Source organism: Eumetopias jubatus, unplaced genomic scaffold (assembly GCF_037043125.1).
Source record: "Eumetopias jubatus isolate StellerSeaLion01/CBP00866 unplaced genomic scaffold, mEumJub1_p1.0 scaffold_4, whole genome shotgun sequence".
In the NCBI taxonomy this organism is placed as follows: domain Eukaryota; kingdom Metazoa; phylum Chordata; class Mammalia; order Carnivora; family Otariidae; genus Eumetopias; species Eumetopias jubatus.
Genome location: NW_028274810.1, coordinates 135,345,513 through 135,489,691, shown reverse-complemented (window position 1 = coordinate 135,489,691; position 144,179 = coordinate 135,345,513). Strand labels below are relative to the sequence as shown.

At 33.5% G+C, this 144,179-nt stretch overlaps 1 protein-coding gene and 2 pseudogenes across 1 annotated transcript; 2 read left to right on the top strand and 1 right to left on the bottom strand.

Annotated features, from left to right (window-relative positions):
* The first annotated feature begins 31,513 nt into the window (after positions 1–31,513).
* LOC114223559 (large ribosomal subunit protein eL27 pseudogene) lies at positions 31,514–75,758 on the top strand (annotated as a pseudogene).
* A 189-nt stretch (positions 75,759–75,947) lies between these two features.
* LOC114223558 (large ribosomal subunit protein eL42-like) lies at positions 75,948–88,108 on the bottom strand. Its single transcript, XM_088022883.1, has 3 exons — positions 88,102–88,108; positions 83,774–83,800; positions 75,948–76,353 (listed from the first exon to the last, which is right to left on the bottom strand). Exons 1-3 carry the CDS (start codon positions 88,106–88,108, stop codon positions 75,983–75,985), a joined length of 405 nt encoding a protein of 134 aa, XP_087879009.1. The 3' UTR covers positions 75,948–75,982.
* A 4-nt stretch (positions 88,109–88,112) lies between these two features.
* LOC114223557 (dnaJ homolog subfamily C member 8 pseudogene) lies at positions 88,113–143,882 on the top strand (annotated as a pseudogene).
* Positions 143,883–144,179: the final 297 nt, after the last annotated feature.

Sequence of the window (144,179 nt, the reverse complement as noted above, 5' to 3'; positions counted from 1 at the left end):
TACATACAAATCTGGTATTCTTAAATTACTTCAAGTTTTCACCTCAGTTGTCCTGAAACCATAGCTTTAGTTTGTTTTGTTCCTTCTTAAGACACAGATGGTTCACAAAAATAAAATAAGTAAATGTATTTTGAAACTTTTGTAGTCTTTTTAATTTTAACTTATATTTTGATATTTAAAAATTAAAATTTCAAATAAAAAATAGAATAATGGGTTAGAAAGAAAGGGTTAAAAAGGGATATCTGAAGCATAAATTTAGCATTGTTGTTGGCAATATAGTATGAAACTTAATTTTTTTTCCTTATGGATTATAAAGCACACCTGCCTATGTTTGCATTCCAACTCTTGTATTTAAGACCTGTGTATCTTAAATCTCTTTATGACTCAGTTTCCATATCAGATAATTATGTTATTTTATAGTAGCATTTTCTGCAGTTCCCTAAAGAATAAAGTAGATGAGAACAGTAGCAACATACATCTAGTGAATTATTTAGGAAATAGTGGCAATTTAGATAAAAGAACTGGATGTTTATTTAAAATTTGTGTTTCATTGTGGGGTTATAAACAAAACCAAGTTGAAAATTATGACCTTTTCAAATACCATCTTGAAATGAAACATTTTAATACGTTCAAAAGGCAATTGAAATAATTGAGAGATATTACTGATTTAGTCATTTGTTATTCTTTTATTACATTTATATTATGATGTCTAAGCTTTTAATTTGCTTTAATAAAAGTCAATTTCATTTGTCTGTATCCACAGTAAAAATATTTTTCCACAAAATGTGCAAGGACTCTAGCAACATGTTATTGACTAGAAATTTTTTTTTAAAAAGGAGCATGTGCAAAGCTGAAAGCAAACAAGGGAAGAGAAAATAAGATATCAAGACCACCATGGCACCTCCAAAAACCAAGATGTATTGTGTGATTCATTAAGGACAGTTAACTTTAAATATTCACCATTGATGTCCTGTCACTTGACTTGGAAAATGCTAAATTTATAGATTTTTGTCAAACGTGAAATCTTGTTCCATTGCAATAACATTTGTTATATTGTACCCCATTGTATCATTGCAACCCCACTTTTTGTTTTCTACATGATTTAAGAGACGAGTGCATTGAAAAGGATTATTAAGATATGTTTAGTAACACACGTCTACAGATGTAATTTTGTGATATCGGCAACTGAAAGGGATGGGGACAGAGCTGTAAAAGAGCAGTTTTTGAAAAAAAAGCAGTTTTTGTATGTTATTGAAATCAAGCTGCTATAAATTCAAATTAGAGTATTATAACATTAAGATGTTAAACATAATCCACATAGTAACCACAAGAAAAAAAGCAGCTAGAGAATATACACAAAAGGAAGTGAGAAAGGAATTTAAATATTTCACTAAAAATAACTAAACACAAAAGAAAATAGTAATGTAGAAGCTGAGAGACAAAAATAGTATAAGATTTATAGAAAACAAACAGCAAAATTATGCAATTTAGTTCCTCCTTATCAGTAATTGCTTTAAATGTAAATGGATTAAACTCTAATCAAAAGATCCTGATTGGCAAAATGGATTAAAATATGTGACTCAACTATATGCAATCTACAAGAGACTCATTTTATTTATTTTATCTTTGTTATTTATTTTTTTTTTGCGAGACTCGTTTTAGTTCCAGACATAGAAAGAGATTGAAAGTGAAAGTATCGATAAATATATTCCATGCAAATAGTAAGCAAAAGAGCAATGGTGGCTACTCTAATAGCAAAAAAAATAGATTTAAGGCCCCCCCACCAAAAAAAAAAGAGAAAGTTACAAGAGACAAAGAAGGGCATTTTATATTATTAAAAGATTCAATACAGCAAGGATACATAACATGTACCTTATAATAGACCATAAAAATATATGAAGGAAAAATTAACATAATTGAAGGGAAAAAGAGATCTAAAATAATAGCTGGAGACTTTAATACACTACCCTTAATAATGGATAGGAAAACCACATAGAAAATAAGTAAGGACATAGACTATTTATTTATTTCTTTAAAAGATTTATTTATTATAGAGAGGGGGAGGGGCAGAGGAGAGAGTCCCAAGCAGACTCTATATTAAGCATGGAGAGCAATGAGGGGCTCAATCACCTGACCTGAGATAATGACCTGAGCCGAAACCAAGAGTCAGAGGCCTATCCGACTGAGCCACCCAGGTGCCCCAGAAAATAGACTATTTAAACAACACAGTATATCAGCTACATCTAACCAACAATAGCACATACATCCTTATGAAGTACATATGGGACATTTTCCAGGATATATAATATATTAGGCCACAAATTAACTCTTAATAGGCTTAAAAGATACAAAGTGTCTTTTTGGGCCACAATGATATGAAGTTAAAAAATAATAACAAAAATAAAATGGGAAATTTCACATTTTGGAAATTAGTACATTCTTAAAACAACCAATGGATCAAAGAAGAAATCAAAAGTGAAATGGCAAAATATGTAGAAATTAATGAAGATGAAAATACAGTATACCAAAATTTGTGGGATGCAGTAAAAGCAGTACTAAGGGGGAAATTTTAGCTATAAATACTTAGATTAAAAAAAAACAAGATCTCAAATCAAAAACCTAACTTTACAACTGAAGGAACTAGAAAAAGAAGAAGAAACTAGACCCTAAGCTAGCTGAAAGGAGAAAATTATAAAGATTAGAGTAGAATTAAATGAAGCAAATAATACAACAATAGAGAAAAATCAGTAAAACCAAAAATTGGTTCTTTGAAGAGTTCAACAGAATTGACTAACTTTTAGCTATATGGACTAAGACAGAAAGGATGACTCAAATTACTAAAATCGGAAATGAAAATGGGGATGTTATTATTGAATCTACAGAGATAAAGAGGATCATGAGATAGTACCTTTAACCTTTGTACACCAAAATATTGGGCAAGCTAATGAAATGGACAAATCCCAGAAACACAAAACTTTCCAAGACTAAATGATAAAGAAGTAAAAAATATTAATAGAGAGGGAACACTTCCTAATTCATTCTATGAGGCTAGCATTACCCTGACACCAAAGCCAAAGACACTCCAAGAAAAACAAAACAAAACAAAACAAAAACAATTATAGACCAATAGCCTTTATAAGAACATCGATTCCAAAATCCTCAACAACATTCTAGCAAACAAAAATCATCAGCATATTAAAAAATTTATATACCATGAGCAAGCAACTTTGTTCCTGGAATGCAAGAATGCTTAAACATACAAAAATTGATCAATGGAATCTACCACTTTAACAGAAAAAAAAAAAACACAAGAAACAGGAAAACAGAGGGAAAAAAAAAAGCCCACATGATCATTGCAACTGATGCAGAAAAGCATTTGACAAAATTCAACACCCTTTTATGGCAAAAACACTAAAAACCTAAGAATAGAAGGTGACTCCCTCAATATAATTGAAACCATATATTAAAAACCCACAGTAAATGTCATACTCAGTGGTGAAATACCCAAACCTTTTCCTGTGAGATCAGGAACAAGAAAAAGATGCCCGCTTTCACCACTTTTATTTAACATAGTACTGGGACTTCTAGCCAGAGAAATTAGGCAGGAAAAAGAAATAAAAGGCATCTAAATTGAAAAAGAAGAAGTAAAATTATCTCTGTTCACAGATGATATGATCTTATATATAGAAAACCCTAAAGATCCTACTCCCAAATGTAGGGGAATTCAAATTCATAAGAAATGAATTCAGCAAAGTGGCAAGAAAAAAAGTCGACCCACAAAAATTAGTTGTAGTTCTGTTTAGTAACAATGAACCATCTGAAAACAAAATTACAAAATCAGTTCCATTTATAATTGCAGCAAAAATTACTGATAGTTAGGAATTAACTGAGATGAAAGTCTTGTACAATAAAAACTATAAAGCAATTGCTGAAAGAAATTTAAAAAGGCAAAAATAAATAGAAACTCATTGCCTATCAACAGGAAAATGAAAAAATCAATTTTGCAGTGTTCAAAAAATGGAAAATTATACAGTGATGAAATAGAATAAATTACAGCTACACATGCAAATACAGATAACTCACAATCATGTTGAGTGAAAGAATTGGGACAAATTGCTTCTGTTCCATTTCATTTAATATAAATATTTAATTTATGTAATTATGGAGAAAAAAACGAAAGAGTGACATGCAGTTAGAACGAAAGAGTGACATGCAGTTAGAACCATAATAACTTTTGGGAGAAGAGAGAAGCTTGCAATTTGAAATGTGCAAATATTAGGCTTCTAAGGTGTTGACAAAGTTTCTTTTTGTCTTGCTTGGTTGCTGGTTACATGGGTGTCTACTTTAAAAGACAACATCAAATTCTAAGTTGTTTTTGTCTTTATAGAATTTTTAAATATGTTTTATTTTTCACACTTAACTGAATTAAATAAGGAAATGTTATAAAAATTAGGAGAGATAAACTTTGAGATATAAAGAACAGATCAAAAATTAAAAGTATAATATGAGCTTCAGAAATAGATAATAACAAAAGGAGGGAAATATTAAAGGTCATTCATGCATACTGAAGAAAGTTACAAGACTTTCAGTCAAATTGTAAATCACAAAACTGTAAGTCAAGTCTTAACTCTTGCTCTGGCACAGGGGCCTCTTAAAAAGAAAACAGACGTCAGGCCAAGAAAGTGCAGTCACTACTGGATACTAAAGTGGCTGGAAAATGAGGAAGTACTGACCATAAATTACAAACATTTTTCTTGGTTATTTATAGGAATATAAGATTGAGAAATGCTTGGCCACTGGGGGACAGTTACGGACAAGGAGAGATCTGAGATTAAATGACAGTACCAGTCAAGTAACTTTTAAGTTCTCCTTACAGTTTCTCTCTTCTTTTACTCCATCTTTGCAGAGATCAAAACCTTGGGATAGGTATGATGGATAAATATTAAACAATACTGTCTCATTGTGAAAATCTGAGTTTTACATTTGAATATTTTATATTGTAAGAGAATGAGCTTCTTGGTGGTTAGGGACATTTTTGGATTGTTTTGTGAGCAATCTGGAATTTAAAGTTGTACTCAGAGTATTAATACCAGACATCTGGAACATCGTAGATTTTTTAGAATATAATTTTGCTGAAATAATTACATCGGTGATATGGTTATGAAGAAGATGACAATGTGACAATCCAAAGTATGATGATCTGGAATAAGAATTAATTTGAGATGAAGAAATCTGAGAATCAACAAATAATCTCCTTATCTGATGAAAAAGAGATCTTCCAAAAAATAAAAAATAAAAACCAAACCCCAATAATTTAATTATCATAAATCTCCTCCCTGGGAATAACATCAACCCAGGATAATTGACTCTTTCCACAGGAGAGGAGATTAAAAAATAAAAAATCACACCATACCAAGACAAACATTGTCACAAACTATACCTCCTGTATGTTCTCCTAAGAGCCCACTTATCTTTCCTAGAAATTATTTGTTCTCCCATATGTAGCCTCCCTCCCAGTCTATTTCCTCTATTAAAAATTAATAAATATGTATGCCTTTTCTCTTATTAATTGGTGTGTTGTTTGTTTAATTCACAGGCCCCACAGCTACTGTACCTAAGAGGATCACAGAGAAGTTTTTCTTCTTCTACAGTTAAGAACTCTTAAAACTGGTTAAAAAATAATGAATAAGCTGTTTATACCCGTAAGTGATAAGCCATTTGTATGAAAAATTTTTCAAAGTTTGCACATTTGTTTGTATTTGTACTTTCTTTTATGAAAAACTGCACAAATAATTACAGAGGGCATATTTTGCATTACTTTTGCTTTATGGAGTAATGGTTTCCAAATGTACTCTAATTATTTCATCTTAATGACTTCAAATTTGTGTACACTTTTCACAAACTAGGAATTGTAATTATACTAGTATTTGTGGAAATTTAATTTTATCAAACTTATGCTTAATCATTTCTTTAATTATGATTGGGTTAACCATATGCTAGACTCTATAAATGATGCACTAACTTCATGACAAGTAATATTTCTTGTTTAGAGGCATATGAGAATAAAACACATAAAAATAAAACTTTAAATTATCCTACTTGAGGTTTTCAAATCTGAATTAGCTTGTGTCTATTCTAAGTTCCAAAATGCTCCTTACCTATAGTACTTTTTTCTTCACTCTGTGCACAATCATTCTTTGAAAAAATTATATTCAAGATACAATCCAGCAATTGCACTGCTAGGTATTTACCCAAATGGTACAAAAATACTAATTCAAAGAATACATGCACACTGATGTTTATAGGAGCATTATTAACAATGGCCAAATTATGGGAAGAGCCCAAATGTTGAACTGATGAGTGGATAAAGAAGATGTGGCACATACACATACACAAATTAGCAAAGCTTCTGATATAATGTTGGCCATCATGATCATTGCCGAAAATATATACATTGGGAATAATAAATATGGTTCTTATCTATTTATTTATTCACATGTCCTCATATATTTACATAATTATTACTGCAGGTCAATAATTCCTTATTTGAAAAACATTTTAAATCTAGTTAAGTTTAGGTGACATCTCCAGCAGGGTCTGGAAGAATATTCAATGTCAATTACATTAGAATTTTTGCATTGAACCTATGACTATACTAAATGTGCCAAACAAATCTCAACAACAAATCACCTCATTTCATTTTAGGTCATGTTTTGTACAAAATGCATTTGCCAAAATTTTTTTTTAAAACTTTAACATTTGGGGACTTTAAAAATTTCAGAATTATGAGTAATTATGATTTTCAGAATGATGGTAGCTATATAATTTATTTCAAAATGCACACTTTTAATGTAAAAATGAGCACAATTAATGCTTATGCTAGGACCACAACTGGTTACTGAGACTGCCCCAGGAAAACCAGGATGGATAGTCATAGAGACTAAGGATCTTTACTACCAAAGAATTGTTTTGGGCATTTTGGAAATAATAATGGTAAATTATATTTTTTTGCTTGTTTAAATTATTTACATTCCTGCATATTTATTTATACTACAGCCTGATTCCCTTAAGAAGATAAATGAATGACAAGGTGCTCTACTTTTTAAAAGAATCTGAAAGCAATCTGAGTTTGAATTATTGTTTTTGCCTATTGCTACTTATGTGCCGTTGGCAAGTTACTATGAGCATTGGTTTCCTCATCTGTAAAATGGTTATAATAGTAAACCTGTAAATAATAAATCTCTAACAGGTTATAATACTATCAGACTCATAGGTTTGTTCTGAAGACCTAATGATAAATATATTGAGACCTTACTGAACTACCTCCCCTGGTAGTAGTAGTACCCTATTTTCTTATATCCTAAGGAAACAAGATAAAATAATTATTTTAAGGTAAAATATAATTTAAAGTGCATATGTATACAAATAACTCTAATGAATATTGTGATTTTCTTTAGTTAAACTTCTCTTTCCAGGCATATGGCTAGATCATATTTCAGTGCAAATTTTGTAGGTATCCTTGTAAGTTTTATGGGGCAATTTGATTTTTTGGCCAGTGGAAGGTGAGCAGAAGAGCATTTGACACTTTTGAGCAAAAGGCTTTAAAAGCTAGTACATGGTTTGCCAACTTGCTGTCCCTTGGCATGATGACTAATGATGCTCCAGATCGAGAGGTTCTGTCAGAATGAGTCCCATGAGAGAACATAGCGAGAGTAATAAATAAACATTTATTGTTTTAAGTCAATAAGATTTCGAGGTTGTTTTCTTCTGGCCCATAACCCGGCATGACATGATTGAATATATGTATGTGTTGAGGGTTTAATTTTGTCCCCGTCAAAAAGGTATGTTGAAATCCTAACCTCCAGAACCTATGAATGTGACCTTACTTGAAAATATGGTTATGCAGATATTATCAAGTGAAAATAAGGTCATATATTGGATTAGGCTGATCCTTAATTCAGTGATTGATGTTAAAAGAAGAGGAAAATTTGGATACAGAGACATACAAAGAGAACAGATGTGATGAAGGAGGCAGAGAATGGAGGGAAGCAACTGCAAGCTGAAGACCGCTACAGATTGCTGGCAGCCGAGAGAAGCTGGGAGAGGGGCAGAGAACACTGTCCTCCAGAAGGAGCTGACTTGGTCAACACTTGAGATTTCAGACTTCTAGTCCGCAGAACTGTGAGAAAATAAAGTTCTGATGTTTTTGAAGCCACCCAGTTTGTGTTAGGTTGTTAAAGCAGACTTCTCTTTCTCTTCTTCTTTCTTTTCTTTCTTTCTCTTTCTTTCTTTCTTTCTTTCTTTCTTTCTTTCTTTCTTTCTTTCTTTCTTTCTTTCTTTCTTTCTTTCTTTCTTTCTTTCTTTCTTTTCTCTCTCTTTCTCTCTTTCATCTATCTATCTATCTATCATCTATCTCTATTCATTAGTAGTTCTCAATTTTCAGTGTGCACAAGATCCCTTGTGCTAGCCCAGATATTCTGATTCATTGGTCTTGAGTGGGGATCAAGGATTTGCAGTTTAATTAAATTCCAAAGGTGGTTTTTTTTTTAAGATTTTATTTATTTATTTGAGAGAGAGAGAGCACATGAGAGGAGGGAGGGTCAGAGGGAGAAGCAGACTTCCTGCTGAGCAGGGAGCCCGATGCGGGACTCGATCCCGGGACTCCAGGATCATGACCTGAGCCGAAGGCAGTCGCTTAACCAACTGAGCCACCCAGGCGCCCCCAAAGGTGGTTTTGATATTGGTAGTTCCCAGGACCAAGTATAGGGAAAAACAGACAATTAATAACATGATTCAGTGTAGATGAACTTGATTTTATTGGCACTATATGGGTAAATAAAGAATCCTTTAGCAAAGGGATGTCATGAGTAAAGGTACTATAGGAATAATGTTTGAGATATTCCCAGAAAGAAAAGGGTCTAAATTTGGCTGATGCCCAAGGTTGTGTTGTCGGTTCTGCAAAGATAGGTTAGGAGTAGACTATGAAATTCATTAAGTATTTAGTTCTATATTCCAATCTTAATCCAGAAAGATCTGGAAAGACATTCATTTTATTTTATGTTTTGGGGGAACTAGAGGTGGCAACTCATTAATTGCCTGAGGAATGCAAGAAAAATCTTTACTGAGCTGGGGTGTCTCCTCCATATACACTGTCCTGAAAAACACTGTATAGCATTTCACATTTTAAGTAAGACTGATGATCTAATTGCAAAGCATTTTCCTGGAAATAGAACTGAGACACTAGATTTCAAAATTAGATCTCTTTCTATAAAACTAAGGGCCTTGATTACTAGGTGATTTTGCAGAGTTTAAGGATAGATGATTTGATAGAGTCGAAGAGAGGAGTAAAACCAACATAATAGCATGCAAGAAAGGAAAATAATACTCATTGTATTTTGAATGTCAGCCATTTGCCAGCTACTGAATTAGGAATTTAATTATAGAATCTTTATTTAATGCTCACAATAATATTCCAAGGTAAAATCATCTAATTCAGAGATAAATTCATTAATGTTTAGAAATTAAATACCTTGTCTAAGATAGTAGAGCAGAGATTTAAATCTATGTTTCAATTCCTCTAAGCTTGGGTTCTATGTAATACTTTCATAGGGATATTTTAAATTCATTCCACAACCATTAACTTTTGGCTTTTTATTAACCCCTTTTAAAATAGTTTAATTCAGTGGGGATATTTCAATATATTAAAATATCAGATTATTGATTAATATTATTTTAGTAAAGGTTAAAATTTCTATATTTATGCTCTAGGGTACAAAAACTTGCCACACAATCTATCAAAAAAGGCTTGCCAGGGGCAAGGATTTCTTTAAATCCCTGTGCTGTGATTTTGTTTTTTTAACTTGGCTTCATTGTCCCTTTGCTCTTTAAATTTAATACCCCAACAGTGCTTTGAGGTAGTTTTTACAACTGTGCACAATTCTTCCTCAGCAGTGGAGTGGTATATTCAGTGTATAGGTAGGACCCTGTAAAAACTGCCTCAGAAGATAGGTTTTGTAGGGTTCATTTTCACTAAGATGGGTCTAACTTGCTGCTTGAAATTGACAATTTTGTGCCTAATTGAGCATGCAGTTACACTTCAGCGTGCACTAGCATTTTCATGGAGTAGCTTAGGCAGCATAAAGCTCCAGGGCATTGAGCACGATAGGAGCAATGTAAGGAAATTTGGCAAAACCTTGTAAGTCTGCATTGAATTTCCACTTCAGTTACTACTCTCATTCTGCATTTTCTGCCTTTTTTTATATCTGCATGTAATCAATCCAAAAGCAACAAAGTCTAATATAATGAAATGATGCCTTCTATTTGTAGAATAAGTATTATATAATATTTACATCATTCCATATATTTTCTCATTGTACTTGTAAAATAGACTCAGAAGTTCACATATAAAATTTGGTGAATTTTTCAGGCTCCTGAATTTTAGATAACAGTAACAGAATTATTTCAAGTGAGACTTTCAATTTTACTCCAGGACTGACAATATAAATTTATATGTCATTTTACTTTTAGGCTCATTTGTTTAACATTAGTTGCAAAACCAGAAAACATTTGATTATTCTCTGAAAATACCGTAATGAAATGTTTTAATTCACTAGAAAAAAGTTATAATAGCCAGAATAGTCTTCCCTACCTATTTAGCTATTTTTTTAAAATGTAAGGAAATGGACTTCTCATTAAACTTGGAAAATTAATCACAAAAAATATACCCAATCTGTCATGAAATTTCATTAATATATGGAAATAAATAAAAATGATATAACTCCTCATCGACAGAAAGGGGGAGGGAATGAGAGTAGATAACAAAGGTCAATATATTTTCATAAATGGAAAGCAGATAGATAATTGATAATTGGCTGCTTATCAAGGTGAAATAAACTACAAATTCAGTGCCCACAGAGGACAATATCAAGAAGAAGTTTGATTCTCTCTTTAGAACCCCAGAAACGCTCAACAACAGTGACATTAAGAACCTTAAAAGGTAAGGATAAAGTGTGTTATGAAATTAATCATTGCATGAGAGTTTGTGAAAGAAGCAACTCAACACTAAATCTCCACCGCCTCTGCTGCAAATTCATTGAGCTCCACCTTCCATACCATCCATCCAACCCTTCAAGAGGTCAGAAAATTATTCCTTCGTGATAATTGGTACAACTTAGAGCTCAGGGAAAGCAGGGGCAAAATAGAAGTCTAATTTTATTATTTGGCTACTAGTATGTTAACCCCTGGCTTATAATTTAAGACAGAAAAATTGGAGATTCTTCATGGGTAAATAAATTGCAGGAAGATAATCTCCCATCCCACACAACGCCCACCCCCTGGCAAAAAACAAAACAAACAAACAAAAAACCTGGAAAGGAATAACTGACAGTACAGAATCTTCAAGTGGAAGGGCTAGTCAAGGGTTGGTGAACTCTTATTGTAAAAGGCTAGATAGTAAATATTTTGGGTCTTGCAACCTAAAAGGCAAATTAGAGGCAATTATATCTATCTATATCTATCATATGTTACATATGATATGATATGATATATTATATATGATATACTTATCTATATATATCTCAAAGGAGACATAAACTAACAAGTTGGTAGAACAGAAAAAGAAGTATGTGAGGATGATGCCTGTGCAGATGAAACAGAAAGTGCCAGAAGTGCCTGACTGTTACCTCAGCCTCATTATAATTCAAAATCTCCCTTTGAGTATTTATCCCAAACCCTAATAAAAGGAGCTTGCTTCCCTCTGTTTGGAGGGTATGGTCACGGCTTTGGAAATTATTCCCCGTAGTCTCCTTACTTGTACACATAAAGATGACTTCATGAGGCAACCCCACCTGGTGTGGTCTCTTGTCTATGACTCACCAAAAAAAGGACCAACTTTAGTCTGGTAACAGAATCCGTCCTCTATAATTTTGTCACATTGAGCATGTTATATAAATGGAATCATACAGTATATAATCTTTCAACATTGGCTCTGTTCACTCAGAGTAATTCTTTTGAGATCCATCCAAACTCATTGCATATGTTAATAGTATACTCCTTTTTATTGCTAAGTAGTATCAAACAGTTTGCTTAACTGGTTGCCCCTTGAAGGGCATTTGGTTCATTTCCAGGTTTTGGCTATTATAAATAAATCTGTTATGAACATAGGTGTACAAGTTTTCATGTGACATACATGTGGTATTGCAGAGAAAGTATCTTTCTGTTTTTGTATGGTTAAGGCTTTACAAACAGACTTTACTAGGACTTGGGTCAAAGAAGTCTTGGAAGTTACTGATAGATAAGAGATTTAACTCTCCCGTGGTAAATGTTTGCATACAAAGCAGGATGAACCATGGATATATTGGATAGGTTGTAAACTAGATGACTCTGGTTTTATTTTCACCCTAGGGACATTTATCTATAGTCCAAAGGGAAAGTACCCATGAACTTTCCCCTTTTCATCCCAGGGAGAATTTGTCTACATTAGAAGAAATGGTTTCCTTTTTTCTCTCAGAAGTTGGAGAGAGGGAGACTATTGCTTTGCTACATAAATTCTCAGATTCATATTTTTGGGTTCCTAACCTACAGTGCAGTCATCATGATCTTTAGGGTGATATTTATCTTGGTCTCTTTGTATCAACCCAGAAGATGGAAGAATTGGGTAAAGTGGAAACAAACTAGTTATTGTGTTACTTAGTAATTAAAATGTCTTTGACCTAAAATACTTATGTCTACTTTTAGGATATTACAAATTAATATAGATATTAAAAGTTACAATGTTTTTACTTATCTGGAATAAAGGTCCAAGATTATGATTGCTGGTTGTATCATATGTATATCAATACCATTTAAAACACCTCCCATTATTTTCCCAAGTAGATGTACTTTCTCACAGTCTCACCAGCAGTCTGTAAGAGTTACAGTTTTTCTAACTTCTCACAGCATTTGGTATTACAACTTTTTGAAAAAACTTTGGCTGTTCTAATAAGTATATAATGATATCTCATTATGGTTTCAATTTGCCTTTCCCTAATGTCTACATATTGAATCTCTTTTCATGTGTTTACTTGATATCGGTACAGGTTTCCCTCACTATCTGAAAGTTCATATTATGCCACTTCACTTTTCCAAAAGACTGACATCAGGATTTATTTCTGCTAACTGATAAAAATCCAAAAAGGATTTTGCTTTTATGAAATAGTGATTGCTTCTTCACTTTACACCATTTTGACTTACAGAAGATTTCACAGGAATGTTCTACTTTGGGATAGCCTGAGAAACCTGTATATCCTCTTTGGTGAAATGTCTACTCATGTCTTTTGCTCATATTCTAATTGTTATGTTTGCTTTTTTACTGTTAAGTTTTGAGAGTTCTTTATATATTCTAGATCCAAGTCTTCTGACAAATAAGTGGTTTGCAAATAATTTCTCCCAGTCTGTAGCTTGCCTTTTATCCTTTTAACAGTCTCTCAGAATAAATGAAGGTTTTAAATTTTGATAAAATTTAATATATCAATTTACTTTATGTATTATATTTTTGGTCCTACATCTAAGGACTCTTCCCTAAATTCTGGGCCATGATGAATTTATTCTATCTCCATAACCAAAGTTTTATGTTATTTTGTTTTCTACTTAAATGATTCATTTTGAGCTAATTTTTATAGACCCCAGAAGTAAATATTCATCTATATGTTAAACTAATATTTGACAAGGGAGTCAGGAATAGTCAGTGTGGAAAGGATAGTTTCTTCAATAGGTGATATAGCAGAAACTGGATATTTATATGCAAAAGCATAAAATCATGTTTCTATCTTGTACCATTCAAAAAACAACTCAAAATGGATTAAAGACTTAAATGTAAGAAATGAAATAAACTATAAAAATATTAGAATTAAAAATAGGGAAAAAGCTCCTTGATATTGCTACTGGCAAGAATTTTTTTGGATGTGATACTAAAAGTACAAGCAACAAAAGCAAAAACCAACAAGTGGGACTCTATCAAACTAAAAACTCTGTGAACAGCATAAGAAACAATTAACAAAAGGAAAAGGAAAACTCACAATGGGAGAAAATATTTGCAAATTATGTATTTGTTAAGGATTTATATCTAAAATAAGTGAGGAATTCATACAACTCAATAGCAAAAAAATTCTGATCAAAATGGATAAAGAGACTGAATAGACATTTTTATTCAAAAAGACATACAAATGGCTAACAGGTATATGAAAAAGCACTCAACATCACTAATATCAGGGAAATGTAAATCAAAACCACAACGAGATACCATCTCACACTGTTTAGAATGGCTATTACCAAAAAGACAAGAAATACCAAATGCTGGTAAGCATGTGGATAAAAAGCAAACCTTGTGCAATGTTGGTGGAAATGTAAATTGGTGTACCCACTGTAGAAACAGCATGGATATTCTTCCGGAAATTAAAACAGAACTACCATATGATTCAGCAATGCAACTTCTGTATATATATCTGAAGGGAAGAGAAATAGAATATCAAAGAGATATCTGTGATCCCATGTTCATTGCAGCATTATCCACAATAGCCAAGATATGTGAATAACTTGTGTCCACTGACAGAAGAATAAATTAAGAAGGTGTGATCTATATCTATATCCCTATCTATCTCTGTCTATCTATCTATCTATCTATCTATCTATCTATCTATCTATCTATCTATCTATGCAATGGAATATTATTCATCCATGAGAAAGGAGAATATCTTTCTATTTTTATCAGCATGTATTGACCTTGAGGGCATTATACAAAGTGAAATAAATCAGACAGAGAGAGATAAATACAGTATGATCTCACTTATATGTGGACTCTAATAAGCTGAGAATGAAACAGGTTGACAGGAGCTAGGACATGGGGAAAATGGGGAGATGATGGTCAAAGGGTATAAACTTCAAGTTATAAGGAGAGTAAGTTCTAGGGATCTAATGTGCAGCATGGTGACTATAGTTAATAGTACTGTGTTGACCGTTGCTATGAGAATAAATTTTAAATGTTCTCACCATAACAAAAACAATATGGTAATCATGTGAGGTGAAGGCTGTATTAATCTTATTGTGGTAAACACATGATATATACTTGTATTAGATCATCACATTACACACCTTATACTTACACAGTTTTACATGTCAAACATATCTAAATAAATCTGGAAAAAGTGTTAAAATACAAATATTTTATTATTATCAAAATAAAGATGTGGTCAGGAAAAGGATCTTCCTTCTGAGACATGAGCCATTCTATAAGTGCAACAATACTAGGTGATTGGTGAAGCTTGGATCCCTTGGAAAGCTTTAAGAATACAAAGGATGTATCTACTGGAAAAGGAAGGATTAGAAATGTGAAGTAATAATTTACAGATTAATTTCCTGCATAAAACAAGAAGTGATGAGATAAGAGTCACTGCTAAAATATTAATTTCGGAAAAGAAATGAGATTCTTCTGTATTTTAGGTGAAGAAAGAAGATATGAAACAGATATTATAAAAAGAAGATTAAGGAAATTGAGAAATTATATTCAATGCCTATGACATGCATGGCCCTCAAGGCATGTTACTGAATGATTTAAATAGTAAGTGCTATGCATTTTGAATTATTATTTAATAATTGCCAACATAACTACTTTTAGTAATTCTGTTTTTAGAAAAATACATTTGAAAATAGATGCCTATTCTTTTTGGTGTGCTGTAATCATTTAAGAATTAAAGTATTCATGGTCAATTAGGCTTTGATGATGAAAGGCCCCACTGTTTGCCTCTTAGCAGCTATATAATTTTTACTTTGTAACTAAGAAAGAGAAACAGATTCCGTGAAGTTTGCCTAAGAATGCAAAACTGAAATGTTGCCTAAAGAAGATGAGACTTAATTTTTATTATGCCAATATATAGAGTTGATTAATAAAATGTATGATTTTTATCTGGATTTTCAGCTCTGCAGTGTTATGTGTCTTTCTAGGATTCATTTTGTTGTTTTTGTGTTTTGTTTTTTTAACATAATATTATGAGAAAGGGAAAGATAGAAAAACACAAATAGAGAAACACATATGGCTAGAGAGAGAATGGAAGACGGAAAGAAAACCTATAGCTGTAGGAGAGCCTTTGAGAAACTTCCTTAAACATAATCTTGAACATAACTATTGTAGAAGGTGAGGATCAAATACTATACTATGTGCTTATTGATCTTGATGAACATGGAGTGTAAGAAATTGAGGAGATATGGAAAGAAAATGAGAAGAAAAAATAATAATTGTCCAAGTTCTTGATAAACAGAACTTTTGTTTAATCTCAAGTATTATATTTCTATTAAAGGAATTAAACCTTGAATGTACATCCACATTATATAAAATTTAAATCTATAAATAAATGTGTCTCGAATTTGATAAATTATTCTTAATGACAATTGTGTAGAACATATGATTTCACCACACCACTTTAAATTTTTAAATATTTTATGTGTGAAATAAAAAATTATCCTTTTGAATTTGCTTCGGTAATGAGACCCATTATTTTTCCTATCAGAGCCTATAAATTGCATTGTAATTTTTTCCTTGTTATTATAAACTTCTCTAATCTTACCTTCCTTCTCTGCTTATAAAGTGTAAAATTGGATCCCCTAATATTAAAAATAAATTTTATTGACCTTAAATAGTGAATATGAATCACTTTTCTGCAGCTCCTGGTATCCAAAATTTAAGCTCCAGTGAAGTGACTTACACTGTCATGGCGTTATTAATTAGTCCATTCGCTCACTCATTATTCATTATGGCCCAAAGCAGTTTTGATCCTCAACTGTTCTCCCATAGCTGAATAGTTTGGCTAATTGGGGCATGAACTAAACTCCTTAAAGTGTTTTACATTTGTTTCTGAAGTAGGACAATGGGTTGGTTTTAATGTATTTTTTCCCAAAATATTCTCAAGTCAAAGAACAGACTACACCTGCCTGACGTGCTTTTGCTCCTGTTTTCTAAGTGCTATTTAGAGCTTCTCTCTGACATTAGAAGAGATACTGTTTCCATTTGAGCCTGTCTTGATGTGTCTAATTCTTTTTTTTTTTTTCAAATAATGAGGGGGTGGAATGGATAAAATTTAAGGTGTTTTGAACCTCCAATGTTTTATAAGTCCAGCAATCTCAACATACCTATTGCTTTGATACTACTATATAAACCAAACTATGGACAAAAAAAAAAAAAAAAGAAGAGAAAATGAAATTTAGTGTCATTATAGAGGCCTCCAAGTCTTTCTATTTTACTCACAACAAAATCTTATAGTAAATTTATTAACGAACAGCAGAGTTGTTATATTTATATTTCTCTTAGGTTCCTTAAGCTTATTCATACTCTGAAAGAAGTGCTACTAAATAATTAATGTCCAAAATACAATCAAGAGGAGAGATAAAAAGTATCAAACCATCAGTTAATGGTTATATAACATTATGAACTGATTTTAATCTCTTCAATAGATTATTATTATTTTGTAGGAAAACATGATGGGGCTTGCAACTGGACTCAAATGAATGACAGTAATTTAGTGAATTGAATATTTTTTTTGTCTCATCTGAGAACTGAGAAAATAAAAGGAGGGTGTGAAAATGGACAATCTATGTTGTTAATTATCACAGATTCTGTGGGCTAAAAAGAAAATATTTTGTTGCAATACAGTTTGCAATTATATCCTTTTTATAGCTCCAAGAACTGATCAAATCCAAGATCAAAAACATGTTTCACAGTGGTGAAAATGTGGAAATATGGTGTGTGGGGGAGCTTATGGAGTACAAAGATATGTTAAAGTATAATGTAAGTCTTGTTAGAGTCTGACCCTTTTAGAGTCAACCATATTCCCAATTACAGGCTTTTCCTTACAAAGAACCATTAATTTGTGTTTTATATGAAGAGGCAAAGGAAGGACTATTATATGAAACAGCCTCTGAAATATCTGCATTACATTTGGTTTGAAACATTTCTTCCTATTGTTTTCTAAGCTCTTAGCATATTTTTACGTATAATTTATGAGGACTGCTTAATGATCTAGGCTTCACCAGAAATAATATTACTTGGTTTCCTCTCCACATCTGGCATCTACAGATTAGTAGACACATACTAATAAATTTACTGACATTACATTTAATCTAGTGTAGGGATTCTTAAACTTGGTTGCATTTTAGAATTACCTAAAGAGATTAAAAAAATAAAATACTGATTTCAGCTATCTTTTTTTTAGTATTTTATCTATTTATTTGACAGAGAGAGACACAGCAAGAGAGGGAACACAAGCAGGCAGAGGGAGAGGGAGAAGCAGATTTCCTGCTGAGCAGGGAGCCCGATGCAGGGCTCACTCCCAGGACCCTGACCTGAGCCAAAGGCAGACACTTAACGACTGAGCCACCCAAGCACCCCTGATTTCAGCTATCTAACCAGAAAAATTAAATCAAGGGGCACCTGCGTGGCTCAGTTGGTTGTGACTGCCTTTGGCTCCAGACATGATCTGAGGGTACTGAGATCAAGCCCCATGTCAGGCTCTCTTGCGCTCTCTGTCTGTCTCTCAAATAAATAAATAAAATCTTAAAAAAAAAAAAGAAAAGAAAAGAAAAATTAAATCAAGAGCTCCAGGAGTGGGGACTAGTGTTCCAAATATAGAACTTGGCTTCAGAACCATTAAAAAGTATAAAACATTTTAATGTAGATGAGATTATTTCACTAGTCTTTTCTAATGGATGAAGAGATGCAGTTAAATAAACTGTAATATGGCTTAATAATCCTAGAGTTACTATGATTTCAGACTTAAAATGTATATGTGTAAAATACATTTCCCCAATTCCAATGTAAGCCACCCTACCAAGGTAATATCTGTCATACATTTATTGAAATGTGTTTGAAAAAAATGTTATTTTTTTGATTAGTGAATTAGGGATATGACACATAAAAGGACCACCCGCAGAAGTAGATAAACCTATAAAATGTAATTTTTTTTTTATCAATCACTTCTTAAAAACCTATTGACTTGGTCTCTGTGGTTCTATTAGTTTGTTCTCTGTCTTTAGCCATTTTAAGAAGATTATATTAAAAAAACAAAAGTAAGTCACATTAAAAAAAAATAAAGCTTGGAGCCTGATAGTGATTTCTGATTGATGTAAAAAAAATAATTGAATACAGTGGTTAAAAATGTTATTGGGATTAGGTAAAGAAAAGACACAGTCCCTGACTTCTGGAAACTGATCTAATTCTCACATCTTGACCTCAGTGTCATCACACATTTATTTGATGCTTACAGCTAAGCCTTACTATTCTCCTGTTGAAGATAAACAGTCTCACAAAGCATTTACTTCAAACAAGGGCACTATGTAGCCCACAAAATACCAAACATCTTCTTTTCTCACTAAATGGGTAACTGCTATTTTTAACTCAGTTACAGTTTTATTCTTCCAGTTTGTCCTATTATACATAATTATTGAGATACACAATGATAAACTTTCTCCAGCTTTTTGACAACAAGCTAGAGTGAAACCCTGCTTCCTTAGGCTCTCCCCAAAATTACCCAACCAAAGCCCAAATCCTTAACAGATTCTTTGTAATACTTGTTTACTAAGACACCACCCCATGCTTCCCCATCTTGTACATTTTCCCTCATTGAAATGAATAGTAAATCGATCCTATTTAACTACAGGTATGTATCTGGTGGTCTTTGGATGAAGGATATTGACAAGTTCTCTATAAGTGAATGCCTACATGCTGGTTTCAGCAGATGACATCACTTTATAAACACATTTTTATTTTTTTAAAGATTTATTTATTTGAGAGAGAGAGAGAGCACAAGAGGGAAGGAGAGAATCCCAAGCAGACTCTGTGTTGAGTTTGGAGCACAAAGTGGGGCTCATCTCAAGACTCTGAGACCATGATCTGAGCTGAAATCAAGAGTCAGATGCATAACCAACTGAGCCACCCAAGAGCCCCTATAAACTTATTTTTAATCTTGTAAACTCAGAAGCTACAATTTTGCTCACTGAAATAAATAATTCACCTTTCATTGATTGCGTTCTCAACCAACTGGCTGATGCTAGGATGAGACATGGTATTTCCAAGAGTACCTGAAACTCAAGGTCCTTTGGCTGGCTGATTTTTTTTTTCTTTTTCAGCAAGCAAGATTCTATGGGAAACCAAACTACCAAATTTTATCTGTAATGTGTTTTGATAAAGCATGGAATTATACCTACTGGAGATGGGCATGGGCAAATAATAAATTAAACATTTAATAGCATCAAGAAAATATAGTCTGAACAGGGATATTAAATCCTTTGAATGGAGGACACTCTTCTTTGGACATTGCTTGAAAGAGAACTGCCACTCTTAGGCTGACTATTCTCTACCTAGCTCTGTTTTCTTTTCTGATTGGTATAATCATTATTTAGATAGTAATATATTAAATCAGGTTAATTCAAATATCAGTAGCTTAGAGCTATTCTACTTCTCTTAGATTTGCTTCTATCTTCTGAAAATCATTATGTATTGATACAGAGATTAAATCTCAGCAGGAAGATTATTTATTTGAAGACACCAAATTTTTGCCACCTCTCCCTTTTAGTTCCTACAGTTAAAAAGGATTTTGTGCCTATAATAATGTAGTACAGCTTGAGTCTTTGATGTTCCTTGATTATCCTGATATTTCAATATCAGGATATTGAATTTTTCTCTTCAGTGTTGTTGTGGTAAATGTAGAGCATGAAATCATCCATAACACCTGGTTTGCTTAAACATAACACAGAGATTGCTGGGGCGGGGGAAGTTTTCGGAGAAGGGCATAGGCCTTTGGAATGCTGAGGTCTGCATGAGCACTCTGCCATAGAAATGCCATGGGGAGTTGTCTTCTCCGAAGCTTTCTTAGCCCAAACAGCCGCCCTGTGATCTAAGAAATGTTTGCATTGTCCCTTAGGCTATGTTTAGAACTCTGGAGAACACGCAGATTAGCATATCCTTTCAGGTAAACAAATCCTCCCAGTTTCAGTAAGACCCCTTGTCACACATCATGTGCTTGAGAACCAGTGATAAGGATTTGTGATTACCCTGAAGGACCACAAAAAGCAGGAGCAAAGCAGAGCAAAGGGTCTTCGTCTCTGAGCATTGACTCCCCCTTGCCTTCTCCTCTCTTTCCCGGCAAAGTTTGGAGTCATCTTTCATCTGTCGGTACAGGGATTGCTGGCCATTCCAGGCATAGTGTACATGTCTCAAGCATGTCAAACTCTAAGGTATACAATTCGTTCTTTTCAGATTGTTCAATCAGCAAATTTATTACTATATGTACTATATTTTTTTAAATGTATCTTTCAGTGCATGCAACCTTAATGTCCACCACTCTTCTATCTTTCTCTGGTCACCTTTTATTTTCATGTCCATATGCAGGAAACCTCCATCCTATGAAACTGCAAGGGTTTCCAATTATTTTGGTTGTCTCTGAGAATGTTGATATACCCTTGTTATCACATTTAACTTTTACTCCAAATTGTTTGAAGCTTCTTCCTAACTATCTATAGCTATTTTGTTATAGCTTACTCTCTGGGATGCAGTATGAGAAGTAATGACTTAAAAGTTACAAGGAGAGATGCAAATACATAGACTGTTTAGATACCGCTTGTTAAAATTTATAGTCACAACACTAAATACTTTAAATGCAGTATTTCAGTTAATTCTTATAACTTTCTTATGCTGAACTATATACAAACATTGTTAAGAACAGCATTTTACAAATTAACAAACTGTATATTAAGATGAAATTACTTGCTTAGAATTACACACAATATATGATGGAATTTATTTGAATCTAGTACTTTAGACTTTGGAAATTATTTACTCTGTAGAATAAAGGTGCTAAGTAGCATTCTACTAGTTGTGGAGTTTAGATTTATTCTATGATTTTCTTTGAAATAATGATTAAGAGAAAGCAAAAGCTGTGTTCAAATTTTAATAAAATAGTATAATAGACAAATCCTGTTATTTTTATTCATAAATGTTAATTAATTCAATATTAACTGAGTACCAGCCATGGGTCAGATACCAGTCTTAGTACTGGGGTTATAAGTGATAAAAAAAAAAAAGAGAGGCAAGGAAATAAAATAATTACATTAAAGGGATTAATAATAAATAAAGACTAATTTAAGCAAAGTTGTTAATTTGGAATAAAGAGGAGGAAAGATATGGAAAAATTTAGACATAGACCTTGAAAAGAACTTGTTGAGTGACCAGTTGTGGAGGTTATAGTAAAGATGTATAAGGGATGACTTTCATTTAGAATAGCAACTGGAAGGATGGTGGTGTCCCTTATTGATATGGGAAATTCTAAAAGAAAGACCAGGTTGAGGGGAGTGGCAAATAAAGAATTTTGAGGTGTTAAGTTTTAGGGGTAAGATCAAGTAAATATTTAGAAGTAGGAGACTGGAGATCAAAAGAGAGGTTCATGCTTGAGATATTATTGCATCAACATAAGATGGAATTTAAAGTCATGCAGCTTAATGAGGTCATCCTGGGAGTGAGTCTTGATAGAGAAGGGAAAGAACTATGTAAGTGAACCGTTATGTGCTTTTCAAACATTTAGCAATTAATCATTGAATATAAAATTAAGAGCAGATCTCTCTCTCTGTCTCTGTCTGTCTCTTCATAGATAGGTAGATAGATAGATAGATAGATAGATAGATAGATAGATAGATAGATAGATAGATGATAGATACATTCTTTACATTATATGTATACATGTATACATTCTTTGCATGGTTTTCTAACCACATTGTTTTTGTATCTAGGATTTTCATATGGCAATTTAATTTCATAATTATCCTCAGAGAACTTCCTTTAAGATTGGATAGAAGTCTAAGATTTTATTTTTTAACACTTAGGTGCATCCTAGCACTTAATCACTCAAAAATGAATTGGGGAACTTGGGAGGAAGACATAAAGATGAGGGCAGGAGAATGCACACACATGCTCACATGATGTCAGAGTTTGCAAATAAACTCTAGATTTGTCACCTTTTTGGAAAAGATAAAGACAAGTTCCTTTGTTGTAAAACGTAGGTCTAGAACAAATAAGATCTATATATTTAGAAGTCTTAGTTCCTCCCACTTTTATTGTCCTTAATATTCACAAATCAACATAATGATACTGGTGTTTTGTCTGCCTTTGATTCATTTGTTATCTAGGAATAATTGCTATTGTTCTAAATCCACAAACTCATTTTTCTTCCATTTGAAACACAGAGATAGAATAGGCGTAACATATAGCTGAAAATGAATAAGGCTACCAGGTTAAAATCATAGATTTTTAAAAAAATACACCAATAAAAAATTACCCTGATTATACAAACGCAAAGGCAAACTTCTGTTGTCCTTGTCAACATATTTTGGAATATAAAGCATTCTTACATATTATAAAGGTTAAGCCTTGTGCATTGACCTTGTATATAAAAATGTGTTATTTAAAAATAGTTCATTTATCTTTTGAAATCAAATGAACGTATCAGTGAATGCACTTTTATAACCTGGGAGTCACTATAAATTACTTATTTAAAAAAGTTAAATATTTTTATATTTCTATGCCTTTTAAATACAGAAAAGTATATCTATTTCATAATTACATAATATTTTTCAGAACTGTCAGCATAAACTGAAAAGTTTGGTTTTCAAAGATATCATGGACCATTAACACTGGCTTACAGTCGCCAAATAGTCAAATACTAGTTATTTTTAGAAAAATGAATGTAAAAATATAAATTTTAAAGAAAGGTGATGTTTTTAAACCAATGAACTCTTTTAAATATTCTGGAAGCCATTTGCTGGTGTACTTCACACTTCATCATAATTGGAAACCAGTAGATTACTGCAGAGAATAAATTGAACATAGAAAGAGCCATTAACACAGTGAAAAGTTGTTTACTACAATTTTATTTAGCACAGGTGTCTTTCTAATTATGAGATATTATGAACATTCACGCATTCAATATCTTTCAGTGTTGTCTTTGAATGAGTTAGGACACTCATTAAAGATTATTAAGATAACAAGATGAAAGTGTTCTCAGTGAATTAAGACTTTTCAATTGTGCTTATTTATGGGTTCATTATTTGATTACTTGGAGCACTTTTATTTCCAAGCAGCATGTTATCAGAACAACACTGTTAAACAGATGAAGAAATGAACTTCAATCATCACATATAAAAGAAAAAAGGCATGAACTCCTTATCTCATTGATTCTAAGCCAATTTAATGACTCTTAAATGGAGATGTATGTTTTAATTGCTATTGCCCAGACGGTAGATCAAGACCTACCATAGTTTTCATTGTATATATGCTCACATTCAAACTTGAAAATAAAGATAATCCCAGAGAGAATAGTAGAACATTATTTTAAGAAATGCTGCATCATTAACACTGTTGATGACATTGAAGTGTATGAAAAACAAATTGGACATTTGTTATTTGAATGAAAAGGTGATTTGAGAGAGTAGGGCTCTGAATATGAAGAAGATCTAGGATCCTTTATTTTACCCCCCTCTTTTTGCCTATATCCCAGGGAGGCATATAAAGACTAAAAAAGGTAAGTCTAAACTGAATTTTTGGATACGACACCAAAAGCTTAGGCAACAAAAGGAAACATAAACCTGTGTGGCTACGTCAAACTAAAAGCTTCTGAACAGCAAAGGAAACAGTCAACAAAATGGAAAGGTAACTTACGGAATGGGAAAAAAATACTTGCAAATCATATATCTGATAATGGGTTAATATCTAAAATATATAAGGAACTTATACAACTCGTTAGCAAAAAACCAAACAATCTGATTGAGAAATGAACAGAGGATCTGAATAACATTTTTGTTTTTTGTTTTTTTAAGAAGACATACAGTTGGCTAACAGGTACATGAAAAGGCACTCAACATTACTAATATCAGGGAAATGCAAATCGAAACCACAGTGAGATATCACCTCACACCTCTTAGAATGGCTATTATAAAAAAATAAATAAAAACAAAACAAATAAAAAATAAATTTTGGGGAGAATGTGGAGAAAAAGGATCCCTGTGCATAGCTGTGCGAATGTAAAGTGGTTCGGCCACTGTGGAAAGAGTATGGAGTTTCCTCAAAAAATTAAAAATAGAACTACCGTGTGATTCAGCAATAATACTTTTGGGTATATATTGAAAAGAAATGAAATCACTATCTCAAAGAGATACCTTCACTCCCACATTCACTGCAGCATTATTCACAATAACCAAGATAAGGAAACAATATAAATGTCCATTGACAGATGAAGAACTAAAGATGGATACACACACACACACACACACACGCACACACACAAACACACACACACAAACACACACAGAGAGCTAATTTAATAATTTACATAGTTAATAATTGACAACTTGGGAAAAATCAAGTGTCATTGCCTAGAGGTACCATACCCATTTTGTTTCACTGGTTTGGCAATAAAAGTGTATTTTCATTTAGTTTATTTAAAATACAGAGTACTTACAAAATAATTTATAAGCATTTCTATAACTATCTTTGCAGGTGAACTATCTCAGAATTGTGCCAGATGTAGACAACACATCTCTAGAGATATATTTTAGTTAAGCTGCTTAAAGTTTTTAAAAATTGTAAAAATGTTTGTGATCCACTGTGCTACTCATAGGGTGTGTGTAAAGATTAAATGATATACAATCATAATGATATAAGTATGAGGATCCAATTAGTAATGATTTTCATTTACCAATCAAAATGTCCTCCTGATTTTAAATTTTATATTAGCAGCTTAAGATAGTGTAAAATTCTAAACTGGTAAAAAACATTTATTTCATCATGTACATTTAAACTATGAAAATTTCTAAAAGTCAAATATAAAATATATTTTCTTAAAGTGTTCTTTGTACTAAGGAAAGACACACATAATGTTTGGTGATATGCATATATTTGATGAAAAATTAAAATGAAGTCACAGGGCGCCTGGGTGGCTCAGTTGGTTAAGTGACTGCCTTCGGCTCAGGTCATGATCCTGGAGTCCCGGGATCGAGTCCCACCTCGGGCTCCCTGCTCAGCAGGGAGTCGGCTTCTCCCTCTGACCCTCTTCCCTCTCGTGCTCTCTATCTCTCAGTCTCTCTCTCTCTCTCTCAAATAAATAAATAAAATCTTTAAAAAAAATGAAGTCACAGTATCATGTACTTTTATTCTCATCTTACAGATGTTTTAAGAGTAATCAAGTGTCTTCTAGTCTTGAGAATTATTTTTTTTTAAAGATTTTATTTTTGACAGAGAGATAAAGCACAAGTAGGCAGAGTGGCAGGCAGAGGCAGAGGGAGAAGCAGACTCCCCGCTGAGTGGGGAGCCCTATGCGGGACTTGATCCCAGGACCCTGGGATCATGACCTGAGCCAAAGGCAGACGCTTAACTGACTGAGCCACCCAGGCACCCTTGAGAACTATTTTGGATGTGAAGCATTTTAATTGTCAGTCAATTCCCCATGGTTCATTTAAATTATCAATAACTGTAGGGTCAAAATCAATCTAGAGGGAATGAAGAAAATGAAATCTAAAAAAATTCTAATAATTCCAATTATATATAGTAACACACACACACATATATATGGCTTATGAAAAAATGAATTTCACCTGCTGTAATGAGCATAATGTCTTATATTTCCAATAAATTATATGTACAAATTAAAACCATATTTATGATTTAACTTACAAATTCTACAAGTTTACAATTTACAAACACAATTTAACACTAGAGATTCAAGAAGACAGTTTTCTTACAGTTTACATGAAAAAAATCATCATTTTAGTTTGCTTAATAACAGAATTATGGCACTTGAAAAATTACCTCTTTTAGTAAATTTTTTCACCTAGACTTATGAGCTGAATGCTCTATAGATTTAGAAATCTTTAAGGAATATTTAATAGTAATAATGCATTGATTAAGAATCATCATTTTAATGTCTACAAATAATGCAGGTACATAATAAACTAAAATGTTTATAAAGGTTAAAATCTTCTAAATAAATAATATCTTTTTTCTCCATTCTGTATAATGATTGCTATTTCTGTTTTTCTCTGATTTTTCTTTCTAAAGTAAAAATTTTAAAATATTAACAAATGGCAAACATCCATCTATCTTCCCGAGTGGCTGCCCCAGTTTGTATTCCCACCAACAGTTGCAAGAGGGTTCCTTTTTCTCTGCATCCTCACTAATACCTGTTGTTTCCCGTGTTGTTGATTTTAAGCCATTCTGACAAGTGTGTGGTGATATCTTGTAGATTTGATTTGTATTTCCTCAATGATCAGTGATGTTGAGCATCTTTTCATGTGTCTGTTGGCCATCTGTATGTCTTCTTTGGAAAAGTATTTATGTCTTCTATGCATTTTTTCAAGTTTTTATTTAAATTCTAGTTAATTAACATACAGTGTAATATTAGTTTCAGGTGTAGCATTTAGTGATTCAACATTTACATACAGCACCCAGCACTCATCACAAGTGCCATCCTTGATGAATGGATAAAGAAGAAGTGAGATATATACATATATATATATATATATATATATATATATATATATATATATATAATGGAATATTACTCAGCCATAAAAAAGAATGAAATCTTACCATTTGCAACAACATGGATGGAGCTAGAGAGCATTATGCTAAACACAGTAAGTTAGAGAAAGACAAATACCATATGATTTCGCTCATATGTAGAATTTAAGAAACAAAACAAATGAGCACAGGGACAAAAAAAGAGAGAGAGAGGTAAACCAATAAATAGGCTCTTAACTATAGAGAACAAACTGATGGTTACCAGAGGGGAGGTGGTTGGGGGTGAATGGGGGAAATAGGTGATGGGAATTAAGGAGTGCACTTGTTGTGATGAGACCAGGTATTGTATGGAAGTGTTGAATCACTATATTGTACACCTAAACTAATATTACACTGTATGTTAACTAACTGGAATTTAAATAAAAACTTAAAAAATATACTTACAAATAGCAACTTCAAAATAGACATACTTTCCTTTAGTCAGTGTATACAACTATCATTATTAGTTTAATCATATTTCAAGGTTTTAGATAAATATGTCACTTAGACTTTTAGTTTTGTGACATGTTTATTCAATTTAAAATTCTCTTTGAATAATTGCAAGTAGTAAAAAATAGTTAAAATATTATTTTAATTTACTTTTTCCCATTGGGCCAGGGGTTACTTGAAAATCTATCAAAGAATTTAGCTATAAATTTGAGTTTATAGGCTGTTAAGTACACAGTCTGTTGATCAACACATCTTATTCATTATGAGTCTGTTGCTAATAAAGACACATAAAGTATATGCAACAAAAAAGCAAGATTATGATCTTCAAAGATTATTGGATTATGATCTTCAAAGATTGAATTTGAAGAAATTATAGTAACCTTTAGACTAAGTGAAATATCCCTTTTTAACACCGAATTTCTCAGACACAGAAGAAAGAGTAAAAAAAATTATTTTGAAGTAAAAGCTCAAGCTATTTAAATGCATTAAAACAAAAGTACAATGAACATATATTTCATGAAGTGGATTTAATAGCTTTTTTCTCAATAAAAATTAAGTGATTCTGTCTTGAAAAAAAATGAACAATTTTCAAAAACTCTTTAAGGGCGGTGTCTAATTATGAATAAGCAGTATACTTTAGTAATTTCATATTGATTTGACCTAAATTACCACTTCTACACTAAAAAGACAGATGTATCTATTCTTTGTATTGCAGAAGTTAACAATATATTTACGGATTTAGTGTTTCCTTTGATTCTCTTCATGTTCTCTTTGTATGTAGCCAATAGGATCATTACTCCTCATCCTAATGGTAGAATAAACTAGGAAGAGAATGTTTCAGAGAATTGTGTTACATCAGCTATAGAAAAGTTTTAATATTTTGGGGTGGGAAGTAATGATTTCTAAAACTTAATACTATTTTTAACAGAAAATTTATCAATGTGTAATTTTTAATTATCTATGTTATTCTTTTCACAGTTTACATGGATATTCAGTATGTCCTAAGCTTGAATTTTATCCTGGAAAAATGATGTTGTAATGATTAAGAATTTAAAGTTTACCAGGAACAAATGGAGCCTGGAGTTCCTTTTCTGAGCTTAATAGACTGTATAAAAGTTTGACATTACTCGTATGACCAAAAAAAGAAAAAAGAGGAAAACTACAGGTCAGAAATATATCACATCAATCCATAAATTCAGGATGTTCAAGAGTAAGCTAGAAATGAGTCCTGTAATTCAATCCAAAATGTCATGATATTTTCAAATTGTGGAAGATGATCTCTGACAGGAAATATTTGACAAATTGTGACAAGATAAACATGCACGGTGGTCACAGTGCCTCCTGAAGCTTGTACTGTTACTCCCAGTCTACTCCTGCCACTGGCAATACTGCTTTGCCTTTTGGTAAGCAGATTCAATAGCTTCATACAAACTGAGTAACATTTATCTTTCAGAATTCCTTCCATCATGCCGTTCAGATTTCCCACCAGTTGTGAGCCTACATTGCGAACTTAGAACTTTGTCTCTTACTCAACACTGATAAAACAATTGCCTTGGAATGACTTCTAATGTATCATTTTCCAAAAACTATTTATTGTTCATAATGATTGAGAGGCACTTTGGGAGTTGCTTGGCAGAAGTGGCAAGAAAATACAGCTCAGATCTAAATAAGATTTTCGAAACAATCTTCTAGTAGCTGGCTATTGATATTTAGGTACCAATAACATGAGCATTGACTTTCAAGTCATTTTATAGGTAACTTTTTTTTTCTAATACTGTTTTCATTCATTTAAGAAATACTGAGTGCCTTCCATGCAACAGAAACTGAATTATATATATACAGTATAAAAAGATAGAGCTTATTTGTTAAATGTAATAATATAGAAATTACCACGATGGCATGAGAGAAAAAAGAAGGAATATATGTCCAATTTTGGAGAATGAGGTTAACAGGTTTGTTTGGAGGGAATTCTGCCCAGTCTTAAAAGGTTGGTATGACTTAGATGGGCAGAGTTGATATTATAAGACAGAGTTGCCAAAAATTTTCAGAAATGTGGAGCCCAGGATTGTAAGCAATTGATTATGCAAAATGTATTTATGGGGAATATTGCATAACATGTTACAAAACAGGGACTGAATCATGAAATCAATGAGGATTCATGAAAGGGTGTCATAAAAAGATAAGATGGTAAGATTTGCACTTTAGATAGAATATCCTGACTACTTAATGGAAAAATATATAAGGACAATGAGGTGACGAAGTTGGAATTAAAGCACTTTTTGAGTACCTTTGAAATTGAACATAGAATTTTAGGCAACAACAATATGCTTTGGTTGATCTTAGGAAAAGAGGGCCACTAATACAGTTTGTAAAAATACGTTAGAAGATCCAAGAAAATTAGAATATCATCTGGACCTCAATTTAAAAATTCAATTTCATTAGAATATTTCCAAACTCTCATTTTCAAATATTCTTTATTTCTAAAGGTAAATGAGGAAACTGAATGATTCACTTGGGGAAAATGTATTTCTCAAGAAAAATGAGGATAATGTGACTTAGAAACAAAGAGAAAGTACAATTTTAAGGGGGTACTGATAAACAGTGACAAATAATGAAGACCAGCATGGTATCTTGTCAAATGTCAAGATGATAAAGTTTCCTGATGATTATATAACAATAAAAAATATGAGATTTACAGCCGATTCAGTAGCAGTTAGTGTCTCCAAACCTACCTAGTTAATAGATTGTGGTCATGAAATATTTCCACTCCAAAGAATGAATGAATATTTCTCAAAAGATGGGAGTAGACGTACTCCTATTCTTCCTGCTGAGTACAACTAAAAATCCTGGCAATCATATATTAAACAAATAATAGGAGATGTCAAAATGTAGAAAGAAAAAATAGACAGGGTAGAGACCTTGGGACTCAAGGAACAACAAGCTTGACAGTTCTCTCTATTATTTTTTTTTCATCTATCTTGACTCTGACCTAAAAAACTGGCAACCCAGAAACACCAGTAGAAATAGATAAAACAGGCTCAAACAAAAGCCTATTATCTATAGCCAAAGGATCAAAACTGTGGCAGCTAAGCAAAATAAAAGATATTTAGACAGTAACTGTTTTACTACAGCCAAACAGTACAGAAAAATCTGTGTTTTCACTCTCACCGCACCAGCAAGGCTGAGTAGGAAACCTAGACTTCTACCCTGAAGGGGCTGGAATGAGGAGCCCCAACACTGACTTCTACTAGGGGGTAGTAGGGAGGTAAAAATATTTATCCCCACTGGCACTAAAAAGCCCACCACCTCAGTGTTAGTAGAGACAACATGGGAGACTGGACTTTCCCTCCCAGCCAGCAGTAATGAGGCACCTGTCTCCTCTGACTGGGGTGATGTGGAAAGAGACCCAGTAGAAATGCAGGGGTTTATCCCCTAGTAGTAATGAAACCAGCCCACTACAGTGTCAGTGGAGACAGTGAAGGGATCCAGAGCACCACTTCCACCACTGCTGTCATGGAAGATCCCCTCCTGGGTCAACAAAAGCTGAAGGGGGAATCTGGCAGTCATGAAGTGATATCCAACTACTCTCAGCCATTGGGTTGTCAGAGAAATACAGTTAAAACTGAAAATTTTAGTAAGATCCGTAGTCTCAGAATATAATATTAAAATATTCACACCTCAGTTAAAAATCACTCATCATACCAAAAACCAGTAAGTTTGCCAAACTAAGTGGGGAAAGGTAGTCAATAGATGCTAACACCAAGAAGACAATGTTAGAATTGTGACAAAGATTTTAGACTAGTAATGATAAAAATGCCTCAGTGAGCCACTGTGAAAATGTTTGAAACAAATTTCAAAAATAGAAAGACTCAGCAAAGAAATACAGATGTATTAAAAAATAACAAAATGGAAATTTTATACCTAAAATACAATAACCAAAATAAGAATCTCAGTGGGTTGAAGTTCCATTTCCCAGGATGTGAAAGGAATGAAGAGCTCTACAGACCCACTCCCAAGTGAAAAAATCAGAGCTGAAAAACAAAACAAACAAACAAAAACAATAGCAAACAACAACAACAACAAAAACCCCAATGATTTAGAGCTTCTGGAAAATGTCCAAAAGGCATACAGAAAATTAATAAACATTTATTTTTTCAAGAAAGCTAATAAAACTCAGTAAGAGCAATAAGATTTTGTAGCATTTGAGACAAAAACCCCTCTTTCCCCCCATTTCCAACCAGCTCAGCTGAATGAAACCTCCACTCTGGTGAGCTGGCCAAAAAAGAGAGATTCCCTTTCCCCTCATTCCCATTCAAGACTTGCCATATTTCTCTAGGGGAGAAAAGCCGTTTTTCTTTTTTTTTGTTATGTTAATCACCATACATTATGCATTTCTTATTCCCTCCATCTCCAAGTTGAAAGGCTAAGTTTATAATCCGTGAAGCTGGGAGATCAGGGACTCCCTTCCTGCACTGAACCTCTATCTATAGGACAGGGCTTCTATCCCAGACATGGCAAGCCCAAAATATGACGGCTCCAAACATTCTCTTCTCAGCATGCTCATAAGCCAGAGGTTCCAGCCAGGAGAAGAAAACTGACAACACCAGAGCACCCTCATCCCCCTCCCCCACCAATCTCTAACACCCAGAGTAGTTGTTTAGATTACTTTTCCAGGAGGAGACATAGTTCATAAGAAGAAAGAGTGTCTTAATAAAGTACAGATTAAGCCATAGGCCAACCAGTTCACCAAGAAGAACTAGGAAAAGAGATAGTTAAGAAGGAACTTCCAGGAGTCAGAACAAACTGCAAAGACTGGACTCATACACTAGCAGTGCTCAAATATAATTGGATTTGACAGATGAGCAATGTACATCCAGGCACTATGGAAACAATCTACTTGCAAGTAGGCTAGCTTAATGGGCTGGGCATAACATCAAATGATGCAGACAGTGTAACAGAGATGAAGGAAAGAGAGGGTCAAAGAAGACCCTGCTAAAACCACTCTCATCTTAGGGTGACTGACATATTCAAGGCTATACCCTCTGAGGAATAACGCTGAGGACTCCATACTTCACTAAATAGACAATTAAAATAACCCAACCAATTCATAAAACAAATGAAGAAGCAAGAACAACAAAAAGTGCACCTTGAAGTGTAGGGAGGGAATCAGTACCTGGAGTTGCTGCAATCTATTACCAAATAAGCCCATTTGTCTACTCACTTTACCACACTTCAACTATGGTAACATAGATACCCAGGTATTTTTCCTCAGAAAAAATCATAGATAATCTCATCTATCAATATTCTTTTTAAAACTATTTAAAAATTGCATTTTGTTTATTACAAATTTCTGTTCTATGTTTACTGGATGCAAGATAGGTATTAAATACTATAAAACGAGATCTGACTTCTGCCTTTGGACAGGACAACATAGGAAAACAACACAGAAAAGAAATAAAAAATACAATAGCAGCAGAGCAATGCACTGGGAGTGATATAAAGTAGACAATGCATTCTTAATGACTTGTTTCTCTTGTTTTGAAAATAGATGGGGACTAACTAAAGGCATATGTTCTAGAAAGGCAAGGAAAGGAGGGTAGTAATTATTTTTTGTAGTTAAAGTTATTTCTGGAAATAGCATATTTTAAAAAGTCCTTATAATAAAAAAACAAAGTAAGTTCATGCTAAAGAAGTGTATATGAAATGAAAGGAACAAGTGAAGTTGTATGATCACAGATCAAAAAGGTAAAACAAAGTTCTGCAATCCTGGATTTGTAAAATAGTGTTTTTGTGTCCTGACAATTTTAACTATATAAATATGTAAATGCCTGACTCTTTCTTCAAGCCAATAAAAATTCAATTTCTGAGTATGAGTACAATGATCAATTTGTCCTATTATATTAGCATGGATCAGACAACATGGGAATTTCTGCATCGATAAATATTTGTATAAGAGAAATGAAATCAGTATAATATAATTTTCACAATTTATAAATTTTTCCCAATGTGAAAACAAATATATCAACTTCAATTTTGCTTTGTTTCTTTACCCTAGGTTCTCTTTGGTAACAGAAAGCCATTATCCTACAACACAAACTAGACAACTGGCAATCTTTCTTAATTTTTCTCTGCCATGTCAGAAGTTCATAAATAAAATACTGTATTTCTTGAGGTAGGTAAATTCTTCACAAATAAACACAACCAGGAGCCAAAATATAACACAATTTCTAAAGGAAATAAGCTACTTCTATATACCAGGAACTGATTTAATATTTTCTTAACCCATTTTGGAAAAAAATCTTTTGAAGAAGACAATAATGAAAAAATCTTTGTTGTGGGTTATTGTCATAATATCTTTTGTGTTAGCAGAGATTGCACTCACCTAAAACTGTTGGGCTGCCAAAAATTTTTCAGCTTTGCAAATGGGCAGAATTAATCTTGATGAGTTATATTAAGAAGGTAATATTACATTTTTTGGTAATTACTTGCCTTATGCTTATTCCTTTTGAAAGATCAAATATTTTGTGTCTCCAAATTTCAATCAATAAGTATATGTAGGATGATTATCTTAACAAGATTAAATAGATATACCTTATATAGGGCTTATATTTTAAAATAAGGGGCACTTGGGGGCTTAGTTGGTTAAGCATCAATTCTTGATTTTGGCTCAGGTCATTATTTCAGGGTCCTGAGATCAGCCCTGTATCCTGCTCTGTACTCAGCATGGAATCTGTTTGAGATTCTCTCTCTCCCTCAGCCCCTCCCCCTACCACTTGCACACATTCTCAATACATACATACATACATACATACATAATAAAGTGTACTAATCCTTTCCTGAGAATAACCTTATTAAGAATACCCCAAATTTTTCTTTGATATTTAATCAGATTTAGAATTGTCAACAACTTAATATTTACTTGCAGCAAGAGTTAAATCTCTAATGCTTATGTTCTATTATAAACCATTCCTCAAATTAAGGCTGTTATCCAATCAACTTCACTTCACTAAGAGGTTTTAAAATTTGTGTTTGTCTTTACCAAATAATAGCCCATGATTAAAACATATATTATTATTCAGATTTGAAACTGAGTGAACAAACATAAACATTGATAAATGAGTAGATTAAGTATTAAGTGAAGTGAAACCAATATTAATGAAAATGTAAGTCTTGCATTAATCATAAATAATACAATTACTATCATTTTATCTATTGTTGCTGGGTATATAAAAATATTCTACCATTCTTGTTTAAGTTGTACTTAAAACTGCAATGGGGACAAATCATGTGGGTATTATTCCAAAGGAATGTGACAACAGAGATGAGTTCCAAAGATTATAGGATAACACTGAGATTTCAACTACAATAATTTTATGTTATATTACATTACGTATAAAAAGGCAGCAGAGAATAATGCTTAGCCTGGACCCTGGAGCCAGAATCCCTATATAAAGTCCTGTCTCTAACACATACTAGATATGTGACCATGGTCAAATATCCTATCTCTCTATGCCTCAGGTTCCTCCTCTGTAAAATAGAGTTAATATAGGTAACTGTTTCATTGAACTCTTAAGAAATAAAATAAAATAATATTAGTAATTACTTAGAACATTGTTCACAAAATAATTTTAAGTTTTGTGCAAATGTTTGTTAGAAATATTCATACTGTATTAGTCAAAAGAACCCCAAAGAACCCCATCCCTTCAGCTTTCTCCCAGAAAGATTGGAACTTTGCCTGTCCTCTTAATTAGAGAGTACCTGGCCACAGGACCATTCAGGCTTGGTGTTTAAAATTAGATGCATTTCCTGCAGCTTTTTCAGACTAAAATTTAGATCCATCAACTGAGATGTACCAGCTCAGTTTCATAGTTATAAATTGGGTGATAATTTCTATTGCTTCTGACATAAAAGTTTAATCAATTTGGATTTATAAAGCATTTCATTTTTATTGACTCTCACTTTTTAAACAACCCTGAAAGAAGGTGTGATATTGTAATCATTATTTTGCAATGTAGAAAATAGAAAACTAATAATCTCTAACCCATGACAACTGCAGAAGAGAACAAAATAAATACTTCTTTGTAGTAGATGTGGATATTTTTCATAAATGTATACCATTTAGCAACCAGTTGCACATGAGACGGAGGTGACTTAAGAGTGTGTTTTGGTGCCGTACGTGTTCTACAATCAAAATGAAGGCAAATGATTCCATAACTAAACTATTACATAACGTATATATAAGCATACACATATTTTATATATATGTATATACATATGCACATATAAACGTGTATATAATATGCACATATGTTGTATACACACATACTTCACATTAAAACTATAGTTGATTATTCAATAAACTGGAATTTCATCAAATATCTTAAACTTGTTAGTAAATGAAATATTTAATAATTTGTATGTTTGTCATTTGTGATGACCAAAGTTGATCACTTATTTTCTATAACATTACTTAGGTGGGTTTGTTATATTTGTCCTACCTTCTTACTAAAATATTTCTTAATAACATTTGAGTAACAATCACTTTAATGAATTTATTAATAATCACAATTTCATGGCAGATGACTGCAATTGTTTATTCCCTTTAATCTTGGCAATACCTTCATATGTAATAGCAAAAAACAAATTTTTATTAGCAAAGTGATTTGACATCTATAATATATTATATTACTGGCAATATTTAGTCTTTTTAATATGATAGCCTACTTTGTATTCCACATTTTAGTCAGTAGTCTTAAAGTTAACACTCAAATTTTTCTTTTTTAAGATTTTATTTATTTATTTGACAGAGAGAGATATAATGAGAGAGGGAACACAAGCAGGGGGAGTGGAAGAGGGGGGAAGCAGGCTTCCCACTGAGCAGGGAGCCCAATGCAGGGCTCGATCCCAGGACCCTGGGATCATGACCTGAGCTGAAGGCAGATGCTTAATGACTGAACCACCCAGGTGCCCCAACACTCAAGTTTTTATATATTTCCAGTACTTAGTTTGATTTAAGCAAATAACTTACTTGAAATTATCTGCATAAATAAATAGTTAAATACTTTAAAAATGATTAAAAATATTCTGGATTATTCACTCTATGACACTAATTACATACTATCTTCAATTGCTCCCAAATATTTCTATGTGTGAATCATTTTTCTCTAACTATATATGATTCCCTGAAAGAAAGTAAGAAAGGTCATAGCTAATATTTTATATCATCAAAAATTAGAATAGTCTAGTGTGCTCTAACAAATAAATCATCTCTTTTTTGTTCTATATTAAATGGCTTTTAACTTAATTTCCTGAATTCAGTCTCACAAAGTTCTGTCTCTTTTTTTTGCATATTTAATGTAGTATAATTTTGATAATATGTAAAACTATTCATGTCATCCATCCATCAAAAATGTCTCTGTGGGTCTTATTTGTTTATAAGATAAAAAAAATCACAGAATGATACAAGAATTTGATGACCCAAAACTTTGACACCTCTACTGTCTCCTAGAATTGTTTTTTCTGTGCAGAAGACTAATGTTCTCCTAACTCTTCAGTAAATTAGTAAATCACTCATTCACAGTAAGTATCCTCTACCATTATTTTTCTGATATCAAAGAAGAAGATGACAGTGTCTTTGTCAATATATAATCCAGTACCTCACTTTATATCACTCACCATATGGCACTGTATTAGTATATGTGTTAATATATGCACATGTCTATCACATATTTATATATAGAGAGAGGATATAAAGATATCTATCTATCATCTATCTCTATCCTATTATCTATCTATCATCTATCTATCTATCTGATGTATCTATGCATCTATCATCTATCTCTCATCTATTTATCAATCTATCATCTATACACATCATACACACACATATGACAGAAATCATGAAATGGTGAGTGCTTCATTCATATTTTTAGCGATGGTCTGTAATTGTCTTAATGAATATTCATTTGTGTTAATAGGGAATATGCTAACTTCAATTTGTGATTGAATTTGTGATTCCTTATGCTTTACATTAATCACTTTATAAATATTCATTGAGTGTATACATGTCAGGAACTGAACTGGGTGCAGAGATTTAAATGAGTCAAAGGCATACCTCATCCTTGCTTTTGAGAAACTTGCAGACCAGTGGAATACTAGTGTAAATTAAAAATAAAAATAGTACTGCTAGTGTAAATTAAAAATAAAAAAGTACTATCAATAAATATATATATGTCACATATACATATAGATAGATAAAAAGATAAATTTTAATATAATTTAATGTCTACTGTCTCTAAGGAATGTATATTTTCCCCCATTCTCCACTCTTGATGCACTTACTCATTTTTTGTACTTTTACTTTCTATCAATCTATCTTTCTGGCCTTATTTAGAATATTAGCTCCATTTTTAACACCGTTAATAGGGTTTCCTTCCTCACTAATTATCCTACTATTTTTCACTAGCACTAACTTTACATTCTTGGTAGATGCATGAAAGCCTAGTATCACTATTTTCCCATTCTAAAATGACTAGATAAACCTTAAAAACTGTATACCAGCAATTACAGATGTATGCTTTCCTGAAGCATTTTATCATTGATTACAGAAATATTTTATTTATCACTGTCATTCTGAAACATTCTTTATGGTGACTAATCAATACATTCTTTCCTTTCCCCTGCTACGGAGCTACATACTCTGGATCCTAGTCTTACCAATGGCCATGCATACAAGTTTAATAAAAATATTGAGGACAACCAGGAAGTGAACCTTCACTTGCTTTCATACTCATCTCAAGAGCTGTCTCTAGCATCAGATCCTTTTCTACCTCAGTGAAGAGTTGTAGCTCTTACTCTAACGCTTAACATTTTATTTATTTATTTATATATTTTTAAAGATTGTATTTATTTATTTGACAGAGAGAGACACAGCAAGAGAGGGAACACAAGCAGGGGGAGTGGGAGAGGGAAAAGCAGGCTTCCTGCGGAGCAGGGAGCCCGATGAGGGGCTCGATCCCAGGACCCTGGGATCATGACCTGAGCCGAAGGCAGATGCTTAACCAACTGAGCCACCCAGGTGCCCCAACGCTTAACATTTTAAAAAATGATTTGTGCCCTTGTCTTTTTTTGCCTCCATTAATCTGTAATTATTAAACTGAATTAAAATCATCTCAAATCCTTCTTTTAAATAATTTAGTGAATTAAAATATGCTGACTTTTATTCAGAACTATTTTAAATTGAATCAGACTCTTTTTTATTAACTTAAGATGAACATAGTTTTACTTATAGATTTCTACCAAAGTCAGTGTGGATTCAGTGACAGAATATATGGGCAATAGAAAATAGAAAGGAACTCTGTAGAAAAAAAAATCTTCCTTTGTAACTAATTTAGAGTTTGCCTAACTGATATGGTTAAGGAGTTTTGGTTCCTCCAACATGCTCCTCATAGTGCTTGAAGCCAGGGATCTGTAGCCAGATATTGGTACAGAGATGGTTTCTGCCTCTGTTTCCCCTGGAATATGTCCTGATCTCAAACATAAAGGACTGTACTTCCATAATTCTATTACACCATGTTTTTTCTAGATTCTTTGGCAAAAAACATAGTGGATTACCTGGTGATTTTGAGATTAAAGACAAAAACATAAGTGTTTAATTGACTTACACATGAAAGTTAAGTCAGGGTGTTTTTAAGAAACAACAAAACAGGGGCACCTGGGTGGCTCAGTCATTAAGCGTCTGCCTTCAGGTCAGGTCATGATCCCAGGGTCCTGGGAGAGAGCCCCACGTCGGGCTCCCTGCTCCACAGGAAGCTTGCTTCTCCCTCTCCCACTCCCCCTGCTTGTGTTCCCTCTCTCACTGTGTCTCTCTCTGTCAAATAAATAAACAAAATCTTAAAAAAAAAGAAACAACAAAACAATTCTTTCCTTATATTATTAAGGAGCCCAGAGAAAGTGCTATCTAGATGATAAGCCCAACGTTGTTCAGTTACACAAACAATTTAAAATCTAAAATTTATTTGCGAAATGGCAATTCACCTAGGACACTCAGTCTTGTACATATTAATGTTTATTCTAATATAAGTATGGCTATTTGGGTATTAATGTATCATGTACATATATATATGAATATATATATATATGCATCACAAGATATAAAATTGATCAATACAATTTTAAAACTACTTTATTTTATGATCACATAACATTAACATATTGAGTAAAGTTAGAAAATTAAAATGCATACCCATAAAACTTGGGTTCCAAACTATTTCATACCTCTTGAACTGTCACCATAAAAACGTTGTAGAGTCCTTATGTTTTGATGTCTAACATTTTTCATACTGTTTCCATGATGCTTAAATAAATATTAAAGTGCTTAGAAGATGGCAACTATCAGCAATTTGGCATAGCAATATCCTACTAAATATTTTCAATGGTTTTTCATTATCTACAAGAAAAATTCCAAATATTTAAAAATAATTTAATAATTATTCAAGATCTGACCTCAATTAACCTTTTCAAACTTCTTTCTGCAAATACAGATCAAACTGAATTATACCTATTCTTTAAATATTCACAATATCTTTTTAGATTCCTGTATAGTAGTCCTCCTTTATACATGGGGGATATATTCCAAAACCCCCAGTAGGTGCTTGAAACTACAGATAATTCATACCTCTATAGGGGGTATAGTATATACTATGTTTTCTATGTGAAGATACATATGATAAAGTTTAATTTATAAATTAGGCACACTACAAGATTAACAATAATAACTAATAACAAAATAGAGCAATTATATATACTGTAATAAAAGCTCTGTGAATGTCGTCTCTTTCTCAAAATATCTCACTGTACATAAACACCCTTCTTTTTGTGATTATGTGAGATGCCTACATAAAATGCCTACATGATATGGGGAGCTACTGTATTGATAAGCTTTTTGCCTCTTATCTTTGCAAATTCGAAAAAAAAATCCCAGGCTACATGTCATTTTCTATAAAAGAGTGAGTCCAAATATTGTCTCCTCATTTAGAAACCATCTCTCTATTTAGCTCATTCCATTGTGTCTTTTGTACAGTCTATACAAAAGTCCACATCTTTGACAACTTTGTACGGTTTTGGGCTTTGAAATCTGTATTTTAGTTAAATTTTTAAACATGCCCCTTTTCAGTATATATGTATTTGCTAAAATGGGCCAATAAATATGTGTATGTTTGAATAGATTCATCACTTGGCATATAAATTATCATAAGTTATGAACGTCCATCATTAATTTTTTGTAACAATGTGTGCCTGGGAAGGAGATAACTCAAGTGACTTCTGTCTGTATTGGACTGGCATCAACCTGGCAGTGGGTAATTATTTTCCACTGTTCCTTAAAATTTTAGTAAAAGGGAACAGAAAAGCCAAAGAACAGAAAAGCCAAATAAAATTAAAAAGTTGCCCAAATAATTGATGACCTCTGGGAGGGTTTATTTAAAAATAAAGAACAAAGGTAATGGGTTAGGAAACTATTGGAGCCAAAATCGAGCATTAATCCTTGAAGAAAGGCAACCTGCCTCACAGAGAAGCTCCCATATAGGGCAGGGCAATTCTCCGGAAAAGGACACAGCTGTGTGCTTTCAGGGGCCAATACTTATGACAGCTGAGGGATGGATTTACTGAGCTGATAAAGGAAAGTGAACAATTCTTGGTCCTTTTCTGAATTCCTTTAAGAATTGACTATTGGGATTTTGATTGCAATTGCAGTGACTACACAACAATTTGAGTAAGTATTGATATATTTATGTTACATGATTACTTTATTCATGTATGTTGTATTTAACTATTCTTCTATAAACTTTTATATTTCCCCCATAAAGGTCTTGGACATCTTTTGTTAAATGTACTGATTTTTTTCCCCTTGGAACTGCACTGATTTCACAGGATTGCATAATTGAAAGGACTTTCAAGACTCCATTGAGCATATTTTTGTATAGATTTAATAAAGGTAAAAGACATGGGACAGTAGCAGAAAGAAAACACAGGCACAGACTGGAGTCCCAGGAGATTTCCAGGTGAAGGTTCACACATTAAGTTCTAAGTCCCACAAAATGTGCTTTGCCTATAGACTAGCAATCACCAAGAAGAATCTGGTTTTATAAGAATTTAGTGAAGACTTACAGTGGGTCCTTTTACGCTTCACTGGTCATGCAGCCATGCCAGCCTGTGTAACCAATAAACACAGGTATAAGCTATCAAACTACAGGTCACTAAACTATGTAAGCAAGCTGGCCATGGGGACTAGGGAGTTTCAAAGTTTGAATAACATAAGAAATTACTATCTAGGTAATATTAGCTTAGCTTGGCCAGGAATCAGTAATAGACTTCCAAGTATTCCTGAATAAAATACCTGTCCCAGTTCATCTATAGATTAACCTTGTCTTAAAAAAGGCGATCTTCCTGAGTTTTGTTCCATTTCTAAATCACTCAATATTATTCTCTTTTCTAGATATTTTGCAATATTTATAATTAAAAAACATACTAATTACATAGTTTAATATGGTTTAGGTATGGCTTTAAGAAATATTTGAGTTTACCATATAATCCAGCACAAATTTATTCATAATCCTGCAAAGCCTGACAACTCTTTTGTCTTCTTCCACTACAAAAGTTGAACTTTATAAAGTGAATCAATAAATTAAATCAACGTAAGAAGTAACTGATTATTAACAAAATCTAGTTCCTCTATTTTCCATCAGAAGAATATGTTGTGAGGTTTTAAATGCAGTTTCCCAGGACATTTGATCAATCATTGATATCAGTATTATTGGAGGTTTTGTTAAAATCAATCAAATTAATCACAGCAATGATTCAAGCATTATACCCAATAGAGATATATTGTGAGTTAGACTATGGTCATTGCAAACTTGGTTATTTTTCTGTGTTGACCAATGTTGGTTTAACCACCAACCATACTGTTGAACAAAGTCTTCTGTTTGTATTCAGGAGGCCACAGTTGTCACATTTTACTTTATAAAAGGGTATCTGCAATATATAACTAAGATTAATATTATTCTTTTGCTCTCATCCTCTTGTGAGTTACTAATATATATTAGATTTTCATTTTTCCATTATTAATTTACTAACTCTCTTCCCATCTGCAATTACTTCTCCTTTCCATGTGTCAATAATTTTAATCCAGACCTTCCAAATAAGGGCAAGACTATCAGGTTCGGTCAGAAGATTTACCCATTGATCCAACAGCAGTATGAGACTGCCCAATGCTACCACTTCATCCATTGCCAGTCATGATTGAATGAATATAAGGCTATATTATAATCATTCACTGGTCAGCATAGAGTGACAGAAGCAGACACTTCTAACTCAGTTTATACAACTGAGAAAAAGAAACAGCCCATCCTATCACTCCCTCAAGAATTCAAGATATTATTTAGAGATGTAGTCATGGTGTCATGGTATCAATTGATTTTTTTCTCTCTAAATCATAAATGCAATCCAAGTCCTGTCACCACAGGATCAGGCACAATACAAGAAAAAATTAGGGAATACAATTATGAAAGTTTCAGTGTCATTCCCCATATTTTTTGCTCTACTTTCCTTCCAGTATCTCAACAATTCATCCAAAGCTGGTCACCTTTTACTACCACATGTATTAGGTTTTACCACATGAATGAATGAATGAATATTCGAACATACAAACCAAGATACCCCTTCAATTTTTTATCAGCACTCCCCTCCCTCAATTTAATATGTGGAGTTTGCCCATTCCAATATTCAATCAGTGCACTACAAGTATCACCACTTTGCGGTGGTAAGGTATATAAATCCATGGTAAATGATGCTTCTTAGCCCATTGGTGCAATATACCTGCATCATAAATGGGTTTCTTGATCATATGTTATAAAAGTAGAAGATTCAACATAAGATGCTTTCTGTTCTAGATTTCTGTTTGTGTTAATGATGTTTGTTTCGCTTGTTGGATATACATATACAAAACCAGAATGATTATCTATCTCAGTTAAGATCCACCCATAAACACATGGAAACATGGTTTATAGGCCCATGTAATCTACAAACAAGGTATGGGGTGGCCTAGACTATCCTGGTAGACACCCATGGCTGCCTTTTTTCTCTAATTTTCTTGTTGACTATAGAAAAAAAATATTAGTTACAATTTAAGCTTCTGACAGAAATAATGGGGTATGTTTTTTTTGTTTTGTTTTGGTTCTTGTTTTTGTTTTTCCTGCTTGTTGTTGCATCGTGTAAATGTCTCCATGGTGGCGGCTACTCATCCCATGTACCTAAGTGGCCACCACCAAAGAACAAATAGGGACATTTTCTAGTTGACCCCACTCATCTTCAGAATTTGGATGAATGTTTTTTGATGTGCGTGTGTATGTCCTAACTTTATTCACTCCTCCCCCCGAAGTTCACAAAGTTTTCCATGATATAGTGTCCCATAGTAGGATTTCCTTTATTTTCCAGTCATTTAAGATCCATCTTCCAGACAGTATTGCCAGTCCATTGTGTATGGTCCAAAACCTATAAAAATCCATAATCTATCATTCTTGTTATCTAGTTCCTATGGTGCCATGAAGACACATCCCTTATGTGTGCCCATTGAGAAGATTTGGCTTTTCCTCCTTCAGCTAAAGTGTAGTTATCACCAAGCCACACTGTAGTTGCTTTCTAGACTGAGTGCTGGCTACCTACCTTTAAGCAACCATCTGCAACCCTCCCTACTGATTCAGCATCCTCCAGTAACTGATTCTATCTTTAAGCAAGATATATTTTTATTTGTTATAAAAATATTATTTATAAATATCCAAGATCCTAAGAATTCCCCTTCCAGCCTACCTATCAGAATCTAGTATACTATGGACTTATATTTTTCTCTCATTTATTTCTGCCTGTTCTAATTCCTTCCCCTTAAAAATTCCTTCCCCTTAAAATCAGGGCTGTTCTTCTCTTTCAAGATGGATACTAATTTAGGAAAGAGAATGGAGGCAGGATGGGACATTAGCACTGAAGCCACTCTGTGGTCACTGGATGAGCTCCTACCTCAAATTTGGTTCAGATAACAATACTGAAGAGGCCATACATACACCTGGAAGAGATTAAAAGTTTTATTATTTACACAATGAGGCATTCTAGGAAGAGCAGGACATGCCTCCCAAATTGGTCTTAAAATAGTATGAAAGAGCAAGAAAATGAGACTGGCTTGGGTATTTTATTGTTTTTAGGTGTTAGTGCCAGGCTGAGAGTTCCCATGTACGGGCAGGGTCTTTGATGGCTTGAATTCTCTGTTGGCATCATAGGAGGGAGCACCCAGACTTTTTTTTTTTAAGATTTTATTTATTTATTTGACAGAGAGAGAGAGACACAGCAAGAGAGGGAACACAAGCAGGGGGAGGGGGGGAGGGAGAAGCAGGCTTCCCGCCGAGCAGGGAGCCCGATGCGGGGCTCGATTCCAGGACCCTGGGATCATGACCTGAGCTGAAGGCAGACGTTTAATGACTGAGCCACCCAGACACCCCAACACCCAGACTTTTTTATGGGCTTGCTCAGATGTAGAACGGAAAGCAAGAGGAAGGATTGAGACTTAAAAACCGACAGTAGTCAACCAGCAAAAAATGGACTCTCATTATAATGAGAAAATCAAGGAGTTAGAAAATATATCAGGCTATTCCTTAGCCTTCTGACATTATTATATTATTTTTCAGGGAAATAGAAGATTTCTGAGTTTTAAACTGTACCAGAAAAGGAAAGATAACCTGGTTGGGGAAGTACGTTGTAATGTTAGTACGGAAAGTAGAAGTATTGTGAGTTCAGAGGAGAAAGAAAAAAAAATTTACAGAAACTAATTTAAGCTGAGAATCATAAGTTCAGAAAAATTATACTTTTGAAAGAAAAGTTATCATTACTTTAAATTGCTTGAGGCATGGACCACTGAAATAATAATATTTAATACACAGTTTTCTTGGGTCTTAAAATTTGATATCATAGAATACCAGCAACCAGGGTGACACATTTAAGTACTGCCGTTAAGTTTATAGAAGGCGAATCTATTATGGAATTTCTAAAATGTTTCGTTATATTAAGTGTTAAATAATTGAGACACTGAGAAATGTGTGCCATATAGTTAATAAGCAGCTTGCTTATTTTTTTATAAGCTAAAATTTAATGGCACAATCTCTCCAAATTGTGAAAGGAAAAAGGGTACAGAAATAATCTTAAATCATGTTCCAAATATAATGAGATATATGGAAATCCCATGAAAAGATAATGTTTTAATAAAACAACTTAATCCCCACCTTGAGGCAAAAGAAATGAACCATGTGTAGATTTACATTTATTTATTTATTTATATTTATTTTCTCCAGCTTTATTAAGATATAACTGACATATAATATTAAGATGTGCAATGTAGTGATTTTATGTTTGTATAAATTGTAAATAATTACTGAATAAGATTAGTTAACACATCCATCACCTCGAATAGCTACAATTAGTTATAATTTTCTGTGTGCGTGTGTGCAGTAAGAACTTTTAAAATCTACTCTCAGCAATTTCAAATATACAATAGTGTTGTTAACTATAGTCACCATGCTGTGCATTACCTCCCCAGAACTCATTCATCTTACAACTGGAAATTTGTATCCCTTAACCACCTTCACCCATTTCTCCCACCCACTCTGTCTTCTGTCAACCACAAATCTGTTACCTGTTTGTTGTGGTGGTGGTGGTGGTGGTATTGTCTTAGATTTTATTATTAGAGAGAGAGCGTGTGTGAGAGCACGAGGGACAGGGATGGGCAAAGGGAGAGGGAGAAGTATACTCCTGCCCAGGAGGGAGCCATCCACGTCCCGGATCCCAGGATGCTGGGATCATTACCTGAGCCAAAGACAGACACTTAACCAACTGTGCCACCCAGGTGCCCCTATTCTCTGTTTATATGAGTTTGTTTTTTTAAGATTCCACATAGAAGTAATAAGGGACTTATACAACTCAATAACAAAAAAATGTATAATTCAATTAAAAAGTGGGCAAAGAACCTGACCAGATTCTTCCAAAGAAGATATTCAAATGGTTAACAGGTACATGAAAAAGTGCTCAGCATCACTAATCATCAGGGAAATGTAAATCAAAACCACAATGACATACCGACTCACACCTGTTAGAATGCCTATCATCCAAAAGACAAGCACTGACAAGGATATGGAAAAAGAGAAACCCTTGTTCACCACTGGTATAGATACAATGGAATACAGTACGCATATTCCTCAAAAAATTAAAAATAGAACTACCATATGACCCCGGATTTTCTCTTCTGGGTATATATCCAAATGAAATGAAAACAGGAAGTTGAGGAGACATCTGCACTGCCATGTTCATTGAAGCATTATTGATAACATTATTGATAACATTATTATTGATAACAGCCAAACTGTAGAAACAACCTAAGTTTCCATCAACAGATGAATGGATAAAGATGTAGTATATGTGCATATATACATACATACATGTATATATAATATATATGAATATAATATATTAAGAAGATACAGTATATGTATGGATATATACCTGAATATATATATTTATATATATATTAAGAAGATGTAGTATATGTATAATTATACATATATGCATGCATATATATTGTATATACACATATATATGAATATAATATATAATATATTCAGCCTAAAAAATGATTTGCCATTTGTGACAATATGGATGGACCTTGACATCATTATGCTAAATGAAATACATTCAAATTTAAATATTAGATTTAGATCTAATGGGTCTGAAAGCAGCTTTTATGTTAAACTATTGTTGCTCTTCTGTATATGGCCCATGATAGAGCTATTTATTTCTCTTGAGTGATTTTTCTCCATTCCCTATACTAGTCAGATTATAAATTCTTTTCTGCTTTCTGAGGCATGTGGCTAAAAGCTTTGAGACCATGTTTTATATTCCTATATTCATGCATATTGGTTTACTTTCATTATCCTCTTCTGCAAACCATGAAGATATTTTTTCTAAATGCATATCAACATTAAAACTTCGGCTTTAAGGCTTGATAAACTATGTTGTGGTCAATTACCCATGTACCATCATGGTATTAGTCTCTTCTTGCTCTGTCTTTATTTCTCATTTCTAAAATGCAGGATTTTTTCCTTTTCTAAATGTTGTTACATTTTCGGATTTTGTTATCTCTATTCCACATTTTAAAATCTTCCATGAGAACTCATTGGTATTTTTTTCCATAACTTAATTACTGTGACCAATCATTTGAAAAGAAGAAAAGGGAGGAAGGGATTGGGCAGAACTCCAATGTTACTGACTATGAGAATAAACACATGATTTTAGGAACATTTATATTACTCATCTTCTTCCAGATAAAGTCTATTCCTCATTCAAGACACTTTCCATAGCTTGTTCTATATACCTCCAGGCCGTTTACCACTTACCTTACTGATATTATTTGTTGCACTTCCACACTAGATTACAAGTTAGATGAAGACAGATTTTCTATTTGTTTTGTTCACCATTGTATCCCTAGAGCCTACCACAATATCTGGCACTCAAGGAGTACTTCAGAAGTTGAAGGAAATGGTTAATAGTTCACTCTCAGCCCTGCTTCAAGAGCTATATATATAGGAGCATATACTGAATCTGGGGAAAATGAGAGTCCCGCTAAAGTTTCTATGTGCTAAACCAAGTGTCTTGACTATTTGTCAAGATTGTTTAAATCTGTCATTGACAAATAACCCATAATTCTTTTTTAAAAATTTATTTGTCAGAGAGAGAGGGAACACAAGCAGGGGGAGCAGTAGGCAGAGCAGGCAGAGGGAGAAGCAGACTCCCTGCTGAGCAGGAAGCCCAGCGTGGGACTCCATCCCAGGACCCTGGGATCCTGACCCGAGCCGAAGGCAGACGCTTAACAACTGAGCCACCCAGGTGTCCCCCCATAATTCTTGAGTAACCTGTAATTAATGTATGACCTCTATTTGATACAATTAATGCTGTAGTGAAGAATAAGTGATAGTCACATAATCCTGACATTATCCCTTCATGGTTCTATATAACAAAATTATTTGTAGTAGGAAGTTTTCCTGATCTGATAACTGTTTTTTTTACCACTCAGCTCATTTCTGTGACCATGCAAATGTAATGTGGTAGGATTGAGATTATTATATTGAGATTAAGAATGCTCAGTTGGGAATAACAAGACCTCTACCATGTCAGTGCAATGCATGAATGCTGTCGGTCTACTGTCCTTTTCAAAGATAGGTAGCCAAGATACTAGATGGAACACATTTTATCTCATGAATTTGATTTTCTAAGAGAAACCAAGGTCACTGCTACACTGTCAAGAGCAAAAAGTATTGTATAAGTATTTTGGAAAGTATGAATAAAAAAGCATAGGAAAATATGGTTGTGGTTGCAAAAATAAGCATAGCAGCTAGTATTGACTGAATATATATAAGAACAGATATATCAAACTAATTAATAGCATTGCATAAAACATGCATCCGATCTGGTATTTTGTATAGAATTTTGTTACATTTGGTACAGCAAAACATTTAGGTTAGCAATGGTTACTATTAATTGACACCCTTATATATTTAAAACCTTGAGTTGCAAATTTTTCCGGTAGATTATATTAATTAATGCTCAGATAATCTCCTACAGATAGTTACTGCTATTACTGCTTTAAGTAGAAAAAGAATGTGGTTCAGAATATCCAAGTAAAACAGATTGGAAGTGAAAGAATTAAAATCAAATCCAAGCCTAGTATGGCTAGACAAACTCTAGATCTTAGAATCATTCTGTAATATCACAGTAGTGTATTAAATAGGTAACATATTAGTTTTATAAATGTATTTTGGTTTTAAGTCCCATTTATGAATGGATCCCAAATTGAAAATTTGTCAAAGCATATTAAGGATTACATGATGTCCTTGAAATTTGTTTTGATAAAACATAACAAAGTATTGTTTCCACAAAGATTCTTTAAAATGAGACGGTCAAGTATTTAATTTAATTTAGATTATAAAACATAACAAGCAAAGCAGTTACTTCAGTGGGTATACCATAAAACACACAAGTGCATGTGCATGCATATATAATTTACTAAAATAAGTTTTAGTGTGATATTAATGGAAAGAGTATAATCCTATACTAATGTTAATTTTTTTATCTTTTCAGAATGTATTTTTACCATCTTCTGTCCTTCAGTTTTATTAATAATTGAGAGCCGAATGAGTATGGGAAAATGTTATTCTATATCAATACTAATTTGTAATTAAAAATGCTGTGTGTGTTTTTGTTATCACAACTTTGAAAAGCAGTAATGAAATGATTGATTTTTTTGACTTTTATTAAACTACACAGGTTTTTAATGAAAATAAGTGGTGCTATAGTGTTAGGGGAAAATCTCTTATTTATTTAAATTCAAATTATTCCATTTTCGGATTTAAATCAACTTGTTAACATCCATATAATATAGTAAGATTAAGTGAGATAAATATAAGGCAGATTAAGTTCAAGTAAAATAACGTTAGCAAGTGAAGTGGAACATGTATGGTGACCAATAATGAAGAAAGATTTATAAGAAAATTTGGATACTCCTTTCATGGGGATAAGGGTTAATAAATAGGCAGTGTTTACTCTATGCCAGGCACAAGTTTTTTATAATTTATATTTACTAGTACATTAAATCCTCAAAATAATCTCTGGGAAGGGAATTATTCCCATTCTATAAGTGAAGAGACTGAGACAAAATAAAGTTCATAACAAAGTTCACAACCAAGTGGTGGAATCAGGCTCTGCCCAGGCAGTCTGGCTCCATAAGCTAGGCTTGTAATCACTTCAATTTACTTTTCCTATGCATTGTATTAGTTTTCCTCTTTATGAACAAGGGAAACATTTCACATAAACTCTACTCAATTCATCAATATGAAAAAGGTAAGCTGTTTTATGAAAGATTGCTTTTCATGATATAAATATATTCATGTTCCTTTTGTTGTTTTAAAGTGATAATATTTGAAGCCCAGCAGAAGTCCCTGAGATAATTATAAATGTTTATCAAGTAGGTTAAGGAGGCTCTGTACTCTACACTAGTTAGCAGGTGACTAGGGTATGCTATTTGTTCAAAAATAAATTTTCTGAAAGGTTACTCTACCAAATAATTGAGAAAATAATTTTTAGTATATGTATTACATATAGGTCATAAACTTCTGGGCAAATAAAACAAGAAAATTTGATCAATGGAAATGGCAAAAATGGCAGAAGACTACAAAGCAAGCATTTACCTATTACATTAGAAATTGGTCTATCAACTAATATTTTACTGAGAAACATTATATGATGAATGAGTTCTTTTTTGACATTATATTGAATTAGTGAAATATGTAACTGTCATTTTATTGACACTCAGCTACTCCCTGGACTTTAGAATTAGTAAACAGAAAATGGAAACATTGAAAATACTTTCTATGTTATTTTATTTATATTTTAGACATGTTTTATGATATTTTAATGTTATATGAAATAATATGTATTAAATAAGTTAATGAAAGAGTGATAAAAGCAGAATGTAATATCTATTTCACAATATAAAGACTACCCATAAATTGAAAATGATTTTTACACTCAGGATGCCCTTTACACTTATGTTTTCAATGTATTAAATTGTTAGCAAATAAATTCTTAGCATGTTTTGCTGCTACTGGTTTAAATTTATTGCAATCCTGTGAGTAGAGATTGACATTCTAGATGCTCAAAGCCAAGCGAGTTTTTTTTTCTTTCCATCTTACATTAGATAATACAGCACTTTTCGTCCAGGTGCATTGTGTTTAATTAATAAATCTGTTATTATTTGAATCATCAATAATTTTAATGGCTACTGATAGTCTGAATTATAATGATTTTGTTCAGTAAGTTGATTTCTAGGCATCTCAAAAGGACATCACTACAGTAGTTGAAATATTACTCTGTCATTAACAATTGATTATGCAGTTGGCATTTCCAAATTTTATTTTTGTATGCATTTCATAAGCATGCCATTTCTATAAGTGAGTGACAAAAAACTGTAGAAGCTATGTAAAACTATGTACAGCTATCAAGGAGAATATTCTTATTAACTAAAATTATAGAAACATATTTAAACAATGTTTATTATAAAAGCATTAATTCACAGTTACATATATTGCACATTTTAAATTTAGTGGCTTGCATGATTCTGCTTCCCTTAGAATTGGTGTAAATTTAAAATAGAAACTAAAATCCTAAAATCTAAATATCTTAACCAACTACATACTTAATTATAACCATATGAAAGAGAATTACATAAGTAATTTCCCCATTATGTAAATGTAAAAAATTTACTTATGTAAATGTAAAAAAAAACATTTTTCAATGCAGATAAGAAGTAAATATATCACACAGATATTACAGGATTCAGTATTAGGAAAATAATGGGGTGGACAAGTGAAATCAGTGAGCTTTTTTGTGCCATTTGAGGAAAATAATCTGCTGGATCAAAAATGGCCAGTTAGTCTGAAAACAGGTAATGTAAATAAAAGGAGTAAGAAAAGAGCAATACAAAGTACATGGTTCAAGGATGCCTATTTCACTTTTTAAGAAAATAGGTTTGTGATGGACATAACCATATTTCACTGGCAAGAAATCTAAAAATGTCTGATATGGTAAAAATCAGAAAACAGTAAGGAATCTATGAAATAACCAGCACGATCTGCTTTAGCAACTTTAGAGCTTGTTCAAATAACTCATGTCACATCATGCTTACTTAGTTCCCCTCTACACATCCTCTGACAGTCAAAACTGTGAGCACACTATATTTTCTCACAAATATGTGCTCTCTCACATTCATTGTATGTCTCCTCCCCTCCACTATATTCTCTACTTCCTGGCCTTCGTGCTCTGTGCTCTGTCCCTGTTGTACTTCATGTCTAGAGAAAACTGATACTGAAAAAAAAAATCAGTTTTAACATGAGTTTGCCAAGAGCTCCACAAACTCGTTGGAAATTAGCAATTACTGCTATTTTAGATACAGCTGCCCCAGAGGAAGAGCTGAAGTAAAAAGGGGTACAGAGGTTTAAGTCAGTTTACCCTGACTTTTTCTTTTGTAGGATTATCACTGAACTGTCCTCCAAAGCTTTTTGCCCAGAAGCCATATTTTCCCTTGAGCGATTCTGTGGTAAGTTCACACAAAACCAGTTCTAAAATGTTAAAATGTATTCAATAAGCAAGATTTAAACTTAAAAGATCTCTGAGTGAGCCAGTTTTCATTTACCTACATGAATTTTACTACTTGTGAAAATGTTTTACATCACTGTTCATGTAGAAGAATGTTCATAGCAAATTGTAGTAGCTTCAGTCAGAAAAAAAAATCACATCCACTAAGAATAACACTGAAAAATAATATTTTTATATTCATAGAAACTCCAAACAAGGATGAGGATTAAAGAAGTGTAAATGCATGTAAAAACAGGGATGAATCTTGTAAGTATAATATGAAGCAAGAGACAACACCCAAAATAGTATATGCAATAAGATTGTATCGGTATCAGTTTAAAAAGAGCAAACTCAACCATACAACTATTAAACATAAAACAAAACATAACAATTCTCACAAGATAAGTTCAGTGGATAACCCCAGTAAGAGAGATGTCAATTTAAATCCCATAAATTTTAATATAAATAAAGAATATTGACATAAGTGAAATAGGTAAAGGGGATTAAGAGTATACTTGTGATGAGCCCTGAATAATCTGTAGATTTGTTGAATCATTATATTGTACAACTGAAATTAATACAATATTGTATGTTAATTATACTTGAATTCAAAATAAATAAAATTTTTAAAAAATAAAAGAAAAAGAATATTGATGTTTTTAAAATTTTATGATGAGGGCACCTGGGTGGCTCAGATGGTTAAGCGTCTGCCTTCGGCTCAGGTCAGATCCCAGGGTCCTGGGATCGAGTCCCGTGTCGGGCTCCCTGCTCAGCGGGGAGCCTGCTTCTCCCTCTGCCTCTCTCTCTCTCTGTCTCTCATGAATAAATAAAATCTTTAAAAAAATAAAATTTTATGATGAATGCATTTTAAGATTCCTAACTTTTGAAACTCCTCTGATTTCACTATGCATTTTAGACAAATCTAAATTGTGCAGTTTTACCCTATTTGAGAAATATAACTTTCAAACATACCGTAATCTAGAAATTTAAACCTACTATACTCTCCCTTCTTAGAATCTGTGCTTTATAGTTCTTTTAGGTGTAATTCTCTATTATTCTAAGGAATCCTGTTTATGTGCAGATGAGGTATGGGGAAAGGGGAAGCTTTCTACAATCCTCTAAGTAGGTCTCAGCCTACTTAAAAGTAAGCCTGTGTTTCTGGTCTGTGAAATTCGCAAATACATCTCAGTTTCCCCCCAACCTCTTGTTGAGAAACAGGGCTAATGTTGGTTATTTCCCTACTTCTAGTGTTAAACTCTGGCAGATAAGTTTACTTTGATGGCAGGCAGAGAACAAAAAGTTCTGGACATATTCCAAAATGAATATTTTTCCATGGGCATTCCCCATGACTCAGTTTTCCCCTCCTCTTGCTGGAATCATGAGACAGTTTCTTAGATCTTTATCCTGGGAAGCTAGAAGAGCTCCTAGAGGTAAATGTCACTACAGTGACACCCACGGCTGTGTCCCCTGGAGTTTTTAACTCAAATTACTCCACACAAAGCTCCCAACAGTTCATCAATTACCACCATTTAAATGTTCTTTCCATTCCTGTTTCCACATCTTCTGCTCCTGGTAAGCTGTGATTCTCTGTATTTGCCTGTACCTCTAGTTGTAAGCAGGGGTATGACTTTGTCATGTAACCTCCATTCTCTGGCATATCTAAGCAGAGTTGTTGATTTTCAATTTGTTCAGCTTTTCTCTGGATGGAAGGAGGGACATGATGTTTTTCAAGCTCTTTGTATGTCCTAGCAGAAATGGAACTTCTGAATGTGTATATTTAAATAAAAATTCAGAATTTTAAAATGGTTTAGAGACTTTAATATATACACACACATATATATATTTAAGATTTATTTATTTGAGAGAGAGCAGGAGCACGAGTGGGGGAGGGGCAGAGGGAGAAAATCAAGCAGACTCCCCACTGAGCAAGGAGCCCAACGCAATTGGATCTCAGAACCCATGAGATCATGACCTAAGCTGAAACCAAGTGTCCAATGCTTAACAGACGGAGCCACCCAGGCCCCCCGAGGAATTAATATATTTAAAGAGTCAAAATCTATCAAATTTGGCAACTGGAAGCAATTTCAATGGTAAACACCACATCCCACAATGTTATGATAGGGAAACATCATTGTTGACTACATGGTTGACTACATTTATTTAGTTGCTTACAACATAAAGAATCCCGTCTAAAGCAATGAAATAATACTTTTTTTCATTTTCCTCAGTCTAAACTCTATTATTACAACAGCAGGCGTCATACAGCATGTTTTGGTTTTTTTTTTCAATGATCCTGTTTTGGATGTGATTCAGTGTAAATTCAGCTAATAAAACCTGTGGCAATGATTAGGAAGGAAGCTAGTGTCTTACTTCTTGCTTTTAGGCAAGAATATTTACAAACCTTGAGTACGAAAACATCATTTAACAGTAAAAGAAAATATGTACTTAAGTGAATTCATAAAATATATCACTGCATAATAATATAATGATTTTTCACTAGGAAAACCAAAAGAAATATATGAATGATATGATGGTCTTGGGAAAGGTGAAAGGGAAAGTGAGGCATTAAAATTCATAAAGTTACCATTAAAGGGGAAGTGCAGGTAAAAGATGGCAAAGTCAGAGAAGCTAAACAACAACAACAACAACAACAATAGCATTAGAATAAAAGGAGAAGAGAGGTAATAGGACCACCTGGTGAAATTTTTATTTTGCAATTTGATGATCTAAGAATACATAAGCTAACTCTTATCCTGTTAAAATTGCTATCCTTTATCTCCCCCAAATATTCATAATTCCACTAATTTGAGATTTATTTTAGTTTATAATTTCACACCTTGGAGTACTTTGATTTAAATATGCTCATCAGACTCTCAAACCTCAGGACTTAGAAGTTAGAATGCTCTTTGCTTACACTAGACTATTTTGAGAAAATAAGAATTTTAATATTGGAAGCTGGCCATCCTTTCATCCCAACTGTGCATATGCATCCATTCAATGACCAACAATTTTAAAGTGTTACACATTCCATGGGTCTACTGGATTTTGAAGAAATCCAAAATGTTTTTAGGAAGTTTAACCAGTATAGTTAAAGGGGACTATCTTAATGTTATCAGTTATAGTTACTCACTAGAGGCTGAGATATAAGTAAAAGGCCATAGAATTATTTGAGATAACTGGTATAATGAATGAATGCCACCATTTATCTCACATTTAAGAAATTATATTTGAGTAAAAATAAGAGAAAGTAATGTTATTACAGAAATAATACATACATACTATACATAGTATTAGAGTCAGTATTCCTTCCAAAAAGAATTATCTCTAGGTAACTTTACACAGAGGGTAGAGGACAACTATTCATAGCAGAAGGTCTGTCACAAAAGATATTCTATTTGATTGGAGCTCTTTTATTTCCCCATCTCTTCTTCTCAGGTGGCTCTCAAAAACTCTGTTTTAAGTGTATGAATTTGTAGACATTTATCTGAACTGTCATTATGTATGACATTTTTGAACAACAGTCTAAATTCTTATCATGTATTTTCTATTTTCCTTATGTGTTGTTTTGTAGCATGGACATATGAGGACAAATTAAGAAAATTTGAGAGAATATTATTTTTAGTAAATTACTAGTTAAGAACCTGCTCAAAGTCTGAAGTCTCAGTGTTTTAATAATTAGGTAACAATAGTTTATAATTAGCATATCCAGTATTAGTATGCAAATACTTTTATTAAAATAACTTTACAAGTTCTTAGTTTATAGTACTTGAATTACAATGAATTTATTTATTTATTCATTTTTATTATTTAAAAAAATATTTTATTTATTTATTTGACAGAGAGAGAGCAGGAGCAGGGTGAATGGCAGAAGGAGAGGGAAAAGCAGGTTCCCCACTGAGCAGAGAGCCTGACTGGGGGCTAGATCCCAGAACCTTGGGATCATGACCTGAGCCAAAGGCAGACGCTTAACCAACTGAGCCAACGAAATGTTCCAAATTTCAAAGAATTTAAAGCTTTTGCTCAGTAACTATTTTCCATTGGTTAGTCCAACATTAACATAATCTTGCCTGTAAGGATGGATATTCTTTTTCTTTCTTTTTTCCCCTAGATCACTTTTCACAGTTTTATTGAGGTATAATTTATGTAGTATAAAACTGACCCACTGAAAATATTCAATTTGATAATTTCTAATACATTTTTATAGTTTTGTAACGTTCGCTACAATTGCAATTCAGAACCAACTATATTGTTTTTCTTCACATATCTCTTCTCCTTTTGTTCCACCACCAAACATAAAGATATAAAAAAAAGAGTGGATGAGTTTGTTGAAAAGAGTCTCATTCATATGAAAATATGTTTAAATTGAACCTTTGATTGACTATTTTAATAAGTCCAATAAAGTTAATGACCTAAGTTGTCTGAACAATTCAGCTCTATGTAGTGTTTCCAGTTAATGAGTTTAGTTGAATTTAAAATAATGTCTTAAATATTCTATTTTCATGGAGTCAGTGATACCTATGAATTAACTTTATTGTATATTTTAACATATAGCTGATCTTCAACTTTTGGTACTTTTAATTTAACTTAAAGATGTTAAATTCCCTATTAAATAACTAGTCATCATATTTCACTCTTCAAACCATTACAAAATCATTTCTAAATTTCTAAAGCAAAGACCACATGAGTAGTGACTAAAAAAGGTAGTAGCAGGACTTGCTTTTGGGAAGGTCAGATATACAAGGTCCAAAGTCTTGAAGATTTGAAGTATTTATAAATAAAATGTGGCTATTAAAATGATTATAAAACCATGGAAAATTTATTTAGTTGTATTAGTTTGTATTGTTTTGAGAGACAAAGAATATATCAACTTTGGCTTCCCTACTCAGGCATTAGAGCATTATGAAATCCAAAAGATTTCCCTAAGAACTTTTATGTTCTAGGACATCAAAATTACTGCATTATTTATATATACATATGTATTATATGTATATATTTGAAATATTGATGTATAAGTAATTCAATGCATTTATACGTGTACATATTTATAGGGTTCATTGGAAGTGGCATAATATACCTTGCAGTTATCATACATATAGTTTTTATTACTTGTGGCGGAAAATCACTTTTGTTATAGATGCATATCTGAAAATATAATGGCAATATAAATAAATATACAATCATTTGCTTTTATGCTAATTTTCAGTAAATCTAAAGCAAGATTGATTTCTACTAATAATAAATGATAATAACACTCATAAAATGTTATAAAATAATAATGCAAAGGTATTAAACTCCCACTGACAAGATAGGAATATCATAATTCTGTAAATATGGTAACAGTTCAAGTGGTAGAATTAAATTTACTGCAGACAAAAGTAAACATTAAATACATTTCTAAGAAGGCAAATGAAAAGTTATGTAAAAATTATCTGTAGTCCTAACTACTTGTACATTGATTCTAAACTTTATTGAGATTTTCATGAAGTTCTACTAAAGTTACAGGAGATAATGTGACCAATATTAGCTTACCTACAACTTGTTCCTCTAGTATAAAAATCCTTAACGTCATGCCTGAATCAACTCTAACATAATCCATTCTATTTTATAATCCCAATAATCAACAACCCCTACTATTATGTCACAGTTTCAGATAAGACATTTAATCTATTTTGTGACAGGAAAATGAATTCAAATGAATGATTGGCATTATTTTAAAAAGTTTACTGTAACTTAAAATAAAAATTGAAATCTTAATAATAGAAATTAGTTTAATGTACATGCTTTAAAAGTGACAATAACTTTTTTAGATCAGCCTCAAAAACCTCCATGTAGATAATTAAGGGGAAAAAAAAAGCAAGGTATTTCCTACTTATAGGATATGTCAACTTAAGAGGCATCTTTGACAAAACGTTGGAAAAATCAAACAAAAAACTCTAGTGCAATAAATGTTCTTCAATTCTTTAAACTACTATATAATGGCATATATTCAGGCTTGGAATATCATACCATTTTTTAAACCATAGCAATACAAGTTGATATCCAGACTTCACCTTGAGATTAAAGATTCTTCTGAATTGCTTTTGTCATAAATAACTGTTTATAGCATCACATCAACTTATTGTTGCCTGAAATCCTATTCTTTATTTTAGTGCATTTTGTGGCTTTACTACTGCCAGTAAACATAGGGAAGGCTGTTTAGATTCTGTCTGCATGTTATTTAAATACACACACACATGCTCTGCTTTTATAGGTATCTTAAGTCAAGTGTTCTAACACATGCAAAAATTCCCTTGTGGACCTTCCCTTCAGGAGTAATTTAGCCATATTCTGTATGTTAGCATAATGTACAACCTAGAGTAGTAGTTGCTAATTGTAATTGCTGGTGCTTGCTACCATGAACGTATCACTCAAAGTTTGCTCAATTTGCTTCCATGCTGAGACCCTTCTTCTAGGCAATTTACTAAGAACTTTACATCCTTATGAACTTAAAGCAGTTTATGAACTCAGGTTTCTTATTAATACAAAACAGTCATATCAAAACAGTGAGAAGAAAATAAAGAGATATCTAGGGAAAATAATAGTACTACAGAGACTAACCAAAAGAATTAGATTAGCTAAATGAAAACGCAAAAACATATTACAGAACTATATTGTGCCTTATGATACAATAATTTTAAAGCAAGATCATACTATATGGGAAATCTTGGGTGTAATACCTGATAATTATCTGCTGTGTCACCTTGGGTATTAACTCTGAGAATATATTTCTTTATCTAGTGAAGAAATATAAATGCAACTTCTTTATAGTAATGGATTATTCTGTTGCAAAATCAAATATAAAAATTCAAGGTCATTCTGTATTTTAGGTGGTCTTTCCATCTCTTACATCCTGGCTAAATCTGCTGAAAGTTAATTTGTACATGAAGAACCAGTTTTAAACCACCTTATTATTGATTGTGCAAGGGTAAGGTAATATGTCACTATCAGTTGCATAAATGACTCAGAAAGAAATAAAGGACAAAGATCAAAGTTACTGAGAGAAAAAAACAATGAGAAACTCCCCAGGAGGTTGTTTGTTGTCATTAGTGGAGAAAAAGACACAACCACAATCTTTTTAAAAAGAAAATCTACGGGTATTTGCAGTTATACAGTAACCACCTGTAAACTGCAGCCTGATTTGAGTTATACAGCTGTGAAATACGTTGCTGACAAGGTGACAACCCTTCTTTTGCCACATAAGGACACTTAATTGTCATTATCAAAATACTCCAATAAAAAGAGCAATGGTTATATAAATTGAAAATTTCAGAAAAGACACATGTAAAATGTGGAGCATATATAGGAAAATTTCAGCTTCAAATCACCAAGTATATTTTTACTTCAATAGCTCATAAGTTAACTGGAGATTTAAAAAAAATAAAAATAAAACATGTTTATTTGATGTGGATGGAAGCTACTCTGGAGTCATGGGAATTATGATGTTTGTGTTTGTCACAGGCCCAGAATAAAAGACTCCTTAATGTTCCAGCTGTTACAGGCCCATTCTGAAGATGATTCAGTCTTGCTTTACAATTTAAGAGATTATGCATAGATTTTACAAAAATAAAATTTTTTACTGGAGCACTAAGGAGGCCTGAAACTCATACTCCAAATAAGAAATTTGAGTTGAATGTTGTTGTCGTCAATCATCTTGCTTATTGAGGCAATTGACCATGCCATTTCACCCTGGAAAAGAATGTTCTGGGAGCTTGTGTATGGATGAGCTTTTCTCCATCTGTTTCTCCTAAGAAAGATTAGTCTTTACTTTTGAGGTTCTGAAAGAAGGAGAAAATTTACCAAAATAGGCCTGAAAAATTAAGAAGAGTAATGTCTAACTTACTTTTGAAAATTACTTTCTTTTTAAAAATGAAATTGGTTAAAAATCTTGTTTGATGTTTTGATGTCTGTCCTTTGGAATTCTGAAGCTTTTACACATTGCCTTATAAAATAAATTTATTTAGGAAATAGGAAAAATAAAGAAATTCTTCCTAATAAGCTAGGAATCTCCAAAAGATTAACATTTTAGCTAAAGTGGTTATTCAAATCTATGAATTATGGGAAGTTCATTTATTTAACTATTATTTTCATTGTGGCCAAATAGAGTCATAAGTAACTTGATTCACTTAATAATGTGAATTGAGGTAAGTTAATGATTTAAATATTAAAAAAAAAAAAAAGTTTAGGTTATAACCAGTCTCAGTGAAGGCAGGACATTTCAAGTATAAAAACAAAGTAATAATAATTAAAAAAGATTAGATGTAATGAGAAAATATTTTAAAATTCCATAAAGTATAAATGTAAATGCAATTAAAAGTCACATGCTATATCTAAGGCACTTTTTAAATTAATTAATTAAAAAATCTAAGTACAGAAATAAAAGTACCTAAGCAGGTGATTTTGGAAAAGTAGAGGTAAAATAATAATAAATAATTATCCATCCATCCAGTCTTGTCCCAGTCTAGTAATCAATCCATCTACTCAGGATATATCTACTGGGCCTCCAGTATGTTTCAGGCAATAAGCATGGAAACACATTTATTCTCATTTGTAATAAATGAAATTTCTAAGATAAAGTAATAACATATTATTACACATTATTGTAACAAAATGAATTATAATGAAACCTAATAGGTTGAGGCACTCAAGCAGGTTTCATAGAATGAAGTGCACATAACCATTTTCATAAAATATTCATTGGAAGCAAATTGGTACAAACTTTCTTCAGAGAAAGTCATCACATCTTATGTCACCTTAAGGAGGCAGTATTTAGAGCCCTATTTATAGAAAGTGTGTAATAGTTTTCCATGGCTCAACTTGTGCATCTTGTCACTCCCCCCACCCCACCTTTTATATTGTTTTAATACATTGAATAAAGAGTGTTGGGCAAGAAACAATTAAGTTACCAGATTGAAACTATTTGAAATCCTTTTCTGACTAGCCATCACAAGATACACCCAGCTCAATTGGAAAATGCTTCTTCCTGGTGGCTCCATTTCAAGTTGGCTAACTGGAAAATTTTCCCCTTGATAATGCCATGATTACCCTCTTAAAACAAACACATGAAATCAACCTGTTTTATGAATAAATAGGCTAAAACATTATCCTTTGTTTTGTTTAGCTTAGCCAAGATCTGAATACATTTACATTGAAATAAGTCCTCAAGCAGAATTTCTAATAAAGTCTACAGATAGACTTCTCTTTATACATCTATTATTGGCAAATTATTATTTTGTGTGCTTTTGTTTAATTAATACCCATTTTCTTAATTATGTGTATTAGTATAGGAAAATATTTGCAAAGACTGGTTTCCTGCTATGAATTTTTTTTCTTTGTATTTTCAAAGATAGAGTTTACACATCAATTCGGGGATATTAGTTTTCCCTAGCACCAACAATACTTACATTTTAATTCTGATTAAAGCAAGTTACAAAGTAAAATGTATCTCATTTCAGATTTGTTTGTTCCAAGTAAAGAAACAAATTTGAGACACTCTAAGGAAGAAAATGAAACTTCTAATGAGCAGTTTACTGAACTACATGTAAGAAAGTATTGTAATCTCCCAAAAGATGTAAATGAGGAATGGGAACATGTTCTTGAGTTCAGAAAGCCACTCTTTCGTTTCTTTCTCTTGGGATCTAATCTAAAAGTTTCCCTCCCCTATCCATAGCTGATTTACTCATTTTTCAGCAGTTTGAACAGTTTGGTTATTGTGAGTATATGGTAAAAGGCAGCAGGCCACATTTAAATAACTACAAGTTAAAAAATGTTCAGAAGAACCTAGAATCCCTCGCTCATAATTTCAAATCACCAAAACATGAGTCACTAACTTTATTTTCAGCAGATGACCAATCCTATCATAAATCATGGCCAGAGAGTGTGGCAGACTAAGTAATACAAATATGGTGGTCTCTACCAGTCCTGTGAGAGGGTGATTTTCAGACAAAAGTGGTTATTTAAGCCAACCACCCCCTACAAAGTGTTTCCTTCAGTATATCTTGTTTGAACACAATCAGAAAACAAAGAAACAAACCTGGAAGTAGATGTAGCAAATTTAACAGTATTTTATAAAGGATTTGTTTCCTCCTTCTTATATTTTCCTTTTATAATGATTTGAAATTATTAATAATTGAGAAGATTGGGTACTAAAGGGTTCATTTTTTTAACACAAGGCATTTTGGTTGAATTTTGCCTTTACTTTCATTATGTTATCTGTATTATAAACATGGTATGAATTCTGAATGAGAAAGCTGAGAGGAGTAAGGAGTGGAAAATGGGAAAGAGAAACCACAATAAATTAGAAAAGCTAACTTGACACAGCTTGTTGAATTGCTTAAATTTAGGCAATATGTATGCTCTAGGTTGGCCATTTTAATCCCATATTCAGTATGAATAGTTTCTATTTTTAAATGCTCAGGGACTATCTATATTGTCTTCTAACCAAGGGTCCTTAAATTATGAGGAAGACAGCTAGCTAAATTAATAATTATGATTTGTAGATTCCCCCCCCCTTCGTTCAAATCGGAGCATAGCACAACTTGTGGAGAGTAAAGGATAGAGTTTATACTCTACAATTTTTGTGATTTCATTTTTCTCCCTCACACACTCATTTATCATACTGATCTTTTCTTTTTTACCCCCATTAAGAAGAGGGAAGCCTCAGCACAGTTAACAGCACTCGCACAAAAAAATAGTTGAAAAAGGCAGCTTCTTAAACCTTATTTTTAGAACACAAGCAAGCATTTCACTACTTCTTAAAAAATTCCACATTAATGAAGTCAGCTGCTGACAGTGAGAACCAGTCTGTTTGGGGCCAATATTGATACATTTATAAATAAATCTACTTAGGTTAGGAAGAAATTGGTACCCTAACATTATTCTTAGATTATTTTTCTATATTTACAAATCAGTAAAAATATACATACCTACCTAGATACATATATATACATTTTAATCTATTTTTGAGATTACAAATTATCCACTTCTTTCTATGCTGTATGAACAGATGACCACTGGTTTATTGGAATTGCTGAAATGTGCTATGTATCTATGTGTCCCTTCTGTCTAGTGTCCACGGGGAGCCATTGTTCCATTCAATAATACATTAATTGTCAAAGTCTACTGTCTTATCATAATCTATTTGTACAATATTCGGATTGTTTTCAAATAAAGTTGAGCTTCTACTGCTACATGACACTGGTATAGAAGGTTGAGTAATACTAGAACTATTAGCACCTAAGTTTGATCTAGATAGCATATTTCCATGGGTAAGTTCGTGTCAAAAATCTCTAACAGATTAGTGCAAACTGTGAAATCATATCTTCGTTCTGGTCTCTCTCATTTCCTTCTCTTTTTGCCTTTTACCGTTCCTTTCCTCTACCCTCTTTTTCCCCTTGGTACAACCTGAACCAGTGAATTCTCTATGTATCAAAATGTAACAACTGCTTTCAGACCTAAATTGCCAGACCAATATTTTGACCATGAAAAAGATATATCGATCTATCTTTAGATTATCAGTCCATAAAATTAAACCTGCAGAATTTTTCATTAATTTGAAAATATCACCTATATGTTTAAAGCTTGTGTATCAGAAAAATGAGATGCTGGGAGGCTAGCTAAGGGAACCAGTGATTAATAAATGCATTTGGTTTCAGTCTGATGTGCAATTTTGGTACTCTACAAGCTGTTACATTACTGCAATTTTATAATAAAATTATAACATTCCTACAGTAATGAAATTTCAATTTTTTAAAATTCTAAAACCAAAATGAATATGCATAGACTAAATAATGCAAACATTAATTTTAATATTAATAATACAATGAATGATAAGTAATATTACCTTTGACTAAGATCACCGTGTATATCTTTTTCTCATAAATACAGTAATTTTAATAATGTGAAGGAAATGACAGTAAAGAGTTAAAATAGGAAAAGCAAATCAGGGCTGAGTATATATTTAAGTTGCATAGCAAACTATAAAAGCAACAAAATGAGAAAGTAAATTCCCTGAAATCACAAGAGTTTTTAAAACAAGATATACAAAAGCATATATTTTTAGAAAGATTAAAAAGTCAAAATATCAAGATTTTAGAAAATAGAATATTCATACAAAAGCATAATGCATATTTAATGGACAATATATATCTAACAGTTATAGTTTGCCTTTTTTTCACTAATTTGAATGTAAAGTGTATTTGAAATTTCAGTTTCACAAGAGAAAACATAAATACTTAAATGTATGTTATACTGAGTATAACCAATAAAATAGGATGACAGTAGAGGGATAAGAAGATAATGCCAAATGTAAGGTTACTTTTACTCAGCATGTTTTACTATTTCTATTTTATTCTCTTTTTCCATCCAATCTTATTTCACTTAGCATAATACTCTCTAGCTCCATCCATGTTGTTGCTTGGCAAGATTTCATTTTTTATAGTTGAATAATATTCCATTATATAAATATATTATTTCTTTTTCCACTCATTAGTCAATGGACATCTGGGTTCTTTCCATAATTTGGCTATTGTGGATAAAGTATCATGGGTTTTTTTTTTTTAAAGATGGAAAATAGAACCAAAAAAAAAAGGTAAAAAAAAAAATAGGACCTCAAAGAAATCATACTATTTCTATATATATATACTTTTCAATATACTATTGAAAAAGGCAACAATGGGAGAAAAAAAACAAAGAGACATTATAAAACAAATAAAATATGGTTGTCAAAATTAAAAATGTAATGAGTGGTCATATTAAATGGGACAAGATCATACCCCCCATGATAAAGATGCTTAAAAATACATTGATTTCCAAAAAATACATTGATGGTTCTGTAACAAAGGAACACAGAAGACAACTGAAAGAGTTCTCAATGGCCAAAGCTGGGGCAATTTGACCACCAAAATGAAGTAGGTATAACATCTCAAAGCATAACATGAATATCCATGAGTTGATACTGATGTACATACATAACTGAATAAATAAACTAATGGGAGAAAAGAGACAAATCTTTGATGCAGAAGAATTCCAAATCCAAATTTATGTAGATACTCTGCCCTTAAAGTAGGGATTATAAACACCCATTCTTTAAGTGTTGGTTGTGCATACTTACTTCTTTCTCACAAGTACAGTGTGGAAAAATGATCAAAGCCTAACTTTAAAGTGTAGAAGTCTGACAAACAATACTTCAGCCAGGTGATCTAGATCAATATCTGCAGTGTAAATCATGTTGATGGTATGCACCCTTGATGTGATGAGTTGAAAATCTCCCTTCACCTCTGTGCTCTTTCTCCCAAAAATCTATAACCCCAGTCTAATCACAAAACAAAAGCACTATAAATAAAAATATAAGCACATCTTGCAAAATACTTGGCCAGTATTTTTTTTAAGATTTTATTTATTTATTTGTCAGGGAGAGAGAGAGAGGGCACAAGCAGGGGAAGTGGCAGACAGAGCAGGCAGAGGGAGATGCAGGCTCCCCACTGAGCAAAGACCCCAATCAGATGCGGGACTGGATCTGTCTTGGGATAATGACCTGAGCCAAAGGCAGACACTTAACTGAGACTCTCAGGTGTCCCAATACTAAGCCAGTATTGCTCAAGACTGTAAAGGTCATCAAAAACAAGAAAAGTCTGAGAAACAAGAGGAGTCTATGGAGACATAATGACATAGGTAATGTGGTATCCTGGATGGGATCTTGGACTAGAAAAAGACTTTAGGTAAAACCAAAAAAATTACAATAAACTATGGATTTGAGTCAATAATAATGTATCAATATCAATATTGGTTCATTAATTTTAAGAAATTTAACATACCAGGGGCGCCTGGGTGGCTCAGTCTGTTAAGGGTTCAACTCCTGATTTCGACTCAGGTCATGATCTCAGGGTCCTGAGATCAAGCCCTGAGTCAGGCTCTGCACTAAGCATGGAATCTCTTTTGTCTCTCTCCCTGCCCCTGCTTGCACACGTTCTCTCTCTCTCTCCCTCTCTCTCTCAAATAAATAAATAAAATCTTAAAAAAAAAGGAAATGCAACACACCAATATGTGAATAATAAAGGAAACTGAGTAAGACAGTATATGTGAACTCCACTACCTTCTTAATTCTTCTGTAAATCTAAAACTGTTCTTTAAAATCTATCAATCTAATAAAATAGAGACCAGAAATAGCCTTATTTTGATTTTGATAAACTGACTTTTAAAAAAGATCAAAGGCATTCAGTAGAGAAAGAATAGTATTTTCAACATATTCTGTTAGAAAAACTGGGTACCTATATGCAAAAAGTTAACACTGATGCATACTCCACACTGCATAAAAATGTATTGAAATTGCTCCTAGATATATATGTTAAGTTTAAAATTACAAGACTTGAAAATTTGATAGGACTTGTCATCCTTGAAAATTATTTATGATAGGACTAAACTCTTTAATCTCTCCAGAAATGGGGTAATATTTTGTTTTGGTCTATAGAGACAATTGGGGGACTTGTACTTGGTTTTTCATATCATAATAATTCTCACTTTAAGGGTTGGGAAACTATGTGCAGATATGCTTGGGACTGAATATATCTGTTCCAGTTGTATTCCAGAACTGGAGAAATAGACACAAGGAAGAAAAACACCAATGTGTCCACTGAGAAACAGATCTAAGCCAAAACACCATTAATCTGATTTCTGAAAATTTCTAACTGGTGGAACTCAATGACATTTGAGTTTTCAGGAGTTAGTTCAAATTCTGAGCCAGTGTGCAGCAATCCCATAAAATTGTGATTTCTCTTGTTTCCTGTATAGTTGTTTCCCAATGGATAGTCACACTGTTAAATGATTATTTGGGAAAGACCAAGAGAAGAACTTAGAATATAAATTTCAGCAATCATACCAGAATCATTTCTCAAATTAACTCATTAAAGAGATTCTGAGTCTTAAATTGGGAATAAAGCTCCTATGATCTTTTGTTAAAAATCTTAAAGATTTTCTACTTACACAGATCACAAAGACTTTTAGAGACTGTCCATCTCTTCAGTCTTAAGGCGACCAAGATTAATTTGCCAATAACATTAAACATTTCTACTTACCAAAACATTCTATAAAAAATGAAATTTGCCAAGCAGTGACATGGATGGAGCTAGAGAGTATTATGCTAAGTGAAATAAGTCAGTCAGAGAAAGAGAAATACCATATGACTTCTCTCTTAGGTGGAATTTAAGAAGCAAAACAAATGAACATAGGGGAAAACAGAGAGAGAGAGCCAAACCAGGAAACAGACTCTTAACTGTAAAAAATAAACTGATGGTTACTGGAGGGTTGGTGGGTGGGGGTATGGGTTAAATGGGTGATGGGTATTAAAGAGGGCACTTGTGATGAGCACTGGGTGTTGTATGTAAGTGATGAATCACTAGATTCTATACCTGAAACTAATATGCACTGTATAATAACTAGCTGGAATATAAATAAAAACTTGGAGAAAAAAAAAGGAAAAAATATGCTAGTATTGTATTCATTCTAAATTGTCCTATGGATGTTAATTCTGTGGGCTTTTGTTCCTGCCTTTTTTGGGTTTGTTTCTTGATCTTGTTTTAAATCTTTCAAGATAAGCTCCATCATTTTATTGATTCTATAGTTTGTCTTTCAGTTGTAGGTGTGTTTAAACTTCACAAGTCCTTAGTCAGTTTCTGTAGTAATTCTTTGTATATTCCAGCACTAAGAGTATGTTGTAAATTTTGAACTTCATATGTTTCAGATTTAGGTCTTCAATTTCTCTCAAAGGAGTAAGTTTTTAAAGCTCAAAGTCACAGGTAGATGACAAACACCATTGGTATCCCTCTAGCTAAAGGTGTGGGTTAAGGATGTTGGTCGATTTACTAATTTCTTTTTAAGTTGAATAACAGTACTTCAAAATTTGAGGAATGTCACTCACATTTCCCTTAGGTGAAGACATAAAGTCATTCAATGGTCTCAGTCAATCAAATTCCATGGTTTACTGTACTCTGGGCTCTTCTTAGGATGTCAATATCCTCTCTCCTCTGTAGTTTTGAGTTCCTTCTCTATTTCTAGCACTTGTTATTTCACTTCATTTTTAACTGTAAGACAGAGTCTGATTGCAGTTTTGGTGTTTGACTGCTGACATATTTCAAGTCCAAGACTTCCTTGTACATCTCTTGTCCTACACCTTAGCAAGCCCATTTACAAGTCCGCAGACTCCTTCCCTTGGTCCTGGTGGAAAGTTGAAACCACACAAAATCCAGGACAATGAGTGGGGACTCTAAACCTGAAACTACCCTCTAATCACTATAAAATTCCAAGCCATTTGTTTCTCTTTGTTCTATTTTTTAAAATATTTTATTTATTTATTTGTCAGAGAGAGAGAGAGAGCACAAACATGGGGAGCAGCAGAGGGAAAGGGAGAAGCAGACTTCCCACTGAGCAGGGAGCCCGATGCAGGGCTGGATCCCAGGACCCTGGGATCACAACTGGAGCTAAAGGCAGACACTTAACCTACCAAGCCACCTAGGTGTCCCTCCTCTTTGCTCTATTCAGTCATTTTTGTACTTTAGTGTAAGTCTGCCTTACTTTCCCAAGAAAACCTTATAATGTGAGTAATAAATGTCTTTATACCTCTTGGTACTTGGATAGCATCATCTATCTCAATATTTGAACTGAATTCTGGATTCTGGGTGTATCTTGCTTTCCACTGGGCAACCACAAGACACTAATCCAGGTGTAGCTTAGGAGCAATTTTCATATTAATTTATATGGTGGCAGGAGCCCAAAGGTCATGCCATCATTTTGTTGGACACAAATGTACAAATATTTTCAATTTCAATCGTTAGTTTTAGAAGGTAAAATAAACAATGAAATATATTGCATTTCATCCATTATATTGACAAAAGTAAAAAAAAGATAATATGGTATATAGTTAACATTGTAAAGTGAGCACTCTCCTACATTGCTGATGGGATAGCAAATTAGTACCTTCCTGAGGCCAATTTGTTAATATTTGAAAGACGCATTTATAATGAGAAACACAAAAGATGTAGGGGGGAAATGTCCACAACTGGACAAGGGGGAGGAAGTGACTAAGCCCCCAAATATTTTAAAACTCTTTAATTCTGAAAATAAACTTTAAAAAATGGTAAAATAAAAAAATGATAAAATCAAAGGAACACAATTTAGGCATATGCTAAAAATGTATGTTGTAATTGAATCTAATATTGTATAATTTAAAACTTATTTTAAACCTTACCTCCCACCTCCAAACACACACACACACACACACACACACACACACACACACAGAAAAGATGGGGGTTGGGAAGAGAGAGAAGTGAATTCACCAGTTTTTTTTTTAAAGAGTCGATACTGAAAGAATATACATAAGTGTAAAGAAATAGCCTCAATATCAGTTTGTTTTTTATTTTGTATTTCAGACTTAGAATTATAATTTAAAAGCAAATTAAGGAAATAAATGTATACTTAGTCCCAGTGACAATTCCACCCAAAAGCAGCCAAATAATTTTATTCTGTCCACTATTATTTCACATATTGAAGGTAGTTATATAAGATTTTCTTCAATTTCAAGGTTTTGTGAAGAAAGAGAATTGCATATTCTTACTTTAAAGAAGTTGTGTCATTAGCCAGCTTCTGTGGAAATAGGCTGTCCTACAGAAATTTGTATGCAAGCAGTTTATTGTTTTCAGGAATAACATCTGTGAGAGAGTTAAAAAAACACAACAAAACAACAACAACAAACAGGACTGAACAGAGGGATGATTAGAACTGTATGCCATTGTGGCAAAGACCAGTCAATCCCACTAGAGCAAAGATGACTCTTCCAGGTTATGAATGGAGGGTAAACAACTGAACCTTTTAACAGTTTCTTACCCTCAACCCACCTTACCATGCCCATTCTGGCCAGTCATTGGATATAGATTACATCTTCAGAAAGACACATAATCTTGGTGAGGTGGCTCTCTAAAACTTAGTGCAATTTCTTCAGAGAGACTCAGCTGAGAGACTACACTCCCAGCAGCTGGAGGGATGAGGGCTTCAGTCGTGAAGGTGGCAGAGGATTTTTGAGCCCCTTGGGTTTTTTGAGATACTTTAACTTTGATATGTTGGAGTTAGAGATATTTGGACTCATTTCAAGTTGAGTGTAAAGGCACTGAAAGCTTTATCAGGCTTATAAGACTCCTTGGACCCAGCTAATCCTTACTGGGGGAGAAAAGAGGAGATAAAACAATTGTACAGCTGTGTAGACTTTAAAATGCCTTAAAAGTAATGAGAACAATGTGCAAAGTTCCCTACAATAAAGCCTTTTGCCAATTGAGTTCATATCTTGAGATTGCCGAGAAAAGATGCCTGACAGTGTATGGGAATGATTTCTTTAGAAAAAGGTCACATCAGAATCAGTGCACTTGTCATATGTGTATTAGTGACAGATCTTTATCTCTAACCTAGAGATCCAAAATATTATATTTTGAAGGGGAAAGATAGTGATACCTGTTAAAAGAATAGAGAAATGACCTTTACTATGCTCCATAAAGAAAATTGGTCACATACTTGTTTTGCAATAATAAATATACCTAACATGTTTGCTGCAATGTCACGTCCTTACGAATAATGAACAAAATGATAATTTTGCTTTTAAAGAATGTTTTCGTGGGAAATCAAGTTTTATAAACAAGGGCTTTCTTTGTTTATTCTCCTTTTAAAATATAGCGTATAGTCCAGACAGAGAGACATCTTTCAGGGTAGCAAGATCATGTGCTCATTAAATTAATGATTTAATTTCTGCTGCATTCTTTGACAATAAAATTTGTGCATTTTATTTTATCATTTTTTAAAGATTTTATTTATTTTTGACAGAGGAAGACACAGCGAGAGAGGGAACACAAGCAGGGGAATGGGAGAGGGAGAAGCAGGCTTCCTGCTGAGCAGGGAGCCTGATGTGGGGCTGGATCCCAGGACCCTGGGATCATGACCTGAGCCAAAGGCAGACGCTTAACGACTGAGCCACCCAGACGCCCAAAATTTTTGCATTTTAATGTGTGGGCTGATTCACATGAACCTTCCAATGAAAAATATAAAATATATTACTGTGATTTCACACTACCCACTACAGAGAAACTCTAAGTCTTCGTTTTTCATTTTATTTCATTATCTTCTGCTCAGAAATATCCAGTGACCTATGTTTGGAAACAGTTTGTGAAAAATGTGTGCATCAGAATTTGGAACATTAGGAAGTTCATATAACATCAGTCCATCTTAGTCACCCGTATGTAGAAAAAACAAATTGCATCCTGTCACAGCTGCCTAATATTTTGGTAGAGATAGGATCATCAAGTTAAGCAGAAGTGTTTTGTGTCTATATAAAACAATTTAGGGAGGTAAAACAATAATCACAAGGTGTTCATATAAAATGAATAAATGTGATTATGTTTAATGAAGTAGGGCAAATTTAGTTCATTCTGAATACAACAGCACATTTTTTTTCTTTTTCAAATTTTTACTTAAATTCTAGTTAGTTAACATATAGTATAATATTGTTTCTGGGAGTAGAACAGCACTTTCTTTTATTTTACTTTTTTAAAGACTTATTTATTTTCGAGAGAGAGAGACAGGGAGAGAGCAGGGGTGGGGGAACAAGCAGAGGGAGAGGGAGAGAGAATCCAAGCAGACTCCACGCTGAGCGTCGAGCCCAACATGGGACTCAATCTCACATCCCTGATCTCATGACCTGAGCCCAAACCATGAGTCAGATGCTTAACTGAGTGCGCCACCCAGGTACCCCAGAATAACACTTTAAAAAAGTTAAAATAAGAATTAGTTTCTCTTCTCAGAAGTAAAGGAGACAGAAAGAAAAGAAATAGAATAAAAAATATAATTAAAACATCCACAATACACGTTTTCAATCTTGCTTTTGATCCTGTATTAATAATTTAACATTTAAGATATTTTTATTTGAATTCCAAATTTAAAAGTAAATAAAGAAGAAAAATTAGAGGAATTTTAAAGTGCATAACCTTTTAGGATTTAAGTCCTTGTTTTAAAAAAAGAAAGAATTACTTCATATTAGAAGCTATTATATATAAGAATGAACACATTAGAAACAATCTTTGCAGTTCTTAGTCATATATGAAACATTTATTTATAAGCTGATTTAATAAGCCTTCACTGAAAAATTATCTTCTATGTGATAGATTCTGTGCTATTAGAAAAAAAGCCATAATTTCTACCAATGTGCTTTTGCCTATATGCATACCATATTAATTTGTTAGTTTATGCATACATGCACACACACACAGACACACACACACACACACACACTTAGTTTTTTTAATGTACCAGAAATCAAATATACTTCTTACATGAAGTGAAATATCAGAAGGCAGAGTGAATTAGGTTTTGGAAGATTTTTTTTTTAATTGTATTTATTTATTTGACTGAGAGAGATACAGTGAGAGAGGGAATGCAAGCAGGGGCAGTGGGAGAGGGAAAAGTAGGCTTCCCGGATCATGACCCAAGCGGAAGGCAGACGCTTAACGACTGAGCCACCCAGGTGCCCCTAGGCTTTGGAAGATTTAAAGTGTACTCCAACCATATACAAGATTGCTTTATATAACACAAAACATTATATTGTTTCCTAAATTCCCCTTAATCTCACCTACCATTGGATCCTCTGACCATTGCCTATTTGGATTATGGTACTGATAGTCTTAATCTCCTATTAAACGTTCCTATATGTTTCTTTGACATTACCGCTCCAATCTTCTTATGTAGAACTGATATTTTTCATTACCTGCCATCCCTTCATCCCTGTGGCTGGAAGTCACAATAGCATGCCCTTCACAGGCCACAGGAGTAAGATACGTGATTCAGACTTGCGGCAGTAAATCACAATGATCTGACTTTCCCAGATTGTGGGGCTAAGTTCATGTCAATTAAGTAGATAACTTATCCTCTTGGCCATAGTCTTGGGCTCAGGAGTGACCATATCAACCAAGTATTTCCAAAGAGAAAATCTGAATGTGTTTGATGTATAGTCACTGATAAAGATATTTTAAGCTGCTGATTCATTAAGCCATTGGAATGTTTCTTGGTGTTGCAAACAGGTGTCATTTTTCTCAGGTATTGAGAACCTCTTAGAGAGTAAAGTCAACAAACAGAGGCAAACAAATCTACAGAAAAGATAAGGGATAAAGCACTGATACCTTCTTATGAAAAATAGGATCTAAGCATGAAGCTAGTTGTGTTTATAAAGCCACACTCCCTTTTATTCTTAAGACAGTTTGAGTTCAGTTTCAATGTCTTCCAATGAGAAAGTGATTCCTAATGAATAAACTCTATATATAGAGAACACTTCAGCAGTAGGAAATAGGCTAATCAAAAATAAGGCAGGGGATAATAATATTTAGAAAATTACTTCTATGATATTTGTAGGACATCATGATCAAAATGTATTCACATGATCAGTATCCAATAAGGCGATAATTTAGAGGAGTGAGAGGATGAGTTTGAGAGAATCCTTCAGTCTATACTAAATAACATTCACAAACCTTGTAAAATGTAAATCAGATTATACTGTTTCTCTTCTCAAAATACTCTACTGTAAAGTAAAACTAAAGACTTTCTAGGCTTTCATCCATCCTTCTTATCTGCTTTATTACATCCTTGACCTCATAATCTGCATCCACCCTCTTTCTTACTTTGCTCCAGACACACTGGCCTCCTTACTATCTCTGTAACTCACCAGAAAACAAACAAAAAATCATGCCTAAGGTCTTTATCCCCTCTCTTTCTTTCTAGAATGTTCTTTCTATGGATATTGACATGACTGACCTTTTAATTACATTTGAAAATTTTACTAAAATGGTAATTTTTTAAAGTCTTTCTTGATCATTCAAATTAAATATCATATATTCATATTTTCTAAGCTTCCCTACTTTAGCCCCTAGCACTTGTCACTATATAATGCTTTATTTAAATTAATATTCATATTGTTTATTGTCTGTCTTCCCATGGAAGTATATATTATAAGGCTCGGGTGGTTTGTGTCAAAAGAGCAAGTTTGTGAGAACTGGGACCGTGGTGCTGGTCCTGGCAAGAAGCTACTTCCAAGGCGAAGTGGTCCTTGTGAAGAATACTAAGGACTGCCACCTCAAACCAGCCCTACAGTCATGCTCTGGTGTCTGGAATTGACCAGTATCCTAGCAAAGTGACAGCTGCCATGGGCAAGAAGAGGTCAAAGATCAAATGTTTTGTGAAAGTTTGTAACTACAATCACCTCTTGCCCACAGAGTACCCTGTGGATATCCTCTTGGACAAACCTGTCGGCAACAATGATGTGTTTAGAAACCCTGCTCTTAAATACAAGGCCTGAAGAGGGGCTGAGGTCAAGTTCAAGATGTACAAGAACAGCAAGAACAAATGGTTCTTCCAGAAGCTGCGGTTTTAGCTCTGTTTTGTTTCAATCATTACAAATTATAAATAAATATATATATATTATATAACTGCGTCACGTGGACTATTTTTTCCTTTGCTTTTTTTTTTTTGAACATAACCTCATGATTTTATTGTCTTCGTAATATTAACAAAATATGAAGCTTAGAACTGGATCACTTGGCCCTTTCTCTTATCTCTTCCCAGTTCAAAATGCTTGCATCTCTTAATAGCCAGCATTCTCTTAGATCTGCAACTGGGCTCAACACATTCAAGCCTCAGCACAATCTTCTTTGTAGTTTTAGCCTTTTTCCGGAAAATCGGCTTAGTCTGCCCACCATAGCCACTCTGCTTCCTGTCATAACGCCGCTTTCCCTGGGCATAAAGAGAATCTTTGCCCTTCTTGTACTGTGTCACTTTGTGGGGCTGGTGCTTGCCACACTTCTTGCAGAAAGGCCGGCGGGTTTTAGGAACGTTCACCACGTTTGCGAGAGCGCTATCGGCACGGAAAGAAAGAGGCTGGGCGGGAAACGGAACTTTTTTCCTTTGCTTGTTTTTTAAATAGTTGTATCCTCAGTGCCTAGATTAGTAGTGGTTTAGTAAGATAAGTGCTCAATAAACATTTGCAAAATAATGAATGAAAATGAGATTTAAAGTCAGAGATGGAGAGAGAGAATCTTAAGCAGGCTCCAGCCCAGCACGAGTCCAATGCGGGGCTTGATCTCAGGACTGAAATCACAACCTGCGCCCAAATCAAGAGTCAGACGCTTAACCAGCTGAGTCACTCAGGCGCCCCTCGAATGTTTGTCATTTAAACAAATTGTCTTAGTTATTAGATTCTTTGCCTTTCTCTATACATTTTAGACTCTTCAGAATTCTTTACATGAAATTACTTGGATCAAGTTTACCTTATGATTAAATCAAGACTTCAGTAGCTTAGTTTATATCATTTATTCATTTATCCACTCATCCCAAACATTAAGTACCTATTGTGCAGAAGGCACTGTACCGTAGGATAGTGTTCATGAGCAAACAAGGTAAGGTATAACTCTTTACATTATAGTAGAACATGTATAATTAAAAAAAAAATCAAGTTTACAGGGAGTAAACATAGGAATGATAGAGAACCCTTAACTTCCAAAAATATTTAAGGGACGTAATAAGATTTCTTTTTGAGGATGTGATATTTGAATTGTAATATGGACTCTGATAATAATGCCACCAACTATTTCTAGGGGAAAAGAAGTTAAGAATTTACTATTGCCTCATGGTTTATGAATTCATAACAAACCTTTTGGGATTTACTACTTGTTGAACCTATGAAAATAAATAAAGACAATCTCACTTAAAGTGGAGTTGGGAAGCCCAGAGAGGGAGCATTCACATATTACCACTTGCCTTAAGAAGCATACCTTGCATTACCCAGTAGGAAGAAGCTTACTTTGCACACCCCAGCCGGAGGAAGGAAGAATTTCTCTTTGCTCAAGCACCAGTCCAGTCAACGAGAACTCAGTGAAACAACCCCCTCCCTTTTCCTCCTTTCCTCTATAAAAGTAAGCTCCTCTCCTTTGTTCTCTGGATTTGCCTATGGTTCACCATAGTTTGCTTATCCAAATTACAAATCCTCTGCTATTCCAAAATGAACTCATTTTGCTGGTAAAATAACTGGCTTTTTTCTTTTTTCAGATCAATAAATCAATATTGCAAAGTGATATATTGTTAGGATTGATACATTTTTCTGAAATATCCTGTTAATTTTATAAAGTGACTTGAGGACTATATAAGTAAACTATGCATGACATTATCATTGTGTCTTGTTATGTTAATGATACTAAAAAATAATTTTCCTGTTGTTTCCTTGTGAGGTATACACAAGTCATTTTAAATCAAGACACTATTCCATGAATTTAAAAGACATAAAACTTAAGGTGGCTCATGATTATTTGTTGTATAATCCTTGTAATGTAAACTTAAGGAAAAACTTAAAAAACAATTAAGATATGCAAGAAAGTTAGTGAAGGTTAATAATTTAAATTTTCAACAAAGTTAAAATTATCAGTTTGTACTGTTTCTGTAAACAAGCGGTCAAAATAGAAATATAGGGTGATTGCTAATCATAGAAGTAAATACTTAAGGTATTCATTAAAATTAAAGAGCTGCTATTATCATTGCCATCCTAATAATAATGATAGTGACAATAATAAATATAAATTTAAATCATTCTAAAAAGTATTTTTTAAATGTGAAAAAATATCAAGAACACTGCTGTGCTGTTAGCCTCCTGGTTTATTTGCATCTGTTTTCAATCTCTTCTCAATGTATATATATATATTTACATACAAGCACACATACAATTTTATATCAGATTTTTAATGACAATATAATTCTTCATAACTAAGATTTATCTCTTCCATAACAAGTATGATCTTTTTCTACTTAATTTACAATCAATTTTTGGCTTCTCTTCATTATTCTGCAACACAGGAAGTTGATCTTAATAGATTGCATTTCTGGGTACCATTTCCCCTTAGTTTCTGGTTGAATTAGCAAAAGATTCAATAGCAGAAGACTGGATGACAGGGGCGGGGAAGATATAAGGATATTTCTTCACTTTGAGCTGCTGGTGATGGATTTGCTGTGATCCCTCTCATGGTTCCAGCTACCTTGGATTCAGAGACACCATTTTCCTATTATCCCTTTTATCCTTTGGGCCTGGGGAAGGAAATGGCTTCTGGCTATAGCTAGTCTTCGGTTTACTAAATATCTTTTGTTTGTTCCCTTAACCCTTTCCACAACTCTGTAAATAATATCGTCTTTAAATTATCTTTAGATATTTAACTAATAATAACAGGTAACTTAATTAAATATTTAATAATAACCTAATTAGATAAATTAATTCCATATGAATGTATCTTTATGATTCTGGTAGGCCCTGACTAATATAACACATTTGGAAAAAAGCTTCATAGTATTTCATGTAATGAAATTGACACTACCAAGTTTAAATGAACAGTTTTGATTTCCATAATGTGTTAGAAGTGGGAGCCAGTTTCATTCATTCTTCAAATACAAAGTACATGCCTATGATGTTCTAGTCTCTGATGATACTTAGACTAATAAAATATGGTTTCTTTACTCAGGAGAGAACAGACTATTGTGAAAAGTTTCCCTCCAGACTGTTATATACTTGAGATAAGCAAATTCAGTAATAGGAAAAAAAAGTACCATCATTGTAATGTGATCAAGATTATCTATCCAAGTACGATAGCAATTTGGAGTAACTGTCCTGGAGGAGCTGAAATAATTCTAATTTAATATTCTGAGGACAGATCTGGATTTGACTCATGTGTCTGTACTTCTTAAGTAAGCTAGGCTTCTAATTTTAATTTCAATCTTTGTCTAGGGGAGATGTATCATTGAAAAATGATATAGATTCAAATAATGAGAGACTCAAAGTAATGTTGTTTATGCAAAGCTGTTCTCTCCACTTTTATTTTCATGAGACCTTGAAAAGATTACCAAAGCCAAGTCATATCACAAAAGATGGGATATTATAAGACATTAAAATGATATTATCACAGAATATTTAATTGTATAAGAAAATAATCATGATATGAAATTGTTTTAAATGTCCAAAAACAGCTTTTAAATTTATACGTTTCATACATAAAAAGGATGGATCAGTAAGAAGGTTAATTGATAGCAAGCAATACTTACTTTCATCCCAACACAAACCAAGATATTCCACACAAGAGGAAAATACGTGGACGTTCAAACAAAATTTAAAAAATGTAAAGAATCCATGGAAAATGAAAGAATGTTAAATGAGGAGAACTTTCCAGTCCAGATTAAAGAAGGGTTGGATGCTTCTTTGGGGGAGAGTTTATAGAAAAGTGTTTGCCTTCCTACTAACATCTCAAAAAGGACAAATAGCAGCACCAGTCCAGGAACATAAGATTGGCCAGGGTTCCAACACAGTGATGCTAGGATGGGATGAGTAACAGGTGAAAAATTACAGGCGGATCTACCACCAGTGAGTGTTCTTGCTAACCGCTCTGTTCACTACACTCTCAGGGATGGACAATTACAATTTTAGGAGAACTTCAGTGCCCAGAGTAGCTATACACACAAGTCAGGCACATCTGGTGAGAAAGTATCCAATAGTGGTGAGGGAAAAGGGGCGAGGTGGTTTTGCCATGTCACGTTCCAAATCTTTTTTACCTTTGGGCTTTCTGCCTCCTCCTACTTTATACAACAGACACCTTTCCACAAAAAAGACCAAAGAATGGTGAAACTCAGTTCCGGTTTCTGGATTTCTGTTTTTCCACCTTACCAGCTGATAACTAAAGCTATTAGAAAAAATGAGTTCATGTACAAAAATAAGCATGAAACATCAAAAAATAAGCTCAACATCAAAGATTCTGCACATGTGAGTCATCAAAATCCTTAGTGTTAACTTGTACTTTTGCCCTGCTATTAAAAATGAGTAAGAGAAAAGCACCAAAAAATTAAATCATATGTTAGAGTCTATTTTAGATTTCTCAAGTTATTTTCTGTAATAACTCTTGTTATTTTCATATTTATTTTCTGTCCAAATGAATTAAGTTTCAGCTTCACATTAAAAAGTAGTTATCCCAAAAAATATTTATCACAATGCCCACATATGCAAAAATACCTAGAAGTACTAAAAATATGTGCATCCTATTTGCTTCCATTATTTTTACATAATTAGGGGAAGAGGAACAAAGTAAGAATGTTAGCTGAGCTAACACAAAACACTCTTCAATAATTTCTCAAACTGTACCAACATGATTACTTCTAAGCCTATATTTTTGAGTGATAAGTAAACTTTAAGGACTCAGAGCATTATTTTTATACATGTAATCCTTCATTAATAAGTTTTCCAGCAGTACCTGCCCCACAACCCTGTGAAGTGCTTGTTTTGCATTTCTCTTTGCCTGAGAGTCTCCTTCTCAGCAGTGTTTCAGAACTGACAGTTTTGCTTGTGATGATAAGAGCTTGAGGCCCCAGTAGCATGCTGAGTGCTCCAGGGTTTCCAAAAAAACAAACCAAGACCCCACACCTCTAAAATCAGAAGAACAGCGAGACTCTGACAGACAGTAAGTACTGCCGTGAGGTAAAAAAAGAATAAAGCAGGTAAATTAATCATAATCTATCCTTACCTTTGTAAAAGATTCAGGTTCAGCTATTTTGCATTACAGTTAGCCTTTCCATTAATTTCTAGTTTTTCTTTAATTGTGGGTGACAACCTGTAGGGAGAAATGTTGTTTATTAATGAGGCCTAAGTATGTGTAAAACTTTTCTAAAACTGTTTCTAAAGCAGGTTTCTAAATGCCTTGCAATATGCCCAACCAATCTATTTAGGGATAGTTAAATTAAGATGGTGAAGACTAATGAGGGATTGAATGGGCCAGCCATTATCTTCCCCAGCAGCTTGTAGAGACAAGTAATCATGAAGAAATTTTCTTTTTTGAAAAAAAAAATCAGGACTTTTTAATGTGAGATTTTCTGTAGAGCCAGGAGAGGAAATTTTTTTTTCCTCCCACAATGATTAAGCACAATCTAGTTTTCTCAAGCCTTTCGACCCATGTTTAGAGATAGGTTTTCAAAATAGGATTAAGCAAGATGTCACGGCCTCATTCCTATATCCTCAGATATAAGAACTGCAGTCTCTCAAAATAATCCTTCTAAATATTTCTGGGTCATCTTACATGTACTCATGAGCATGGCTTCTCCTGTCAGTCATTGATTGCTACTCCAAAAGGCATGAGTTAAGGACAACCTTATCCAATAAGCATCTCATCTGTTGAACCACAAGCTTCTGAGGGTCTAAGATGCCAAAGCTATTTTCTTCCATTTGTTTATCTATTTATTACTTATTTATCAAATTAAGATCATTCTTATTTTCCCTTTGATTATTAAAAAAAAGAATGATATTTGCCTCCTTATACATTATTTCTGAAATATTTCTCTATACTTTGTTCTTTTTTTTTCTTCTATGCTCCCAGTCTGCAGAATTTCAGGAAGTTCTATATCAAATATATATAAAAGGGATTATATTTTTAAACCTTAAGAAACATTAGCAGCAAACATTACCCATAATTAAGAATACTAGAAAAGTTTAAGCCATTATAAAGGTTTAAAATGCCTTATGTATGGATTCTGATTTGAAATATTTTGTTCTTTTGATTTCACAGTTGATATCTATTTAGTCATAGGTCAAACTCAGAGTAAAATTGCATTAAATCTGTGTCTCTTCATTGTTGGTCTACTTATTTCTATTTCTTCCTTCCACGAATACATTTCACAAGGGCCCCCAGCAGCTTGTAGAGACAAGTAATCATGAAGAAATTTTCTTTTTTGAAAAAAAAAATCAGGACTTTTTAATGTGAGATTAAATGTGAGATTAATGTGGACTCCATGAGTCCAGTGGAGTGGAACAATCTACAGTCTGAACAACAAACATCATAATGAACTCAGCATCTTCTTTCCCTCTGTCAGTCAAAATTTTTTCAGATTCACAATATACCTGGATTTCAGTAAATTTCTTAGCCTTGATATAAATCATATTTGGTGACCTGTCCATTTAGTTTGCCAGGAATATCCAAACCTCACTGCCTGCTTATACCTGAACTGTGAATGTGCTATACTAACCAATTTTACCTTTAATTTCAAAGATCAGTCATGTTGGTATATCCCTTTAGAAAATGATGACTAAAATGTCTGTGTGAAACTGCCAGCCTTGAACCTCCATTTCAACTAAATGTTATTAAAATATGCAATGCAGAAGAGGAGAAATCATGAAAGAATTTATTATTTTAGTCCTATTGGACCCATGATTACATTTTTGAGATACTAGGGAAATATGTACAAGATATTTTAATCAATATAATCTGAGCCATCAACTCTCATGGGATGTGGTTTTCACATCCTGAATAAGTATCAGTGTGTTTTGCTCAATCATATCCCTTTTCTGTATTCACTAGGAACATTATACAGATCAAATCAATCTAAAATGAAAGGCGGGGTCATATTTAAAAAGAAAAACCATCACAAAATGGCCATGTAAGATGTTTGGGTGTATGTGGACAGGTTCTTATTTTAGGATATATAGCTTAAATATATATAAATAAATAGATTTACATAATTACATAATTGCTTTTGTAAAATATAGATTTACATAATTGCCTTTGTCTTTTTTATTTATTTTTTTAAGATTTATTTATTTATTTTAGAGAGAGAGCACTTGAGCAGGGGGTTGGGCAGTGAGGGGCAGCGGGAGAGGGAGAGAGAGAATCTCAGGCAGACTCCCTCCTAAGCATGGAGCCTGACAGGGGCTCCATCTCATAACCCTGAGATCATGACCTGAACTGAAACCAAGAGTCAGACGCTCAACTGACGGTGCCACTTGGGCGCCCCTCTTTTATCCTTTTTAGTACTATCTGCTGGAGCCATGGTTTTTGGTGGGCTGTCTTGCTTATTGTATCATTTTGCTGTAGCAGGTTAGCTAAAGAGGTAAATGAGGATAACTACCTCAAGTCCTTTATATAAAGCATAATGATATTACACACAGTAATTTTCTTAACCTTCCTATGTTTTTTTAATGAAATGATTGAAACAATGTGCAGAAGCTTGACACCCAATTTCTTAAAGTTTCCATGACTCAATAAATTTTCTTATAACTACGAGCAACACTGACATATGAGTTTTTTAAAGAATAAATTTTTTGTCCAAAGCAGTATCAAGAATGAGTCATTTTGAAAATCTGACTTAGAGAACAAAAGTTACAGCCTTCCGATAATGACCCACAGCAATTTGCACAGATATAAGTCAGCTGAAAATCAGGATTTAGATTAATTTCTTCAGTTGCTTAATGAGCTTTGTAACAGAATCACCTATTATATTTTTTTCATAATGGTGAGGATACATAATCACCCAGATAGTTTGTCTTCTGTTCCTGCACTGTGGTTCACGGCTTGGTCAATGTAGAACCACCTTCAAGGCATGCACATTACCATCACTGACTGAGAAAGAGTAACTGAGTAATCAAATTGATCACACAAGTTCTGGAATTCCACAGCAAAAAAAACCCCCACAAAAATGTATAAATAGGATCATTTAATTAAAAATTAAGAAGTATCAGCAACAAATGATTTCTGTAATCAAGTATTCAAAATGTTTAAATTGTTACAATGACAATAGAAATATTATACGCATGCATTTTATCTGAAAAGTACAGTGATATTTTTCTCCTTGACTTGGGGGAGAGGGGACATATTTTCAAGCCCGTAATAGGCAACAATCAGCCTATAAGAGCATTCTAAATCTCTCCTGAGCCAGCCTGGACTGCTACAGAAAGAAGCATGGACTATCACCCCAGCTTCTGCTTTTCTAATCAAGGCTGATTTTTTTCTGTTGTCTTCTCTGAACCTAATATTGCTTAATATTTGGGCAATTCTGAGGCCTCCCATTTAGCTTGTCCAGTTAAAATCTGGAGAAGGTTGCACTTGCCCACCATTTACGTATGAGCTGGTATTGGTAAGACTACCCTCACGTGCATCCCATCTATTCCACTTAAACATTCAAGTAAAGGTGATACCAAAACCGAATATCTCTTACATTGTTATTTTCCTATCTGCAAATTTCTCAAGGCCTTGCCTAACTCCCAAGCTTTACTTTCAGCCCTTCATGCTGCCTAGGGATATTACACTACACTGTGAAATGACATTCCATAATCTCATAAATTTTGTTCATTTTTCTTAGGACTTTCAACTTTCACCATAGCACGTATAGCCTCAGACACCCCACTACTGGTGGTTGGACAAACACATGTAATGACTTTGTTTTCAACCGCCTTAGCGGCTGAAACAATCTCAATAGCCTGTGTCAGGCTGTTTTGTGTCTCTTCCCTATGGACTTGATTAGATTTATAGTTACCTGACCTGGGACAAGGGAATTTAACAGGCTTCCTGAGGAGAGGTTGCTGTTGACGCTGAAGCAGGCTTCCTTTGTCCCAGCCAGTGCACTACTTAACTTTTTCATAGGGATCCTATAAATTTACTTCATCTTTTAATAGCCATTTAAATAATTGTATCTGATTCCCTGTTTCTTTACTTATCTTTCTCTCTTTTCATTCCTCTGGCTTTTTGCTTTCTTCTGGAGACTCTGGAGCTTTATTTCAGTAAAACCTATGCTAGAGTAAATCTGTCATGGCATTTCATCAACTCTCCTGCCTTCTCAATAGGAGAATTATATGTGGAGCACATGATGGAAGGCATGTCTTATTCTGAATATCTGCCATAGTTTGGGTCTGAGACATATTTTATGAAGAAACTGGTTTCTGGGATGCTGTTGCCATTGATATTTCTATGGTTCTGTGGAGGTATTCCATTTCACAGACTGTGAGAGTAATTCAAGTTTCCTTTCTTTACATAGAATTTTTTCTCTCCAATCCTCCCTAAATAGGCATGGCTATTACTCTATTGGTAGTTGAAAAACACCAACCACTACAGAATGCTGTGGACTAATATTCATAGAAGACATTCCTTTTCATTCTTCAGTGTCCAGAAATAAATTAATTGCCTTAAGTCAACTGACCTAGAAATACAGGAAAGTAGGAATTCCCTAGGCATCTTTACCAAAAGATTTTTCAGCAAAATGACTGACCTCTTTTATACTACAGCCTCTGCTTTCCAGAATTATCTGCCCATCACATTTGTCCCTGACTGATTCATTTATGAACCAGCAATTAAATAGAAGAACATCAGGATGAAGCACAGTGTTTTCTCACATCTACAACATGGCTTTTGGTTTAGAATTTGGATCTATTTTCATTTAAAACACCTGAAAAGAGCCAGTTGTTTAATTAGCTGTTATTTCCCTCTCCTCCAAGGGTTTCAGTTTCACAAAAGGAAGTTTTAAGATGTAATCAAATAATTTTACCAGCTGATTGCTTCCTCATTTTGCTTTAGATCATTTCAGCCATTCTCTAGTGGAGAAATCCATGTCATTCATATTCCATTGGTAAGATATAACACTGGTTATTTGTTACAGAGCATCTTGTCAGTAAAGCTGTGGGTAAAACCATGAGTTAAAACAACAACAACAACAACAACAAAAAACAGCCTCTTAGCATCACCTTCTCAGAACTTCACATTCTCTCCCCTATTACTATATTCTTCAAAACCTAAAACCTCTAAGTGGCAACATAGCTATGGTTGCAAGTTTGAGCAGGTTACCAATTGATACCAATGATATCATAGCACATTTACTTAGTGTTGTAGAAAGATAGAAGTCACAAGATATACTAAGTATGACATCATTACCTTACTATGTTGGGAGCCCAGATATCATCCATTAAAACAAAACAAAACAAAACAGAACAGAACAAAACAAAAACAAAAAATTTAAAAAAAGTTCTTTATCTACACAAGACACTAAGATGGCCACAGATGTGTATTGATCAACTTGACACAAAATTCCCCATTCTCAATATCCTGACAATCTTTTATATTGTGCTATCATACAGGGAAAATGTCTATAAGTTAACTCTCAGCTTCCTCAACAGAGGTACAGTGCCCATTTCCATCCCCTTCACTCCCATAGTGGAAGATCTTAAGCTCTTTAGTTTTCCAGGAAACAGTAATGTGGAGAGACAGAGCCTGAATGCATTCCAAAGCAGGTCTGTGTCAGCCCAAGCATGATGTAAATCCTTCACTGTCCAGTTCCTTCTTTCATTATTATTATTTTTTCTCAATTGCTAATGGTAGTTAAAATAGCACTGTATGACATCAAGGTGATTGTATAAATCAAGTGCTGAAATTGTGAGAAAACAGCTATAGGTAACCATTCATCTTATACGAATATGTTATATATCTTCTTTAAAATTTTCATTAAATTTTTTTAAAGATTTTATTTATTTATTTGAGAGAGAGAGAGAATGAGAGATAGAGAGCACTAGAGGGAAGAGGGTCAGAGGGAGAAGCAGACTCCCTGCTGAGCAGGGAGCCCGATGCGGGACTCGATCCCGGGACTCCAGGATTATGACCTGAGCCGAAGGCAGTCGCTTAACCAACTGAGCCACCGAGGCGTCATTAAATTTTAACAAATATTAAAATAAGCTTAATATCTTAAAATAAATTCTCAACAAACCAAGGATCTTTTGACTTTAGTTTAAGAATCACCATTCAAGGGGTATCAGGCTGGCTCAGTTGGAAGAACGTGAGACTCTTGACCTCAGGGTTGTGAGTTCAAGCCCTATGTTGGGTGTAGAGATCACTTAAAAATAAAATTAAAAAAGAATCACTATTCAATAAGAAACAATCTGAAGCAAATTCCATTCTTTTTATCTAAATTGCTCTCTCTGTACAATTAAGGGGAAGGGAATATACATTATAAAAATAATTAAGATTCATTACTCACATTTCATTACATTAGAAATTATCTCTATTTCATCTTTTCATGTTAATCAAACAAGCAATAATCAATAATTCTCAATTCTATCTATACTGCTTGCATTATATCACTTTGTTTTTATTATATATACATACATGTGTATGTGTGTGAGTATACTATGAGCAGAAGGGTGGCTTTGCAATTCTATGGGTATGAGTATAGTGCCAAGTGAATAAGATAAACAACATTTGATTGGAATTTAATTAATAACAACTACTGAAATTACAATAGAATTTTTGTGACTTTGAGATTAAAAAGAAAGAAAAAGAAATAGTCCCTCTTAAAACTAGTTAGAAATGTTTTGACATAAGTTAATAGAATCAATGTGCTTAACTTTAAAAAAATCCCTATTTTACATAATTATAATTCTGTTCATCATTCCATAATAGCATAGAAATTTTGTTAAAATTAAAGTGATAATTGCATATTTTAGAGAGTTGTCAATTTCTGTCTAGAAAAATAATATTAGAGTACAATTAAATAAAATAACCAAGAAAACTTACATTTACTGAGATATGGTGGGAGGAGGAAACTTTTAGATACAATTTAAGAAGGTATGTAATTTTATATTATACTTGCAGGGAAGACCAGATTTTGGTTCAGTGAATTTTCTTGGGAAACAGTCTAAGTGCAAGAGACAAACACACATACAAACAAAAAGGTACCTCCCTCAACACAACACCACACACACACACACACACACACACACACACACACACACACACACACAAATAATTGATAATAAGATCAACCTACTTGCTAAGGACTGAATTTTGTCCTCCCCCAAGTGAACATGTTGAAGCCCTAACCCCACATCGTGATGGTATTTAGAGATGGGACTTTTGGGAGGTAAGTTTATTTAATTAAATTAATTAATTAATTAATTAATTAATTTAAGATTTTATTTATTTGACAGAGACACAGCGAGAGAGGGAACACAAGCAGGGGGAGTGGGAGGGGGAGAAGCAGGCCTCCCATGGCGGAGGGAGCCTGATGCCGGGCTCTATCTCAGGACCCTGGGATCATTACCTGAGCTGAAAGCAGACGCTTAATGACTGAGCCACCCAGTTGCCCCTGGAAGGTAAGTTTAAATGAGTTCATGAGAGTGGGACTTTCATGATGAGATCAGTCCCCTTATAAGAAGAGATATCAGAGTTTCTCATCCTTATGTGAGGATAGTATCAGAAAACAGCAGCCTACAAAACAGAAAGAGAGTTCTCACCAGAAACTAAACATTTCAGCACCTTGATCTTGGTCTTCCCAGCCTCCAGAACTGTGAGAAATGAATTTCTGATATTTATATCACCTAGTTTATGGTATTTTGTTATGGCAGCCTGAGCGGACTAAGATACTATCCAATTACTCTCTCTTGATAATACAGCCTAGGATTACCTATCATGTGAGCTAAGAAAGGAAGTTAGTTTTTCACATATAATAGTCTAGTTGAGACATCATCATTAGGTTATTTCTAATCCAGGGTTGTCCTTCAACAAAGTATTTTTGGATATTTGTATGTTTTTTGGTCTGGTTTTTCAAAATGCTTTCTCCCTGAATCTTCTGTTTCTATTGATAATACCACATTGAGTGAAATGGTATTACCAAATCATTGTTGAAGAAACACAGACGCATAGTTTAAGGGATTCACTTATTGCTAATCAATCATGTAAATTGACTTGCAATCAATTTATCTGACTTTAGTCCTGTCTACTATTTTATGTTAAATATTTTTGGAAATAATGGTCCAAATTATTCCATTTCAAAATTATTAAGACTAAACATGAAAAGTCTTCAGTTAAAATAACCAATTATTAAAATAATATGCTAATAAATTACCTTGGGATCCCTTTATTTAGTACCCTTATTGTTATGGTCTGAATGTGTCCCTCCAATGTGAATGTGTCGTTATCTTCATAACGCCCAAAGATAATGATATTAGGAGGTGGAAGTTTTGGGAAGTGATTAAGTAATGGGTGCAGAGCCTTCATTAATGGAACCGGTTTCTTGTAAAAGGAGGTCCAGAAAGATTCTTAGCCTCTTCCTCCATGTGAGGATACAATGGGAAGTCTGCAACTCATAAGAGGGCTCTCACTCAACCATGCCGGTCCCATGATCTTGACTTCCAGCTTCCAGTCTATGAGAAATACATTTCTGTTGTTGATAAGTTACCCAGCCTGTGGTACTTTCTTATAGTAGTTCAAACTAAAACATAAATTTGGTACCAAGAGTGGGTGCTGCTAAAAATGTAGAAGTAACTTTGGAACTGGTTAATGGGCAGGGTCGGGAAAAGTTTCATGGTTCATGCTAGGAAACACATTGCCAATGAATGTACTATTGAGGGTGATTTTCATGGAGGCTCAAAAGGAGAAGAGGAGACTTTTAGAAAAAGCTTCAACCTTCTTAGACAATACATAAGCAGTCATAAATAGAAAGTTGGTAGAAATATAGATGGTAAAGGTCATTCTGATGAGGTCTCAGATGGAAACGAGGAACATGTTATTGGAAACTGAAGGAAAGGTGATTTTTTGCTGTAAAGTGGCAAAGAGCTTGGCTGAATTGTTTGTATCCTAGTGTTTTGTGGAAGGCTGAAATTGTGAACAATAAAATTGGATATTTGGCTAAAGAAATTACTTAGCAAAGTGTTGACAAACCAGCTTGGCTTCTCCTGAATGCTTATAGTAAAATATGATAAGAGAGAAATGACTTAAAGACAAAATGGGTAATCAAAAAGTAAATAGAATTTAAATGTTTGGAAAGGTCTTAGCCTACCCATATTGAAGAAAAAATGAGATGGACTAAGAAACTAAATATACATCCTTCCCGTGGACACATGTATACACAAACCAAACATTTGTATTATTTCTACTCATCTTTCAAATATTACCATTATACTTTATTTATTTATTTATACTTTATTATAGTATACTTCTTGTAATAGTTTAATTTTAAGTTGATGAAATATCTCTTTCTACCATTAGCTTTTGAAACAATTTTATTCAAATTCATAAAATCGGTACCTAGCTCCTGTTCTCAAGAAATATAACAAAAAGTATGTCTGTGTTTTTTGTTTGTTTATTTGTTTTTTGAAGATTTTATTTATTTATTTGACAGAGAGACACAGCAAGAGAGGGAACCAAGCAGGGGGAGTGGGAGATGGAGAAGCAGGCTTCCTGCGGAGCAGGGAGCCTGATGTGGGGCTTGATCCCGGGACCCTAGGACCATGACCTGAGCCGAAGACAGACGCTTAACGACTGAGCCAACCAGGCGCCCTATGTCTGTGTTTTTTGTACAAATACATATGTATGTATTTGAGTATATTAGATTAATGGTGTAACAAATGCTATTTTATTGAGATGCTAAAATCCATATATATTAGTAAATTTATGTTATATCCTCAGGTATTACAATTAATTTCTCATGGATTTGTATTTGTCCATATCAACAAAAACATTTGATTATTTTTGTGAGATTGAAATATTCTCTTGGAAAGAAACAATGTAAGTGTAAAAAATGGCTGTACCAGAAAATGGTAGATTAATAACTATTAAAGTGATCTACCTCAAAATATTTTAGAAAAGGTAGGAAAGTAAACAGTTAATAATGATATAATGAAGTAATTGATAAATATCCTTAAATTATAAAATATAAATTATCCCTCAACCACAAAATCATATGCAAAGCTCTTCTAAGTTATATGAGTCAGGGTATATGAATCAGTGTTGTTGTTTTTTTAAATTTTTTATTTAAATTCAATTTAGTTAACGTATAATGTGTTATTAATTTCAGGGGCAGAATTTAGTGATTCATTAGCTGCATATAACACCCAGTGTTCATTACATCAGGGTCCTCCTTAATGCCCATCACCTGATTACCCCATCCCCCACACCAACCACCCCTCCAGCAGCCCTCAGTTTATTTCCTATAGAAAAGAGTCTCTTATGATTTGCCTCCCTCTCTTTCCCTTCTCCTATGTTCATCTGTTTCATTTCTTAAATTCCATATATAAGTGAAATCATATGGTATTTGTCTTTCTCTGACTCACTTATTTCGCTTAGCTTAATGCCTTCTAGTTCCATCCATGTTATTGCAAATGACAAGATTTCATTCTTTTTGATGACTGGGTAATATTCCATTATATATATATTACTTCTTCTTTATCTATTCATCTGTCGATGGACATCTAGGCTCTTTCCACATTTTGGCTATTGTGGACTTGCTGCTATAAATGTTGGGGTGCATATGCCTCTTTGAATCACTATGTTGGTACCCTTTGGATAAATACCTAGTAGTGCAATTGCTGGGTGGTAGGGCAGTTCTATTTTTACCTTTTTCAGGAAACTCCATACTGTTTCCCAGATTGGCTGTAGGTTTGCATTCCCACCAACAGAGTAAGAGGGTTCCCCTTTCTCTGCATCCTTGCCAACATCTGTTGTTTCCTGACTTGTTAATTTTAACCATTCTGAACGATGTGAGGTGGTATCTCATTGTGATTTTGATTTGTATTTCCCTGATGCTGAGTGCTGTTGAGCATTTTTTCATGTGTCTGTTAGCCATTTGTATGCCTTCTTTGGAGAAATGTCTATTCATTGTCTTCTGTCCATTTCTTGGTTGGATTCTTTTTGTTTTTTGAGTGTTGAGTTTGATAAGTTCTTTATTGATTTTGAATACTAGCCCTTTATCAGATATGCCATTTGTGAATATCTTCTTCCATTCCATAGGTTGCCTTTTAGTTTTGTTGATCTTTTCCTTTGCTGTGCAAAAGCCTTTTATCCTGATGAAGTTCCAATACTTCATTTTTGCTTTTGTTTCCCTTGCCTCTAGAGACGTGTCTAGTAAGAAGTTGCTGGCGCCAAGGTCAAAGAGGTTGCTGCCTGTGTGCTCCTCTAGGATTTTGATGGATTATTATCTCACATTTAGGTCCTTCATCCATTTTGAGTTTATTTTTGTGTTTGGCGTAAGAAAGTGGTCCGATTTCATTCTTCTGTGTGTGGTGGCTCAATTTTCCCAACACCATTTGTTGAAGAGACTGTCTTTTTTCCATTGGATATTCTTTCCTGCTTTGTTGAAGATTAGTTGACCATAGAGTTGAGGGTCCATTTCTGGGTTTTCTATTTTGTTCCATGGATCTATGTGTCTGTTTTTGTGCCAGTACCATACTGTCTTGATGATTACAGCGTTGTAATACACCTTGAAGCCTGGAATTGTGATGCCTCCAACTTTGGTTTTCTTTTTCAACATTATTTTGGCTAATCATGGTGGTTTATAGTTCCATACAAATTTAAGGATAGTTTGTTCCAGCTTTGTGAAAAATGCTGATGGTATTTTGATAAGGATTGCATTGAATGTGTAGATTGCTTTGAGTAGTAAAGACTTTTGTTTTTTTTAAGATTTTATTTATTTATTTGACAGAGAGAGACACAGAGAGAGAGGGAACACAAGCAGGGGGAGTGGAAGAGGGAGAAGCAGGCTTCTGCTGAGCAGGTAGCCTGATGCGGGGCTCAATCCCAGGACCTTGGAATCATGACCTGAGCCAAAGGCAGACGCTTAATGACTGAGCCACCCAGGCGCCCCTAGTATAGACTTTTTAACAATATTTGCTCTTCTAATCCCTGAGCATGGGATGTTTTTTCATTTCTTTGTGTTTTCCTCAAATTCTTTTGTGTTTATAGTGTTCAAAGTACAGATCTTTTACTTCTTTGATTATGTTTATTCCTAGGTATCTTAAGGATTTTGGTGCAATTGTAAATGGGATTGATTCCTTGATTTCTCTTTCTGCTGTTTCATTGTTAGTGTATAGAAATGCAACTGACTTCTGTGCGTTGATTTTATATCCTGCAACTTTGCTGAATTCCTGTATCAGTTCTAGCAATTTTTTGGTCTTGTATAAATTTCAGTATGCTCTTCATATGAGTTTTTTAAAGCTGTGTTCTTTGTTGTTTAAGGAAAAAGAGAGAATACCACTTATCAAAGCCCTAAAAATTCAGTATAACAGTATTTCTTTTTTATATAACATGTATCCACATAGCTCTGCAAAATTTCTGATCAAAAGGATGGCTATATTTTTTAAATTACCAAATAAAGGAATTTGGGGGCCGTGGATCAGGAACAAAATTATGAAGAAAATGGTAAACATACACTTTTATCAACAGATATGAATTGTCAGGAACAAGCAATGATTATAGGATATTGTTACTGGAATTTGTCCTACTAGCAAAATCCTGACCTCATATTCAGATGTAGATATGTGTTGTCTTCAAAGTTTGTGAATACTTACTCTATCGCTCTTCTTATAGTCAGTTTTATCATTCTCTTTCCATAACTTTCATACATTACTTCACAGATGATTGTATCACAAAAAAAACTTTTACTTTGGGGGATAAAATCCTTTAGAGTATTGGGGTTTGACCTAACAAAAACAACAAGAATAACATCCAGACACATTATTTTCTGTTTTTATATTAACAATTTTATTTATTTATCTGGGGGGGCAGAGGGCCAAGCATACTCCCTGCTGCGCGAGGAGCCCTATGTGGGGCTCCATCCCAGCACCTTGAGATCATGACCTGAGCTGAAGGCAGATGCTTAACCGACTAAGTCTCCCAGGTGCCCCTATTTTCTGTTTTAAATACCTATAAATATATCTCCCCTGATCTCACATTATAATTATGCAATTATTTACTTCTAATTATGTTTTAGAGTGAACACATGTCCCTACTATGTTCTTTCTATGATTGGAAAGGTAGAAAGACTTTTGAAAGGAAAGAGGCTCGACATCGTTTTATAGATGGAAGATGACATTTCACATGGCAGAAATTCCTGATACTTCTGAAGAATAGTAAGAAATGAAAATGGAAACTGTTGGCTTTGCTTTACATAAGAGTGCTCATTGCTTTCTTCATGGTATATTTAATTTTATCTTATATGCTAATTCTTAATATTGCATATCTAGGTTTCCAATAAAATCAGAAGAATGTTTAGTTTGATGTGTAAAATGTGACTACTCAGCTTGAAAGCAAGGGACTAGAAAGGCATATGAAATTCTGGCAAAAAGAAAAACTAAACATAACTAAGCAAAAAGATCAAACTACTCATTTGTCCTTAATGTAGAGAGAAAAGACTCAACATGGCACAAAATTTTGCTTTAAAGAATGACTTTATTGAAAGATATGGCTCATTCTCTCTCTCACTGATAAATAAATAGGGATGCCTGGGTGGCTCAGTTGGTTAAGCATCTGCCTTCAGCTCAGGTCATGATCCAGGGGTTCTGGGATCAAGTCCCGCATTGTGTTCCTTGCTCAGTGGGGAGCCTGCTTCTCCCTCTGCCTGCCACTCCCCCTGCTTGTATGCACCCCCCCGACAAATAAATAAATAAAATCTTGAAAAAAGAGAAAGATATGTAATGATAAGACCAGTGATTTCTGACATACTTCAGTCGTAGTCTCACCATACGCATTTAGGTCTTTAGGTTATAAAAATCTAGGTATTTGGTAATTTTTTTGAACTTTGTATTCTGAATTTTAAATAAAGATAGATAATTTTGGTGGTATTTTGAGTCTCATTTATGAACTGGGAAATGTTCAAGAATTATTTGCTTTTCATAGAATCTACTTCTTTCCTCCTGAGAGACATATTAATAGTATCTGTAAAAGTCCTCCTTTTCTCCCCAGATTTATGTTAAGCATTATTTTTATTCTTCACCTAAGTACCATGGTTGGTTAGATGCGCCTCCTATTTGATCTACCTTTATAATCCTATAACTCCTTTTGCCTATCTTTATTATGAAAAATTTCACACTGGGCTTTACTGAATTCTTTGCCTGTATCAAACACTCCATGGTAACATTTTTAAAAGACAAGGCTGGGCCTTATATTTTTGTTCTTCACTAGTTCAGAGCCAAATGCTTGAAACATGGCAGGTGTTTGATATTGCTTGCTAACTTAGATATATAAATGAATAATAGGTGCCTTAGATAATGTTTTCTGTGATTGCTCTTTCTCAGTTTTTGCTGTGGGGTTATTTTTAAAGATTTTCCTTGATCCTAAGAAATATGTGTCTAACTTCAAATTATCAATTTGCTTTTCTATATGGAAAATTATTTTCTTTTTGTCAATTTCTAATTAATCACACCTAAACCCTTTTTAAAGTAATCACTTACTTTATTTCTAATTATTAAATAATGCTTTTGTAAAATTGAAGTACAGTTGACATACAATGCTATATTATTTTCAGGTGTACAATATAGTGATTAGGCAATTCTATACATTATTCAATTCTCACTACAATGAGTGTAACACCATTTGTCAGCATACAATGTTATTACAGTATTATTCAGTATATTCCCTATGATGTACTTTTCATCTTCTTCAAGTTGGTTGAAATCTTGAAGCCATATTTAACTCATCTCAAACATTATCATTTTTTAAACAAACATTCTTAAATTGCCTATCAGATGTATGTTTCTAATGTTCAGGAACTGATCTAAAGAATTATACATTTATGCCCTTCTTATTCTAATATTCCTTCAGCTGTTCTCCTTAAGAACTAGGCTCACCTGCTATTTAATATATTATTTGTAATTAAGCCATACCATTTTTCTTTGTATAGATAATATGAAATACCCCTAAGTTATGGTGGCAAACTGAGCAAGTACAACATATTCTAATCCTAAATCACATTACATGGACAAAAACATATTTTAAGAATAAATTTGGGAATTCAAATAACTATATTGGCTTTGATAGTAATTTTGAAGAATCCCTGAAAGATAGAAGAGATTATATTAAAGATTGGGAGAAAATAAGGTCCAAAACCAATGGAGAAGACTTCCAAAGAGTCCTTTGGAGAAAACAATATGAGCAATTTGGGAAAGTTGCAAGACCAGAATAAACTAGTATAGAATCCATTGGTGTCATTCATTTGTGGTAAATCTGCAAAGATACACTAAAGGGCAATACTCTGCAGTCAGAAAAGTCATTATGATCACATAGTTGTGCAACCTCTACTCATTCTCTATTTATACTAACTTGTTTCAGTAGTGACATTGCTTACTGTCTATGAAGGTCAGAAGCCCTGGTATCAGAGAAGCAGGGTGGCATCCCTAAAAAGATAAAGTACTGGTAAACCCAACCCACAACACCTACCATCTTTTCTGCATAATTATTAGAAGGGTGCTATGATCAGTGGATGAATTATCCATAATAAGGAAACAAGGAACTCAATTACTTATGTGTACACATAAGCTAGAATCACCATTGATAAAATGAATACCAACACAGGGAGAGAAAATTAAAAATAAATAAACAAATAAAATTCTAATATTTAAACAAAGGTAATAGGTCACAGAACAGATTTAGAAGAAGCACAGCTAATAGTATAAGAAGGATAAAAATTGCTTTATTTCTATCAAATATGAGCTGGCTGATTATGAGTGCAAAGTAAAAACAGAGATCTAGAAAGATAAAATATGATAACTGAAATCCCAAAGTCAATAGATTTCTTAAAGCCTGAATGGACATAGCTAAATAATGATTTGGTGAGTAGAAAACTGAATGAACGGAATACATAAAACAAGAGAAAAAATATTTGAGAGACAATAGCAGTTGTAACAATACCTGACAAATGAGAACTGTAACTAGAGAATAAAAACAATGGATGAGGGGAAGGAAAACCCATGCACTCTTAAAGAAGTACTAGAAAAACTATTGTCTGAAATAAATTAATCTTGAACCAAAGTACAAGAAAGTCATTAAAGAATTTAAATGAAAAAAATGAGAGATATTCTATGTTCATGGATTGATAAATTTAATATTATCAAGATGTAAATTCTTGCCAAATTGAGTTATGGACACGACACAAACCTGTTTAAAATCTCAGCAAGCTGTTTTGTACATACTGACACAATTATTGTAAAGTTTATATGGAAGCATAAAAGATATAGAATAGCCAACACAATACCGAGTAAGGAAAGCAAATTTGTAGGACCACTCAATTTCAAGACTTACTACAAATCTACCATAATCAAGATGGTATAGTATTAGCAGAAAAATAGACACAAAGATCAATGGAATAAAATAGAGATCCAAGAAACAGAACTACATGAATTTGATCAATTTATTTTTGACAAAGGCCCAATGGCAATTCAATGGTGAAAGGATAGTCTTTCCAACAAATGTTGCTGGGACACTTGTACATCCATATGTTTAAAAGAAAAAGAACCTAGACACAGATCTTACATCTTTAAAAAAACTAACTCAAGATGGATGACAGGCCTTCATGTAAAATGTAAAACTATAGAATATTTAGAAGAAAACATAGGAGACTTAGGTGACCTTGGGTCTGTTGATGAGTTTTTAGATACGTCACTAAAGCAGTATCAATGAAAAAAAATTGACCTTATTAGAATCCAAAATCTTTGTTCTTTAAAAGATGTGCTAGGAATATTAAAAGCAAACAGAGGATTTAAAAAATTATATAACTTGTACAAGGCCTAATGATAATTGGTGCAACAAGAATTGTAACTCCAATTTGCTTGATTCCAAAGTTTTTGTCTTCTAACTTTATTGTAATAACATATTTAAACGATATGTCAAAATTACTTTTTGGAAATCTGCTCCACAGTAAGTATTCATGTACTTTGATTCATTTTAGACTTATATTTCTGTGAAGGAAAATAAAAAAAAAGGTACTAGGTATTTTACAAACATATGGATTTGACAGAGTTAATTAGAAGCCTACAAAATAACCTGAAGAACTAGAACAGTAAAAGTCAGGGGATTTGGGTTACATCCTGTGGCTGAATGTAGCTACCCAAATGACAGAAAACCACTGTTCCATACAAAGGCTAGGGATCTGCAAAAAATCTCTGGAAGTGTGTAGTCAAAGTTGCCCCACAGTCTTCCCACACATTGCATATCATCATAACTACTCAAGATGAAGAGAGGTCTATGCCTCATTTCTGCATTTCAAATCTCAAAAGCATTGGCAAGATATAAATTTCTTCTGGAGCTTTGACAGTAATGTCTATTTGCTACTTGATCTTTATTTGTACTATCCAAATAGCTCAGGTTGCTATGGTCAACCTGAAAAAAAATATTAATTGCTTCAAATCCAGTGTTCTCTATCAATATATGCACTATGGGTTGAACTCCAAAAGATCTCATAAAGTCTGAGAGACCTCAGAGAGTGATGAATACTATAACTGGACTGGGTCAGTAAGTGGAGACCGTCATAGAGGATAAAGCTTAAACTGAAACAGTTTGCCTTCTAAGGTCAGTGTGGCCACTAGCACTGAAGTGGTCACCTTGACCAAGCTTATGCAGGCAGTAGGTAATGTAGGTCAGGAATCAACTTTGAGTTGGCCTGGTTCTGAAATATCTGTTCCATATTCCTCAAGGAAAATATATGCATTGAAATCCTCAAAGTGCTGTATTGTAAACTGGAACAATGTCTCAAATAATCAAGAAGCAACAGCAAGGAAAAGAATAAATATGGCTGTTTGTGTATCCAGTATTGAATAGCAAGTTCCCAAGTAGTCTAATATTTTTATTAGATCATATTTCAAGTGAGCCTTTCTCCCTCAGTTTTTCAAATTGTGCATAGAAAAATATCTTGATATAAAACATGATCATGCCTCATCAAATTCCATTATGTATTAAATTAAGATATAAATTAGACAACTCTGAAACAGAATGAGAAATTAACCCACTAGTTTATTGCTAATAGCCAAAATTATTAGGACCCCTTCCACTTTCTTTCATCACACAGCACTTGGTAAATTAATTTTCAGTTACTGTTTAAAGTATTCTTCCCTATTATTTATCAGAACTCTTCTCATGTATCTTCTAAGAACCATTTAGAAATGGCTCATTTAACCTTTGCAAAACATAAGAGTGTAATTTCAAATGCAGCATTTTACTCTTTCTGCAACTGAGTTCATTTGACTACCTTTGTATTTCAGTTTCATGGGCTCTTCCTTATTTAAATGGTTATCTTAACAATAAAAGATTGATGTAGATTTATGATATTGGTCACGAATTATTTCCCTGCCAATAGTTTTCCATTTAGGTTGAAGTATTAATGTTATCATTAAATTCAATTTATGTTTTTAAAATAACAAATAGTTTTGTGTCAAGAATTATAACATCACATTAGTAGAAATTAATATTAGATTAAATGTAAAACTTGTTTTACACTGGGAAAAACTAAAAGATTTTTCATAAAAGCAAAATTATGGAAATTAAAAACTATAACATAAAGGTAGAAATGTTCATATTGAATTGTAAGATTGAACTACAAAATACAGAAAATCATGTAGAACTGCTTTTTGTTTGTTTTTAGCACATGTATATAAATTTAGAATGTGTGATTTAAAAACAGATTAATAATAATCTAATTTTAATTATCAGTTTAATTAAAGATTTGTTCTTAATACAGAGGAAAAATGCTAAGGGAAGAAATATTGAGAAACCTGACTCTCACTATTCTTCATCCATTCTATTATATGTGTACAGCAATATCATAAATAATTCATGTTCCCACGGAAAAAAACTTTTGTCAACCAGAGGATAGTGTTTATGTGAAGTTCCTTTTATCTTTAGTTTTATATACACCACTCATTTCCATATTTACTCGGTTTGACATTTCCTCCTCCCATAGCCTCTTAGTGAGGTTGTTTTGTACATCAGTAATATAGTTAAATTATTTTGTCATGGTCTGCATTCCTTCTTGAGAATCATGATAGCTTATTTTTTAGAAAAATACATATATATTTAGGTTTGCTCTTTGTGCTATAAACTTCTATGGGTTTTGACAAATGCATAATGTTATGTATCCACCATTACAGAATAGTTTTGCTGTCTCATATATCCCTGTGCTTCATCTATTCAACCCTGACCTCTGACCCCCTGCTCATAACCATTGATCATTTTACTGTATCTATAGTTTTGCCTTTTCCAAAATGTTATATACTTGGAATTTCATTAATTTTAAAGTTATCACTTTTGTTTTATATTCTTCCAAGAGGTCAACATTATATTTACTATTTATGAACCCTTCAGGAAAATTCTTTTCTTCTTTTCACTGATATATAATATCTTACAAAAATTTAATCAGTTAAATAACTCAGTTTTTTAGTAACATTTTTGAAATTTCTTTTTCTTTAACTTTAGTGTTTATATGACATTTTTGTAAATTTTCACAATGATAGCAAATATTTACCTTATGAAATTAGATTAGATGTTTGCATTTTGCACAAAGTTCTTCATAGCCTAGGATTTTGACTAGTACTAGGAGAGTATGACTGATGATATCATGGTCTACATAGACAATGTAACAATAAAGCAATGAAACTGATTTACTTGCAAGAGACTCTGAAGGGAATTCCACAAGAAGATTCCCAGGTAGTGGTGTAAAAGCACTAGAAGACTCACAGGCTATCAGGAGCCAGTAGTACACATCTCTTCACAAATCCCCCTTTAGCAAAGTCTTTTTCCTTGAAATTGATTATGCTGGGAGTATTTCACCATAGAAACTTATAAACACTAAAATGAAGGCCACCTCCCTTTTTTCCTGTATAAATTCTGACTTTTCAGCATACCAGTGATTCCCAGAATATTTCCAACTTAATAATTGCTAGTAATCAAATAAACCAATAGTGTAGATACCTGTTACTTACTTAAAAAAAACAAAGTACTAATATGACACCACCTCCAGTGACTGTTCTTTCATCCATTTTTGTGGGTTTGTAAATAAAATCTACTTTTGAAAAGCGTATACACTGCAAAATCCAGTTATAATGCAGTTGAGGGGTGCCTGGGTGGCTCAGTCGGTTAAGCGTCTGCCTTCTGCTCAGGTCAAGATCTCAAGGACCTGGGATCAAGCCCTGTGTCAGGCTCCCTGCTCAGTGGGGAGTCTGCTTCTCCCTCTCCCTCTGCTGCTCCTCCTGCTTGTACGCTTTCTCTCTCTCTGCCAAATAAATAAATAAAATCTTAAAAAAAAATAATGCAGTTGAAATCATTACAAAATTACAAGAAGATAATTGAATGAAGCAAAAATTATTTTTCATTATAAAATGAATAATTATAATTAACAAACTGAAATATAATGAAAATTTAATAGTCCAATAACTATAGACTATAAATATATTTATAAATGAAAGAAATATTTTAATAGTTATAGAAAATAAGTTATGTTTTATCAATTGAATATAATATATGGGAAATACAATTATTACGTATATTATAATATAGATTTAGAGAAGGCAGTTTGAGGATTACTTCCTTAATATATGGCCTTTATAGATATTCTAGATGTAATAAAATTTTAATTTTAAAAATTAAAAAAAAATTTATTATGTTATGTTAGTCACCATACATTACATCTTAGTTTTTGATGTAGTGTTCTATGATTCATTGTTTGCGTATAACACCCAGTGCTCCATTCAGTACGTGTCCTCTTTAATACCCATCACCAGGCTAACCCATTCCCCTACCCCCTCCCCTCTAGAACCCAATTGTTTAAAGATTTTATTTATTCATTTGATAGAGAGAGAGAGAGAAAACAAGCAGGGGGAGCGGGAAGCAGAGGGAGAGGGAGAAGCAGGCTCCCTATTGAGCAGGGAGCCTGACGTGAGGCTCAATCCCAGGACCCTGGGATCATTACCTAAGCTGAAGGCAGACGCTTAACCGTCTGAGCCATCCAGGCATTCCTGTAATAAAATTTTAAATGTCAATTTTTTATATAAGGGTAGCATCATATTGGAGACTATAGTTTTCAAAAATAAATATAATATTTTGAAGGAAAACGTTAACTTAGATTGACAATTTTGTTATCATATTTATTATTTGGGGGTAATACTACTGATAAATTACATATTATTGAGGTCTTATGTGTAAGGTAGTATGACAAGAAGATATATATAAATAACTTTGGGTGATATGAGACTAAGGGTGGCATAGAACCATTATGTATTTTAAAATAATGACTTTTTTCTTTGTTTATGTACTACAGAACAATTTATGGGAATTAATTTGTATTTTATTATCTCTATATTTTTCTTTTTTCATGTACTAAAGTTTAAATTCTCTTACCTTAGGGAATTTTTCTATTACTAGTCATGGATCTGGTTTGCTTATAGACAATGTGAATTTTCTGACCTTTTCCTACCCCCCCTTTTTTTTTCTTTCCAGAGCTTGTTTTCTTTTAGGGATAATATTAGGTATGAAGGCAGACAAAGAGAAGTTATACCTGAAGTTGAGGAGTGAGAAAGAAATTCCCCCACAGACTGGGAAAGAAATAAAGCTGACAAGTTCTCCCAGTGGTTATGACCTAAATTCCATTTCTTTCAGAGCCTCATGGAAGTAACAATGTTTCAAATGGAAAACTAGGGCCGGTGCATTCTGGAAGCTCTATCTTGGCTGTTGAATAATTGGTCCCAGCACTCTTCCTCATCTTCCAAACAAGGTATAAAATCAGAGGCACTAACGGTTTTAACATATGGATTTAGGCAATGAACATTTGAGCAATGACAGTTTTATTCATAATAGCCCTAAACTGAAAACTTCCCAGTACCCTTAATTGGGTGATTGGTTAAACAAACTCAGGTATGTCCATACCATAGAATAGAATATCTCTCTGCAAAAGATTGAAGTAAATGATACACCAGCCAACTTGAATGAATATCAAGGAGAACGAAAAAACTCAGTAAGATACATACTGCATAATTTGATTTATATGATATCTATAAAATAACGTAATATAGAAATGGAGAACAGATTAGTGGTTGCCAGGTATTAGGGAGGGAGTGGCTGAGGTGGATGTAGCTCTAAATGGAGAGAATGAGGGAATCTTGTGGTGATGGTATGGTTCAGTATCTTGATTATGGTGGGGTTTACACAAAGCTACATATGTGATAAAATTTCATATAGCTCTATACACGCACATAAACACACAAATGAGTGCAGGTATAACTGGTGAAATCTGAATAAGCTTTATGGATTGTACCAATGTTAAAATTTTGGTTGTGCTATTATACTATGGTTATGCAAGATGTTAATATTGGTTGGAGGCAGCTGGGTGAAGAGTGTGCAGATTTCACTCTACATTTCTTTGTACTTTTCTGAGAATAATGATTTCAAAATACAGAATTTTTTAAAAAGTCTACGTAAAGTTTGGTGTTTTCTATGTTGCATAATCTTTTTTTTCTATGCTCAATAAACCTTCAAATAAGTGTTTCTCAGGTAAATAATGTGACTGTTGAATCACAGACCTGTACCTCTGAAACAATACTTTATATGTTAAAAAAAAAAGAAGATAGTAGGAAGGGAAAAATGAAGGGGGGGAATTGGAGGGGGACGAACCAATTTCTGTTTTTATGCAAAATAATGTATATACATTTATTGTACAATTTTCAGTATAATTTCCCAGATATTCTATATTTAACCTGAAATGTGACCAATATAATATGATCTGCTGCAGAGTTCATTTTATATGAAATTTCTAGCACAATTTGTTTTATAATATTTTATGCATCATTTAACTATAGATTATTTAGAAGTACCACTTGCAAAACTACCTTAATATTCTATCAAATTAGTCCTGTGAGAAATGGATTTGGTATAGAATGGATATTATTATAAGAGAATTTTATTCTAGTGTCTCAGAATTATTGGTGCCACTGGCAGGCTGGTTTTATGTGGTATTTAAGGATAACTAAGCACAGCCAAGACAAAGGATTACTGACTACAGTTAAAATGGGTTATAGAGATTAAGAACATTTGTATTTCATTCTTACCAAGGTATTATTACAAGTAAGTATTGAGGTGACTTTATAACACCTAGAGGAAAGAATGATATTCCACTAAAACAATATGAATAAAAAAGTAATATGCTATTGTTCTTTTTTAAAAAAAAATTATTTATTTATTTGGTAGAGAGAAAGAGCATGTGTGAGAGACCACAAGCAGGGGGGAGCAGCAGAGGGAGAGGGAGAAGCAGGCTCCACCCTGAGCAAGGAGCTCAACACAGTGGTGGATCCCAGGACCCTGGGATTATCACCTGAGCTGAAGGCAGATGCTTAACCAACTGAGCCACCCAGGCGCCCCATAACATACTATTGTTAAATATATGAGGTTACATGAAACAATAAAACCTTTAAACAGTGGCATCATACCCATGCAAATTAGATCATACTATTATTCTGAATCTCAGTTTCCTAAATCTTTTAATATAATATGATTCCTTTGCAATTTTATTTCATATCAAGTGTCTGTGTACATCAATTTTTTGTTACTGATTAAAAACAAAGAAACAATTTCAAAACATTCAATACACCGTTTAAAATTTGCTATGGATATTTTTGTAGTGTATGTATATACATGGTCAGTAGTAAAAGTAAAAACTGAGATGAGGAGAAAATGTGAAGGTAAAAGGAAGTTATACTTTTAAAACCAGTTACTGTGTGTTAAACCACCTCCATTTTGTCTTATTTAGTGTTTACACCAACCTTTTAATATAGTTACAAGCATACCCATTTTAGAGAAAAAATAATTATATCAAGAAGGGTAAGTAACTTGCCCAATTTTATGCTGCTTTCCAGTGCAAAATTTCAGAAGAGATTCCAGGCTTGTTCCCTGGAAATTCCAGAAAGGACTTCCAGTATCATAGTGACTGGTAATATAACAACAAAAATAACAAATATTTATGGACTCCCATCACAAAAAATTAAAGATCCAGTATATTACTTTTCCTGAATCTATCATAGTTTTTGAGAATTTCTTCTTTTACTAGACATGACATAAAAATCCATTTTAAGTATCAGTTATAAGTTAGTCCTTTTGAAGGAAACTGCTAAAGAGGAGCATGTTAGAGGAGTCAAGGATTAAAATTATAATAAATTATTTAAAAATTATCTGAAATTTAATACACTGATTAGTAGTAATATAAATTTCTTGTTAAAAAATAGGAAGAAAATACAATCTGAATTAGCTCCTAGCAAGTTACTTTGTTGATATTGACGAACTGAATATAATTTATATGGAAAGGCAAAAGACCAGAATAACCAACAAAATATTGATGAAGAACAAGGAGAGGACTGACACTACCCTACTTCAAGACTGACAATAGTTACAGGAATCAAGATCTTATGCTTTTAGTGAAAGTAGACAAATATATCAATGAAATAGAATAAAAAGCCCAGATATAGACTCATACAGATATAGTCAGATGACCTTTGAAAAAGGAGCAAAGGCAATTCAACAGAGAATTGGTGTTTTTTTCAACAAATGAAATGGATCAAATGGGAACCCACAAGGGAAAAAAAATGAATCTAGAACTGATCTTATACAATTAACAAAAATTAACACAAAGTAGATTGTAGACCAAAAGGTAAAACAGAAAGCTATACAATTTTCATAAAATAACAGGAGAAAATCAAGGTGACCTTGGGTTTTTCTTTCTTTTTTTTTTAGGATTTTATTTATTTATTTGACACAGAGAGAGAGAGAGAGAGAGAGAGACAGCAAGAGCAGGAGCACAAGCAGGGGGATGGGAGAGGGAGAAGCAGACTTCCCGCTGAGCAGGGAACCTGATGCAGGGCTTGATCCCAGGACCCTGGGATCATGACTCGAGCCGGAGGCAGATGCTTAACAACTGAGCCACCCAGGAGCAGTCCCCCTTTTTTTTAAGATTTTATTTATTTATTTGAGAGATAGAATGAGAGAGAGAAAGAGAGCACGAGGGGGGAGGGTCAGAGGGAGAAGCAGACTCCCCACTGAGCAGGGAGCCCGATGCGAGACTCAATCCCAGGACTCCAGGATCATGACCTAAGCCGCAGGCAGTTGCTTAACCAACTGAGGCACTCAGGCACCCAACCTTGGGTTTTTCAATTAATTTTTAATTATAGTATGAAAGTCACAACCATGAAAGAAAAAAATATGAGTTGGACTTCATTAAAATTAAAAATTCTTCTTGTGAAAAATGCTGGTGGTATTTTGATAGGGTTTGCATTGGATGTGTAGATTGCTTTCAGTAGTATAGACATTTTTAACAATATTTGTTCTTCCAATCCACCAGCATGTAATGTTCTTCCATTTCTTTGTGCCTTCTTCAATTTCTTTCATAAGAGTCCTGTAGTTTTCAGAGTACAGATCTTTTACCTATTTAGTTAGGTTTATTCCTAGGTATTTTATGGTTCTTGGTGCAATTGTAAATGGGATTGATTCCTTCATTTCTCTTTTTGCTGCTTCATTATTAGTGATAGAAATGGAACAGATTACTATGATTTTGTATCCTGCAACTTTACTGAATTCATGTATCAATTCCAGAAATTTGGGGGTAGAGTGTTTCAGCTTTTCTCCAAAGAGTATCATGTCATCGGCAAATAGTGAAAATTTCACTTCCTTGCCAATTTGGATGCCTTTTATTTCTTTTTGTTTTCTGATTGCTGAGGCTAAGACTTCCAGTACTATGTTAAATAACAATGATGGGAGGAGACATTCCTGTCTTATTCCTGACTGTAGAGGAAAAGCTCTCAGGTTTTCCCCACTGAGGATAATATTAGTAATGTTCTTTCATATGTGGTCTTTATGATATTGAGGTATGTTCCCTCTATCTCTACTTTGCTGAGGGTTTTTATCAATAATGGATGCTGTATTTTGTCTAATGCTTTTTCTGCATCTATTGCGAGGATCATGTGGTTTTTATCCTTTCTTTTATTGATGTGGTGTATCACATTGATTGATTTGTGAGTATTGAACTATGCTTGCAGACCAGGAATAAATTCCACTTGATTGTGGTGAATGATTCTTTCAATGTACTGTTAGATTCAATTTTCTAGTATCTTGAGGATTTTTGCATCTATGTTCATCAGGGATATTGGCCTGTAGTTCTCTATTTAGTGGTATCTTTATCTGAATTTGCTATCGGGGTAATGCTGGCCTCAAAGAATGAATTTGGAAGTTTTCCTTCCTTTTCTATTTTTTGGAATAGTTTGAGAAGAATAGGTATTAGCTTTTCTTTAAATGTTTGGTAGAATGCATCTGTGAAGCCGTTTAGTCCTAGACTGTTATATGTTGTGAGTTTTTTGATTACTGATTCAATTTCTTTGCTGGTTATTGGTCTGTTCAAATTTTCTATTTCTTCCTGTTTCAGTTTTGGTAGTTTATCTGTTTTAGGAATTTATGCATTTCTTCCAGATTGCCCAATTTGTTGGCATATAATTGCTCATAATATTCTCTTATAATTGTTTGTATTTCTGTGGTGTTGATTGTAATTTCTCTTCTCTCATTTATGGTTTTATTTGTTTCAGTCCTTTCTCTTTTCTTTTTGATTAGTCTGGTTAGGGGGTTATCAATTTTAGTAATTCTTTCAAAGAACCAGCTCCTACTTTCATGATCTGTTCTGAAGTTTGTTGTTGTTGTGTTTCTATTTCATTTATTTTTGCTCTAATCTTTATTATTTCCCTTCTGCTAGCTATAGGCTTCATTTGTTGTTCTTTTTCTAGTTCCTTTAGGTATAAAGTTAGGTTGTGTGTTTGAAATTTTTCTTGCTTCTTGAAGTAGGCCTGTACTGCTATATACTTCCCTTGTATGACTGCTTTTGTTGCATCCCAAAGGTTTTGGACTGCCATGTTTCATTTTCATTTGTTTCCATGTATTTTTTAAAATTTCTTCTTTAATTTCCTGGTTGATCCATCCATTCTTTAGTAGGATGTTCTTTAACCTCTGTGTATTTGTCATCTTTCCAATTTTTTCTTGTGGTTGACTTCAAGTTTCACAGTGTTGTAGTCAGAAAATATGCATGGTATGGGGTGCCTGGGTGGCTCAGTTGGTTAAGCGACTGCCTTCGGCTCAGGTCATGATCCTGGAGTCCCAGGATCGAGTCCCGCATGGGGCTCCCTGCTCAGCAGGGAGTCTGCTTCTCCCTCTGACCCTCTTCCCTCTCGTGCTCTCTCTATCTCATTCTCTCTCTCAAATAAATAAATAAAATGTTAAAAAAAAAAAAAAAAGAAAATATGCATGGTATGATCTCATTCTTTTTGTACTTGTTGAGGTCTGATTTGTGATCCAGGATGTGATCTATTTGGAATATGTCCCATGTACACTCAAAAAGAATGTGTATACCTTTGCTTTAGGATGAAATGCTCTGAATATGTCTGTTAAGTCCATCTGGTCCGGTGTGCCATTCAAAGCCATTGTTTCCTTGTTGATCTTCTACTTAGATGATCTGTCCATTGCTGTAAGTCTCCTACTATTCTTGTATTATTATCAATGAAGTTTTTTTTAAATGTTTGTTATCAGTTGTTTTTATATTTGGGCACTCTCATGTTGGGGGCATGAATATTTGCAATTCTTAGATATTCTTGTTGGATAGACCCCTTTATTATGATATAGTGTCCTTCTTCATCTCTTGTTAGAGAATTTGATTTAAAATCTAGTTTGACATAAGTATGGCATTCTGGCTTTCTTTTGATGTCCATTAACATGATAAATATCTCTCCATTTCCTCACTTTCAATCTGGAGGTCGGGGTCTGGAGGTGTGTTTAGGTCTAAAATGAGTCTCTTGTAGGCAGCATATAGATAGGTCTTGTTTTTTGTTTTTTGTTTTTTTAAATCCATTCTGATACCCTATGTCTTCCAATTGGAGCATTTAGTGATTATTAATAGATAAGAATTTAGTGTCATTGCATTACTTGTTAAGTAGTTTTTTTGGAGATTTTTTCTATTCCTTTCAAGTTTTTGTCAATTTTGGTTTTTCTTTCCCACTCAAAGAGTCCCCTTTAATATTTCTTGTAGGGCTGGTTTAGTGGCCACAAACCCTTTAAGTTTTTGTTTGCGACACTCTTTATCTCTCTTTCCATTCTGAATGATAGCCTTGCTGGATAGAATATTCTTGGTTGCATATTTTTCCCATTCAGCACGTTGAATATATCATGCCACTCTCTTCTGGCCTGTCAGATTTCTGTGGACAGATATGTTACTAACTTTATTTGTCTTCCCTTGTAAGTTAAGGACTTCTTTTTTCTTACTGCTTTTGGGATATTTTCCTTATTCTGTATTTTGCAAATTTAACTATAATACATCTTGGTATTGGCTTGCTTTTATTGATTTTGATGGGAGTTCTCTGTGCCTCCTGAATTTGGAGGACGGTTTCCTTCCCTAGATTAGGGAAAAGTTCAGCTAAAATTTCCTCAAATAAACCTTCTGCTCTTTTTTCCTTCTCTTCCTCTGGAACTACTATGATACAAATTATATTATCCTTTATGGAGTCTTTGAGTTCCTGGTCTACATTCATGATCCAGTATTTTTATTTCCTTCTTCTTTTCAGCTTATTTTCCATAATTTTATCTTCTATATCACTTATTCATTCCTCTCCTACCACCATCATGATTGTTACATCCAGTTATTTTCACATCTTGGTTATAGCATTTTTTTATTTCAACCTGACTAGCTTTTAGGTCTTCTATCTTACTGTTAAGGGATTCCCTGCTATCTTCTATGCTTTTCTCAAGTCCAGCTAGTATCCTTATGATTGTTGCTTTAAATTCTGGTTCAGATATTACATACAACTGCTTTGATTAGATCCTTGGTCATGTTCTTTTCTTTTTCTTTCTTTTGGATGAATTCCTCTGTCTTGGCATTCTGTCTTGGTCTCTGTCTTCTTCTCTGTGTTAGGAAAGCCTGTTATGTTTCCTCCTTCTGAGCGTAATGGCTTTATGAAGAAGAGTTCTTCCAATTGGAACATTTAGTCCATTTACATTCAGAGTGATTATTAATAGATATGAATTTAGTGCCATTGTATTACTCATTAAGTTATTTTTTTCTAGAGATTTTCTCTCTTCTTTTCTAGTCTTTGTCACTTTTGGTCTTTCTTTCCAATTCAAAGATTCCCCTTCCTGACACTTCAGGAACTGTTTCTAGTGTATGCCTTGTGCAATCCCCTGCTGTGTTTTGGCTTGTTTTTCCCTCAGGTCATTCCTCTGCAGAGTTTCTCTTTGCCTGCAGTGGGGAGTGTTTGGACCCTGGCCAAGTATGGTGAGTTTTAACTCTGCTTGTTAAAAGAGACCAGATAGATGTTATTTCCACTAGAGCTGAAACTTTGCAGCAATCTATGGTCAGTAGACATGGTGTATGCCAGGGGTTTGTGCTGGTCTTCTGGGGCCTGTTGCTCAAGCACACTTGCCCTAGAAAAGCAGCATCTGCAGAGCACAGGGGTAGGGTTTGGTGTAAGCAGATTAGGCCAGCACTGTTGGTGCTATGCTGCTTACTGAAGTTAGTTTATGATGAGGGGTGAAGGAGGGAAATGGTGCCAGCCCTCTTCCTCATCCTCAGGGAGGGGAGTTTTTGCCTGCTGCTATCCATGAAGCTCTCACAGAAGAGTGTACTATCTCCCTTCATGTGTCCCAGGCATCCCTCAGATCCTTGCTTTCACTCTATCTTTATCTGGGCTGTCTGCAGGCTTGGCAGTACAGTGCACCTGTGTCCTATCCCAGGCAGGCCAGCTGAGTTTTAAAACTCCAAACTTCAGGGACCCATTGAGGTGCAGACCTGAGCTGGTCCTCTGGGGGAGGGTCTCACAGCACTGGAGCTGGTGCAGGTTTGTCCCAGAAGGGCAGTTGCAGCAAAGTGCAGGAGCTTGGAATTTGGAGTAAAGTGCAGCCAAAAGCCAGTGTCCAGGTTAGCTGCCCTCAGCAGGGATCTCTGTGCCTATGTTGGGGGCAGGGGAGTGTAATGGTACCCGCAGGCTCTTTTGTCCCTGAAAGCAAATGCCACCTCTCACAGATGTGCTCCAAGAAGGAGATCATGCTGTCTGCCCCCAGGCTATCTGCTTTTCTTCTCCACAGGAGTACTGCAGTGCCCACGGGGATCCACATTGGCTCTAAAACCCTAGTCTTTGAGCTCTGCTGGTTGTAAAACTCATGAAAATCAACTCCTCTTAGTTTCCCAGACAATGCCTTTGGGGAAGTGTTTTCCTTGTGTGATCTCCTATGTGCTCTTCTCTCTCTCTTTCTCTCTTTCATCTCTCCATGACCAGGGCTCCCTCTCCTCTGTAGCACCCTTGATCCTTTTCTCCCCCAAAATCAATTCTCTGTACCTCCTACCTTCCAGGATGTGAGCCTCTTCTCTCCCTTGAGTTGTGCAGTTTGTTCCCGCAGTCCTCAGATCAATTTCCTGGGTGTTCAGAGTGATTTGATAGTTATCCTGCTGTGTTCAAGGGAGGAGACAAACCTAGGGTCCTCCTACTACTCTTCCATTTTAGCTCCTCCCTCTGTTGTACTTTTTCTGGTAAGACATTTGGTACAAAGTAGGGATAAACACTCTTACCGTTTATGTTCAACATAGTACTGGAAATAGCCAGAGAAATAGGCAAGTAAAATAATTAAAAAGTATCCAAATAGAAAAGGAAGAAGTAAAATCATCTCTGTTTGCAGATAACATGATCATATATGTATAAAACCCTAAGGACTTAACAAAGTACTGTTAGAATTAATAAATAAATTCAATAAAGATGTAGGATACAAAATTAACAACAAAAATCAGTCATGTTTCTATACATAAATAGTGAACTATCCAAAGGAAATTAAGAAAGAAAATCTCATTCACAATAGCAACAAAAATAATAAAAGATTTAGGAATAAACTTAAAAAAATTGGTGAAAAACTTGCACATGGAAGTTTGTAAAATGCTGATGAAAGACATTTTAAAAAACACAGATAAATGGTAAGATATTCTGTGTTAATGGATTGAAAGATTGAATATTGTTAAAATGACCAAACTACCCAAAATGATGTACAGTCTCTGAAAATATGGTTTTTCAGTGTTTCTTTATTTTTTTTTTCAGTTCCTTTGAAAATGTATCTAGAATATGCTTGGTGTGTGCAAACATATTTTTAGGGCAATTGTGTATGTATATATTTTTGCCTAAGTCTCCTACTTAAATATATTAAGAAAAGACCATTCTATATTTTGTGTTTTATCATTCTCAGGTGACTCATCCACTGGTTCATATTAAATTACAAATTATATTTCATCTTTAGCTCCTCCTGTCTTTGTTATCTTCATTTTTTAAAGTCATTTTTATTGAGGCATAATTTACAGGTAGTAAAATGAATCCTTTTATAATATATAGGTTCACTAGTTTGACATACTTGTGTAGTATCATTACTAACACCATAATCACAATTTGGAATATTTCCATAATGTCAAAGGAGATTCCTTTTTTAATCAATCTATATTCACTAACCCAGGTGTTGTCAACCACTGACCTGATTTCTATCCCTATAGATTTTTTCAACAGATTGATATAAAATTCACATACCACACAATTGTATGGTATTATATACAATTAAATGTTTTTTAGAATATTCACAGATATCTGCAACCATAATCACAGTCAATATTAGAACATTTCATCAGAGGAAACCTCATACTTTGTGATAAAGTTGTGAGTGGGTGCTAGCTTCCCTTGTTACCGGAGATCTTTCCCATTTCAAACTGAGACGCTAACCTACATTTGACTTTTAAGAATTCCTTAGAAGTTGTGCTGAATTTGTCTTTTTCACTTGTGTGGCAGTCACCTATTCCAGTGGTGAAATCTTTCTCTTTGGAGGGGGTTATCTCTCCTTAAAATGTAGTTTACTTGGTTATTTTGTGCTCTCTGCTTTATGATGGCCTCCAGATAATTATGATTTTATAGATTATCTAGATTTTTCTCCATTTAATGATGGAAATGTCATTTTCTCACAGGTTTCTACATCATAAGTAGAAGCAATGGCTCCATTTTTTTAAAATAGAAGACAGTATTATTATATGTGTCTCAGAAAAATATTCCTCTCAGTAGATTTGCTAGTACTAGTACTAACTTACTCTGAGTTGATTGCTATAAACTGTGAATTGGCTGGATTCTTTCTTGGTACTGGAAGAAAGTATACCCCAGAGCACAGGGGTAGGGTTTGGTGTAACCCTACACACATTATAGGTGTAACCTATACACACAAGTATAAATATAAAAGTTGGATTCTACCCTACACAGGGTAGGGTAGAATCAAAACACATTTGAAAATAAAGGAAGATACCCCAATCATAGAACAATGAGGGGATTACTTCACAACTGTGTTCTTTACCCTCATAGCAAATATCCGAGCCTCATCATCTGAGCTAGTCCTAAAGAGTATTTGGCCATTTCTATGTGATTTAGGAAAACCTAGTAATAAAAGGTTAATATTAGTATTATTTCATTTTTTATTATAATTTAAAGAAATTTTATAGCCAACATAAATTTGAGGGCAGAACAATCAATGCAATTATAACAAATAAAGAAAGAAAGAAGAAAGAAAGAAAGAAAGAAAGAAAGAAAGAAAGAAAGAAAGAAAGAAAGAAAGAAAGGAAGAGGAATGAAAAGGAAAAGGAAAAAATAAAAAAATGTAGTTAACCAGAAAAGAATTGTTTAGACCATTCTAGTTATCATTTGGAAGATTTAGATGGACCCCAAATGTTGGTACACTCTTGAGGTACACTGGTTCACATCTTCTCATAAATTAACTTGGGAGATAATATCATGTTGGGTCATCCACATTTTGCATGAAGCCAAGAAAGCCACTGTTGGGGTCTATTGAAGAAACTCAGTAAAACAATGGGAGAAACCAGATATAGATGTACAGATTCAATAGCTTCCATTGTACCAGCAGGATTTAGCCTATGATGAGATAGCACTGGTGACTATGTGTTATGCTTTCAGAGCCCCTTCTGACTCTGCAAATGCTCCCCCTCCATGATCACTTTATCTCACCTCCCAGACCCTCTCTGATTATGCATTTTACACTTAGTGAATTTTGTCTTTTATATAAAGCTTTGATAAAGGATAAAGCTTTACTTCTGGTAAAGTAGAAAAAGTAACTTCAATGAGAGGCACTTTAAAATTCATCCTAGCACTGATTAAGACATAGAAATGAATTAAGTTTCTATGTTAAATACCTGACCTGAGCATTGATTAAATTTATTTTTCAATTGGACGTGCATCCCAATTAAAGAACACAATTTAAGTAAAATGGAACTGAAAATTGTGTAATCAACTATCAGAATTATATTAATGGTAACAGCAGCCTAATAAATTGGCATTTATTCTCCTCCTCACTATGTAGTTTCTGGTCCTAATGTTCTGGAATGAGAAAATAATTGTTTTAATCAAGAACAAATGTTAGTGTTCATGGAACTAGAATTTTCTCATTTCTTTTCATGCAGGATTTGAAGTAAAACAAACAAACAAAAACCAGAGATGGCTTTGTTGATTGAGTTCCTACTTACAATGAAGATAAAAGCCTTAGCTATAACTGATAACATAAATCATGAAAAAATACAGTAACTTTTTTTTTTAAAGATTTTATTTATTTATTTGAGAGAGAGAGAATGAGAGATAGAGAGCACGAGAGGGAAGAGGGTCAGAGGGAGAAGCAGACTCCCCGCTGAGCAGGGAGCCCGATGCGGGACTCGATCCCGGGACTCCAGGATCATGACCTGAGCCGAAGGCAGTCGCTTAACCAACTGAGCCACCCAGGCGCCCCAAAATACAGTAACTTTTTAAGAAATCTTCATGATATCAATGTTAATGTATTAAAAATTACTATCTTTGCTATATTTTAATTTAAAAGATTCAATTATATTAAAATGTAATCACAATCTTGAATCTCAAATAATTTCTAAAGAATTTGAATGTTTTACTCATTTAGAAATGCATGTAATAGTAATAAGGAAGGTTGGATTCCATTGAGTTTCATATTAACAAACACATGCTTATTTATTCTTACATCTAAGAAATAAATTTTCAAATTATTCTGACCCTGTAACTTATTCTGAAGTTTAAAATATACTTCAGGTATAAATGAAAAGGTCTGTATAAATGGAAAGATCCTGTGCAGTGTACTAAGTTCACTAAACACATATATCTTTGGTTTCCACAAGGTGTAACATTGTTCAAGGATGTGGAAAATCTATTATTTTCTTTAGTTTTAGAAAAGGTTTTGTGATACATAATAGTTACATCTGATAAATATAACATAACTCTCAATACAATAGAAACAAAAGAAATTCTACTGAATTTAATTTTAAAAAATAACATTTGATTTATGCAAATAATGCAACTACACATGGTTCTTATTCTTTTACTCAGTTGATGTTGTGGTTTAAATTATACAGAATGGACTTGTTCCATTCTGCCAAAACAAAATTTCCCTGGACTGGTATGGCACATTAGAAAGAGCTTTGCATTGAGAGTCAGAAATCACAGGGTATCGGGAACATTAGTGCAGATTTAACCTTGCCAAGATCACCTCATTATTAGGGTTTTCCATACCACAAAGTAGTCAAGATTGGCAAGAACTGATCCAGCATTGGAAACTGACAAAGTTATTCTGGAATAAAAGACTCCAGGATCTAGATCAAGTTAGCTTTCAACTTTGGAAGTAGTACATTATTACTGAAAACTATAAAAATGTCTATAAAATCCCAAATGAGTAAATATTTCTCCCTATGCATTCCAATCTCTCTAGCATCACTTCAGCCTTCCTTGAAGTTGTGTTCAGTGCAGGTTTTTGGGTTTTTTTTGGGTGGGGGGAGACTGCATGGGCATTCCCACATGTGAGCAGGGGGGGAAGGTAGAGGGAGAAAGAGAAAATCTTAAGTAGGCTCCATGCTCAGCACAGAGCCTAACGCAGGGCTCAATCTCATAACCCTGAAATCATGACCTGAGCCAAAATCAAGAGTCAGATGCTTAACCAACTGATCCACCAAGGCGTCCCTCAGTGCAGAATTTAATAGTAAGAAACTTCCATTCCAAGAATCCAGAGTAATGAGTTCATTGCCTCTTGTACTGCTATGTGGGAACAGAGTTCATATTCCACTCTATTGCTTAATACCTTACCACCATATAGGTGTTTGTTGTTTTACAATAATAAACTTATATTCTCTGATTCTTCCAATATTATCTGGTATAAAGCAAGCCTGGATGTGACCTTCTATATCAATTGTAAAATGAATACATTAAGCTATGATTTCACAGTTGACACTTGTCTTGAAATACTATGCAGTAAGGATATCAGCATTTAGTGTACAGTGTTAAGACAATAACTCCAACATTCTTCATATGTATTAGGCTTTTCATCAAGAGAAGAAAAAAAAAGACTTCTTTTAACTCAATGATTACTAGTTGGAAACTGTAGAAATAAACAAAAACCACCCAAATGAGGCAAACAAGCCTACTTACTCAGATTTTGCTCTAGCAAGAGAGTCAGCCACCATCACTTGTATCTAGCAGAGACTCAATAGCAGGTAGAGGAGTTAGAAAACTTTATAGTGGAAAAAGACTTCAGGTATGTTCTGCTTAGAGGTTGATGACATAGGGAAATTGGGGACAGACTAAATTGAGGTAGAGCATTATGTGTAATTGTTGGGGAGCGTATGTGGTTTCTCTGATTGGTCTTAGAAGCAGGATCAAAAATTAGATAAACTGGAAGTTACTGAACCCTGGTCCTTTTGACTCATTGCTGCAGAGGTAGTGGTTTACCTCCCAGGCTATTTGCTACAGAAGTTGTAAGTCAGTGTTCTATTTTCATATACCTCTCTGGAGAAAACACATGTCCCTCTAATATATGCATTGGCATTGGGGAACTGGATAGTTCCAGGTAACATTGGTGAATATGTTCCTTGGGTTTCAGCTTCTTTGAAAGTTAGTATATTATATGGAAAACAGAAGAAAAATTGTACATTTATAATGACTCTCATAAAGTGTGTATCTTGATCACTTGATATAAAAATCAGAATGCTCCAGATGGGAAACATGAAATTAAGCAGCTTTTTTGGTACTATAAAGGTTATAGCTTAAATTCAGCAGTCTTTGTAGGGCAATAGGCCAAATACTTTCCACCTGGAAGAAACACACAGAGAGCTGAATATGTAAACCAGTTAATGTCTTGCCATAAATCAGACTTCAGGCTATGAACAACTCTTTTTCTTTTTTCTTCCCTCTCCTCCAGCCCTCTGCCCTGGATCTCCTTGGGCCTCTACTGCATCTGTATTTCCTTTGTGGACTGCAGCTTCTGCAGCAGTCATCCCTAAATGGCCACTATTTGGTCAATATCTTCTAGTCCCTTAAATTTGCTGTCCATTTTTGATGGGGCTTCCAACAGAGGTGATGAAACTCATTTGCTTACAAAGCATCCCAAAGTTTGTACTATTCCATAAGCATAATTTCTATCTGTATATATATTTACTTTCTGGCTTTTGGCTAGCTAACAAGACCTAGTTAATACATAATTCAAAGTGCCAGATACTATCTGAGTAAAAGATGCAGTCAGATTTATTTCCATTCTTTCTTTTCAGAATCAGGGGCTAAATATTGATGCTTTATAATGGCCTCTCTGGATTCCTCCAGAGAGTTATCCTTTGAAAATTGAGAAAGGATCACATTCTTGATTAAGACTGATTTATTTTTGCATAATGATCTACTAGAGCATTTCCTTTAGCTTCCATATTGTCTATTTTTGCATGAGCTTTGACTTTTTAAATAGCCACCTCTATAGGACGTAGGATTCAATCTATGTTTAATTTAAGCTTAGCTTTAGAATATAGTCTTCTACCTGAAGTAAAATCAGTCCAGATAGCAAAGCTTATATATGGCCATTGTGTATTTACATATGTAGTCTCTCAACCTCTTCTTTTGGTTGTTCTCTCAGTTGTGAAAAGCTGAGTAAGTCAGAGAAGCCTAGAAATCCAAATGATTACTGCTTAGGGATTGTTCAGTCATATCTATAGTTAACTGTATTGCAAGATCTTCTTAACAATCTTGTATCATTGTGGCAATCATCTAATGAAGGAACATTTACACAAAATTTTCTAAGATTCTGGATACAATGCAGTGGGCTTGCATTTTAACCACTATGATAAAAAAAACAAAAACAAAAACTTACCACTAACTCTAGTAGCAGTTATTAATCATACCATCTCTGCCTTTTATGGAATAACAGATCAGTTTTAATTCACTGGTATAAGTAATGAAGGAAAATCACAATGTTCTAGATTTTAAGGGGCATCTGTGCTGTTACCAATACTTCTTGCTATACTTGGAACTTTTAATCCTCAAATATACCAATTTAAAATTTGGACTTTGTTTTTTTAATGCATCTAAGCACTACCATCAGATAACAATTAGAGATCACATTCTCTCCTGCACAGCAAATCCTCCACTCACCACTTTATCATCTTTTTCTACCCCTTATTCCCTTTCTCCATAGAGGAACTTGCCCTTTCTGATCCCACACGTTTTTAATGCACCTTCTACAGATATTTTGTTATTGTTCCCTCAATTTACTTTCAGCAGTTTTTAAAGTTTACTTCCCATGCTATACCACAAAATGTTCAGCATCAATTCACATGATCTACCATTATAGTAACGCAGAGAGTATTTTCACTGCCCTAAAAATTGTCCATGTTCCACCTATTCACTCCTCCCAACCCTTGGCAACCACTGATCTTTTTATTGTTTCTGTAGTTTCACCTTTCTCCAGAATGTCCTATAGTTGGAATCATACAACACATAGCCTTTTCAGATTGGTTTCTTTCACTTAGTAATATGCATTTAGGTTTCCTCCATGTCTTTGCATGCATAGCTTGAAAGCATATTTCTTCTAAGCATAGAAAAATATTTTATTGTCTGGATATACCACAGTTTGTTTATCCACTCACCTACTGGAGGGCATATTTGTGAAAGACCAAAAACAGATCGATATTATGTAGAATGTATCTTAGTTTGGGGTGTATCAAAGCAGATCCTGAGTTAAGGATGAGTACAAGAACTCTTTTGGAAGGCAAATTCAAGAAGTACTATGAGGGAGTAAAAAAGTAGCAAAAAGAAGGGAGGCAAACTAATAAAAAGTATAATAAGGTTGCCCCTATGGTAAGTGGGCTCAGTCCTGCTGGAGACCCTCTGAGAAACTTCTGAAACATAGCTCAGATTTATTCCTGGAGGGGTGAGGAAGAGAAAAATTACTTACCAACCGCTATCACTTAGTGACTAACCTTAAAAACATTAATTACTTTGCACCTTCCAGATGTCCTACACATGAACTGTGTAGCTTCCCTAGCCAGAAATCCTTAGGGGAAGAGACACAGAGCCACTGGTTATGTAAGGGAAATGTCTACAGATGACCTTTGGAGTAGAAAAAGGAATTTGGGGCAGTGAATTGTCACAGTGTATCACAGTGTGAGAGTTTTCTGTTATTTGTGAGATGGCTCAAAATTTAAAATCATCTGGCCACAAATTTTTAACTTGTATGTTACTAATAACACTTGAAATACTATTTCATTGCAGCAATTTTGGAAACTTAGAATGTAGTATATAAGAACATCAAAAATCACATCAACTCCACCACTGAGAAATAACTAATACTGTAAGTTTACACACACACAAATCTTTTATTTTATAATATCATTTTTTCCATTTCACCTTATTCTATTTTACTCATGCAAATTCATGGACAAACACAACTATCATATTTTGTATTAAATACAATATTCTAATTAACCAATCCCTAATATTTCTAGGTATTTGATGATGTCAGAATATTTTTATAAATTCTATCTACTTTAGTTATCCCATATTATAGAAGTTATCTATCATTTGGGGAAAGAAAAAAAAAACCTTTACATTATTGGCCAAATTTTTAAAAATTGGGTTTCTAAGTTTTGAAAATTTTTTTAAAAGATTTTATTTATTTATTTGACAGAGAGAGACATAGCGAGAGAGGAAACACAAGCAGGGGGAGTAGGAGAGGAAGAAGCAGGTTTCCCTGAGGAGCAGGGAGCCCGATGTAAGGCTTGATCCCAGGATCCTGGGATCACGACCTGAGCCGAAGGCAGATGCTTAACGACTGAGCCACTCAGGCGCCCCTGAAAAATTTTTATGTTACACAAGTTCATTAAAGCAATCTTGAAAAAGTCAGAAAATATGAAGTATCTCAAAATCACAAAAAACTCAGTCACCCATAAGTAACCAATTATCCCACATACATGCAATTCTAGAAAGAGTACAATGACAATTTTAACCATTTTATTTTACTCAACTATTACACAAATATTCATGTATACATTATTTTATTGATAAAGCAGTGTTTTTAATAATCCCACATTTAATGTTTCCTAGTTTTTAATAATTATGTTTGCCAGAATAATTTTAAGTCTTTTTTACATTAATCACCCAGCCTTCAAGTCCATACATTACATTTGCACACACACAAATACAACCCTCACTCCACCAAAAAATACATAGTTTGTCTTTCTCCTTCCAGCCTCATTTAAAATTTATTCTTGGCATGTTTATACATTCTGTTTTATATATGTCCTATTAAAATGACAAGTTTCTTTAGAATGTATGTTAAATGCTTTTATATCCTTACTACTGACAGACTAATTAAAATTCCTTTGGAATCAAAATTTGAACCGACCCAATGTTAAAATGTTACATTCTACGTTTATGGCAGTCTATATACATATGTACTGACACACATAAAATTTGCCTAAAATCAACAGGTTACTTGACAAATTAACAGATGACTCACTCAATAGGTGAAGGAATTTTATTCAGAAATGGTGTTTTAAATATTACGGAATAAAAAAGGAATTAGCTTAAAAGTTGTTAAGTCAGAAATATATTTTTTTAAGTCAGAAATATATTAAAGCCATACTAAATATCAAACTTTAACCCAACCAAAAGGCTTATAATTTCATAAGCTTCACACACATACACACACACACCACTCACTCACAGAGTCACGAATTCTCAACTTCTCCCATTCTACCCAAGCCCACTAGCCACAGAATGACTCAACTGCTTGTCTGTCAGATTTCCATCAAAATATCGTTGTTTTACTTGTTGGGAATCTAATGTAATTTTAAGATTCTTAACTTTTAAAAGATTCTCTATTCATATGACTTCTTTACAGCTTAAAAAATGCATTGTCTGTGAATCCAAGATTTCAAATATGAAACACTAATGGAAAATTTCAGTAATATTGCAATTATTCTCAGTTTTTTGAAGTGACCAAAAAAAGAGGGGTTAATATCACAAAAATATACTTTTTTGATAAATTGGATATATTTTCAGACCTCTACAAGCTATGTTACTGGCTAAAGTCTGTATGCCATATTTCCCACAATGAAAAGCTTTAAATTAGTGGACGAGAGAAACTAAGAACCTTCAGGCATAGCCATCAATTACATAAGACTCATAGGTTTATATTTACTATAGTAATTTCCTACTTTAAATCATCTTTAAAGAGAGAAATGGCTTGAAGGATATAAAAACTTACTAAGGGTAGACTTTATTTTTTTTAATAAAATATAAACTCAAAAGTATCCTAACAGTGAAATGCAATGTAAAAATTATTTTCAAAAAATTACCCCGGAAATGAAAGTTAAATAAGATCCTAAAAAAGAAAAAACATGGTTTATATCCCATACCTGAGTTTTGACAAAAACGTATCAATTACAAATGTGACTGTACCACCACAAATAGTACTGTTAGAAATGTCTTTTTGGTTATTAAATCAGTTATTATTAGGAAAATTTCTTTAAATTGGAAATCACTTTACAACTCCATGTTATCCAAACAGGAAAAACCTATCCTCCCAAGATACTTTATTATTATTATTATTGTTATTATTTTAATGTAGGGGCAATAAAACAAAGAAAAAAATGCATAGTGCAATGAAAGAACGTGAGCATTTCCTTTGGAGGTAGTATAGTGATACTTTAATGGTAAAGTTAAAATACCCAAGGAAGGCTTGAGGTTTTGTTCTGCTCTGCCTGACCCATGATTCATCCATCTAGCCTTGTAGTAAACACTTAGGAATACACAGAAGGTTTTCATACTAGATATTTTTTGTGCCTAAGTAATAAGCAGAATTATGGATAGTTGGCTTCCAAAACAGTCAGGAAATGCCAGGAAGTGTTAAAAGAGCCCTTGAGTGGAGGATCACAGCTTCTTATAAGACCTGAGGATGCTTTATACCATCAGGCCATATATTAGTAGCTGTTGACCAGTGCAGGGATTTTAGGGTTAGCCAAGCTTCCATCTTTGCCTGGAGTATCTTATATTGTCCATTCTTTGCAGGCTTTTCTGGGCAGATAAGCACCATATCCTTTACCTATATTAAAGAAACTTGAATTTTTTCCTTTTTTAAAATCAATTATCTTAATTAATCACCATTATCCTAATAGTCATGGGACTATATAATGTAATTCTTATCTCATTGCTAATGTGTTATTACTGTTATGTATCCTTTTTACAATATTCTGTTGTATGCATTTTTGATGTTGTCTTTCTTTTAATACATTTTTGACTCTGATATTCCAAAATGTTTTGAACTATAAGTGCACTGATTTTAAGTTTGTATGTCATTTTCTTAACCCTTTTCAAATATCTTTTTACTCCTTTAGATTTCTCAAATCCAATAATACAGAACAAGTTTAATTTTGACTTCAGATATTTAGATATTTGGCCCCTCAAATTATAACCCCTGATTTTTTTCATTTATTTGTGCTTATAAACCACTTTTTATTTTTATTTCTTCTGTTCTTTTGCTCTTTTACGATGAAAATGATACATCAAAAAATTGATATTAATTTTATAATTATCTGCACTAACCATTTTACATCTAATCATATGTCCATGTTAATTGTCATGATTCTCCAGAATATGCCTATACTTTTGTATTCTATTTTAACCACTTAATTTCCCAGAAATCAGTCTTTGGGGGTGCTTCTTAATTGGGGAATTTTTGGCATTCTTTATAAGGATGAAAACTATATCATTAAATCATTAAAACTTTAATGTAAACAATAACATGGATATAAATAAAATGGTGATTACAAAATTTGCTCACATTATTTGAAATTCTCCATTACTCATAGATTCTTCACATATCTACAAAAATAAAATTTGTCATTCTGTAATCAGCTTGAAGAGACGGAAAAGAAACTAGAAACTAAAGATATTTTTCTGCTAAAATAGCAAAATCAACGACTAAGCATGGGTTTAGCATGGTGACCTTCTCACTTTCGAATCACTGAAAAATGTGTTTGTAACATATCATCTCAATATTCTGTCATTTATTATGAAGAGTGACATAAGTGTTATCAACAGAGATTTGGAACTTATTAGAAATATTTCATTATTCATTTACATTCTGAAGACTATATATGAAAAATTGGGACTAATTTATTTTAGAAATTGTATACGACTTCCTTTGATATTTCAAATCTGGTTTAAATGGTGCTCAATTACTTGGGCAGTATTTTGTATATTTAAAAGAAATATTTTTTAAAGATTTTATTTATTTGGCACAGAGAGAGAGAGCACAAGCAGGGGGAGCGGCAGGAAGACGGAGAGGGAGAAGCAGGCTCCCCACCAGGCAAGGAGCCTGATGTAGGGCTCAATCCCACGACCCTGGGATCATGACCAGAGGCGAAGGCAGATGCCCAACCATCTGAGTCACCCAGGTGCCCCAAGTATTTTGTATATTTTTAGTTTAAAATGTGTACATCAGGATTTGACTCATATTTGTCATTTTATTTTTTTATTATTTTTTAAAAGATTTTATTCATTTGTCAGAGAGAGAGTGAGAGAGAACACAAGCAGGGGGAGCAGGAAGGCAGAGTAGGCAGAGGGAGAAACAGGACCCTGGGATCATGACCTAAGCTGAAGGCAGATGCTTAACTGACTGAGCCACCCAGGCGTCCCTCACATTTGTCATTTTAAAAAATATTAAGTTTACAAAGAATTAAGGGAATCTTTTGGGATGATCTAAATGTTATCCATGGATAGCATCTGGCCCGCTTTTTGAAGAATGGATTAAGGGTAGTCTGGAAAAGGAAAATTTATGATAGAAAGAAGAAAATACTGGGGGAAGAGAAATTAATAGGATAGTACGGGATGGAAAAGCTTGGCACATTTATTTGTCTGCAAGCAATTTTTTCTAGAATATAATGGAAAAATGGTGCCACTGAGATTGAGGGAAAAGGTTGTGAAAATCTTTGAATGATTCAATTAAATTTACAGAGGCTTGGGCTTCCTTATAGGAGTTATTGTGAGATTTTAGGCATAGGAATAAACTAAATGATTAACATTATATAAAGAATATTATATTAACTGTGTGAATGCATTTGAAGGGATGAATAAAAAAGGGAGCAAAACAATAAAATCAATTAAGAAACCATTGTAGTTTTATGTGAAGAATAATTATGTCTGAAGCAAGATCATAGCAATGCAAAGGAAAGGAATGAATGAATGAATTCATGATACATAAAGCAGAATAGTCAGGGCATTCTGAATGGATTTAAGAAAAAAAGAAGAAAGGAGCTAAGAATGGTTTCCAATTGTTCTTATTTGGGCCTATTGATTTATTTATATTCATGGCCATTTACTTATTGATTCCCTTATTCATTTAGGCAATATTTTTATTGAATACCTCTTGTATACCAAGTACTGTGCTATAAACTAGGCACATGGCAGTGAGCAAGATGGATAAGATTCCTTATTTCATTATATTGCCAAATCCATTCCAATTTCCAAATTAATTGTAAAATATAAAAAGCATATCAAAATTTATGATTTCTGAGTTGACTGTGACATGATTTATGATTGATTGTGATATTCCCCTTTTACATACTGTGACCCACCACCCAGGCTCTTTCTCTTGAGTCAACGCCTGCAGTTTCATTCATACAAGTCTTATTCTTTTGCGCCCCTTCCTTTTCTACCTGTAACTAGCTACAGTAGGCAATAAACATTCCTTGAATTTGTATCCCAAAATACAGTAGTTATATACAGCTTGAGTGAATTGTTAAGAAGGAAAAACATCTAATAGGAATAATAATAATCATCATACAAATAATCATTTGGTGGTTTATTATACTAATCAATGGAATTTTATATATCATATTTTATCTGTAGTGCAAAATAATCATTTGAGTTAAAAGTAGTTTCTTATTCTACAGAAAAATAAAAGATCAGAAAGTGTAAATAATTTGTTCAAAATCATGATAAAGGTTACATTGGGAATTTAAATATAATTCCTTCAAATCTATGTTTAAAAGTATTTCACATACATCTCATTCTTTATCTTTTTTTTTTAAAGATTTTATTTATTTATTCATGAGAGACAGAGAGAGAGAGAGGCAGAGGGAGAAGCAGGCTCCCAAGGAGTAGGGAGCCTGATGCGGGACTCGATCCCAGGACCCTGGGATCATGACCTGAGCCGAAGGCAGACGCTTAACCATCTGAGCCACCCAGGTGCCCTCATTCTTTTTCTTAAAAGGCACATGCTATTAGGTCAATATGAACAACATTGCCATAGCTTTTTAAAAAAAATGGAAAAAAATACACTTGATTTGGAAACAAGGTGTACTGAGTTTAGAACTATGATCTTCATAAGCCTTGGATTAAAGGAGAACTATCTCTCTGTTTCTATAATTTGGGCATCTAATTGGATTTGGGATATTTTCCTTGGCTATCTCTATGACCTAAGTGAAAAAGAAAAAAAAAATACTGGGAAGTGGTATAACCATTAAAAAAGGAATATAAAATATATAATTGTTTTTATTCATTTACTTATTTAATTGTGGTTAAATATAAAACTTTATAAAGTTTCATTGTTTATTTTATTCATTAATCATAAACATTTAAAAACATTTTTCTTGCCTTTCATTTCCTACATTAATAGAATGCATTGCATATGCATATTATTACTACAGATTAGTGTTATAAATAAGAAAGACATTTTAAAAATGCCCTCTGAACCACTCTTTCTCCATGTTTTTTTTTTTTTAAAGATTTTATTTATCTATTTGAGAGAGAGAGAACGAGAGATAGAGAGCATGAGAGGGAAGAGGGTCAGAGGGAGGAGCAGACTCCCTGCTGAGCAAGGAGCCTGATGTGGGACTCGATTCCGGGACTCCAGGATCATGACCTGAGCCGAAGGCAGTCGCTTAACCAACTGAGCCACCCAGGCGCCCCTCTTTCTCCATGTTTTATCAGTGTGAATTCAAGTCTTGGCCTCAAGTAGATCTACTCTTATATTTTTTTCCACAATAAGATAAAACCTGATTGATATTCAACACAGGTTCTATTTTCAAGCATACCATCTGTGACAGTTCTGTTCTGAACATCAGCTTTATGCTGACATTGCATTACTAAAATGAATGATTCCCAACACAAGAAGTCCCAGGCTTCTGACCTAGAAAAAATTGGCTCTTCTTCAGCTTGTTTTGTTTCTCTTAGTTACTGAGAAAAAAAGAAAAAACACAAAATGGTATTCTATTAATACCCAAATTCTAAAATCCACCATGTTATTGTGATATCTGTTTAAAGATCCCAAGTCTTCCAGAGATTAATGGAAGCTGTTGGGCAGAACTCTGCTATGGGGTACTGCATTGCAAAGTGTTTGGTATCTATGTCAAAATATTAAAGATATAAAAAAGCTTGAAAAGTAGGCCATACATGTTTCTTATTAACATTTTTAAATTGTGATCATGGTAGTTTCCAAATAAGATTAACATAGTTGAATATAGTTTCTCAATTATGAACTGCAAGAAAAGTATGTGCTACATGTAACTAAAGACAGTTTAGCTCCCTGAACTGTACTCCAAAATCAAATTAGAACACTCCTATAGGCAAAATAATTTTAAAATAATTGAAATTAAGTCTGATACTTATTTCTATGTTTTTATGAATGTTTTACAACTTAAGATTGTTTTTTAGAGAAATTTTGTATTCAATCATTTTTAATTTTCTTCAGGTTTTTATCATAGTGTGCTTCTTGGTAACTTGATAAAATGATTCAGTAAAGCACATTTAGTATATAAAAACAAATTCAGTTAACCTAAAATATTTTTCATATTTCAAAATATGAAGTTTTGCTGTGCTTCTTTGTATTGAGTAGCATAAAATCTCAAATGTACTAAAATAAATAAAAAATAAGGGAATAACAGTTACAAAGAAGATTAAAAATTTTAAGTGTAGATAAGAGATTTTAAATAGAAAGATTATAGTAAAAGTAAATATCCACAGCTCTTCTGTAGATAATGCTCCCAAACATAACACAATGAATTTAAAATATATATACTCATGATGGGAATTAAGGAGTGCACTTGTCATGATGAGCACCAGGTGATGTATGGAATTGTTGAATCACTGTATTATACACCTGAAACTAATATAATACTGTATGTTAACTAATTGGAATTAAAATAGAAACTTAAAAAAATAAGCAAAATTAGATTAAACTAAATTTAATGAAAAAAAAGTAAAATAAAACATATATACCTCCCAAGCACAACACAATAAATTTAAAATATACACATCTGCACACATGTACTACAATTAGATAAACATAACTTTTGAAATTCGATTTGCAAACCTCACAAGCATTAAAATATTATAAATTTAAGGATTCAGTACTGTATCTTTCAGTATCCTGTGCATTTAACCAAGTCAGTATAAATCAGTTCATTAAGAATTTATTTTATGTGCAAACACAGGCTAAGTGGTAAAGAGAACTGAGGCAGTAAAAGTGAAAAATGAACAAATGAATTAATTAATGAATAATTAAAGTGGTTTGCATTATCAGAGCCATACAATATTGCTGGAAAACAAAACTAACTTATACAAGAGATATCAGATGTGAGAGATATGGCACTTCTGAGGGATCAACACAAACATTTTAAAATACTGCCAATACCCACAATATATCTTAAGAATTGTCATGGTCAGAAAGATTTAAAGCCACAGTCATTAAAAACTTGAGATTACTTCTTTTGATTTTAATTTACTATGCTTGGGCCCATAGCTTCCATCTGATGTTTGACATTTCCTTCTTTCTTTCTCAGTTTGGGCCTTTATCTGAACCACAAAGAATGAACACACTAGCAGTCCTTCTTAGGAACTAAGTTCCATGACAGAGCAGAGAATCTAATTTCCTGTTGAGGTTTAGAAACCAAGGGCATGATCAGTTATTTCCAAAGGTCAACTTTGAATGGGTGAGCTTTGAGTGACTTGGCCTGAAAGCAAAACGTATCAGATTTTTCAATCTAACATACTCTTAAAAAGAAAATGTGAAATTCATTATCTCTCATTCTTACTACATAGGTTGACTGTTTTCAAAATACTTTGGTCTCATATACACTGGATTGATACTGAGTTCTTTAAGGGATAGCTATAATAGTTTAAACATGATTAGATGCCAAGTCTTCAACATTGTTTCTATTTCATCATGCTGACTTTCAAAATCAAGCTCTTAATTAGAAAGACTAGTCATAAACTAAGATAAATTAGTTTGGCAGGGAGAGATACATTCGTGTGTCATCAAATCAAGACAGAATCAAAAAAAGGGTAGGTAGTCATGGCAAAAGTGGCAAAGGTTTGGACATATCCAAGTAAAATAGGTTTTTTAAATATCCTTTTTACTTGGAAACAAAAATGTCATAGATGACCATAATCAGGAAACTTTGAATGGACATCTTGCGGTAAAAGCCAAATTACACAGGACTGATCAAGGAGTCTGATGTGGCAAGTGGTAACAGGGAATAAATTTACTTTTGAAAATTTCAGATTTGAAGGTGATGGTACATATTAAGCAATGGTTAGATAAGAATTTAGTGTCAAAGGAGAGCTATTTTATTTTATTTTTAGGATACTACAGGCTTGGATATGTGATTATAGTATTGAATGAGCCCATGGAGAGAAAAGAAAAAAAAAAAAAGAGGAAAGAGGATTATTTATGGAAATAGGTTTATGAGTATTTGGAGTGTGGTCAAAGGGAGAAACTGAGAGACTGACTTTGAAAAGGAGGAGGAAAATGATGTTCCTTAATGCTGAGGTTGCAGCAAATCCTGAGAAGAAAAGGAAAATGAGTTTGGAAATGCAGAATTTCTAATGATACCTTTCTGTAGAATTGTGTTCCTATCTACAGAAGATTTTTTTCAGGACTCAGAATACCTGAAAAAAGTCAGAGTTTTTAGGACTGATCTTGGGGTAGCTATTTGAGGACAGGAGAGGCGATATAACAAAAATGTATTGGCACCGAGATAGCTAATAGGAGAGAAATTAATGATCATAAAATACAAATTCAATAAAAGAGGCAATTTAGTCAGTTGTCGATGTTAAATAACAATGGTGCGAGTAGACATCCCTGTCTTGTTCCTGACCATAGAAGAAAAGCTCTCAGTTTTTCCCCATTGAGGGTGATGTTAGCTGTGGGTTTTTCATATAAAGCCTTTATTATGTTGAGGTATGTTACCTCTAAACCAACTTTGTTGAGGGTTTTTATCATGAATGGATATTTACTTTATCAAATGTTTTTTCTGCATCTATTGAATGGGTGGGAAGAACAAATATTGTTAAAATGTCTATATTACACAAAGCAATCTACACATTTAATGCAGTCGCTATCAAAATACTACTAACATTTTCACAGAGGTAGAACAAAACAATCCTAAAATTGGTGTGGAATCACAAAAGACCCAGAATAGCCAAAGCAACCTTGAAAAAGAGAAACAAAGTTGGAGCCCATCATTCTGGACTTCAAGTTATATTACAAAGCTGTAATGATCAAAACAGTATGGTACTGGCACAAAAATAGACACATAAATCAATGGACCAGAAATGAATCCATAACTGGTTAATTAATCTTTGACAAGGCAGGAAAGAATATCCAATGGGAAAAAGACAGTCTCTTCAACAACTGGTGCTGGGAAAACAGGACAGCAACATGCAGAAGAATGAAACTGGACCCCTTTCTTACACCAAACACAAAAACAAATTCAAAATGTATTAAAAATGTGAGACCTGAAACCATAAAAATCCTACAGGAGGACACAGACAGTAACCTCTGACATTGCCTGTAGCAACTTCCTCCTAAATATGTCTCCTTAGGTAGGGGAAATAAAAGCAAAAATAAACTAATGGGACTTCATCAAAATAAAAAGCTTCTGCACAGTGAAGGAAACAATCAACACAATTAAAAGGCAGTTTGTAAATGACATATCTGCTAAGGGGTTAGTATCCAAAATATATAGGGAACATTAAATAAAAGGAACTTATAAAACTCAACACCAGAAATAATGAATAATCCAACTAAAAAATGGGCAGAAGACATGAATAGTAATTTTTCCAAAGACATACAGATGGGTAACAGACACATGAAATTATGCTCAACATCACTTATCATCAGAGAAATATAAATCAAAACTACAATGAGATATCAACTCACATCTGTCAAAATGGCTAAAATCAACAACCTAAGAAACAACAGGTGCTGGTGAGAATGTGGAGAAAGGGGAACCCTCTTGCACTGTTGGCAAGTATGGAAGCTGGTGCAACCACTCTGGAAAACAGTATGAAGTTTCCTCAAAAAGTTAAAGATAGAACTACCCTATGATCCAGCAATTGCACTACTAAGTATTTACACAAAGAATACAAAAATACTAGTTCAAAGGGATACATACACCCCAATGTTTATAGCAGCATTTTCTACAAGAACCAAATTATGGAAACAGGCCGAGTGTCCATCTACTGATGAATGAATAAAGAAGATGTGGTAGATATATACAATGGAATATTACCTATAAAAAAGAAGGAAATCTTGCCATTTGCAACGACATGGATGGAGCCAAAGAGTATTATGCTAAGTGAAATAAGTCAGTCAGAGAAAGATAAATACCATTTGATTTCACTCATATGTGGAATTTAATAAACAAAACAAATGAGCACAGGAAAAAAAAAAAAGAGAGAGAGAGGCAAACCAAGAAACAGACTCTTAACTATAGAGAATAAACCGATGATTACCAGAGGGGAGGTGGGTGGGGATGAATTAAATAGGTGATGGGGATTAAGGAGTGTACTTGTGATGAGTATGGGGTGTTCTATGGAAGTGTTGGGTCACTATATTGTATATCTGAAACTAATATCACACTGTATGTTAACTAACTGGAATTTAAATACAAAAGAGTATTAAAGAGAAAAAAAAGAATAGATCCAACCCTAATGTAGGGCATGGTACGATGAATTTCAAGGCTAATAATATGAATGAATGAGATTTTAGGAGACTGGTATGGGAGTAAATATACTTTGCATATTGAATGGATATGCATAATTACAACCAAATATTTGAATGTGGTAGATTGAATTATTATTGGCCTCTACTCTTTACCTATCTCTGTATCCATGGTCTTTGCCATCCTTTTTTTATTTCCTCTCACTAGAGGAATAGAGTAATTATTCCCCAAACTTGAGTTTGATCTCAGCTGTGAGACTATTTCTGCTAAAAAGAATGTTGATGAAAGTGGCATGTATTAGTTTAAACCCTAGGTCTTAATATTTTATATGTTTCTTTTTGCCTACTTGTCCTTCTGACAATACCATGAGAAAAGTTTCCTTTGGGTATCTGCTGTCCTTTCAACCTGGGTCTTAAAATAAATATTCATTGTGTGTGTGTAACTTTAAATACATAAATGATAGAGCCCAATATGCATCTAGAAGCCAGTTTGTAAAATAGCCCTTAGTTGGAGGTGAAATAGCCCAGCTGAGCCCAGCCAGTATAGATCAGATGATTGTAGTAGACCTGGAGATCCAACAGGGTGAGATTAAATTTCTGCTTTCTAAGCCACTGTGTTTTGGGGTGCTTTGTGATAGAGGCACAGAACACCTTTAAAACTGCCTATTCATTATAGTTTCTCAATGCCTCAAAGAGTACATGGTACATGTCTTAGTTCCTTTGAGCTGCTGTAACAAAAATACCATAGACTGTGTAGCTTATAAACAACACAAATTTATTTCTGACTGTATTGGAGGCTGGCAAGTCCCACAATTTAGCTGCTTCCAGATTTGATGGCTGGTTAAGAGCCTGTCTCCTGGTTCATTAGAAGGCTGTTTATTTATTGTGTCCTAACATAGTGGAAGGACACAAGGAAGTTATCTGTTGTCTCTTTTATAAGGGCAATAATCCTATTCATGAGGACTTTAGCTTCATGACCTAATCACCTCTCAAAGTCCATCCAAATACCATCCTTCACATTGGGAATAAGGTTTCAGTATATGAATCTGGGGATAACTCAAACATTTAGTTCACAGCAACACATAATATACGTTTATATTTGAATTGCTCTTTAAGCCCTAACTAACAATAGCTGTGTTTTAATAACTTTTCCCTCTAATTGGTTAAGCACAATGCTTAACTTTCTTAAATGTCTTTTTTCCCCCTATAGGCAACATTTTATAAATGAAAGTATGTATAATGATAATGATATTTGCTGAAATTTCAAGGGCTAACCAAAGTAATAGGAAATGCAGGGGTAATTATTTTTTGGAGAGGGATAGCATCAGGTAATGGTGAGACACAAAATGGATCTTCTACGACAGTAATAACAAAGCTGGGCTAGCTCAACAGGGAGGATCACTGAGACTCACAATTTAGAGAATAGACAATGAGTTCTCTTTTCTGGCCTTGGATTGTGGCACTGGATACCAAGGAGCTGCCAAGTGACAGAATACACCAGAGCAACATGGAGAGCAGAAAGCCAGAAGAGTACAAAGGGCTCCTTTGGTGTAGCAGCTAGCAAAGGGTAAAAATCTAAGTGGAGATTTTGGCAAGCTGTGGTGATGGTAAAAAAATAAAATTTAAAAATTAAAAATATGAAATATTTAAAAAATTGAATTTTAGGAATTGTCAATGAAGAGAGTTCCTGATTAATACTCTAAACTTTCAGTTGAGAACCTTAAACTACTGTGCCTTGGGAATAATAGATAAAAGCAAATAAACCATACTTGACAGGATCAAAGTGTTTTATATATATATATGTATATATACATATACATATATATACACATTATATATACATATATATATATATATATATATATAAAACTTCTGGAGAAGGATCTATCTATCTATCATCTATCTATCTACACACACACACACACACACACACACACACACACACACACAGTATTTAGTAAAAACTGCCAGGCAGGTTAGAAATAGGACCATGTGGGCTCAAAACAAAGTGACCATAGAAAAAGACCATACAAACTAAGTTATCAACTAGAAAATAATTATGGTTTTATATTGAACTCACAGACTTTAAAATAACTGTGGCTTTAATGTTCAATAAAATAAATGAAAGAATTTGCTGGATAAAAATATAAAAAAATATAAGAAAGTCTAAACTTGAAAAATACAAGATCTAAAAGTAAAAAAATAAAAATCAGTAGAAACATATCCAAATGAAGGAGATAGACAAGAAAAAATATGTCAAATATACAGAAAATGCATATTAGGCTGTATAGTGAATAACTAATATTTCATGTAAGTGAAGTCTCAGGACATACAGAATGGATCTGAAGCAATAGTTGACTTTTTTTGAATTGGCAAACTTTGAGAGACTCTGGACTCCCACGAACAAACAGCATTACAGAAGGGAAGGGGTTGGGGGGATGGGGTAACCAGGCGATGGGTATTAAGGAGGCACATGTTGTGATGAGCAATGGGTGTTATACACAACTAATGAATCGTTGAACACTACATCAAAAACTTATGATGCAGTATATGCTGGCTAACGGAACATAATAAAAATACGGCAAAAAAAATAAAGAGTTTTCAAAATTGGCAAAAAAAAATCAAATTGGATATTAGGTAACAATATGTAAATATAAAGAAACATAAGGAAAATCACATTTAAAACATAATAGTAAACTGCTGTAGTCAACAAAAAATAAAAAAAAATTAAGGAGAAACAAAGCTACATCTCCCAATACATAAAAAGAGAATCAATGACTGTAAGACATGACTTTTCAAAAGAAAAAAATGGAAGCCTGAAGATAGTGAAATTCTATGTTTAAATTGCTAGAAGGAAATGACTGACAACATATAATTTAAAAATTTTAAAAAGTGAAATTAAAATATTATATGGATTAAAAAAACAAAGGAAATAACAGTTGACCCTTGAACAATTCAGGGGCTAGGGACATCAACACCCGCACAGTAAAAAATCCATGAACAACTTTTAACTGTAAAAACTAATAATAGCCTACTGTTGGCCAGATTAATACATATTTGTATGTTATATGTATTCTTACAATAAAATAATCTAGAGAAATGAAAAGGTTATTAAGAAAATCATAAAACAAAATACATTTATAGTACTGGATTGTGCTTTCCAAAAAAATCCATGTATAAGTGGACCTATGTAGTTCACATCCATGTTACTTAAGGGTCAACTGTATGTTCATATATTCACAGAGGAACTATATTGAAAGAAATACTAAAAGTATGTCATTAGATAGAAGAATAATCATTCTAGATGCAAGACAGAATAAGGAGCACTGGGAAGATAAATATCTGGAGAAATCTACTATATTTATACTAATTTTATAAAATAAAAACATCATTCATGGATTAAAATTTAGTAGTATTTAAACACATGGTAATGACAGAAAAAAAAGTAGTAGAGAGTAAATGTAGCTCAAGTTTGTAAGATCCTGACAATGTTAGAGAAGTGGTAAAAGCAATTGTTTAAATTAGGATCTAATTTGTCAAAGGTACATGCTATAATTACTAAGATAACTTCTAAAAGGATAATAAAATAACGTATAATTAATAAGCCAATATAGAAAAAAGACAAAAATACACAATCCGTCTAAAAGAAGAAATGATAAAATAAGAAGTAATTGGAAAAAATAGAAAGAAATGTTAAGATGGCAGATTCAAATTCAAATGCAAATTCTATTAAAGAAAAGTGAATTAAATTCTCCAAGTAATAAGCTATTATGCCACAAAATTAAAATATAATAGAAATACAATCATAGTGGGATTATATTTGACATCTTCTCTCAGTAGCTAATAGAAAAATTATAGCAATAAACAGAAAGGATATTAAAGATTTGAACCATATGATTAACCACTTTAATCAAACTGACTTATACAGAACTTTGCATCTAATAAGTGCAGAATGTGTATTTTCTTTTCACATGCACATGAATCATTGTATAAAATTAAACACATGTTGGTTCCTATGGCAAATACTTTATTAGTTTTTATTTACATTTTTTAATCCAAATTTGACTTTTGTTTTACAATAATCAACAATTTTTTTAAAATTCATTGGGTAACTATTGAACTTTATAAACCTAAATCCATCCATTTATTCTCAAGTATTTGTCATTGTGTATTTTGACAATCAAAACATTTAGCAGTTCATTTCACCCAGTGCTATTTTTCTCTTAATAACCTTATTTGTTGATAGATACAAACAGTTTTCCTGGGTAAGCTTCTCATGGCTTTGTATAGAGATTTAGTGTGTGCCTCAGTAGAGAGGGATTAGCATGTTCTGCCATTGGATTATCTCTAGTCTCCCAAATCTGACACGTTTTTAGGCAAATACAAGACCCATAAGTGGACTAAATGAATCACAATGTTTTAAAGGTGTATTTTGTTTAGCTTTGAATTGGTTGTAAAAGCAACCACCTATTAATATTTCAGTTACACCAAAATAAATCCTAAAATTTCCTTATTTTATAAATGCCCCAACCAATAAGAAAGTGGCTTCTGAATCTAACAGAAATAGTAAATTGTACATTCTGGTTATGGTTTAGTCAAAGACTGCTAGCAAAAATAGTCTGTCTATAATGGCTAGTCATGAGGATGTATATCAAAGTGATAAGAGGAATAACTTGTTACCATAAAAATATAAAGTATTATAAACCTATTGACTACTCATATGCTCATATTAAAATCACCCCTCCTTTTATCTTACCAGAAAAACTGAGAATTCAATAATAATAACTATATCAATATAACTAATATTTTGGGGTAATGTTGAAACAACTGGCAACTTGATTTTCCAGAGTTGCAAGATTTGGAGAGTCTTGGATACATTCCCAATATTTGTTTCCATGATTATCTGTGGGGAAGGGGGTCTTTTAGCTATATTCCTTTCTTTGAAATATGAACACACATGCATTAATTATCTCAACTCCATCTTATAAAAAAATAAATAAATTTAATGAAATTTCAATTCGACACCAGGTTCTTTACTCATTATCTGGAATGAAATCAGACTCTTGTTAAGAGAAACAGATTCTGTCCTGGATCTCATAAGAAGATCTCTACCATTATGGGTGAATCTACTTTGATGGAGCAAGGCAAAATTTGAGTCTTATGTATAAGCTTGAACTTTTCTCAGAACCTGGACTAACAATTGCAATTGTTTATTAAAGTTTTTGACTATATGTGACTTCCAGTACTGGAGGGATGTGAAGAAGGAGGTATAAGATCTAATGCTTCTAAGCCCATTAATTTTTGGTTACACTATATTTTTTCATTTGAGAATGAAGAAAATATGATTCATGTATATTGATATTTTTACACATCTTGTTCAGGCATTCCATCTTTCAGGAAAATTAAGAACTCTTAAATTACATTATTATACCTGATACAAAATAATGCATTAGAACAAAGTTTTCACCTTTTCAATTTCTACCATTCCACTAATGTTAACCTTTTTTTATTTCATCACTATTATTCTATTCATACATATTATTTTAATAATACCATAGGCATAATTATTTATCTCACAATTAATGTTATATTTGAAGCACCTACCCATAAAATTACTTGGTCACTGTACATGTTATGTGCTGTTTATGTGACTTGGTAAATAGTAGCTGGCCATGACCCTATATGTATTGGTGGTAGCCAGACAGAATTCATAGGTCTGAAAATTCTTTCACTTGATTATTTTACTGATATTAATGGGAAACTAGCAATAGGAACCTTCTTGAAGGGTGCCTGGGTGGCTCAGTCAGTTAAGCGTCTGCCTTTGACTCAGGTCATGATCAGAGAGTCCTGGGATCTAGTTCTGCATCAGGCTCCCTGCATAGTGGTGAATTTACTTTTCCCTCTGCTCCTCTTCCCTCTCATCCTCTCAATCCCTTTCTCGCTCTCTCTCTCAAATAAATAAAATCTTTAAAAACAAAGAACCTTCTTAAAGAATCAATGTTTAACTAGTTTACTTAAAAAATGAAAGATTGGTAGAGTACATTAAATATTACTACCACATTGTGCTACAATTTCATTTTGACTTTTTAAATCATTGTTTTATTATTGAAAGGTAGTCATGTTAAGCCTTTAGAAATATGATTTTTTACATCTAATTGATTACCTTTGTAATGATCAATTATAGGAAAACAGTAAATGATATACAACTAATTGCTTAAATCATGCTACATAAACTTACACAGAATCACATGGGGGAAAAATAGCATCCTCAAATGAAGGGCAAAAATTATGAAAAGAAATGCCATCCGGATGCCTGGGTGGCTCAGTCAGTTAAGCGTCTGCCTTCGGCTCAGGTTGTGATCTCAGGGTCCTGGAATCAAGTCCCACATCGGGCTCCTTGCTCAGCAGGGAGCCTGCTTCTCCCTCTGTCTGCTGCTTCCCCTGCTTGTGCTCTCTTTCTCTCTCTGACAAATAAAATCTTTTTTTAAAAAGTCATCATTCTTTTGAAACTGGACCATTTCCTTACACTACACACAAAAATAGACTCAAAATGGTTGAAAGACTTCTGAGACAGGAGTCCATCAAAATCCTAAAGGAGAACACAGGCAGCAACCTCTTCAACCTCCGCCGCAGCAATTTCTTTCTAGAAACATTGCCAAAGGCAAGGGAAGCAAGGGCAAAAATGAACTATTGGGACCTCATCAACCACCTCACACCAGTCAGAATGGCTAAAATTAACAAGTCAGGAAACGACAGATGTTGGCGGGGATGCAGAGAAAGGGGAACCTTCCTACACTGTTGGTCGGAATGCAAGCTGGTGCAACCCCTCTGGAAAACAGTATGGAGGTACCTCAAACAGTTGAAAATAGAGCTACCATACGATCCAGAAATTGCACTATTGGTATTTACCCCAAAGATACAAATGTAGGGATCTGAAGGGGTACATGCACCCTAATGTTTATAGCAGCAATGTCCACAATAGCCAAACTGTGGAAAGAGCCAAGATGTCCACCGACGGATGAACGGATAAAAAGATGTGGTATATATATATATATATATATATATATATATATATATATATATATACACACACACACACACACACACACACACACACAATGGAATATTATGCAGCCATCAAAAGGAATAAAATCTTGCCATTTGCAACGATGTGGATGGAACTGGAGAGTGGTATGCTGAGTGAAATAAGTCAATCAGAGAAAGACATGTATCATATGACCTCACTGATATGAGGAATTCTTAATCTCAGGAAACAAACTGAGGGTTGCTGGAGTGGTGGGGGGTAGGAGGGATGGGGTGGCTGGGTGATAGACATTAGGTAGGGTATGTGCTATGGTGAGCGCTGTGAATTGTGGAAGACTGTTGAATCACAGATCTGTACCTCTGAAACAAATAGTACATTATATGTTAAAAAAAAAGAAGAAGAAGAAGAAGATAGCAGGAGGGGAAGAATGAAGGGGGGGAAATCGGAGGGGGAGATGAACCATGAGAGATGATGGACTCTGAAAAACAAACTAAGGGTTCTAGAGGGGAAGGGGGTGGGAGGATGGGTTAGCCTGGTGATGGGTATTAAAGAGGGCACGTTCTGCGTGGAGCACTGGGTGTTATACACAAATAATGAATCATGGAACACTACATCAAAAACTAACAATGCAATGTACGGTGATTAACATAACATAATAAAAAAATTAAAAAAAGACATCATTCTTTAAAAAAAATGCCATAACTGCTAATAAAAATTTCATTTATCTCTAAAGTATCAATTATCTAGTTATCACTATCTTAAAGTTATCAAAGGAGTTGCAGTAATGGAGAGCATTTTTCAATTCATTCAAGTTTGTTACTTGGGGGCAAATAGCCACATGTCAAACACTGGGGTTTTATGCATCTGTGGTGTGGAGATTTTTCTTCTATAGATTCCTTATCAAAATGATTTCCCTGGAAAATTGCCCACAATTATCACCGAAATGAAATATTGTCCATATTAATTTGATCATTTTTATTCCTGAATATACAGAATTGTTTATTTTAAAAGTAAAAAAATGTTTATGATCTTAACAAATTAATTTTCTGATTTAAAAACTATATAGGGTTAAGGATATGACAATAAATCATGGTGACTGAGAATTAGGGGCCATTCCCTTTCAAAACTGTTTTTTTGGATAATTCAGCAGAGGTTTTTACACTTTATTGTCTAACAATCTGAGAATTTTTGGCATACTCTAGTTTAATTGAGAAAAATCCCTTTCTCTCATTTTCACAAGTAGCACCAGCTTATTAACCGAGCTCAACATTTCCCTTGAAGCAATCCTTACAAAGCAACAAAGATATTAATGAATTTTATATAAAGATTTATATTGCAGTGTTCAGGTGTTTTTTTCCTGAGATGCAAAATAAAACTAAATAAACCCTACAAGTAGCTAATTAAAACCTTCTTTTACTATATCAAAGAAAGTAGTGTTTTGTGCAATCAAAGGAAATTTTATAATAATTTTCAAAGGCTAACTTGCTAAAATCTGTTTTCTTCTTTTAAATTGCCCATGCCTTTGAGAAAAGCATGTTATATGGAGGTTTCCAAAGGAAAAGGCAAAGGTTCATAGCATGTATATACTTGGATATCAATTAATTTGGAAGTTCAGAACACAAAATGAAACTTATATATGCAACTTTAATGCCCTTAATTGCATATTTCTATTACTCTTATTTGTCTTGGTTTTCTTTACGCATTTATCCTTCTTTGAACAAGTTTATCTATCTATCTATCTACCTATCTGCTTACCTACCTCTCTACCTACGTATCTAATTCTTTTTATCTCTCAAATCTATCATTTATCTAATTTTGCTTTTACTTCTTATAACTTCAAATCTATATGGAATGAGGCAGAAAAAAAAAAACAAAATCCTCTAGGTGTAATGAGAAATTTATATGGACTTATCAAAATCTGTTCTAGTTATATGTTTTTACAACATAACAGCACAATACCAAAATTCATTAAGGTTTATTGCAATTACAAAGGTATGTCTTGTCTCATAATATTCTTCTTTTTTTCTTCAAAAAATTATAATTATTTTATTTTATTTTATTTTATTTATTTTTATTATGTTATGTTAATCACCATACATTACATCATTAGTTTTTGATGTAGTGTTCCATGATTCATTGTTTGCGTGTAACACCCAGTGCTCCATTCAGTACGTGCCCTCTTTAATTCAGTATATTCTTCTGAGTGTGCTGTATTCAGGATGCTGAAGACCAAATTTGGTTTCACAAAAGATGGTGATCTCTTGCAGATGAGTACTGATTTGTAAATATCACATAAAAATAGATGTAACAAAATTTCCCAATTAATTGCAATCAACTTTGGAACGGAATGATGATTACAACAGTTTAGTTTTTCAAATAAAGAATACTTTAATATAAATTATGTTTCCTTTTCCACATTTAAATTAAGAAATTAACATTAATATACTAATTTATATCAAGTCAAAGTCATTCAGATTTTTTTTAGGTAATCTATAAGATTTATCTTATTTGAACTGCTATTAATAAATATGTGAATGTGCATAAAATCTTAGGAACATGCTTGTTAAATGAATTGATTATTGATCCCAAAAGACTATACATAGTTGACAAATTTGATTTAATTAGATAATAAAATTATAATCTGAATTATACCTTTTACACATGGTACAATCAGAATATAATAGGGAAGTGGATTTTTTTTTAAATAACTTATAAATACAATATATTATGTATCTTCATTTAATATTTCAGCTTCCTTTCTTCCCCCTCTCTTCCATCCTTACTTTGCTTCTTTCCTTCCTTTCTCCCTTCCTTCATTTTTTCTTTCCCTCCTTCCCTCCTCCTCCTTCTCTCCCCTCAGAAACTGAGCAGTGCTATGGTGAACATAAAATAAACCAACATCACAAAACATTACTGGAAGAAGAGAAGAGCTATATTAGCTTAGTTTGAATTAAATATTTGAGATTATACTTCAATGAAGAAAGAAATACAAGAGTGCAATGATCCCAGGGTTATTGCTCTATACTCAGGGAAGGAATGTCCAGCACAAAATCGTCAGGACTGGAAAATTCCTGGCAGAATTGCAAGACTGAAATAAGATTAGGCAGTGGGAAAGGGCATGAGTAGGAGAAAATGAATTCAAAGAGGTAGTCTACGGCTAAGTCATTGTTGAAATCACTTAGATGGTTCCTCAAATATTTTATTTGTGCCTCTTATTTTCCTTTTCTTTTTTACTTTTCGAGTTCAGAGGGAATTCCATATTTTTTCCCTGCTCTTTCTACTAAGTTTGTTGTTGGTGCTATTATATTTTTAACAACCAAGATATATTTCTTGTTTCCGAGTATTTCTTTTTACAGGAACTCATTATTGTTTTATGGATGTAACACCCCCAAGAGTAGCTCGTTCCTCTTCAGGCTTAAAGTATCTAGCTGAAACACTGTTTTCAAATTACTAAAATTATTTTTTTCTTGGCAGTCCATCAGCATCATTGTTAACTTTTAATTCAATGAGATTCATTTTTATTTTTTTTAGATTTTATTTATTTATTTGAGAGTGAGAGGGAGCACGCAAGAGAGAGCATGAACAGGTGGGGGGAGGGGTAGAGGGAAAGGGGGAAGCAGGCTCCCTACTGGGCCTTTAGTTTAAACACTTGAGTAAATCAATTTAGGAGTTAAAATTCAAATGTTCTCAAAATAAAGGGAAAACTAAAGCAATTTAATTATCGATCTTTGGACAAATTCAAACTTTTAGCTTTAGTGATATATGAAAGAAATGGGAAGTTTATTCTCATATATATTATGTATATATTTATATATATGATAGATATGTCATATAGATTTATATGGATAGTTTATTCTAATATAAGTATATTTATATATAAAGTAGAATTTCTACAAGTGGACTTGTTGCAGATAAGAATGATCTTACGTAGATTGTTTCAACACAAAATGATTAATCTCTTCAATTTTATTAGAAGGATATGTATCTTGAGTTCTTGGGGAAAAATCAAATTTTTCTCCATTTTATTATAAATAAATTATAGAGCTTTTGGATAATTTTTTCATGATTTGAATCTCTGAATTCCAGATCTGTAACTAGACATACAGTTAATTTTATGGGGACTAGGAAAAATCTAAAGTCAATTTATGCTGGGTAAATCCTTTAGAAACTTGCTACTCAAAATATGGTGTAAGACCAGCAGCCTCAATATCATCTGGGTGTTCATTAGAAATACATAATATCACATCCTATTCCAGATTTACTGAGTCTGAATAAGCATCTTAGTAAGTATATGTAAGCTGGCAGAAATGTTCAAGAAACACTGCTTTCAAGGACACATAAAATGTGGCCTGATGCTAAACACTTGCAGTGTCCAATCCCTTCAGGATGTTCAGGTTCTCATATGTCCATTTCCATTTGATGGAAATAGGTTGAAAAAATTTTCCGTAGAACCCCTCTAGCATTCACATAATATTCTTACCAAGTAATAATTATAATTTCAGTATTACACTTGAACTTTCTACACTCACAATCCATGAGGGACTTCATGAGCCCAAAATAATTCTGCTGTATTTAAACTGCTTATCCTTTAAAACAGAGACACACAGGTCTCTGTTATGATTCATTATTTAAAAATAACCCCAGTTCACGGGAAATGGCTCCAGGAGAGAGCCGGCTAGAGGAGGGAGCACCGAGGAAGCATTTATGACCTTCTACAGTGAGGTGAAACAAATAAAGAAGAGAGATTGAGTTCTAACATCCAAAAATCAGATTGAAAGATAGACCCGTCCTGGTTCTACCTACTTCAATATGAACCCATTTGAGGTTCTTCAGACAGATCCTGAAGTGACAGATGAAGAAATAAAAAAGAGGTTTCGACAGTTTATCCATATTGGTGCACCCTGACAAAAACCAAGATGATGCTGACAGAGCACAAAAGACTTTTGAAGCTGTGGACAAAGCTTACAAGTTGTTACTGGATCAGGAACAAAAGAAGAGGGCCCTGGATGTAATTCAGGCAGGAAAAGGAACACACTGTGAAAGAGAGAAAAAAGCAATTAAAAAAGGAAGGAAAACCTACAAATGTTGGAGGAGGACGACCCTGAGCTGTTCAAAGAAGCAGTATATAAACAGACCATGAAACACTTTGCCGAGCTGGAAATTAAAAGGAAAGAGAGAGAAGCCAAAGAGATGCATGAAAGGAGAAGAAGAGACTGAAGCCCAAGAAAAAGCCAAAGGAGAAAGAGAGTGGCAGAAAAACTTTGAGGAAAGTCGAGATGGTCGTGTGGACAGCGGGCGAAACTTCCAAGCAAATACAAAGGGGAAGAAAGAGAAGAAAAATCGGACCTTCCTGAGACCACGGAAAGTAAAAATGGAGCAGCGTGAGTGACCACCTGGGGTCACAGCCACAGAACCTCCCCCCAACTGTCTCCCCTCCTGCTTTGAAGGACTCATTCTTTCCTCCCATTTCCACCCCAACATAAGTAGTAGTTGCTTTTTAGTCCATTTTGTTTTCAATACAATTTAATACCTATCAGAGTAATTCTTTTGTACATTGAAATGAGGGGCTCAGTTTAAAACAAAACCTTCCCCCACCCCCATCCCTAGACCAAGGATTGGAAGGTGTCACCATTGGTGCTGCCTTCTCTTCCCACAGCCTGTAACTTAATGTTTTGTACTTCACTGAATTGTGATGTTTAGAAACTTCGGGTACAGTTTGTGGAAATCATCCAATTAAACGTATTGCTTAAAATAA

What these genes read in the sequence shown, in the direction of transcription:
- LOC114223558 (XM_088022883.1), bottom strand. An exon ending in ACAGAAGACAAACTATCTGG is followed by an intron (nt 76,354 to 83,773) that starts GTGATTATGTAT and finishes AAAGGAAAAAAG; the next exon opens with TTCCGTTTCCCGCCCAGCCT.